The 144179-nt window shown below is 39.8% G+C and overlaps 2 protein-coding genes across 6 annotated transcripts; one reads left to right on the top strand and one right to left on the bottom strand.

The window, feature by feature from the left end:
• The first annotated feature begins 25378 nt into the window (after nucleotides 1-25378).
• Nucleotides 25379-114332, top strand: LOC117411806 (short transient receptor potential channel 5). Of its 2 annotated transcripts, none has more exons than XM_058989050.1 (11): nucleotides 25379-25881; nucleotides 63058-63456; nucleotides 64877-65398; nucleotides 76597-76933; nucleotides 82329-82468; nucleotides 85889-86211; nucleotides 88647-88842; nucleotides 100095-100301; nucleotides 105383-105424; nucleotides 107730-107819; nucleotides 108654-114332. In XM_058989050.1, the coding sequence occupies exons 2-11, from the start codon at nucleotides 63079-63081 to the stop codon at nucleotides 109350-109352; spliced, it is 2934 nt and encodes a 977-aa protein (XP_058845033.1). In that variant the 5' UTR covers nucleotides 25379-25881; nucleotides 63058-63078; the 3' UTR covers nucleotides 109353-114332. The 2 variants fall into 2 exon arrangements, with proteins under 2 accessions (XP_058845033.1, XP_058845034.1); XM_058989051.1 differs by lacking the exon at nucleotides 25379-25881 and adding an exon at nucleotides 36475-36705.
• A 29-nt stretch (nucleotides 114333-114361) lies between these two features.
• Nucleotides 114362-140163, bottom strand: LOC131697781 (putative bifunctional UDP-N-acetylglucosamine transferase and deubiquitinase ALG13). Of its 4 annotated transcripts, XM_058989049.1 has the most exons (25): nucleotides 139819-140163; nucleotides 139227-139361; nucleotides 138737-138820; nucleotides 138161-138211; nucleotides 138036-138082; nucleotides 137000-137072; nucleotides 135607-135688; nucleotides 134261-134459; nucleotides 133736-133811; nucleotides 133190-133298; nucleotides 132843-132907; nucleotides 132432-132532; nucleotides 131616-131743; nucleotides 130355-130592; nucleotides 129684-129797; nucleotides 127747-127903; nucleotides 126666-126792; nucleotides 126166-126201; nucleotides 123039-123094; nucleotides 122716-122787; nucleotides 120790-120949; nucleotides 117735-117869; nucleotides 117263-117303; nucleotides 116301-116484; nucleotides 114362-116049 (listed from the first exon to the last, which is right to left on the bottom strand). In XM_058989049.1, the coding sequence occupies exons 2-25, from the start codon at nucleotides 139311-139313 to the stop codon at nucleotides 115790-115792; spliced, it is 2682 nt and encodes an 893-aa protein (XP_058845032.1). In that variant the 5' UTR covers nucleotides 139314-139361; nucleotides 139819-140163; the 3' UTR covers nucleotides 114362-115789. The 4 variants fall into 4 exon arrangements, with proteins under 4 accessions (XP_058845032.1, XP_058845028.1, XP_058845029.1 ...); XM_058989045.1 differs by lacking the exon at nucleotides 139819-140163 and having other exon boundaries at nucleotides 139227-139766; XM_058989046.1 differs by lacking the exon at nucleotides 139819-140163 and having other exon boundaries at nucleotides 127747-127894; nucleotides 139227-139766.
• Between the last annotated feature and the right edge of the window lie 4016 nt (nucleotides 140164-144179).

Below are 144179 nucleotides of genomic sequence, written 5' to 3'. Positions count from 1 at the left end.
AATACAGTAAATGCAACATATTTAATTTACATGCAGGGTTTAGCCCCGCCCCCTCTGATTATGTGAAGGGTTTTTCTTCCCTGCCACAGGGGCAGGTTTTTTAAATTTATTTATTTATTTATTTTTACATCTTAACCTGCTTCTATTTCGCTAATGCTTTTTAAAATAATGAAAACACAGGTGACTAAACATGACAATTACAGCAACACTTCACTTTTAATTGCCTCAAGTAGGAATATAATGAAGTTCCCTCATTAACCTTGCAATTGTGAGAGCAGAAAATAAAAGATCTATTAGTTATCAATAATGCTAGCTATTCATTCATTCCTTTGTCAAAATGCAGTAGTGCAAATACACCATTGAATAAAACAAATGCAGATTATACCCCAATATATCAGGGCCTCCATTGAACACTGCTTGCAACACGTTGTAACCCCCCAAAAAAGAAATGAAATGAACAGATGACACAATGTTTTAAATGATGGAAGGTCTACTCAGACTCAGGTAACAGACTGATCCTGAAGGTTGGTGCTGTTTACATAAAGCGCTCACAGATGGGACTACACCTTCCTAGCTGATGGAATAATTACAGGTGTGCTGATATTTTCCAAACGATTCCCTTTATAGTCCCGCGGGCGGAACACGGAACTGCACGTAAATATTATATTTCATAACTCATTTTTAATATTATTACAGAAGCAAAATAGAAAAAAAGCTGACTCGATATCAAAATCGTTGTTTTCCTACCGTCAAACAGGGAAGGAATTTTTCGAATCCGTCATTTCACCGCTGAGATATCCCATTCGCAATGTGTCTAGTACCCCCATGCAGTCAAAACAAAAGCAATCGACTAGCTTGCGTTTTGCTGCTCTAGTCTTACAACCTTGATGACGGTGAAGTCTCCCTGATCACGTTGTAGGGGAGGTCACAAGCTTTCCATTCAAACCTTTACTTTGTTTGTAGCCCAATCCATTACAGAGTAATCGATGTGCAAACAAACACGCCCACCTCTTGAATGAGATAAGGGAAAAAAAAGCCTTTCAAAGGCAAATGCATGTGGCAATGGATAGCATGTGAGGTGCCAGAAGATAACATCCCTTTTAGAACTTAGTGTATCAACTGACATAAAGATTTACACAATATTTATTTTTGGAGAGGTTTGGGGACCCTTGGGCTTAGCTTTGTAAAAACTCCTGTAGAATTTGATCCCTTTGTTCAAACAGTTCCAAATTTTTACCCAGTATAGTAGACATGTAAGCACTGGAAAAAAATCTGGCCATTTTCATATGCTACAAGTTGAAAAAATGACTATAGAACATAAAAAAATGAAAAGCGTTTGTTGTTTTTTTTATGTATTTTTTCTGGATATCTCCTTCCAGTGTGGTACTGAGTAAGACTTTTATCACACCTGAGGTTTTAGTCTTGATGCCCAAGGGGTTACCTTGAATTCAAGCCCTGAACCATGCCTGTGCTGTCTATACTTTGGAAGATATTGTGATTTATTTAAGGGCACAGCCCCCCAGGCGGAAATTGTCTGTGAGGGACATGAAAAGAGCATGAAATTGGGCAGGATCTGGATACCAAGCGGGCGCAAACATTAAAATGTGATGTAAGGATTTTGCCTTGCTTTTAGGCAATTGCTGACCCTCCAAAAACTTTACACCTCTTCTCACAAGGTGCAAACCACGGCTGCCAGGAGAGGAGAGGAGAATGTAAACTTGTATTTAGTGGTGGCCAATGGGCAGTGTTGGAGAGAGATAAACCAGGCATGCACTCAATGAAACACAGCATACTGTATGCGTTCTCTAATCCAGTGAGCCTGGGCAGGAATAGTTTGATGTCACTTTGATTTGCCAAGATGCCTGGGTAATTTATGTTGGGGTGATATATCTGAGTTATTTAAATACTTGTTTTCCCCTTTCAGACCACTGCGACGTTATGTCATTCAGAGGGATTATGTCATTTGAGTTTTGAACTTTCAGATGTTGGATTATAAATTTTGAGTTTTACCACTCCACACTCAAATCTCTAAAGGGTGGGTCAATTGAAGAGACTTGGTCACATCTTAAAATGGGCGGGACCAAAACAATCGGAAGTGCTATAAAAATGTATGTGACTTCAACCATACCGATAGTGAGAATAAAGCACAGTAAAAACTCAATGTATTTTGGTTTATGTCATGAATTGGGTTTCTCTGTGAGGTGTTGTCGAATACAGTGGGTGATGGCTGAACGATCCTCAGTGGTTTAGAATTGCAATTAGGGTGCTAGAATCTGGATACTGACCGCACGTTCGCTTGGGTTTTGCATGCAAACTCTGTCTGCAATGCACTTGATTGCTTTACAAGATTTTATTGTGCTTAGTCTGGCATGTCTCTGCTAATTTAAAAGAAAGCAGAGAGAGGAAAATTCTATTTGAAAACCTGGTGGCCTGAATATACTGTGGTTCAGGCTTCTGCAGCCTGAACCACATCTGAATTTAGTCTGAATCAAGCCTGTGTGTTTGGATTTAGAGTCTGAATCAAGCCTGTGTGTTTGGATTTAGAGTCTGAATCAAGCCTGTGTGTTTGGATTTAGAGTCTGAATCAAGCCTGTGTGTTTGGATTTAGAGTCTGAATCAAGCCTGTGTGTTTGGATTTAGAGTCTGAATCAAGCCTGTGTGTTTGGATTTAGAGTCTGAATCAAGCCTGTGTGTTTGGATTTAGAGTCTGAATCAAGCCTGTGTGTTTGGATTTAGAGTCTGAATCAAGCCTGTGTGTTTGGATTTAGAGTCTGAATTAAGCCTGTGTGTTTGGATTTAGAGTCTGAATTAAGCCTGTGTGTTTGGATTTTGGCTGCAGCCTGGATAAAGAAACAGCCATAATAGGTCCATAAATAATTTATTGGCAATAAAGTGAAGATTGTCCCAAAGGCTCAGTTAAAGGAAGGAATTACCAGGATAGTACGACACAAATGAGATTCACAGTGATTCAGGGCAGCCCTCATTGACTTGAAATAGTTTCATTAACTCTGAATCACGGGAATAATGAAATATATTGGCAAGCAAAACTACACACTTTCTAATTAAATGCATTTAAATCTGAAAGGCTGTACTTAATGTCAGCTTTGTGCATCTGTTTGTATTTAAAATATATGACAAATGTATATTATACTGATATACTACCCTCCAACAAGTATTGGGACAGTGTAGACCATGTTGGTCCACAGGTATTCGAGTCTCCTTTGTTCTTTCTAACAATTTAACTGGGTATAGAGGAGGAACAAGCTCTCTGGGAGATATGCTACATCAGAGGTAACTGTAACTGAAATCTAATTAGGAATAATGGCATTGCTGTAGCATGTTACAAGGTAATAATGGACCTCCCGAGTCAATACATTTATTTGAACAAGTTCCATTATTGCATAGGAACATACCATGCCATATTAATATTACATTACAACTTAAAAAAAGTTTAAATCTATTTATCTTTGTTAGTCTGAAATAATCATTGTAGTCCACTGAAAGAGTTCACTTTTTGAATGCAGAGTCGAGTGTCCTATGAAGCATTTAATCAGTAAGCAGTGGGTTTTGAGCAGGTGTCAATACTTAGTGTCCTTTCTCAGCCATGCTTTATTTGCTGTTCCCTTATTGAGTAATAAAAGAATGGCTGAGCTCCATAGAACATAATGGGAGAGCAATGCATAATTTATGATATTGTTTAAGAAATGCATCCCTAACACAAGCTATATAGAACATATTAAAATGTATTGTATCACTGCAGCTGTGTGATACCAACTACAGTATACCTTTAGGAGTAGTAGTCTATCATCTGTATTAAAAAAGAGCTTTCAGTTTTGAAAAAGCTCAACCCTTGGTAGAGATCCTTTTGACAGTGTTTTGGGGACAGACTAGGTCTTAATACATACTTTTTTGGTAAAAATAACATAAATGCAGGCTGTATTTCATGTAATTAACCTGAAATTCATATTAAAAGTTAAGGTGTAGTGTGTACTGTAAGACTAATGACAGTAACTAGAGTGCCACACATTATATTAACACAATAGTGGTATCAGTGCATCGAACAAGACCTGTGTTTTTATTTAATATGTCACATAGCCATGTTTTAAGGTGTTTTTGGACCTTTTGAGTTGACGTGGCTCAAAAATGTGTTCGTCCTGAGCTACAAGTGTTTAAGAAGGTTCATAATATTCTGCAGATTGTGTCAGTTGTTTACCAAATAGATTGGATCTCTATCTTACCGTCAGCTTATGGCTTTTGGCATGGAGTCATAAATGTCCCTTTTTGACAAAAATGTATCTGTTTTTTCCTAACATCTGTGAAAATATCAACCCATGATGTAGAATTCCTCAAAACCATACCACTGACATACCCACCCTCGGAGGATGTAAAGGACGCAGTCTGTCCCAAACACAGTAAAAACGATCTCTGCTAGGGATTGAGGTTCAGCCTATAGGATTGAGAATTTAGCATTTTCCCATTAGAGCGGGTCTGCTTTCCTGGTCCTCTTTCTCCACTCTTCTCTGTTTTGGGCCAGCTCCATGTTAACTCCACATCCCTCCATTTCTTCTTTCTTCTTCCCCTCGACCTGCAGCCTGTCACCTTCATGGTCAAGACTTTCTGCTCTTCTCATCACATGTCAGAGGCCTCGTAGGTGACTTTCTCTCATCTTTTCAGTAATGGCTGTAACTTTCACCTTGTCCAGTCTCGACGTGCCACTCATCCATCTCTGCATCATGTCAGTGGCTTGCATCATCGCTTGGTGGCCAAGCATTCAGCCCCATCTGTGTCTGCCAAATCCCTCCATATGGGGGCATGTTTAATTGACAAGTGGATTTTAAAGGCAGTCAAGGTTGGAGATTCTGCTACCTAAAACCACACAAGACTGCAAGGACGGACCTTGAGACCAGTTATTATTTGTGTATTTGTTTGTTCTGTGTGTTTTCTCTTATTTTCTTGATGCACTCTTCTAGCTGCCCTGACACTAGGGGAGCAGCTTAAACTCAACCTCTAAGTCTCTCTGACGACATTTAAACTTCGTTTCTCCTAGACCCTTGTTTATCAAACCCTATCTATACTTCTCCTAGGAAACATGTACATAATGCTGAGACACCTGACTAATCACTGCTGTTTGAATCAAGCTAAACAGGCAATCATTTCTGCTTTGTGTTCAACCTTTCAAAGACAACAAAAATGCTCTCCTTGATGTACCATACATCTCCCTGTCACTGTGAGGTAAACCTTATCTTGGCGAGAGCCGAGTTCAAATCAGCATGAAGTTTTAACATCTACTCTCGTGTAATGGAAATCATATAAAATGTCATGTCTCTGTGAATAGGGTGTGACAGTCAGGGAAATCATCACAGAATCCTTGTAAATCAGAGTGAATAGGGATTAATATACAAGATGTGCCAAATTACTGTGATGGATGCACACTGCTCTAGGTGTTGTCTATTTGAAAAAGAGTCCCAGGCTTTTTATGACAGGTGTTTTTCAGAATGTATTGACATGACTTTTTACTGAAGTGCTTTTAATCATTTTAATCATGCCTGGAAACAGAAACCATCATTTGCTGGCAATCTCTAAAGACATGATGAAACTTTGGCCCCAGGTGAGCCATGTTCTTTGCAACAGGGCTTTCAAATAATGCCCAGCAATGGAAAACTCCTAAAACTACTGTTACCTGTATTGACATTGCTAACTCCAAAGAATATTCAAACATTGAGACCACTCTGAGTTCATACACTGCATTCATTTGTGCCATACATAGTTGTCAGATCTTTATGTTAACAGTTATGGGTAATTCCAGATCAAGTGGACCAAGGGGAAGTCCCTTCCCTTCTAAAAATATGCTTTTGTATGTGATAGTAAAACATTATCCAAGTGTAGTTAAGCATGGTAAATGAATAGTGAAATAATGGTACAGCACAGGCCAGCTGGGGCCAATAAACATACAATATATAAAGATGAGTAGAGAGGATACTACTTTAAGGACACTTATGTACTGATCGCTATGTGCTTTGGCACCAATCTTCACCAAACGTCTATCATACACGCCTAGCCTCCTATAGATGTTTCAGATTGCCTTTTGATTATTCAATAAAGTCCTGTTTCTTTATAAATATTATGCGATTTGTGACATGACTATGAGGACCCTCTGTGCATGCTTTGGGTTTGTACTGTACCACATTGTGACATGACTATGAGGACCCTCTGTGCATGCTTTGGGTTTGTACTGCACCACATTTTGCTGACTTTATAGAGAGTTTTAAGAACCTGTGCAGAGTGTGAATTTTATGGTTAATTGAGGATTATCTGTGAGGTTTATTATGAACCCTGGCATACCACGACTGCAGCTGTCTGTCTTTCAAATGCTCCCAAGATCAATGGTCCTGATGGGTTTGGATGGCAATTATGCCATAAACCTTCTATTGCAGTGTGTTTCTGCTGCTGTTTGTTAGAGTCATTCTCTTATTTCTTGGATGGTGCTTGATGTTCAGCCAACAACCTGCAGCCAAGCAAAAACATTTCTACTAATTTCAGTTCCATTACACAGGGGCGTAATTAGCATTGACAATATCATTTTTAAAACCGTTTCACAGAAGCAGCTAGGGACACTAGACTACTCTTATTTCAGATCTTTGAAAAAAAATGCTCTGCATGGGCTTTACAAAAAAAGCCAGGGGTAAGAATGCAGTTTAACTCTTTATTTTAGAGGGTCCATCCGAATACATCTCACCAAATTTGATAATACAACCTCGAGTTAAATTTGATACATTTCACCTGCTTTCCACAAAGAATTACACTTTGTATCAAATATAAACCAATGAACATAAGCTGCTAAATAAGCACTACATTTCCATCAATGTCAAAAGTAGAAATATGTAGCAAAGTTTTATCTTTCATCTTTCATCTTTCATCTTGGCAAATTTGTGAACACCAGTCTGTAAATCTAATGTTTTTGCTAAGAAATAAATAATATAATATAATATAATATAATAATATAATATGTTTTCACCCTTTTCACGAAAAGAACCTTTCATTTGCGTAACTAATACCAGCATTTGCATATGGCAAAAATGTGTTAGAAAAATAAATCGATTGATTTTCATGTATAACATTGCCTAATCATTTCTTTCCATATAAATGCATATATAAGCAATGTAACTTTTTAAAACAGCAATTTCTAACAGTAAGTGTCAGCCAGAATGTATCTAATACTGTAGTATACCACCTTAAATATAATTTTCTGCCAATCCCCTGTGAAAAAGACAGCGATGAGTTGATAGAGCAGCTATGCATTCTGGTACCATTTTAAACTAGTGCAATGTGACGGCACACGTTTTTGGTGTTTAAATGATATTCTGTGAGAACTGCAATACCATATAATATTATTGATAATTTCAATAATGCCGTATTTACCCCGATCAAGCAAAGGACAGGGATTTTTTTTAAGAAATTACAAGAATCTAAAATTGAAATGGGGTCAAATTGAAACCACACAACACAGTCCTACACATGAGCCTAAATCTCATTTTCAAATCTATGGTGCCTTTTCTTTAGAGCATGTATACATAATTTTACCTCGGCATAAGCAATATTATTAGTTTCTTCCGCAAGTGAATCGCTCCTTGTTGTCTCGCTGTGTTTAATTCCTGCTGTGGCAAACATATCTGACATTTCCCTTTGACTCATCATGATACCAATAATATTATATTAATATAGAAATTATAGAATATAATTCCGTGTTGTCGATATAATCACCAGGCATGATGGACTATCAATCAAAAATGAACGAATGCCAAGTGGAAGACATAATGCCATAGAGATCGTCTGGGAGTTTGGGGGATCAACTGCCCCCCCTGCCCCATAGCAAATGACACCCCTGGTCCCATGAATTGGGTATGTTTCAATATGCAGACTTGTGCACATTATGATCATCAGTCCACATTAGTAACTCACAGGTAAACTTGTTACTGTGGTTTCTTTACTGGGAAATCTGTTATGTAATTAAAAAATCTTGGCAAGTTATTTTTGCCCATTGTCCCTAAACAAATGATTATTTTATTGGCAATATAAAAGCTAGAACATTTAAGCACTTAAATTGTGAATGAAAATAAGAAACCTAAAATGTTTTTTTATGGTTTGTTCTAGTATAGATTTTTTTCATTGTTCATAATTGTTTATAGTATCTTGAAAGTGAAACAAAAATGGTTTGCATGGTTAATGTTTTTTCCAGTCATACATTTAATGTAATGCTCTGTGGTAAACACAATAGCACATCCTCACTCAGACATAATTACATTTTCATGAAAAGGGAAAAAATGAAGGAAATGCTTGTTTCCATTTCCATTGCAATAATGGACACCTCTGCTTTTCACTCTGCTGATCTCTGGTGTTTTCTATAACGATGTTCTTTTGTTTCACTTGTAATCTGGTATGTGCTGAAACCTCCCTCTATTCAGAGATAAAAGAAGACAAGGGCTTTCAGGACAGCTTTGTTTACTGTCACTGTCTAAGAAATGAAAGAATATGTTGGTAGCAGAATTCAAAGGGCTATTAAGGTTCAACCAGTGTAAACAATGTATATCAGAGGGGTAAACATTGACTTGCTTCATATGTCATTCATTTCTTTTTTCACAGACCCTTTCTATTTTATGTTTTTTCTTGGTTATAAGGAGGCTGTGTGGTCCAGTGGTTAAAGAAAAGGGCTTGTAACCAGGAGGTCCCCGGTTCAAATCCCACCTCAGCCACTGACTCATTGTGTGACCCTGAGCAAGTCACTTAACCTCCTTGTGCTCCGTCTTTCGGGTGAGACGTAATTGTAAGTGGCCCTGCAGCTGATGTGTAGTTCACACACCCTAGTCTCTGTAAGTCGCTTTGGATAAAGGCGTCTGCGAAATAAACAAATAATAATAATGATAAAATAGTTATCTAAATCTGCATTTCCCTGTCTAAATGGGACTGAAAACCTTTCTCGTTCCATTCAAAGGCATGACAATGTGACCTTTCAACTCTGCCAGCCCCCACTTACATTACATGCATGAAGAGTGGGTGCAGTGAAAAGGTCACAGGGATGCTGTTTGGTCTTGGCACTTAGGATTCTTCAGACAAGCTCAAAGCAACTTCAAAACCAGGTAAAGACAGAATAGTTGAAACATTGAATGTACTTACTGTACTTGCTCATTCTCAGTATTTTGTGAGGCTTTTTAGCTTTATTACTGCTTCTAAGACCTATCATTATCAACACAGCATAAAGATCGAACATAGCAAACACAGAATTAGAGGTACTGCATTGGAGAACTTAACTGCATACATTTAATAGCGCAACATTACAAGATCTTACAATTTTTCAGCAAAAGGACTACAATAAAGGTCCAAGTCATGTTGTATACCCCTAAAAAGGGTAGTCAACTGTTTCAGCACCCTGGTCAGCTCCTGGCTGCAGTCTGCTTATGCTTCAGTCACATGCTCTGTAGCTCACTGATTCAGCACCCTGGTCAGCTCCGGGCTGCAGTCTGCTCGTGCTTCAGCCACATGCTCTGTGTCACTGTTTCAGCACTCTGGTCAGCTCCTGGCTGCAGTCTGCTCATGCTTCAGCCACATGCTCTGTAGCTCACTGTTTCAGCACCCTGGTCAGCTCCTGGCTGCAGTCTGCTCATGCTTCAGCCACACACTGTGTATCACACTGTTTCATTTCATGTACTGCCCCATTTGCTAACAGAGAATGCATTAATTTATGTGCACACTATTTGTTTCATTTACATGCCATAGCACACACTAAATTTAGTGCAAGCGATCATTTAATGGGCACGATAATATCCGAGACTACACATGACCACCTTCATATAAAAAACCCCTGCAGTCCAGGTGTATCTTTTGGTCAGTAGCTTATTCTGAAAGATGGAGGCTGCTTACATGGACAGATAATGAGCGATTAACAGACACAGCACTCAGCAGGAGGCAACAAAAAGTGAAACTGAACTGCTTAACTTTTAATTTTAACATTTATTCCTTGTCTGATGTAAAAAAAGAAGAAAAAAGCCTTTTCCCTTTCTCCTTTAATGCATATACAGTAAAAGCCATGTTGTGCAATGGCATACTTTTCTTTTTGTTCTGCTTACTGGAGAAATATTGATTGATGATACATTGCCTCAATTCTCTTCCTTGTCAGCATTGCCACCCTGCAGAGCAGGCTCCATGGATCGGGGTGCCAGTGCTATTTGAGTACAATCAATAGCACCCATCACAATGGGGAAGCCAGCAACCTGGTAGAAGCCCACTATCACGTCCTGTAAACCTGTCCTCTGTGTGGAAAATGTAATATAATTCCCTGTGAGCTTCAGCAAGGCATACAGTTGTATTATACACATGAGTAGCTATAGCTTTTAATGGCTGGGAGTAATCCTAGTGCACTGGACAAATGTGACACTGTTTGGATTTTACTTAGTAAAAAGACTAAAGGGGCATTGACCTAAAAAAAATATGCTATGCAAACACACACAGAAGATATGAATACAAGGTAGTAAGAAATGTATCGGAACCCTGGAAGTCTCACTTGCTCTCACGACAGACACATAAAAAAGATCTTTACAAACTTAATTGCAACTGGCAGAATAAATAACACATATTATTGCATATTATGTGCAGTATTTTGTATTTTGCGTTTCCTCACCTCCTCGGATCATGGTGCAGTATTTTGTATTTTGTATTTTGTGTTCCCTCTGCTCCGTGGTTCATGGTGCAGTGTTTTGTGTTCACTCTGCTCCCTGGTTCATGGTGCAGTGTTTTGTATTTTGTATTTTGTAGCAATATAGGTCCAGTGTTCACATCTTATCTGTGCTGATATTTGAGTTCTCGGGATGCGTCAGTGTGGCAATGTGCCCCACCCCTGTGTGCATATTATGTGTTGTATGTTGCGTGCGTGTGTTAATGTTGGTGTATAGTCATTGGTACACGGGATATAAACAGGTCTGTGTTTCACGTGTATTTAAAAATGTAGATTTGTATTTAGGCACGAGGAGGGCACAAATCACTTCACGTGCTGGTTAAATGTAATATGTGAGCACAGGGTTGCACAGAATTAATTCACGTGCTGGGATTCAAGTGAATAATTAATTAGTAATTGAATCCCAGCACAACAGTATATATAGATGCACGTTTTCATTCAGTCGGAGTTGGGTGTTCGGTGAGTGGAGAACGGGATTGGAGACGGAGGTAATTGTAAATTATAAAAGCGAATAGTTAAAGTGTTTTCACTCACCGTGTTTGTTCGTCTGTCTGTTGTGCACTGTCTAGTCCGTTTTGTTTGTCTATTTATTTTGGCGCAAGTGTCGTGTCCTGTGTTTTGTTTGTACAACCTTTTTATTTTCTGTGCTGTTTATTAAATGCTGAGCGAAAGCATTCGCTCAGCTTCACCAAACCACACCTCTCTGTTTTATTTCCTGCATCTGGTCTGACGCCACCCACTCCGGCCGTCTTTGTGACAGTCAGCAAATCAAAATTCTGGACATAAACACTGAACAACACTGAAATCAGAAGCCTTCCCTATCAGTGAAACCCCCACTCTTATGCTTGAGGTCACTGCAGGTCTGGCAGCTCTGTAAATGAGCTACTTTTCATAGACAGTACAGGGCTGCTCAATGTTTCTTTACAGATACAAAAAACTATTTTTATTTTTCATCCACAGACCTTAAAAGCTTAGCAGGACTTGTAACCCGAATCTAAAATCCGTTTAGCTCTGAAAAAATGAGCTTAAGAGTTTTGCATGTAAATGAATAGCTATGCTCTGGTAACAGTGTGCTAGCTGGCATGCTGTTTACAGCAACCGTGGAATCGCAGAATAAAATCTGAGAGGCTGTCAGGCTGTCAAGTTGTCTTGAAAGATGTAACTTCTGGAAAAGCATTTAATATCAAATAAAACTTGACAATATGACCTTCTTGCAAAATAATCAATTGATGCTTGTCTCTCTTCTATCTGTTCTATTGCCTTGTACTTGAAACTTGGTGGAGGGGGCTCCAATATTGTAGTTGAATTCTTGTAGCCAGGTGGGTGTAATAGAGGCTGGTTTAAAATATAGATGCTCACATCTGTGGGTTATTTTACAGCAACCTACTTAAAATATCGCATACAGTGAGTATAACATTGAAAATCAACTTCCTTTTAATCTGTCAAATGCATACGGGTTCTGCAATCAGGATTTGTCTCTGAAATGGAACACAAACGTTCTGCTTGCATGGCAGTCAGGAGGTTCACTTGGAGTAAAACGCTTGCATCCAGCTCATATGCAAAAAAATTCAATTTGGCAAAGCTGGAGCAGTCTTGTTGCAATAAGCTTGCTGTCTCCATAGATGTATACTGAATTGTCTGCAACTACAATTTTTCTGCACCCGTGTGTTTTTGAGTAAACATGCATTTTTATAAACCCCAATTTAAATCTGAATTTGTATCTGTCAGCAGAGATGTCTAGGGTTACAGAGATGAAAGTCCCAGAGCTCCACGATAAGGAGATTAGTCACTTAAGGAATAAAAGGAAGGAATAAACAACATTAAAATGAATAAGAAAGCGGTTAAGATTCGGAGTCAGTGAAACAGCAATAACTTTGCACAAAACAACTTGCAACTTGGTAGGAGGTCTGATAGAAGCGAGTTACACAGCTCTATTGAAAACGTTTGGATCTTCCAATCTACTTATGATAAAGCACCCAGGGAGGCAGTAGTTATTATTTGTTTTTAATGTATTTATGTATTCTTTGTTAAATGGTTTTGAGTTACAATTTTCTGTTTGCTGCCTCCCCGGGATGACTTAAGGAGCTGTCTAAGTTATTAAAATTCTCATTAAAAATAAATAAATACAGTAATAAGTTTGATTCTGCCAGAAATTATTATACAGCAGTTCAGTGAGAGATATGGCCCTAGAGATGCTGCAGACTTGGAGACAGACATGAGAGAGAGAGAGAGAGAGAGAGAGAGAGAGAGAGAGAGAGAGAGAGAGAGAGAGAGAGAGAGAGAGAGAGAGAGAGAGGTATCTATTTTGTTTGTGCCAGGCAGGAACTGCTTTAGAGTGACACAGAAAGTAATGGGACATGGCCCGAGCATGTAAAATTGTAAATAGTTATCTTCAGTGTTTCATATTCTGTTTTGTTCAAAACAAAGTTGTGATTATGCTCAGTTGGTAAAAGTGCTAAAAAAACAGATGTTTTTCACCCAGTTTGCTTCATCCCCCCCCCCCCCAACTTGTTCATTTCGGATTGATTTCTTTTGGAAAAGCGTTTTTTTTTTTAACTAATATTCTCATCTCTATTACATATGGTATGCCTGATCCTGTTGCAACTTACATAACATTTGTGGCCTTTCATTTGATATGTCACAAGCATGCAGCACAAACTATCCAGTAGTTAAACATACATAAATGAAAACAGTGAAAAACAGACGGAAATAGGGTGTAAAGGGTTAATGTGTAATTTTGTTTGCATGGTATAACCCTAAACCTAACCCTAACTCTAAGCCTAACCTTAGCCCTTCTGTACACTCAGAAATAATGTGCAAAAAGATTTACACATGAAGTGCATCGTAATTATACATAATTAACATTGTAATTATGTGTAAGTATTTTAGAGACACTTAATGTAAAGTGTTACCAAGATTTATTTGAAGACCAGAGTTATGAAGATCCTCTTTGGATCATTAAATATACCTAATTACAGCCTTTATGGAAATTAGTGTTTTTTTATTTTCAATAGTGGTATTTCTACATAGATATGTAGTTAAAAAGAGGGAGTGCTTCAGCAACAGTGCCTGCAGGAAAGGAGGATCCAACGCATGATGCTCTGCAGAGTACTGCTGTGCAGTATGTGCTGCTGCTAATGACACTGCCCCTTGTCATCCAGCCTCAGTGAGACACTGCAGAAAATTCCATGAAAGTCATTCTTTACATTCTCATTGTAACAGCTGCACAATTTATTTCATGCAGGTATGTGCAAGCATGTGATATGGCATCTTGGGGTACGGTTTTGCGCCCCACAGACAGGGACTTTGGAATTTCCCTGAGCTTTGTGTGTTCAGAATCCCTGTTACTATTGGAAACGTACATTACTTAGGATTATATTTATGTGACCAGTAGCTTTCACAAGGCTGCTACCCGACGAGTTTTGAATATTAATTTGTGTGCAGCAGACAAAGAAATGAAACCCATTTATAAAATGTGCAATGCATGTATGCAAATTAGAGTCCCTGGAATCTGCTAGCTAGAAGTAGCTGCTGATGTCATTTTATTTATTTATTCTCCTTTTCCTGTTTTATGACGCTTATAATCCTTTTGAGTGGAATTGCTCCAATATTGAATTGTAATCCCTTTTCTCTGTTTAAGAATCTATGTCTGTAGAATCCTACTTCCCGATTGTTTTGGAGCACCGATTCTCAAAGAAATCTCTTGACACACTGGCCTTTTAAACTATGCTGGCACCAATGTAATAAAATGATGTTAAAAACACATAGGTTGTTGATTCAGATAACATTTCCCACTGCATAACTTACAGTCTTCAATAGAGAAGGTGAGCATTAAGTTAGAGGTTTGGGGTGAATTGTGATTGAATGCTCATGTAGGTGCTCCAGGAAGTTTGGATGTTCTTAGAGCACTTGACCAAACCAACAAAGTAAAAACAACACAGAACTAGAAACACTGAACAAGATTCTCTGCAGCACTTCATTTCTTCAAATAGAGATCTTAACGACATGAAGACAGCTCCCTCAATATTTCAGTTTGACCCACTATTACAAATACAGCACTGGATTAGCATTCTTGCAGGGTTAGGGAGGAAAAACAGCTTTTATTTTTTTGGTTTGTCTCACCGCGCTTCAGCAAGTCCAGGCTTGTTCCCTGCCTCCAGGGTCCAGCCTCATGATACTAGTCGTTGCTCAGCTGATTTGACAGAGGAAGGGAGGTCAGCTATTGCTCTTCAGTCCTCCTGATCGTGAGTGGGCTGCTGTGGTGAGGCAGCGTTCAAATCAGGTAGAAAAATGAGGGTAAAAATATCTCAGAAACAAATAAATAAAATAATACTACATAGAGGATAAAACAAAAACTCTTGCATGTAATTAAATAATGTAATTGTATGTAAAAATAATGTGATATCTTGTAACAATTGTAAGTCGCCCTGGATAAGGGTGTCTGCTAAGAAATAAATAATAAAAATAATAATAATTGTCTCCAGTTCAGGTCCATTGTTGTTTGAACAGCGACCAGTGCAGCTCCCTGTTCAGCATCCCTCACCAATGACTCCCTTTGCCTTCTAGCTTATACAGGTAGCAATTAACCACTTTGAAAGATGATTGCTCTTACACATTTATGGAAAGCATCTAGCTGGTACATTCTAGCCCTGCTTCTCAGTCCATTAATCCAAATACTTATATAAAAATAGAAGAAAAACACACTCAAGCATTAAAGCTCTCCTGTTCTGCTTATAATGCACATATAAAATGTGACGTTATCCTGTGTGAACCCAGGCGACAGCAACATCGGAGAACAGAGTGAAAATTGAGGCCAAATAGACCCCTGCATATATGAAATGGGATGTCTTCTCTAGCAACCACTTCACCTAGTTTTGTATTATTGTCTCAAACTGAGCAAAAGCTAGTAAGTCTGGACCACGGTATCATTTTTATAATTCAGTTGCATAATAGAAATACATTAAAATGGCCTGTTTTGGTTTTATTTATAGATGTTTTATACTGTATTTAGCTAGGTTTCTCAATGACCAAACGGTAGCTTGTTAAAATGTCTCCTTGAAGAGGGCTCATATGGGGGTTTGAACAGAGGGTATTGATGGACAGTTGGGTCCCAGAGCTCCCATCCCTCAGGAAAGCTGGGACATGTTTGCCAGGTCACCTCGAACACACACAGCTCTTTAGGGGCTGTTTAAAAGGTCACTAATGTGCAGTTCTGGAAGAGTACAGTCAGGCAAGGGGAGTCGGTCAAGAATCCCAATGGGAAAACTCAAAATTCAAAAATAAAAGTTAAAGTATGAAGGCACTGGTCTACTTGTTTTCTTTCTTTTCTAAATCAAGTTTAGAAGTCAGGAGTAGTCATTTTAATGTGCTAGAGGGACTGATATAAAATAGGAGGTCGTTTATTGGCAGTTTTCTGTTTTGAAATGAGTGAATGAATGAGTGTTTTGGAAATTGTGGATGCAGTTTATGATGATAGAAGAAACCAGACAACATGCTGTTCCCAGATCCCAGATTTAAATTGCATCATTAATATTTAACATGACAGGATGTCATTTTTATTATTCATTCCGGAATTATAATGTGAAAACCACATTTTTTGTTACTATTCAGTATTATTCAATTGTTATTTAAAAGACCTAGTATTATTTTCAGTTATCAGCACTGGAAGGTACAGTATGACCTTATTAGGTATGCATGTGAGTGTTCTAGAGTGTATTTATTTTTCATTTGCTTGACATCACAATTGCAGTTTCCGTACGTTTTGAATTCCAAGCTCCCCACAGCAATGGCAATATGCGTAAATTGTGAATTATGTGTGTGTAACTAAAATAAGCAATAATAATTCCTAATAATAATCTCTTGGTTTTTCATTATTTTTGCGTTGCCCAATTCGAACCATCGTGCATCCTCTCTAGGTTTAGCAGTGCCTGTCAGGGCAGAGTTTAGAATGAAATTGAACAGAAGCAGCACCATGTCAGCAGAGAGGGAACTGCGGGTCAGTCTGTGTAATTCAGAACAACAGTGCAAGTCAGTAAAGGGCAGCAGGATCCAGGGCAGGCTGATGAACAGATAACTAGACCTCTGATGTCCTCATATTTAAAGACACAGAAGCTTATTTTGTTTTCAATTTACAAAAGTCATTTCAGTAATATTATCAGCTCTAACCCTATAGCATGACAGCACTAACACTAAGGAACCCAGCTGGCCTGATCCTGCAGCACACAGTTACTCCCCAACGCGCATTTATCAGTCCCCGGGTGTCGTTCAGCAGTAGTTTATTAATGCGCTCAATTAAGTTACAGCCTTTTCCCCCAGCACTGAAATATACTTGATCTCAGTGCCCCCGGGTAATTAAAGCTGCAGTTGTCTCAAAGGTTTTTCCTTTTCACTTACTGCAACACAGACCTTTTGTAATCTGTACTAAAGAAACTCAGGACAGCAACTGTGGATGCTGTCAGAAAGATAAGCGTTCGTTTCTGTGGCCTCAGTGAGTAATAAAGACACCACCACTTCTTTAACTATGTGTAGTACAATCTATAATGTGTTAAAAATAGTTGTATTATTTTATTGTACTTTTGTGTTTCTTTAAAAACTAGAAATTTGAAGCCTATATAACGGAATGGAAGTGCACATCAGGTGGGATTTTTTTTAATGATTATTAGGAGTGCACTGAGTGAGGCACTCGCTAAAAAGTTCATCTTCTTGACCCAGAGTATAGTTTTACCCTGGAGTTCAGTTTGGGTGTTTTGAAGTTATAGATGGTGGTCGCATTTAGGTGAAATGAAGCCATTGGTTTAACAGCAGGAACGTCACTCGCCCCCTTTTGATATATGCTACAGCAGTGAGGTGATATTCACATTGGTTTACAAAAGAGAAATACAATATAATACTGATATGAAAATGCATTTATTTTTGTCAAAGACCAGACCTGACCCTTCGATGCTGCAGTGTGCAGCCAGAGAAGCAGGTTAGTATTTCTCATGCCTCAGGCACTGAACTGCGTTGTGTTAAGGAGAGAATTCTTAACAGTAGCCTGTGGCTGTTCTATGTGTGGTTCAATGCATTCACAGTACCACTCTGATGTTTGGTATGTGATCCACACACAGCTTGAATTTTGTGTTCACCTCAATGTCTCATATTGTACAGCATTTAGTTGTTGTATGCCTCTGAGGCAAATCAGGTCAAAGCAGGTTTTACAAACAATTTTACAAACAATATATTTATTCTTTTTCAGAAGGGGTATTTTTAGAGGTTAGAATGCATTTGTGTTGGGAGTGTTACGATGCCATGTGGAGGTACTGTATTGTATTGTATTGTATTGTACTGTATTGTATTGTATTGTATTGTATTGTACTGTATTGTATTGTACTGTATTGTATTGTATTGTACTGTATTGTATTGTATTGTATTGTACTGTCATCTTACTTTGAGCAAGTGAGTCAGAGCTGCCTGCTCAATGATATTCAGATATTTTCTTTTATAATAGAAAATGTACGTTGTGTGAAATGATGGCAATACATTTTTGGTAATATTTACAGCATTGTTAGCTCTATGTGCTTTAAAAATAAAACATAAAGCACCTGAAAACACGCTGGAAACAAAGCAGGAATATCAAAAGTAAAAACTAGCCCAGTGAAAGGATAAGGGATCATGTTTTTTGCATCCTGGTGCTTGTTCTATCACTGATGTAAACTCTAAAGGCACTGCCTGCACTATTTACATAATGCAGTATTCTGAATTCCCAATCGTTCTGCTTCACTAAATAATATGTACAACTTACACTTCTCAGGTCTCAATTTATACATGAAAGGGTTACAGAGGCAGTGACAGTTAAGGGGTGGGTCTGCAGTATTACAAATTCAACATATGTAAAAATGCAGCTAAAGTTATTATTTTATGTAACATGATAGCTGGGAGTAAGAGGTACAGGACAGTATTATAATTACTGTCAGTGATCAATTTTGCAGTTAAACTAATTCATATTATTAATACTGGTATGTTGGCTTTCAGAATCTACACACTAAATACTACTGCTACAACTACTACTACTACTACTACTACTGCTACTACTACTACTACTAATTATAATAATATTACAGCCCTATTATAAAAATCCAGCTGTTTATACCTGAACTGAAGTTAAAAACTTACATTGATCAAAAATAAGTCTGTAGTTTTTAAATGATGTCATCTTACAGGTACGATAGAGATGTAGAATGAATGATTCTGAATGACCTGGTATCTACAGCAGCAGCGTAATAAAGACGATATTATCGAAGTAATGCTTACATGAAGTGTCTCTAATTACTGTGTATTTACATAGTAGTTACATATTATACCTATGTTCTTACACAATTGCTGTGCTATTATGCATAGTTACAATGAACTTAATGTGTAAATCTTTTTGCATATATGTGCAGGTACACAATTGTATCAGATAGGGGTTAGGGATAGAGTTAGGTTTAGGATTAGGGTTATATCATGCAAATTAAGTTAAGTACATAGTAACTATAAATAACAACATTGTAAGTATACATGTATTTACTAAGTAAGTACTATGTAAATACACAGTAATTAGAGACATGAAATGGAAAGTGTTACTAAGATCTATACTGTAACTTCATAGTCACAATTATAAGCATGGGTGAGGTCCTGTTCAAAAGTTCACCCGCATTCTATTACATTAGGTAATCTCATTAGCGTTTTGCTACTTTGAAAATAATAGGTAACTGTGTAAAATACAAATTAAAATCTTTTGCTTTTTTCGGGATATGTAGATTAGAAGTTCAAACCACTGCCTCCGTCCCTAACCATGTCCTGGGCTGTAGGTCACGTGATCTGATTGACTTTTCCCTAACCATGTCCTGGGCTGTAGGTCACATGATCTGATTGACTTTTCCCTAACCATGTCCTGGGCTGTAGGTCACATGATCTGATTGACCGTTGGAGAAAGACACTGTTCCAAACGTCTGTTTCGTCTTGGTTTCTTTTGTGATCCGGATTGTCTTAGAATTGAGTGTTTAAAGTGCTGAATGCAATGAAATGCTTCTTTGGGTTTGCCTTTCATCTCGAGACAAAGAGTTACAGAACAGAAGAGTGACAGAGAGAGTGGGAGAGAAGAAAAACTGCAACTGCTTTGTCAAAACTGAAATCATCTCATTATGCCAAGAAAGCCTGATTTGAAATTAAAAGACAGACAGACAGAGAAAGAAGAAATAAAGAGAGTGACCTACAGAGAGGAAAAGAAAAAGAAAGAGAGAAACAAACCAAGGAAGAGGAAGGAGAAAACACAAAGGGGTAGAGAATAGTCAGGCGTCTATGGGAGCAGTAGTCCTGTCTTTTGAGGACATGGTAAAGGCCTTGAGAAGGACATACTGTGCTGCTTATCTTCTATAGAGCCTTTAACTCTGTAGTAGGACCCATACTACCAGACAAGCACAGAGACGGACACAGAAACCCATCCTCACACAGACAGCTGAAGACACAGAAGCACACACAACAGTTTTGTATGTTTCGTATTGAAATGTTCGTGACTAGATCTTTTTTCATTGTGAAAACGCAAACACGTTCTATTAAAAAAATCATTGCTATGCATAGACTACTAAATGTTTTAACATGGAAGTAGATTTAGATGAGGATATTTTACTAGAGGAATTTCAAAAAAAGGAAAAAAATATCAATTTTCATTATTGCCTACAGGGGAAATTATAACAAAACTCAGTAACATTTACTTTTGTCAGTCATAGGTTTCCACATCACTTAATATCGCTTTAGGAAATAAAATCAAATGATTACAAAGTTTACATGTCAGTCTGTTGAAATGTTTTGATATATGAAGTAGCGCAATATATGTATTTGTACAATGACAGCTTTCTTTTATATATATATATACACTACCGGTCAAAAGTTTTAGAACACCTCAATTTTTCCAGTTTTTATTGAAATTTAAGCAGTTTAATGTCTCAATGTACTCTGAAATTAAAGCATAGAACAAATAAACAATTGGAGATAAAAAAGAAATCATGGAATCGTTTTGTTTAACAAAATTTAATCTAAATTTTCGACTCATTAAAGTAGCCACCTTTTGCAGATATAACAGCCGAACACACTCGTGGCATTCTTTCTACAATGGACTGCAAATACTGTTGCAGAAGTTCCCACAAATGTGTTGCACTTGTAGGTTGCTTTGCTTTCACCCTTCTGTCCAGTTCATCCCAAACCAGCTCGATGGGGTTTAAGTCTGGAGACTGTGCTGGCCATTCCATGATTTGAAGCCTACCGTCTTGTTGTTTTCTTCTAAGGTAGTTCTGACATAGCCTGGAGGTATGTTTTGGGTCATTATCTTGCTGTAGGATGAACCCCTGACCAACTAGGCATATACCAGAGGGTATTGCATGGCGCTGCAAAATGCTGTGGTAGCAGTTTTGGTTCAGGGTGCCACTCACTCTGTGCAAGTCGCCGACTCTGGATCCAGCAAAAGAGCCCCAGACCATCACGCTTCCTCCTCCATGTTTGACAGTTGGTATCACACACCGAGGAACCATCCTTTCGCCTACTCAACGGCGTACAAAAACCCTGTGTGATGAACCGAAGATTTCAAATTTTGATTCATCGGTCCATAAGACCTTCTTTGTCTTCAGTAGTCCACTGGCAGTGCTTCATGGCCCAGGCAAGCCTCTTTTTCTTATTTTGCCATCTTTGCAATGGCTTTCTTACTGCCACTCGACCTGTCAAACCTGCAGCTCGAAGTCTTCTCTTCACAGTTGAAACTGAGACTTGCTTACTTCGACCAATGTTAAGCTGTGCTTGAAGTTGTTGTCCTGTGAGCCGCCTATCACACAAGCTGTTGACTCTCAGAAACTTGTCTTCTGATTCTGTTGTGGCTTTGGGTCTGCCAGACCTCTTCCTGTCAGAGTTTCCTCCAGTTTCCAAGTGCCTTTTGATGGTGTAGGAAACTGTATTCACTGACACCTTGGCTTTCTTTGCAATTTCTCTAAAGGAAAGACCTACACTTTTAAGGGTTTTAATGGTCTGTCTGTCTTCCTTTGTTAATTGCCTTTTTCTCGCCATTATGAGAGCAATATACTACTTCCTGCAGTACAATACTGTCCAAATAATGCTTAAGAGGGTGTAGTAACACAGTCTGTTCCAACACTGCTTTTATACAGACAGAGGGTTTGTAAGTAATCAACAAAAGTTGGGACACCTGTAGGAATTGTTAGCATCAACTTTCAAGGCTTAATTTACTTCCATTGCTGCAGAACAGCTGTAAGTTGTTAACCCATTACTTGTTCCCTGAAATAGGTCTTTTTGTATAACTCTGAAATGTACATTATTTTTCAGTTTTTGGTAAACTAAACTTTTTTTTTTAACCTCTGTCAGTTTACCGCTTACCTTTGTACCATTTCAGGTTATTCACTGGACTTGAACTGCTTAAATTTCAATAAAAACTGGAAAATGGGGGTGTTCTAAAACTTTTGACCGGTAGTGTGTGTATATATATATATATATATATATATATATATATATATATATATATATATACATACATACAGACGTGCTCAAATTTGTTGGTACCCTTACAGCTCATTGAAATAATGCTTCATTCCTCCTGAAAAGTGATGAACTTAAAAGCTATTTTATCATGTATACTTGCATGCCTTTGGTATGTCATAGAATAAAGCAAATAAGCTGTGAAAAGAGATGAATTATTGCTTATTCTACAAAGATATTCTAAAATGGCCTGGACACATTTGTTGGTACCCCTTAGAAAAGATAATAAATAATTGGATTATAGTGATATTTCAAACTAATTCGTTTCTTTAATTAGTATCACACATGTCTCCAATCTTGTAATCAGTCATTCAGCCTATTTAAATGGAGAAAAGTAGTCACTGTGCTGTTTGGTATCATTGTGTGCACCACACTGAACATGGACCAGAGAAAGCAAAGGAGAGAGTTGTCTGAGGAGATCAGAAAGAAAATAATAGACAAGCATGGTAAAGGTAAAGGCTACAAGACCATCTCCAAGCAGCTTGATGTTCCTGTGACAACAGTTGCAAATATTATTAAAAAGTTTAAGGTCCATGGAACTGTAGCCAACCTCCCTGGGCTCGGCCGCAAGAAGAAAATCGACCCCAGATTGAACAGAAGGATAATGCGAATGGTAGAAAAAGAACCAAGGATAACTGCCAAAGAGATACAAGCTGAACTCCAAGGTGAAGGTATGTCAGTTTCTGATCGCATCATCCGTCGCTTTTTGAGCGAAAGTGGGCGCCATGGAAGAAGACCCAGGAGGACTCCACTTTTGACAGAAAAACATAAAAAAGCCAGACTGGAATTTGTTAAAATGCATATTGACAAGCCACAATCCTTCTGGGAGAATGTTCTTTGGACAGATGAGTCAAAACTGGAGCTTTTTGGCAAGTCACATCAGCTCTATGTTCACAGACGAAAAAATGAAGCTTTCAAAGAAAAGAACACCATACCTACAGTGAAACATGGAGGAGGCTCGGTTATGTTTTGGGGCTGCTTTGCTGCACCTGGCACAGGGTGCCTTGAATCTGTGCAGGGCACAATGAAATCTCAAGACTATCAAGGCATTCTGGAGCGAAACGTACTGCCCAGTGTCAGAAAGCTCTGTCTCAGTCGCAGGTCATGGGTTCTCCAACAGGATAATGACCCAAAACACACAGCTAAAAGCACCCAAGAATGGATAAGAACAAAACATTTGACTATTCTGAAGTGGCCTTCTATGAGTCCTGATCTGAATCCTATCGAACATCTATGGAAAGAGCTGAAACTTGCAGTCTGGAGAAGGCACCCATCAAGCCTGAGACAGCTGGAGCAGTTTGCTCAGGAAGAGTGGGCCAAACTACCTGTTAACAGGTGCAGAAGTCTCATTGAGAGCTACAGAAAACATTTGATTGCAGTGATTGCCTCTAAATATTAGGTTAGCGGTCCCATCATTTTTGTCCATGCCATTTTCATTAGTTTTATTATTTACAATATTATGTTGAATAAAAAATCAAAAGCAAAGTCTGATTTCTATTAAATATGGAATAAACAATGGTGGATGCCAATTACTTTTGTCAGTTTCAAGTTATTTCAGAGAAAATTGTGCATTCTTCGTTTTTTGTGGAGGGGTACCAACAAATTTGAGCATGTCTGTGTATATATATATATATATATATATATATATATATATATATATAACATATTGCACCTGTTGTAGTCAATGCAATACCCAATACTACATTTCACATTCCTCAGCAAAACAGGTACATTTGGGTTAGTCCCTCTGAAGGAATTAAAACAGTTTGACTGTGTGTTAGCCTAATAAAATTTGGTATTGTCCATTTTAACAATCTAATTAGTGGCAGAACTTAATAGCGCCATCCTAAAGTTTACAAAACACCTTAAAGTTACAGAACTAGAACCATGCAACTAGACTATACAATTCCAGGTTTCTTTAGCACTTAAATAGTTCATTAGGGATTGGAGTAAAGACAGTACAAATATCCTCTCTTGTGTTGTAACAAAAACAATGCACTAAAACTGCAGCTAGTATAGGAAGGCTGTAATTCCACCTTGGGGCTCTGGGGACATTGATAAACCTCTCATTGTGTATCATGTCACCAGTTAATGGGACTGCAGCCCTATTATAAACAGTTCGATGATTATTATTATTATTATTATTATTATTATTATTATTAATGGTAGTAGTAGTAGTAGTAATAGTAGTAGTAGTAGTAGTATAACTATCATGTTATGGAAACGTATGACTTTAGCTGCATTTCTGTCACTTCCTCTGTAAACCTTTCACGTATAAATTGACGCCTGAGAAGTGTAAGTTGTACATATTATTTAGTGAAGCAGAACGATTGGGAATTCAGAATACTGCATTATGTAAATGGGTGCAGGCAGTGCCTTTAGAGTTTACATCAGGGATAGAACACCCCTTATTCTGGCACTGGGCTATATTTTGCTTGATTTATTTTTGGTATTTCTGCTTTGTTTTCTTCTAAAACGTTCCTTCTGTGTTTTTTCTGTCTCAGTTTAGATTCATGCAGAGTTTCAAAACAGGTGAATGAAGCCTTCTACATTATTATTATTATTATTATTATTATTATTATTATTATTATTAGTAGTAGTAGTAGCAGTAGTAGCAGTAGTAGTAGTAGTAGCAGTAGTAGTAGTAGTAGTAGCTCAAAACATTATTGTTATTATTATTATTATTATTATTATTATTATTATTATTATTATTATTATTATTAGTGTATTAATAATAATAATAATAATACTAATAATAATAACAATAATAATAATAATAATAATAATAATGATAATAAGCATCATCATCATCATCATCATACATAGTACATTAAGGGTATTTGTTAAATAAAGGGAAAAATATTAACAGATGCAATTAGACAAAACAGTGTGTGTCACTTGAAAAAACAAGAGGGTGAATTAAACAAAAAAGAAGAAAAAGGAATAAAAAATGACAGCGAGACAGAGAAGAAACAGGGGTATTGAATAATTGCATGCATGGTACAGTGATTTGAGAAGGGAAAGGACACTGAACCCCCCCAGCAGAACGGAGATGCACGTGGCAGGAGCCCCGACTCACTGAGGAGGGTCTGAAACGGACGAGCCTGCCACACGGCTAACGAACTGCTCCATCAAAAACCATGACAACTGCAGCTTGCTGGCTGGACCGACAGCAAGGCTTCGGAAACCAACCAAATAAGAGGGAGGGAAACGAGGGAGCGATTGTTTTCTAAATATTTACATCTGATGTAAATCTCTTTTTGGAGGGAGAATCTTAGCTAGAGGAAAACAAAAAGAAACAAAACGATTTTCTTTTGAAGCTGTGTCTTTATTTGCTGTTTTTTTCGGGGGAAAGTGCTGTTCTTCCTTGAATCATCAGGTCTGTTGGAAAAGATGGTCTTTCTGTTTCTAGTCATCTCTTTCTGGTCTACGCTGAAGACTGGATGATTTTCTGCCAGGGATTCAAAAAAGATGTGAAGGGACTGGACTCTAACCAAGGGCATTTGGATCTGCAGCAGTTTTTCTTTTTTCCAATGCAATAATACAATTTACATACAAGCTGTGTTCCAAATAAGGACAGAGAAAAGCATGTAAACAACCAGGTATGCTTGTGTGTTTTATTATTCATTTATTGCCATTTTAGTTCAAACAAAACTAACATTTATGCGGCAATTGTTGTCAATATTTTACCATTTTGTGCTGAAAATGAATTTAATTTGGTAGTATTGAAGCCAAGTGTAATTTTGGAGTGTGTGAGGAATAAAATGCAATTTTCGCCATGATAGAGGAAAAAAAGTTGCATATATTATTTTTTTTATAGGGGAGCTGATTAAACAATGATAATTTACTTTGAATCACACTAAAAACTACCTACCCCCCGTTTGTATATGATTTATAGATTGCGCAACATGTATAAGTAAACCACACATTTTTTGGGGGGTATACATTTAGGCAAATTTCCATCGAAAAGTCTCTCCTGAAAAGAGATCCTCTGATGTAGAAAGCCGTCTTAGTGAGACTTGAGCGAATCTTGATCTTGATGAGAATGAGATTCATCAAAAAATTTTTTTTTTTTTTTTTTTTTAAAGAACCTGATGCACCATATGCTCAAAATATATTAATAAGTAAATTCACACGTATCAGTGTTTATTGCAAATACAAATTCACAGCAGGGGTACGCACCTGCATATTAAGATTTTAAGACCCCAAACACTTTGTTATCTTTTTGTATTAAGTAGACCCACATTTTCAGTTCGCTGTTCACTGCCAGCCAGCCAGCCAGCATTCTTCAGACACTTTTCACAAAATCTGCGTGCTTCTTTGGAGCGCGAGGTCCTTCTCCTGCTGGATCACCTGCATTGTCTGTATTACTTGACAAACCAAGACATCTTTACAGCTCCGTGTTTGACTTTTAGTGAACCATCCTTTCTGATAGGCGGGTGCTTTCATTAAAACTGAGGTCCGCAAAAGTGCTTTCATGTGAAAGGATTAACTTCGCATTTTTACATTTTGGTCCGCAGGCGGACCGGCGGACGAACGCGTAGCTTTAAGATAGGATATGAAATAGTTACGGTCTGAAGTGTGAGGGTTTAAACTGAATCAAATTAACTGACCTTAATTCTTAAATCCTGATTTGCTGCCTTGTGTGCCTAAGGGAGACAAGTCAGGTTTTGTCCTAAATGATGCTTGCCGATAGGTAATGACATTGGTGTTTACAAACTGCTGATGAATTTTGCCTGTATAACTATAAACTATATAAATCCATCAGCTATTGTTTGCCAGTTACCAAATTTGGAATACAAAACAAAACCATGGAAATATACGCATTTAATGTGTTTTTATTTTTATTTAAGCATTGTCAAAAACTTTTAATGTCATGGTCCACCAATGTATTGCCGTTACAATTTGCATAGTGTGATGTCCACAATAGAGCGTATGGACTTTAGACACTGGCAAAGGATTAGGACTAGAGTGAGAGAAGAGGCACAGTTTATGAACAAGCACCAATAAAATGCCAACCATCTTCTTTATGTACCACAGAATCCCTGAGAGTTTAACTGAGCTGGGATTTTGAAACTTGGATCTCCCCAACCTCAGATCCCCTTACAAGGTTGTTTAAGATATACCGCCTTATGAATAGTGAGATGCTTGCAATACAATCCCTCACTACAGCTGCTGCCCCCCATGCAATGTGTATGAAGTATGACTGCAATGTGATGCAGTTAATTTTTTTTCTTTGTTTTTCTTTAGAAAATAAATGGATGCATTCTTTTTGATATTGCACAAGAGTACTGTTCAGTAGATTTGATGTGTTGAAGCATGCTGAGAACTGCCCAAATCAGATGACAGCACAGGTGGGAATCAAATGCAACAAACACAGTAAACTGTGCTGCCAATGGGTTCAAGTGAAACAAATAACTAGTACTCTCCAGTGGTCTTTCTTTCCATTTTTCATAGGATAATTTCTTCTTTTTCCCAGGGTTGTATCTGTGTGTATCAGATAGGACCTGACACCAGAAACCCTGTGTATTGAAATTGTGTTGAACAGAGTAGCTACTGCACTTGGTTACAATGAAGTAATACAGCCACAATGAGCCAGACTGCAATACAGGTACTGTAAGTACTTAATATTGCTGCGGTGAGCTCCATAGCTATAAGACATGCAGCAGGAGTGAGATGAAACCATTGGTAACACTTCAGTTTTGGTATCCATTATAATATAGAGATATATAGATAGCTTCATGAAATAATATATAACATGTAGCAAAACAGAATTTCAAATGGCATTTGGTGTTATTATTTCGAATCTTATTTCTATCTGTTAATAGCATATTTACATAACATATTTATAGATTATACATAACCAGTTATAAATTCCTAAAGTGTGACTCAGTGTTGTCATAGTTGTTACGTAGCTTTTGTTGGCATGTTTATTTCACATTTGGTTCAGTAAATGCATATTACCGTTTGCCATCATTCATAAGAGCATAAAGAACATTTCCGAGAGAAAGTCATGCGGTTCATTTATCCCAGTGATTCAGCATCACCATGGCTAGGTAAGTGATTCCATACCCACACCACTCTCTGTGTGAAGAAATATCTCCTATCCCATGTTCTAAGTCTATCTCCACTTCATTCTCAGCTGCTCCTCTGGTCTTGGCTTCTGTGATGAGTTTAAAGTATTGGCTTGGGCTAACTTTCTCAACTTCTTTTAAGAATTAAAATAGATGTATCAGTTTCCTCTTTGAAATTCATTTGCTGGTCACAATGTCCTTTTTGTATTGCGAGATGCAGAATTCAACACAGCTTTCTAAGTGCAGTCTCCCCAATGCATAATACAACCTCGTCATAACCTCCTTGGATTTCTATTCTGCATTTCACCATTCCCCATGCTTATGCATGTGTAAAGTTGCTAGAAGTATAGACCCTAATAAACTGCTGGGAATTTTTTTTTAGATTTTTTAAATCATGCTATTTATGCAGGTTTGCCCTTGTATGTAGGTCTTCAGTGGTGCATTGAGATCTGCTTAGAATTACATGTACTACCCTGGGATTGAAATGACAGCATGTCATCGATGATAGTCCCTCAATAGTCTCAGCACCAGATGGAAGGTTCTCAATGTTCCTCCTGGTGAGCTGTGCTGTCGTTCAGGATTGCTTTCAATGAGCCGTGCTTTCAATGAGGGCTGCTCATCCGCAACGTGAGATATTCCAGGACAGAAGATGGGGGTTTGACAGGATGCAGCTACAGTAAGACTACGATACCAGTACCTAGTGACAAGTATCTGAGGTGTCTTTACGACTATGAATGCCATGTCTCAGATACCCCAATCCTTCTGAGACCATTGCTAATATATTACAAAAATATACAGACATGTTTCTTTTTCATAGTAGCTGGACTGTGAAAAGATGACTGGATGACCCTGGGATGAATGAAATGTGCTGAAGTCTAGTCATATTATTATATCTGACCTTGACCTGGAAGTGAAAGATTACCTGTGTGACAACCCCATTTACTCTTTTGTTTGTGAGATACTGGGTTTAAATGATTGACATTTTCATAACCTGACATAATCTGAGCTTCACATTGCAATATTTACAGTACAGTACTCTCTACAAAAGCTATGCTGCGATGCACTGCTTCCACTCCATCTGTATTACTGCAAGTCTGCTGGTGATGTGATGTCATGACTCCCCCCATGGAATATTTCTATAACATACTGTAGTATGGTACATCCATTTTTTAAATTCTTTAAAATGAAAAAATGCATCTTTGCTTTCAGAAATGCACATATGAGACCCACATAGTGAAGGGATGTGCATGTGACAGGCAGTTGTGATGCTGACCTTACAGATTCATACCCGTCGTTCAGGTGATGTTAAAAGCTCTAAAACCGCACCTGCAGATGAGCCTAGTGCACAGTGGTTAAGCCACTCGTTTGCAGTATGTGTTTCTCCGATTCGTGACCAGCCTCCATCCTATTGCCTGCACAGCAGGTGAGAGTTCTGCAATCCTTGTAAAAGGATATTACAAGTAGAGTGTTTAGGTGCTGTTGTTTTAGTAGGTGTTCTTTGCAGGGATTGGGTTCTGGGCCGGAGACGTCTGTTTCAGGCTGAGTATCAAACAGTTGTATGAAGATGTCTGTGTCGAATGCCGTCCTCCGTCTCACAGGCTGTTTCAGAAAGCTTGTGGCATGCTGCCCTTGCTGGCTGTATTCTTCTGCTTTCAGCTTGCACACCATTGCTATTGATTTGGTGTCTCTCTTGTTTTCTTTGTTCTGTTGTCTGCTCTCCTGCTTGTTAGATTTTCTCTCTCAGAGTAAGTGATCAGTAACGCAGCCCGTCTCACCCGCAGTACGGTCTGGCTGATTGTGTCCCCACATGTTAATACATGACTGTGTCATAATGGACCAGAGAAGAAGGCAATTGTTACCAGGGGGCAACTTTTGGAAATGGATCCGACAACTTGTTACCCTGGGAGTGTGTATTTATAGTGTATGTTATATTATTACCAATATTATTGTTCCTAATGGTCTATTTCTTGCAGTTGTGAAATGTCCTAAAGAAATTTAGATCATTTGTATATGTGGTGCAGATATTCAATGGGCAGCTCAGTTTAACAGAGCACATGCGGCAACACTTTACATTAAGCGTATTTAATTACATAGTAGTTAGTAAATACATGTGCACTTACATATAATTACAATGTTAGTATGCATAGTTACAATGTCCCTAACGTGTAGATCTTTTTGCATGATATATGTAAGTAATTTTATCAGAAAAGTGTTGGGGTTGGAGGGGGTTAGGTTTAGATTTAGGGATAGTGTTAGGATTAGGGTTATATCATGCAAAAACATGTATACATTTAAGTGCAGCATAATAACATCATAATTCTGTGTACATGCACATGTATTTACTAAGTAACTGCTATGTAAATACACAGTAATTAGAGACACAATGTAAAGTGTTACTGAACATTCTAATCGTAATATATGATAATGCCTATGGTGCCTGGCTTATGGAACACCCTGTAAAAGGGCATGTGACAGGGGACTGCCCCGTCTTTATGAACGTGGTTGGGACTGGCAGGGAGGGGGTTAAATTCCTGCCAGGAAAAAATGTGAGAATGTGGCTGGAGCCCTAATTGAATAATCAGCAATTATTGATTAATTGGGCTCCAGCCACAGGGGATAAAAGCCAGGGGAGAGGCCCTGGCTAGAGAGAGAGTTCTAGAAGGAGTAGAGTGTTTTTGTGTGTGCTGTGTTGTTAGTTTTGCAAACCAGTGAAGGCAACGCCCAGCCTGGAAGCTTTATTTGTAAGTTTTGTTTTGTGTTTATTATTTTGTGTTTAAAACCTTTTTGTTTGGCCCTTGTGCCGATTTATTTTGTATTTTTGTTTATTAAAAAGCTTTATTTTGAACGTTTAAACTGTCTCTGAGTCTCAAACCTCTGTCATCCTTGTCACAGGGCAATACAGTGGGTATACCTCCGTATCACTGCTGTACTTAGAAACATAAGGAAGCAGCAATGCTAAACTCAATTAAACCATTTCCAGCTTCCATAATTCACTTATTTGAGCTAGCGAACATACCGTTCCCTCAGTGTTGTTTTTTTTCTCAGGCTAAGACTGTCTGTAATATTGTGTTTGTGTCATGAGTGTCGTTTGTGAGATCGGAAAGAGGGTGCTGTGTCAGATCTGGTCCTTCTTTACGGGCCTTTTGGGCCAATAGTTTCACTACCGGATTCATGATGACCTCGCCTTGACCCCAGCACAAAGTGACCAGCCTTTTGTTCTCCCAAACAAGGTAAAAATGGAAAGCAGTGTTTGGGTGGTTTAAGCTTCAGGCTCCCAGTGGACATTAGTGCATGTCACAAAACCACAATACAATTAGCACAGCCGTCAGCCTTTGGAGGACTGAATGGCAGACAGGGGGTGTTCGGGTCAGGACGGAGGTGACTTTAGCTTGCAGAGTTGATAGGGGAAGATGTTGTGCCCTTTCTTTCATAAACACAACTATGATTTTTTTTTATCATAGCACTGTTTCATAAAGAAAATTAGCAAGATATCTTTAGATACTAGATACTGTGTGAGGAGATTTTTGTTTTCATAATGAAATTCTACTTTCAAATAATGGGTATTAACTTGCTGCTGAAATGCATGGTTCCAAGGAGACAAACACAAAGGTGGATATTCCTTCAACGCTTTTCAACTGGGGTCTTGCTTTCCCATATATACTGTATTATATTGAGGCTATATCAATTATATAGCAACTATATCTCTCAAATAAAATATGCACAAAGAATATGGGCAACACTTTACATTAAATATCTCTAATTACTATGTATTTACATAGGAGCTACATAGTAAATACATGTGTACTTACACATATGCAATGTTATTATGCATAGTTACACTGTACTTAACGTTTTTTTTGCACGATATATGTATCAGAAAAGGGCTAGGTTTAGGGTTAGGTTTAGAGTTAGGGTTAATGTAAAGTGTTACCAGAATATGTTCAGACACATTTTATAGCTTTGTGATGTGTTTCTATCCTTTTTACAAATGGCTCTTGCCTCTATAGTTTTAACCAGCACTGCAGCAGAAATCTGAAACAGTGATATCAGACACCCAAGGTTTGAGGACCTGCTTCATTAATGGGAAGTCTCATGCAGATATCAATTCTAAATGTATGCAGAATGCAATGAGTACCCCAAACAGCCAGACTAAACGAATCAGCTTCACTTGTGTTTCGTAGCCCCTGCGACTGTGAGAGGTGACAGTAGCGGTTCGCCCTCACAGTGTACAATGTCCCTATGAAAAGCATCAGATCCACACATAGTGGCAGTGAAATCTTTTATTAATCTTATTCAGGCTGAATTCATGAGAATTAAATTCAATTAGACAAGTCCGTTTTCCACAATGTAAGAGCAAAAGAAGAAACTTGGCCTGGACTTCTCTGTGGAGCCTTCCGGGCTTCTGTCACAGCGTTACTGTGCAGCACGAGAGCGCAGTGGCACAGCGTGACAGGTACCTGCAGCTCAGCAGACAGAACATGCCAATACCTAGAACAAGAAAAGACAAACACACATTTCAGATATGTCATTTGTTTACTTACCTGTACATTTATAATTGAGACCAAAATCGGACATTTTCCCCCAAGAAAAATGAATTACAATGTTATCTATCTATCTCTATATATTGTAAAAAAATTGCACCACTCTCGGGTTCGTTGCCCCTTTAAAAATAGACCCAACACGACAGAAATGGATTTTTAAGCGCTGATGCGCTATGTTTAATAAACAAAAAATAAACAAAATACAAAACAAACACCTAGCTCTGTACGAGCACTGACTAACACACAGGAACTCCCTGACTAACACGGGACAGCTACGCTGTTTCCCCGTCCTCACAAAAATACACTGGTTTGAAACAGCACTTTACCTCACGACTGCCAGGAAGCAGAGCACCCCTTTCTGCCTCCTTCTCCTCAGCAGCCTCGAGCAGACTGCCTGCTCTCCTTTTAAACCCCACACCTGGGTCTAATTCCCCAATAACGCCCAGGTGCGGATGATCATTAATAAAACAATTAAACAATTAAATTTAAACAATAAACCAAAAAGTGCATTCTCACATGTTTCTTTTGCAGGGAGGTTTTAACCCCCTCCCTGCTGTCTCTCACAACCCGCTATCTTACAATATCTATATCTATATCTATATCTGTTATGATTCAGAACCTACATTCGTGCTGCTTGACCCTTCTAGGGTGATCTCATTTGTGCTCACAACACCTTGTGCAATGGGAATTGCAGTTCTGTGCACTGGACGTTGACCTCACACATCACCGATTGATTTGAAGGCTCCCAGAATCATTACACGTTGGGGAAGGGTGCTGTGAACAAAGGAGATCATGCAATGTACCGCAGGTGCGTCAGTTGAACACGGCTGTGTCCTGTACAAAATAAGCAATACAGTAATGTGTTGAAACAGGATTTGTTGTGCTTTGTAGGTGTACATCATTAATGTCATCTTCTGGAGGCAACCAAGACTTTTTAGAGTTCTTATAAACTCCATCGAGACACACTGCACATGCACTCTGACTGTTATTATTATTATTATTATTATTATTATTATTATTATTATTATTATTATTATTATTATTTATTTCTTAGCAGATGCCCTTACCCAGTTGTATACAAAACATACATATCAAGAATTACAGTACAATTAAGAGCAAACACAAAATACAGTACGATTTGATATCAGGGCAGTTCAAGAGCAGATAACAGTGTTGATAGTTACATCAGGGTTAGATACGAGTGCAACTGAAATACAAGATACTACAGATTGGGTTAAGTGTAGGATTAAATACAGTAAAATAGGGAGCAGATAAGTGCAAGTTAAAGTGCATTAAAGGCAGAGTGCTATATTGTCCAGAAGGGAAGAGTTGAGGTTTACAGGTGTTATCTGAAGAGGTGTGTCTTGAGGTGACTGTTGCTTCATAGTGAGACTGGGAGCTCATAAAGAGCAAACCATTACATACAAAATACACTGTCAGGCCCCTTTATTAGGACCTGTACCTAATACCGGGTTGTGCTGCCATATATCAAGCATGGTCTGAAGCTTGTTAACCATGGAGAAATCAGGGCTGACCATGTTAATAGGTTTAACCATGATTCAAATATCTAGGTCTTGTTGGGATAATGTGAACAATGCTCCATTTGTTGCAAACTCAATTGTGTGCCACAGACTCTCAAATACTGTTGGCTTTTCCAGTGTAAATACTGTGTATTCTGTTGTGTCTTAGTTATGACAACAACTTGGCCATCTCGTATTGTGTGACAGTCAGTACCGTGACGCAGGTTCATTGCTGATAATTATCTAAATATGGTATTTGGGCATTGTAACTGTTTAGAGATTGACCTACTCTACTGTTAGCAGCAGTCACTAACAACAATTCAATAACCAGACCATCATTATTGCCAGTCATAGTGAGATGCAGTATACGAAAATGATACTTTCCACTTTAACGCCTGACCTCCAGGTCGTAGTCACAGAAGACCAACTTTCTCACAATAGGAGTGGAACTGAATAACTATAACCCTGTGGTTTTCCCAAATACAAAATAACATTAAATAAAACTAAATGCAACATATTGAACTAAATAAAATGGAAAATCATTATGACGCAAACACAGAATGACATTTTTAAATTGGGAGGTTTCAAGGCTCAGCCGTTTCCATAAATGGGGCTTGAAGGGAAACGGAAGCTCTGTCTAGCACTTGTGTAAATGTATAATTTGGAGCAAGTCCAGCTTTGGGAATTAAAATTGTGATGGAAGAGAATAGATGTTTGTTTCTAAAATGCCTAAACTGCATAACAATTAAACAAAGCTGCATAGAATTTGAGCATGAGGGGATGTATGCAGCTGACAGTGACAAAATAATGCTGTGCAGATTTTGCAACTGTTGGCTTGAATGGAGTCTAAAGATACTGTCGTTAAGCATTAGCTCTGTATTCCTTTTGGGGAAAATATGGCTTGTTTGCTTGTATTTTGTATTAGTATACTAATTCTTTGTTTTACTTCAAGTGGTGCGAACTTTGCACTGGAGCAAATGCTGTTTTGGTTTTGAATGAATTTTAATGAATAAATCTGCTTTGCTTAGTGTTTAAATACTGAGAAACCCCAAGCTTGTATACTGGAGCCCTGCTTCAGTGCAATGGGATTGCAAGACTTCACGTATGTTACTGTTACTGCTGCTAATGAGAAATTATGGTAACTAAATTATTTTTCTGTGCTAGGTCTGTTTATGTCAAAATGTTTTTTAAAAAGTGGATAATGTTTAATAAAAAATATGTATATATGTAAAACATGATGTATACTATGTTTTTATTTATATACATCTATTTGAGTTATGTTATGAATGTGTATCTGTAATGTTTTTTTTTAATTAGCAGATAAAACGAAATAAAACTACATTTATAAAAAATAAAACAGAAAATTATATATATAAAAAAATATTCACGGGGCTCTATGAATAACCATTACTGATACACTTTTGTATAGTTCCCGAGTTACAAACTTGGTTTGAAAAGATCAAGATAAATGTCCCAAATATTTAGTGGAACTTGATAAATGAACTAATGTGTAAATACAATGGACAATAGAATTCACTTGAAATGACATCAGTATATTGATACAGTATACAGTATACAGCTTCTTGCCAGCTGGGACTAGTGAGTCAATCTCCTGATAGACATTTCAATTTGTAAGCACCCCACATAAATAAAGCTAGAGGCAGCTGTAAAGGCATATAAGGGGGCGGGGAGGGATGCTGATGCTAGCACAAGCACTGTTGGCTGACTGGAATACTGTGAACTTATACCCTGAGGGAAGTGGGGTAGCTCTGGGAAAGGGGGGTAGCACTGGGGTTGTCTCTCCTCCAGAGATACGCTTAACATTCACTGTTTCTATTGCAGTACTGTAGATCCATCAGTCAGAAAAAGGCTATGACAGCCACCAACAATCCATGCTCTGTTTACACCTTGCTCAGAGAAGGAGGAGAACTGATTCCCCGATATGGAAGAAAAGTTAGAAGTTAGTTACAAACTTGGTTCTTATACATTGTTAAGGAAGTTATACAAAGATGATGTTTTCCATCTTTCACAGTGATTTCAGTCAAGTTGGAACCATAAGAAGATATCCCTGAGAACCTGTCCTTTGATCTCCCATCACCAGGCTCCATTCTAAGAACCTGTCATTTGATCTCCCATCACCAGGCTCCATTCTAAGAACCTGTCATTTGATCTCCCATCACCGGGCTCCATTCTAAGAACCTGTCCTTTGATCTCCCTTCACCAGACTCCATTCTAAGAACCTGTCCATTGATCTGCCATCACCAGGCTCCATTCTGTTCTCTACAGACAAGGTATCTGCTTTTTTCTTGAACAGTAACCTGGCAGTCACTGAATTCATAAATATTAAAGAGTTCTCATACTTGAGTATAAATGTTAGCTGAACAGAAGCGCAAGGAGGTCCGGCTCAATTACTTCAAACACCAGCCCCAACACATCAGTCTAATTAGGGAGTCCAACATCTGCCACCTAGCCTGCTTCACACAGGACTGTCCCAATACAGAGGAAGGGGGCTGATCAAAGAGTTCACTGTCACCTATCCTTCTTCACACAGGAGAGCTCAGAGCTTATATCTTACACAGCACCCTATTTTTATTTTATAATATAGTATAGCTCATTTTTATGTGACATCATTTATATCTCTATCTATAGTGATATTTCTGTAATACAGATGTGATGAAGCCATTTGAAAATTCTTTGCATCTGAAAATCTGTATCAGGTGGTAATGATGTCATAATATGATGATGTACAGTAGCTACCCTTATAAAAGTGTACCATAGTAAAAGCATAGCAAAGTATAATAAAGCACAGTGAAAGCATAGTAAAGCACAGGCAAGCACTGTAAAGAATAGTGAGTTGTGGAAAAGCATATTAAAAAACATGGCAAATCAAGGAAAGCTATGGTGAATGCATCGTACAAACATGGTAAAAGAGCAAAAATAACAATGCAGAAATACAGTGATTCATTTTATGAGGGTATACTGTTTAATTATTCCTATTTCACTCTATATAATGAAAATATATCGTATAGAGTGCTGTAAGATAGAAACTGATGTTTCCCGCTCTGACAGTGTGGATGTGAGCTGGTATCGTGTAGCACCCTGTATGATATGCATTACAGAGATTCTACATCTGGGTCAGTTGCAATATGGTTAAAAATGTGTAATTGTAATGAGTAATGTAGTAATTCTTTACTTTAGGGTATACACAGGGACATGCAAAAGCGTTTTTGTTCCAATTTGCACAAGTGTTTTAATCTGTTTTGTAAACTAATATAAATGTACATTTCATTTATGTGAAAAGGAATGGAAACAAGCAAAATCAATCCGAACAAGGTTTGTTCTTGTGAGCTAAATAGTCGAATCGCCGTATGTTTTAGAAAAAAAATTATGCTCTCCTGCACGTTTAAACAGAGCTCTGATCATTACACTGAAGGAGAGCCTCTGTGATTAATGGCAGATTCTTTACAGATGTGCACAGCACAGATCAATAGACACCAGCATCTGTGAAGCTGCAAACAGTGGCTTTCACTGGGGTCTGGACAGCCAACATCACCCTCATCATGGAGGGTGTGCAGTGCTGCACACAAGCCCCTCCTGGTGCTGGCATGTGGGATGAACAGGCTGGCTCTCAAGAGGCATAATTGAGGTACATTTGCCATCCAGCAGATTGGAGACTATAGTGATACCAAAAATGTTTAAAATGTCCCTAGTTTTCTAAAATATTGTTGAGGTTCAATGGTGTAATTCCCCATATCTAAGTGTTTTACTGTGCATGTATTGATAAGTTATTAGAAAACAATTCAGTACCATCAGCCAATCAGCTTCCAGCTCTAGCAGGCTTCTTTCAGATGGTGTATTCCCACTGCTACGTCACGGCATCAACTGTGAATCAAATTTAAAAGCAATCCGCACAAGTGCCGGCTTTTTCATTTTTATTTGCTTTAATGAAAGCTCTGTTCACATCTATTGGACAGCAAATACCAAACAAGATACATTTGGTCCAAAATTATTTTATTATCCACCAAACCAGCCAATCAATACTTTGCACCAAAGAAAGCAACCAGTCCTGAAAATGCAACCGCCGAATCAGTATATCACAAGCTGTCAGCTCAACAGGAGCTCAGACAGTATCTTTCAACAACAGCAAACCGAGACACAGACAGTTCAGTAATATTGCTCCATTCAGATATCTGGCACTGTCCAGATAAACTATAAGCAGCTCTGACAAGTAAAAAGTTAATGTTTAATAATGTTCTTTTTTTCTCTAATCATGTATGTGACAAAACATGTGTTTGAGACCTACTGTATATAGCAAATGGAAATGCACAGCAGCTCCGTTTTATATAATTCTTTTGTTGGCTCCAACAACTTTAGAGAAGTTCTATATTCCATTTCTTTCCTTTTATTCGATTGATTAACAAGATCACTGGTCCTCGTTCATTGTGTTTTCTTTAACACAAGGACAGAGATAACGTTGCTAGTGCTAACAAGCGGTAATAAGGTGGATTTTAAAGCCTTGGTTAGCACTCCTTGAAGGCTTAGAAGCTTCAATTAGTTTTCTGAGTGACAATTTAAAAAGCTTTCACAGAGGGCTACTAAAATCAAATGTGCTAGTGTTAAAACATAGAAGGGAACTAGAGGACTGAATAACCTGCATTTATCAGCCTCTTAAGACTTTCAGAGCACCTTGAACCTTGCTATTCTGGTGTGAGATCCTGGTTATGAAAAACAGTCATTTCATGGAAGTTGTATTTCAGTAAAAGAAAACTGAGCAGCTGCAAGTTATGGATCTCATGTGCAAATCCTGCTGGACATACACGGCCTGGCTACTTTATTAGGATCTGTCTACCCGATTGGATCTGGCATCGCCTGGTGTGGGGCATGTTCTCCTGGTGTACCCTGAGTCCCTTGATTACTCTGGAAGGCTGAGGTTATGCATCGCCCTGTAGAATTAACTAATTTTGCTTCATAAAGTTGAATGAAACCTGCTTAATAGCGTTCATATTGAATTACACACCGCTTTGTAGTTTTCCATATAGGCCAAGTTAACGAAAAACTTGAAAAATGTGATATGAAATACTGTATGGCTTCTGGTAGACTTTTGCAATATTATTTTGTAGTTTCTTTGATTGCATGATGTTAAATGAAATATCTAAATTATGTTCATGTATTTTATTTATTTTTTAAATTATGTCTCAATCCTAAACTTCGAGGTGATGAATCTGTCTTAACAGTTAAAGTTTTTTTTACTCAAGTCTACAAAGTGCTCTTATCAGTCTGCGCATCAATATACTGGCACTGAACTACACCTTGAAGGATATTTAGCAAGACAGTTTTGACAGCACTTAGCAATGCTCTGACAGTAAATGTTTTCCAATTCGGCTACACTGACTGCGCGCATTTCTATCTTTAAATATTTGTTTTTTGTAAACATGTTGTGCATGCTTTTTCACATTTATGCAGTTCAAGCGGAAATGAATGTGGTGGTTTTAACGTACGCTCTGGCATGAGGGCAGTCCAAATCACAAAGTAAACACAATTCGTCACTGTTCAGCATAGTTGTCAGCCTCTGCTTGAGAGAGACCTAGGGGCTTGTTTCTAAACCAATTCGCTAGAACGACGTCAGGAGCAGAATATATGAGAGAAATTGCATTTCTATATAAAGTTGCTCAAATTACTTGATTGTATTACCTGTCGTATTCCACTGACACCTGCTTACCTGCCTTATAAATACGGCATGTGGATCACAGTCATTTCCTTCTTGCACTTTGAGAAACATGGCTGTGCGCAACATCTTTGACTTGGTTTCTCCCCAGTATTTCAATGACCCTCTTCTTCTACTGAGAGTGTACCAGGGTGGGGGGCCTTTGCCTGTTTTGTCACAGTCACGTCTCATTGCTGCTGTTTTTTTTGTGTCAAGCTGCTCTAGTTTGTCCACTTTTTTGCTTGCTCCCATTTTATGGCCCTCCTTTCGCTAGCAGTGCTCATTTTATGTGCAATTTCAGTCCATTTCATCCTCTGATGAAAATGTTACACGGTTGTTAATTTTACAAAACAATAATACTTGATCATTTCTGCTTCTTCTAGCAGTATCTGTAAGTTAGCTCTGCTATAATGCGTTCCTTTTATTGCTGTCTGGGCAGATGCCATTATTGATTTGACAGCGAGGAAGTTCTGGTGAGCAATTAAAATGTCAATTTTGCACTAAGCCCTGGTTAATTGTATCCTGCGCATCATCGGTGTGTGTTTTCTGTGGAACATTTGAACCCATTAGGAATTGTCCATATGACTCTTTTGTTTAGAGCGCAGTCATTTTGTGGCATTGCACCTTCAATCTGAGAAAGCGTTTGAGATACAGGCTTTGGATTTGAGTTGTATAAACAAAACAAACATTCCCCTCTGACTTTGACCTGGAAGACCACTGCAATACTGCTGTCATGTGACTTTTTCAGTTTCTGGATAACCAAAAGCTTTCCGATATCGGGCGTGTGTTACACCTGCGGTGAGTAAACCACCACACCGGTGAGTATAGGTCAGGGATTTATTTTTCGTTGTTTATTTGCAGGGCCCAACTTCGTAGCACTTTTTTTTTTTATTTAGAACTTTGAAAAGCCCACAAATACATTTGGGTTACTCACGATCGATAAGCACAGCAGTAGGTCGAGGTCAGCATTGAGGGCAAACTCCTTTTACTTTGTCATTCTGGTGTTCATATTTATTTATTTTTCACAGCGTCTCCACTTCCATCAGCTTCTTTCTCCCTCCAGCTGCGTTCTGCCCCTCGCGCAATTTCTCTCCCTGCTTTTGTGCCTACTCTGCCCCCTAGTGTTTGGAGTCCAGCACTTGCAGTAAGTTAAGATGACAGATATGGACTTCAAATCGATACATGCGGTATCAGTGTTCTAGAATTGTCACTGCCAAGTTTGATTATCTAGATTGTCTTTATTTTGCTGTTGGATATTCAACACCTCAGATCTCACAAACTATTGCAATGTATTCCAGTGAGTTGCTCGCTCGGGCTGAAACAGATTATTTTCTGCCAAGTCTCTGCTCATTTTGGCAGCATTTACATTTACTGTGCCACAGAGGTTGTTTAGTTTTTTATAAGACACTGATGTCTTGCTATGGTTAGAAACAAAATATTTCAGTCGATTCCAACACTCTTTAACCTAAAGCTTTTTCAAAAGCAGAGGGGATTTTAAATGTAGGTGTGTGAGCTGTCCTTGACAGTACCAGTATGTATTTTAGCAGTTGAGAATTGTGCTGTAAGCTACTGCACTACCCTGCCCTATAACTTGGGAGAGAAACAGTAATATCGCCTCAAAACATGGTCAAAAGCCAACTTTAAAACTTTATTTTCTATTTTTTTTTTTACTTCAATAAGAACAAATGCAAGCAGCATAAAAAAGCTTGCTTATATAATATGCTGAGTATATTTATTTATTTATTTATTTGCATTTTTATACAGAAGTATCTCAAAGCACTGTACAATACATAGTAAAAAAAAAAATCAAACCACAATACATTTATAAAACATATTACTTATTACATGTTATCTTCCACAATCATATAGAAGTTACATTAAAACCAACTAAGACAAGAAAGCCATTTTATAAAAGTAAAATCTTGACTTCTGTCAGGGAAGCTGGGACCATTACAGTCTTGACTTAAAAACTGTAATGGTCCCAATGGTCCCAGCTTCCCTGACAGACGCAGGCAGAGCATTCCACAATTTAGGAGCTTTACAAGAAAAAGCCCTAACTTCCATGGTGACCCTAGGAATAACCAGTAGCCCCGCATCCTGTGATCTTAGAGTGCGATTCAGAACATATGGGGTCAGTAACTCCAGCAAATAACTGGGTGCTAATCCATACAGGGCTTTATAAGTTAACAACAAAATCTTAAAATCAATTCTATACTCCACAGGGAGCCAGTGCAAATAAGCCAAAACGGGGTAATGTGTTCACTTTTCCTGGTTTTAGTCAGAATTCTAGCGGCAGTATTCTGAACAATCTGTAAGAGAGAAACCACACGTTTTGGGATACCAGAGAAAAGTGCATTGCAATAGTCAGTTCTTGATGAAACAAAGGCATGCATTAGCCTCTCAGCATCAGGTGTGGTAATAATGGGTCTTAGCTTAGCTATGTTTCTCAGATGATAAAATGATACTTTAGTAATTTTCCTAATGTGATTCTCAAATGATAGATCACGCTCAAAGATGACCCCCAGATTTCTCATTTCTAGTTTTAGTTCCAACGAGACACTGCTAATGTCTAGCTTATGTAAATTGATAATCTTTAGTCGTTGCTCTGAGCCCACAAGCATGACCTCTGTTTTGTCAGAATTCAACATTAAGAAGCTCTGTGACATCCAACACTTGATGTCAGTAAGCAAGCAGCTATTAGAAGTATTAGAAGATGGATTTACTAATTTATCTAAAAATAAACCTTGGGTTTTACACTTTCAATCAGATTGGAATACTATGAAGATCTAGCCTGGGACAGAGCCTTCCTATGTTTAGCTTGATGGCTTTTCCATGCAGAGTAATGAACATGCAGATTAGTTCCCTTCCATCTGCGTTCCAATTTGCGACCCTCGCATTTCATCTTACGAGTCGTGTCATTAAACCACGGTGTGCTTCTTTTGTAAAACACCCTCCGAGTTTTAACTGGTGCTACAGTATCTAAAATGTTAGTCATGGAGGTGTTGTTGGTGTTAACCAACTCATCTAATGATACAGACCGAGTAACTGGTGATAAATTGAATGCCTCACAGAACTTTACAGAGGTTGATGAATGAACCAACCTGGTTTTGATTGTACGATCCTGGCTCTTTGTAGCGTAAGGTAATTTAACCTCAAAAAGAATTGCAAGATGATCATAAATAGTAAGGTCAGTAGTTATAATATTTTGAACAACCAGGCCACGAGAAATTACTAAATCTAAAGTATGGCCACGATTATGAGTTGGACCCTGAACATGCTGGACAAAATCTAAGGAGTCCAATAATCCCAACAATTCCGAACATTTAGAATCCGATTTAATATCGATGTGGATATTAAAATCACCCAATAGAAGAATCCTATCATAGTTGGCAGACAATAGTGATACAAACTCACTAAATTCAGTAAAAAAATTAGAGGTTTGACTTAAGTGGACGATATATAATTACAATAAGAACAGCTAATTCAATATTTAGTGTTAAAGTTAACAGTTCAAAAGATGAATATCCCTCTGTAACAGGGGGAGACCTGTGCTGACTCTTCTGACGTGTTCATAGTGCTGCAGGGAGAGGGCAGCAGCTCGTCAATATCTGCCTGTCAGTCATGGCAGTGACACGGAGAGGGGGAAGAGTGGGTGTGCGGACTTTCCTTCTCTCTGAGTGGCTGGGAGGCGGGTCTTGGGGGAATTGCTGACCCTATAAGTTTCATTCTGCTGTTCCCTCAGGTCTGCCCACGGAGACGTAAAATGGCGTGCGGAAGCGCTGGAGGAAAATCAGCCGGGACGAAAAATCCCGGCGAGACAAATAAATAAGAAAACAAAGAAAGAAAGATTTAGCGGTAGCGGGGAAAAAACTCCTGGGCAGCCCCGATAAAGTGGATAGCAGGCTGAGGGAGCCGCTAGAGTAGGACGGAGACCCGGGCCGTACAAGTAGCGACGGTTGGGGAGAAGCTGCCGAGTGCAGCACTTTTTATTTTGTAGTTTTGTTTACTGTGTTTTGTTTTCTCTGTTTCTTTTGCCTTTTGATTAGTATTTTTTTGTTCTAACCTCTGTACCCTGTACCGCTCCGGTATAGTTGTGGCTCTGTCGCTACCATAGCTGGTACGGCAGGCCACAGACAACAGCGCCCTCTGCGGGCTGAACCCAAAATAAGTATCTAATAAAATTGGGCACCTGTGCGGTGTTTTCAGCCTCATTTCTGTCTCCTGTGTCAGTGAATTACCCACCACCCTTCCACACGTGGTGTCAGAACTGGGATTCACTGGCACTGCCCCCTTCAAGCAGTGCACACCAGCATGGATGCTTCCCAGTTTGCGGAGATGATGAATCTCCTGCGCCAGACCCTAACGGCAGCGGTGCAAGGGGCGGCTAGACCGGCGGGACCTGACCCCCGGTTGATGAGACCAACCAAGATGACGGCAGAGGATCGACCCGAAGCCTACCTGGAGGTGTTCGAGGCGCTGGCGACCTCTGCCGGGTGTGATCAGGCCCAATGGGCCAGTTACCTCTTGCCCCAGTTAACGGGGGAGGCGCAAGCAGCAGCGAGGACGCTGTCTCCCGACCGGATGATGGACTACCCCACGCTAAAAGCTACCATCCTGAATCGCGTGGGGGCCACACCGGAGGGCTATCGGAGGAGGTTTCGGGAGGAGCGCTTCCCGCCCGAGGAGCACCCCAGAACCATCGCTCATCGCTTAAATGAGTATGCCATGGGGTGGTTGCGGCTGGATGCGACCACGAAAGCGAGGCTGGTGGAGGTGATTGTGGTGGAGCGCTTTCTGGAGTGTCTAGCTCCGGAACCACGGCTGTGGGTACAGCGGCAGGCACCCGCCACCATGGATCAGGCGGTCGCACTGGCAGAGCAGTACCGGGCAGCCGAACCAACGCCAGCCAGGCTGCCGGGGAGAAGCACTGCGGCATCATCGGCCCCACCGGCCCCGGATAGGGCGAAGGGACTGGGGGGAAGGGGTGTACAAGGTTTTGGGCGGGGGGGGGGGGCTGTGCGAGCTCCCAGCCCGGGGACCGGGGCAGCGTGGGGTTCCCCGCGGGCTGCTGCGGGGTCGGACCGGGGTCTCGCACGGTTTCCTTACCGTCGAGCCCCTTTGATGGCTCCGGTGTTTCCACCTCTTGCCGAGGCTCCAGGGCGAGAAACTAGCCCACTGAGGTGTTGGACGTGCCAGGAGGTGGGACACCTCGCGCGGGATTGCCCCGTGATGGAGTGTGACCTCAGCCGACCAGGTAAGCCTGTTCAATTACCTCAGTCACTTCAGCAGACGGGTTTTGTTATTCCTGTGACAGTGGATGGTACAAAAACCCAGGCGCTCCTGGATTCAGGGTGTGGTCAGTCCCTAATACAGGATAGCCTAATCTCACTGGGGCATAAACGGTTATTGGGACAGGTGCATATTAAATGTATTCATGGGGATGTACGCTCCTACCCTAAGATAAGTGTGAATATAACGATTGGCCAGCAGGGGACGCAGGTGCATGTAGGGTCATGTCCTCGATTGCCAGTACCAGTAGTTCTGGGGTGGGACTGTGGGCAGTTTAAGGATTGGTTAGCTGCTCTGACAGCCCCGCCCACCCTATTGGCCAAGAAGGAGGAAGTAATTGTAGAGATCTTCCCCTTCTGTGACCCGAATTGGTTTTGCCATAGATTTAGACCCCGAAAAACTAAACGGGAATGTCGGGCCGCTAAGAATGAGGGCTGGCGATGGAAGGAGTCCGAGAGGTTTCAGGTGGGGGCGGTTGGTGAAGAGTCGGGGGGGGGAGGCTGCGGAGCCGGCACAGGCGTCCGGCTCGGCTGCCTCCGTTCCGGACCGACCCGACCCAGAGCTGGAAGCCATGGGAGCTGATTTTTTAGCTCGTTCCCGTGACTTCCGACTCGAGCAAGGGCGTGACGACGTGCTGGGCAGGCTCTTTGACCAGGCAGCGGTGGTTAATGGTCGGGTGGTCGAGCCCAGACGCGCCGCCACGTACCCTCACTTTGAGATTAATCGAGACCTGCTGTATCGTGTTGACAAATTACCCCAGACGGGGGAGGTGCGTCATCAGTTGCTCATCCCTCAGCCCTTTAAGGAGGATTTGCTGCAGCTTGCTCACGCTATTCCCCTGTCTGGTCACTTAGGAAGGGACAAAACCAAAGCGAGGCTTGTGACACGGTTCTATTGGCTGGGGTTGGATGGTGACGTCAGACGGTTTTGTGAACGGTGTGGGGAGTGTCAGAAAGCTAGCCCTAGAGCCGTCCCACGAGCACCACTGGTGCCGTTGCCCCTAGTGGAAGCTCCGTTTGAGCGTATTGGGATGGACATAATCGGGCCATTGGAAAGGAGTGCGGCGGGATACACACACCTATTAGTCATTTTGGATTACGCGACGCGTTATCCAGAGGCTATACCCCTCCGATCTATGTCCGCTAAGTCTGTTGCCGACAAGCTCGTGAAGGTTTTCTCCCGGGTGGGGATCCCCAGGGAGATACTGACCGACCAAGGCACCAACTTTATGTCTCGGCTAATCCGCGGAACATGTAAACTTTTGGGGATTAAGACCATTAGGACATCGGTGTTTCATCCTCAGACCGATGGTCTTGTGGAGCGCTTTAATAAGACCCTTAAGAGCATGTTGCGCAGATTTATTAGTAGTGATGTGCGTTACTGGGACCAGCTGATTCCTCCCCTTCTCTTTGCGATCAGAGAGGTACCCCAGGCTTCCACGGGGTTTTCTCCATTCGAGCTGCTGTATGGGCGAAGACCCCGGGGTGTGCTCGATCTGGTCAGAGAGATGTGGGAGGAACAGCAGGATAATTCGACTAATGCAGTCCGGTATGTGTTGGACCTGCGCAAACGTCTGGAGTCTGTTGGAAAATGGGCGCAGGATAATTTGCAGCAGGCACAACACAGACAGGAGACCCAATACAATAGAGGAGCCCGGTTGCGCACATTTCAGCCGGGGGATAAAGTGCTTCTATTATTACCCAGTTCTGAGTCAAAACTCCTGGCTAAGTGGCAAGGACCCTTCGAGGTTACACGTCGGGTTGGGGCGGTGGATTATGAGATCTGCCAGCCGGAGCGACGGAGAGAGAAACACATTTATCATGTTAACCTCCTGAAGCCCTGGCTGCAACCGGAGGCATTGGTAGTGGCGCAGGCAGATGACGTCACCGACCTGGGACCTGATCTTTCTGTGTTGGCGAAAACAGGGTCGGTACAGATTGCAGAGAATCTGACACCAACACAGAAATGTCAGGCTCGGGCGCTGGTGACGAAATTTCCTGATGTGTTTTCTCCCGTCCCGGGGCGGACTCGAGTAGCCCATCATCACATTGAAGTTGAGCCGGGGGCGCTAGTTCGCCAGTGGCCATACCGTGTACCTGAACGTAAAAGACAGGTAATAAAAACGGAAATTGATGAAATGCTGAGACTGGGGGTAATAGAAGAGTCCCAAAGTGACTGGAATAGTCCAATTGTTTTAGTGGATAAGCCGGACGGGTCAACTCGATTTTGCATTGACTTCAGGCGAGTTAATGAAAAATCGAAGTTTGACGCTTACCCCATGCCCCGGGTAGATGAATTGCTGGAGCGTCTTGGCACGGCTCATTTTATGACGACACTGGATTTAACGAAGGGGTACTGGCAGATACCCCTGACCCCGGAATCCAGAGAGAGGACGGCGTTTTCGACTCCCTTCGGATTATACCAATTTAGGACCATGCCCTTTGGGTTGCACGGAGCACCAGCCACTTTCCAGCGGATGATGGATCGCATTTTGCGGGCCCATCAGCAGTACGCCGCTGCTTACATAGATGACGTGGTTATCCACAGTGAGGATTGGCCGAGTCATCTGTGTAAGGTAGCGGCGGTATTGCAATCCTTGCGGGAGGCTGGGCTCACTGCTAACCCAAAGAAATGTGCCATTGGGAAGAGTGAGTCGGAGTATTTGGGGTATCGAGTAGGGGGTGGCCAGATCAGACCGCTGATTGCTAAGGTGAAAGCCTTGGCTGACTGGCCGGTCCCTATAACCAAAACCCAAGTGCGCTCTTTCTTGGGACTAGCGGGCTATTACAGGAAGTTCATTCCGGACTTCGCCACGCTTGCTGCTCCCTTGACAGACCTCACCCGGAAGGCTGCCCCAAATACGGTTCAGTGGACGGAGCCGTGCCAGAGGGCCTTTCTCGCTTTGAAGCGGAGATTGTGTAGTAAGCCAGTGCTATGCAGTCCGGATTTCGGTAAGAGGTTCACCCTGCAGACGGATGCGTCAGAGACAGGTCTCGGGGCAGTGTTGTCTCAGGAGGTGCGGGGAAGCGAGCACCCGGTCCTGTACATCAGCAGGAAGCTCCTTCCCCGCGAGAAGAACTATAGTACCATCGAGAAGGAGTGTCTCGCAGTAAAATGGGCAGTCGAGTCACTCCGGTACTACCTCCTGGGGCGACACTTCACCCTGGTTACAGATCATGCCCCCTTGGCATGGCTTCACCGGATGAAGGATAACAACGCCAGAATCACACGGTGGTACTTGGCCCTGCAGCCCTATGCCTTCAGGGTAGTCCACCGAGCAGGGAAACTGCATCAAAACGCAGATTTTTTCTCTCGGGAAGGCATGGGGTTGTAAGATTTTCGAATGGACCGGTGGTGCCATTCTAAGGGGGAGGATATGTAACAGGGGGAGACCTGTGCTGACTCTTCTGACGTGTTCATAGTGCTGCAGGGAGAGGGCAGCAGCTCGTCAATATCTGCCTGTCAGTCATGGCAGTGACACGGAGAGGGGGAAGAGTGGGTGTGCGGACTTTCCTTCTCTCTGAGTGGCTGGGAGGCGGGTCTTGGGGGAATTGCTGACCCTATAAGTTTCATTCTGCTGTTCCCTCAGGTCTGCCCACGGAGACGTAAAACGGCGTGCGGAAGCGCTGGAGGAAAATCAGCCGGGACGAAAAATCCCAGCGAGACAAATAAATAAGAAAAGAAAGAAAGAAAGATTTAGCGGTAGCGGGGAAAAAACTCCTGGGCAGCCCCGATAAAGTGGATAGCAGGCTGAGGGAGCCGCTAGAGTAGGACGGAGACCCGGGCCGTACGAGTAGCGACGGTTGGGGAGAAGCTGCCGAGTGCAGCACTTTTTATTTTGTTGTTTTGTTTACTGTGTTTTGTTTTCTCTGTTTCTTTTGCCTTTTGATTAGTATTTTTTTGTTCTAACCTCTGTACCCTGTACCGCTCCGGTATAGTTGTGGCTCTGTCGCTACCATAGCTGGTACGGCAGGCCACAGACAACAGCGCCCTCTGCGGGCTGAACCCAAAATAAGTTTCTAATAAAACTGGCCCCTGTGCGGTGTTTTCAGCCTCATTTCTGTCTCCTGTGTCAGTGAATTACCCACCACCCTTCCACACCCTCAAACATTCTCTGTTTAATTATATATTCATTGCAGATGATGGTGGTAAGCCCATCTCCCTGCCCTCCCCGTGCTTTATGAATAAATGAAGGAGGCGAAGCCTCAATCAAGGAAACATTGTCCTCAGCTCCAAGCCAAGTTTCAGTTAAAGCTAAAATATCCAGGTTAAAGTCTTTAATAAAATCATGAATTAAAGGTGCTTTATTAGAGAGAGGTCTAATATTAAATAAAGACAGGTGTAAAGTTGTATTATCAGAAGCATGCAGTTGGGCAGAGGTAATAGGGATTTGATAAAGAATACTAAAACACCACAGGGTCTGTTAAAAGGCAATAAATACTGGGAGTGGTAAGATATTCTAACTTTAATTGTTTTTAACATTCAGCACAGGGCAAACCTCTTTATATCCCCTCCACTCCCCAGTTCCTAGTTTAAATAATTTGCTAAATGCTTTTCAATGTTAGCGGCTAGCCTATTAGCCCCATCCTTATTTAGGTGCAATCCATCTCTCTTGTAGAATCTAGTAGTTCCTAAACTGCAATCGCAGTTATTTGTAAATCCCAGCCCTTCTTGCGCACACCACTTAACTAGCCAATTATTGATCGCTTTCACTCTACCAATAACAGGTAATGTCAGACACCATCATTTTGCACCCTGATTCTTTTAGTTTTTTTTTTGTTGGTTCCTTGTATTTTCTTTTAGTACCTCTGATTTTCTATCTCTTATGTCATTTGTACCCACATGTACAATGACCACAAGCTCTTTTTTATATCCTTTTAATAAATTAGGCACTCGTGACACAATGTCCATAACTTTGGCTCCTGGGAGGCATGTAACAGTCCTTTGTAAAGGGTCTTTATGACAAAAGTTACTATCGACCCGACGTAATATTGAGTCTCCCTCAAGCATCATCTCACCCTTGATTTCGTCTACCTCACAGTTGTCTGTAGTTAATATTTGGAATTTATTTGATAGATTCATTTCAACTGTATCTTGACCGCTGAGCCTCGGCCTCCTCTTTTCTAGTCACCCAGTTTCTGCTCTCTTTCTGACGTTCAGCTTTCACCTTTTCAGGTTCCTCAGCAGAAACATATTCATCGTTGTCGTGTTGCAAATCCAAAATGGTGCTTGGAGCAGGCACATTCTGAAAGTTAAAATCGGAATCCTGTGCAATCTCTTCTACAGAGTCCAGAAGTGTTATTAATTTGTTTAAAACTGTTTTCAATAAATGGCTCGTTTTTATTTAAGCATCTTACTATTTAGTTCAACAATCTTTTGTAATAAGGTCTGTGAAAAAGAACATTTCTGGCAATTCAAGTCTTCCTTAAATTGAGAAATATGAACTACTATATACATTTCACACGAATTACAAAGCAGTGCACGCATGTTGGATTCTATAGCCGTTATAAACGTATACAGTATGCAGATTTCTCTGATTTAACTGCTCGTTGCATTTATTTTCACGTGTACACTGTTAAATGCGCAGGGTGACTTGATGTGCTTGTGTGCCTTGTTCCTAGTTTGTTAGTTTAATTGATCTGATGAAAGGCTCTAGTAGATTACATAGTCTGCATATAAAGCACTACCAGCTCATTTTATATGCCTCTGCTCTCATTATAGTCATTATTAGCAGACATCGTCTGCCCATTGCTGGAGCACAGCCACTTGGACTCCCTGCCAAGCTGCCCTTACAAACCAGGCTAACTTATTCTATTGTACTAGCCTGAGGAAACTCTAGCAGACCACAGCATCACCAGCAACAGCAACACAATGGCCTGGGAACAGATACTACACTGTGGTCCTGATACAGTAACACACGGGTGTCCATGGTATTGTAATGATATTAACAGCAGGGGATCTGAATACCTTTCCCCTAATACTTGTGTTCAAGCATGGACTTTTTTCTACTGTACTATGTTTCCATTTGAATGGATTGCTAGACAGTGTGCATTGGTTCATACCATTGTGATGGTGCCATGGTTCTGAATGGATTGCTAGACAGTGTGCATTGGTTCATAAAATTGAGATTCCATTAAAATGTCAAAATATGGAAATGTTCCCACTTGTGGTAAAATTCTTCATCATTAGCCAATCAGAGCAATGTATTTCATGCGCAGAAGGATTCCTGTGTTCTGATGCCATTGACACTGTACTGTACAAATCAACATAGGTCCTTCGATCATTGAGCTTTGAGCTCAAAATAACATAGGGGCATCAAACAGCTTGTTAGAGATCACTCTTGAGATTTTAAAAAACATTTTTATTATATAAGCATATATCATTGTAAGCACAAGAACTTTAGCCAGTGTTTCTTCAAAAATGAATTCTGGCCTTCAAATTGCTCCTTGGCGGAACCCAGTCTAGCTCCCTTAAGAAATCCTTACTGCTTTACCTGAGAGGATGCTAACTATACAACAGAAACTTTACGAAACTATTACATGCAATGAACGCTTATAAAGGTTACCTAAACACAGAGGTGAAGCATGATATAGAGTTATGTATCACAGCATTTTGAATTGCTTGGTTGTGTCGCTCAGCCTCCCCTGATTGTCACTGTTGGACTGCCAACTCCTCTGGTGAGATTGAAAATGAGGGTGTCAATTCAAAAGCACAGCACTGACTGCTAATAGAGAAGTAGGGTTAAATGTACCTGGCTTGAATACTACTGGAAGCTGTCACTGATTGAAGGCTGACACAATTGTCTGTTTGATTTTTTTGCTAATGGTTGCAGGTCATTCTGTGAGCTCTTTTGAAAAGAAGAGCCAGTCTAACTTAAGAAAACGGGACACAAAAGTTGTATTCCATTCGGTAGTACAAAACAGACTCAAGGAATCTTGAAATGCTGCTCCTGGTTCTAGTTGGCCTGTATTCTGTGTGCTTTAGATAATTGCACAATCATTTTGGGGTAATAATGTTATTGCCTTTATCTTTGCTTCATAACACCCACTCAGGAGTGAATTTTGGCCAAGTGCCTGCCTCCTTCTCATCTGCTTCTCCAAAAAAGCATTCAAACATATTTGGCTCAAAACAATGTCAGAGAAAGACATCACGTTATATTGTGCTTTGTATCTTCAAGGTTACCACCAGAACAAATACATAACAGAAGCTTAGTTAAGTTAATATCTTCTTATGTGTGATTTTCTATTATTGTTTATGCTTACATTATTTTCCTGTGAACCCAAAGTTGACACATCCTTTACACTGTAAATGCATTTATTTAACAGTCATCCTACTTATTACATTCTTTCAAGGCATACGTTTTCAGAGACAAAATACTGAATGAATAAAAAATCACGTAGACATGAAATGGGTCTTTCTGGACTTGAGTAGGTAACCCAATTCCTTAACCCTCTGTGGCGGAGTGTCCCGCCCCTTTGTTTATTTATTTATTTATTATGATTTGTTTATTATGGCGAAAGCCGATTTTGTTATTTGTTATTTATATTTTAAAACCTCATGAGGATGTGTGGCTGATCAGCTACTGATTATTTAACTAGCTGACAGTCACGCATCCTTACTAAACTCGTGCAGAGGGGTAATAAGATAATTAACAGCTAGTTAACCCCTCGGTCAGAATATAAGAACCAGCAGCTGTCCGTGCTGGGAGAGAGTGTACAGCGGAGAGCGTAGAGAGCGAGGACAGAGAGGACAAAAAACTACATTTAAAACAACTGCTAAGTATCATGCTGGTGCTAAAACCAGCACGCTTATTTGTTTGATTGTTTGTTTGGCCAACATGCCCTTTGGTTTTGTTGTTTGTTTAAATTTTTTGTTTTGTTTTATTATTTAATAAATATGCTGAGCGCAGTTGCGTTCAGCTTCACCCGCCCATCCATTGTTTTGTTTCTGGTACCTCCTGGTCCATGACGTCACCACACACGCCACTCAACAGCTGCTCGACCACACCCTCCTATTGTGTTTCTGGTCTATTTGATCCAACACTCTAATATTTTATGAATTTTCCTAGGTTGGGGTCACAAACTTATAAACAGAAAATAACAACTTTTAGAAGATGTACATATTTTTTATGTGGAATCTCCCACTTACTGTATTAGCCGAATATAAATGTACTGAATGGAAAATGACTGAATTTTTTATTATTTGTAAGATGTTTTTATTTTTAATTCACTTGAAAAGAGAAAGCACAGTGATTATTCAGTTCAGTTTTTTTCTTCTTGTGCTTCAGTTTTGTTTGCTACAATTTGCTTTGTTTTTGCAATGGTAAAACACAATGTTTGGCTCTGCAAACACAGGCACATACAAATGCAGTAGTTATGCAATTCTATAGTTATAGCAGGGAAAGAACTCATGCAGTAACAATCCAGTAAAGAAGGCAGACTAGTAACAATGAGACAGAGTTTTGATTCCCCCAAAAACTCGTTTAAACCTAGTGAAGAACTCTCAAACCAACAACATGTGTAAAAACTATATTTGTATAGCTCTGTGTTTGTTTGTCATGGGGATGGGAGTGAAAATGTGCTCCGGACCTTCATCTTGCTGTAACCAAGAATTTTGGACCTTCACTAAAATAACTGAGCACCCCTGTTCTAGAAGCTAATTTTCTCTGCAAGCACCAGCATCTCTCTGAGAAAGAGGTTAAAAAATGAGCAGTTGCAAGAGGTTATCAGACAAAGACATTTTAGCAGATCTGGACAGAGACAGTGAATTGGAAGAGGAAGTGTCAGAAATAATGATGATGATCTGAAGATGCGGACTGAATCTGACATGGTTTCTCCTTCAACATCAAAGGGAAGAGGTGGAAAATCAAACTCTCCCCACCAGCCCACTGCTTCTAATATGGATGAAACATTCAAGTCTAAAGATGGAAATATAACATCGGCAGCATCTCCACCTTAGAATCAGGGTAGGTTACTCAAAAACAAGCCTGAGCTTCCAAATGAGATTGTAAAAATGCAGAACCGAATTGTGCACTCTACAAATGTGCTTTTACAGAAAGCATAGCAGTGGTATCATACTGTCCACAAAATGCAAGACTGTTATTGTGATGAGCACAATGCACAAGGATGCAACAGAAGCCAGACATGATATTGGGCTACAATTCTTCCAAAGGGAGAGTTAACAGTCTGGATAAACTGACAGCAACCTTCACCTGTGAACGCATGACGGCCCGCTGGCCACTGGTTATCACAATACAATATAGCTGATGTAGCGGCATACACTGCTTTTGTCCTTTGGACTGATATCAATACAATGTGGAATGCTGGCAGAACTGTCCTGGAGATGTTGGGCAAGACACTAGTAACGCCCCTCATTCAAAGAAGATCGGGAATGCCTAGAGCACCTGCAGCAATTATTCTTATCCACAATGTCCAGGCAGAAGGAGCTGGTGCATCTCTGCCTGTAGCAACTGGCATTGGCAAAACAACGTGCGAGATGCAAGTTTTACCCTTCAAGCGATGACAATAAGACAAACATTACCTGTGTGAAATGCAGAAAGTATCTGTGCAAACACCATGTCTACCTTCTGTTTGTCATGTGCAATGTCATCTCACAGATCTATCCTGCAATTACAAAGGAACCTGAGGATACATATCATTCAGGAATAACAGACACAAGACAGTTCACAGTGAAAAAGAGCTCTTTTATTTGGCTGGTTGCTTGAAAGCAAAATAATAAATAACTGGCCTTACACAACGATGTGTATGGCACAGTTAAAACCATGGGGTTCAGTCCCGAAATAATAATACCACACACTATACACACACACGATCACGAATCCCAACAGTGAGTGCTCCTGGTGCAAGTGGTGAATTATACAGCAATTAGTGAAACGGTAGTGCAGTGTAGTCCGGGGTTGGTGCTGGCTGGTGCTAGTTGTCTATAAATTACAAATGTGACAATTAATAGACAGAAAGAGATTACACAATACACTCATGGTTATTTTTCACTCACACATCCTTTACAGGTATTTTCACAACCATAACAAAGGAACAGATTGCTTCACCAAGTCCCCTGATATACCTGCAGGCATGCCCCCTTCGGTAGCGAGTGCAATCGCTTTTCCTCCAATCCGCGATTGCCACATCGCCTACAGCATTAAGGTGATGACTTCTGGTATTGTGACTCCGTTCCCTTTCTGGATGGCCGACTTCTAACTTTCCTTGGAATGAATTGTCAACCCATCCAGTCCGGGGCACACTGTTGTACAGAGCCCTCACAGATCGGGAAGGAGATTTATGACTTGGATTCACTCGCTCTCTGTCACAAACACTTTGTTCTATTTTTGTATCTATCCGCATTTATTGGGACATAGATAAAGAAATGCTATTCAAGCTGCTGCTCCTGCTCTACTCCCCTTCATCTCCTCCCTCCTCAACACCTCTCTACTTTCTGGTATCTTTCCCTCTGCCTTCAAAAAAGCTTCTATCACTCCCCTCCTCAAAAAACCTACCCTCGACCCCACCTCCCTCCAGAGCTACCGTCCTGTCTTCCTCCTACCCTTCCTCTCCAAAACCCTAGAGCGGACTGTACACCGCCAGCTCTCTGCTTTCCTGTCCAACCACTCTCTGCTTGACCCTCTCCAATCTGGCTTCCGCTCTGCCCACTCCACTGAAACCGCCATCCTGTCTGTCACCAACTCACTTAAGTGTGCCCGAGCTGCCTCTCTCTCCTCTGTCCTAATTCTCCTCGACCTCTCTGCTGCCTTTGACACTGTTGATCACTCTATTCTACTATCATCTCTTGCTGACCTGGGGATCTCTGGCACTGCTCTGGCCTGGTTCTCCTCCTACCTCTCCAACCGCACTTACCAGGTAACCTGGCGTGGAACAACCTCCACACCTCACCCTCTCTTAACTGGAGTCCCCCAAGGGTCAGTCTTGGGTCCTCTCCTGTTCTCTCTCTACACCCGCTCCCTGGGCCCACTCATCGCATCCTATGGTTTCTCATACCATTTCTATGCTGGTGATGCTCAGATTTTCCTCTCCTTCCCCACCTCTGACTCCACCATCTCCTCCCGTATCTCTACCTGTCTGTCTGCTATTTCCTCCTGGATGCACTCGCATCACCTCAAACTCAACCTCTCTAAATCTGACCTCCTTTTCTTTCCCTCCTCCTCCCCCTCCTCTGATCTCTCTATCTCTGTTCCTCTGGAATCTACCACACTCTCTCCCTCTTCCTCAGCTAAGAACCTTGGAGTCACCCTGGACCCCTGCCTCTCTTATTCCCAGCACATCTCCACTCTGGCACGCATTTGCCGATTCTTCCTGAGCAACATCCGAAGAATCCGACCCTTCCTCACCAACTATGCTACCCAGCTCCTGGTCCAGGCCCTGGTACTCTCCCGCCTAGACTACTGCAACTCCCTCCTGGCTGGCCTCCCTGCGTCCGCCACCCGTCCGCTCCAGCTCATCCAGAATTCTGCTGCCCGCCTGGTGTTCTCTCTGCCTCGCTTCGCCCACTCTACTCCACTACTCCGCTCGCTCCACTGGCTCCCGATCACCGCTCGCATCCAGTTCAAGACTCTTGTACTAGCCTACAGATGCCTTGACCAGACTGCACCCAGCTACCTCCAGACCCTCATCTCTCCCTACACCCCCACTCGACCTCTCCGCTCCGCCTGCACTAGAAGACTAGCTCTACCTCTGCTACGCTCCCCTGCCTCCAGAGCCCGCTCCTTCTCCACCCTTGCTCCGCAGTGGTGGAATGACCTTCCTACAGATGTCAGGACTGCCCAGTCCCTGACCACATTCCGGCGCCTCCTTAAGACTCACCTCTTCAAACAGCACCTGTAGAACTCCTCTGTTTGTATCCTGGGACACTATCACCCTTCATGTAAATGTGCTTTATTTTGCTCTTATCTGCCCCCTATTTTACTGCATTTAATCCTGTACTTCAGAATACTGTAATCTGCCAAGTGTTTAACCTGTAGTACTTTGTATTTAATCATATCCTGATGTAACTATCACTATTTAATCATATCCTGATGTAACTATCACTATTATCTGCTTTATTATTGAATTGTGGTTTGTCACACTTCTGCTTTGCTTGAACAAAAGTTATTGTATTTCTTGCTCTTATTGTATTACTTGTATTGTAACACTTGAAATGTATTTGCTTACGATTGTAAGTCGCCCTGGATAAGGGCGTCTGCTAAGAAATAAATAATAATAATAATAATGTACCATAGTTATAATTAGTACTTCATGAACAGGGTTTTTTTTATATACTTGAAATTTTGCACTATGTTGAAGCTTTATTTATTCCCTCCTCCAAATATTAAGGTACAATGCAATTTCAAATTCTGTGCAATAAAATGGTAATGTAATGTTATGATGCAATTACATATATCTTTGACTTTATTACAATGAGAGTTTACATTTATTTCTAATATTTAAGGAAAAAGAGTAAAAGCTAGGCAAAGAAAATATATTCCATCGATTCAAGGCTGCTTCAATTTGTTTGAAATTGCACGGGGTCAATATGATACAAAACATAAGACACCTGCCTAAATCAGAGGCTTAAGCATGGCACTTGAAAACAGTGCAAAAGTAGTGACGTCCTTGCTATTGAAACCGACACTTTTCTGTGATTGCTGAAGGCAGTGAACTTCGATTCACGATTCACAGCAGTTACTGCTCAGCTCAGTGCCTGGAGTTATTACTTTTCTCCTCTGTATGTGCTCAGAAGCTCTGCAGAAACCCCCACAGCACTGTCCTTGATGTGACTGCTCACTGGCAGTCCTCAGGGCAGCTTGATTCTCCCAAGCAGCTCTGTAGATTGCCCTTGATTGTGCTGGACTGGTCTGACTAAGTGGCCAGCTTGAATAATGGGACGAGCAGAGAGCGTCAGAGAGCTATATTGCATTGAACCTCATGTTCCACAGCATGACCAAAACACACCTCTTCCATGTTCTAAAGGGGAGACCTGAACATTGGGTTGGCTCACCAAGGCAGCCCTTAAAGAAGTTTACCACGGTTCATTTGTATTGGAATTGTGCAACTTTTCCATGGTTATACTCTGAATTAACCACAGTTTACCATAATTTCCCATGATTTTTAATATGCTTTACCATACCTCTCTGGGCTTTACAAAGCGTATCTGTGCTTTATCATACTTTCACTGTGTTTTATTCCACTTTGCTGTGCTTTTACTTTTAGCTAAACCAGGATACCATTGCTGACCTTGATTGTTTTGGGCTCGGGTATAACAATGATGAGTTGTGAATGTGCTGAAACTCCATGGACTGACAAATACTATTTTTATTAGCTGAGCATGGTTTGGCTGTTATGCCATATACCAAGAATGGTCTGGCAATGGTTAACTTTGGGAAATCAGGGCTGAGTATGTAGTTAATGGGTTAAGCATCGAAAAAAGCATGGTACAACGTGTTGAGAACCTTCCATATTGAAATGATAACTGGGCTGATTGGTAAATGTATATATTTTTTTGGAATTCCCTTTTTTAAAAGCCATTTTCAGTAGGGGCCCCCATCTGGCAAACAATAAGCAAGAAATAAACTCTGTACTGTAGTGAAAGTCCATGTTTATTGTATATTGCCTGCAAGTATCACAAGACCATCACAACAGTGATAGACCGCTTTTAGTATATTACCTACATTAGGGTTGTTTTTACAAAAGAGAAATTTCCCAAAATTACAGGGGACCAGTTTGAGTAATACCAGTTTGAGAACTACAAGGTTAATTTATTGAATCAGAAGGAGTAAAAAGAAACACCTCTAACTTTTATCGAAAAGTCCTTGGGATTGTGGGATCAACCATGAATTTGTGTTGACATTTTTATTTTTACAGTATTTATTATGATGCGTGTTAAGTTTTGGATTATTTTTCAGATTGATTAGCTTGAGAATCTTGCAGTCTTAAATTATTTTCATGTACCGGTAAACATTTAGAAATTAGATGCATTTAAGTAGTCAATGACTGTGAATTGAACTGAAAGTTATGACTTTACCTTCTGTTTCAATAAATATACAGGACACTATTGTATATGTCTAAAGCAGGGCTGCACACAATGTCCAATCACTGCTACAAATACAGCATTGCAAAGGCAGGCAAAGCAAAACCAAATCACTACACTGTGATGAATCCCATTCTGTATACTCAGCATCGCTTCTTTCTGTAAATAAAACCCAGAGAAGAATAAACCAGAAGTCTTGCTCAGCAGCCTTGTATGCAAGGTGCATGCATATTGAATGATAATTACACACACTGGCGAGGGTCTGCTTGTAATTTATTTCATGTCATCAGCTGATTTGAAAAGACATTAAAATGAATTCAAGAGTTGGCTGAGCTGGTTTCCTTACTGCCTGCATGCCTCCCTTCATAGCTCTTTGTCATAGAGACTGCAAAGGATAACAACATTTAGAATTACAGATTGTTATTTATGTAGTCAGTAGTTTAACGGTTCTAGCTTGGCCTGCAGTATCTATTGATGTAATTACACGCCTGGACAACAGCTCTTCCCCAGTCTTTGCCCATATCTTTATTTGACCTGGAACATGCTGATCAGGGGAGTTAACCTGAGGGCCTGCAAGTCAAACAAGCGATAAACACTTACTGAGAGGGGGCATGCTGGGAAACAGGAAACTTCAGGAGCTTCCCAGCTTCTCTTTAAAACATACCCACCATGTATAAAAATAGGTGCTGTTTTACAGAATAATTCAGGGATATGTGGAATAATAAAGTACAGGAACCTGGTTACAGAGAGAATATTTATATATGGTCAGCATTATTAAACAGAACCCAAAGGCCAAATATACTGCAACACATTTGAATCCACGGTATAACTTAGGAGCTGGTGAAGGAATAACCTATAATGTGTTTGCTTTAGTGTTCCCACAAACTCAATGTCTACCAAGGCTTTATAATCCATTTCTTATTTCCTAATAGCACTAGCAAAGTAAAATAAAGAATAAGGTGTTCACAATAAAATGGGACAAGTGATAGTGTTGCTCATTTAAAGAACCCTTGTTTGCTCTGATGTCATATCAGTGGATAACTCACAATGGCCCTCTTACTGCATACAAACCTCTTCATCTGCTGTTACTGTAAGTAGTCTTTGTGTTTGTGTGAAGTAACACTCAAGCTTCAGTGCAGGGAAGTGGGAATGATCAAAGAATGTGCAATGTATGGGATCAAGACAAGAATAATGATTTAAAATTCAAAACGATACTACAATGGACAGCTGGATGTATTGATCTGAACAGGGTCCTCATGGAAATGATTAAAAAAGGACTCTTCAAGCAGTACAAGGGATTGTCTTCAGTGTATTTCTTTCTGAAACAACTCTTACAACTTCAGGGAGTTGATTTTTTTATTTATTTAAATAGCGTCCTTCATGTACAAGCATCCCAGGGCGCTTTACAAACATAACAAACTAAAAAGAGCTCCAACCGTATGTGTATGCGGTACTAACAATGACAAATGCTTTGACTACAAATGATCTAATTTATTAGTTTATTTTTATTCTACTGAATGTTCAGTGGTGATGCACATTGCTATTTTAAATTTCTCTTTACAGAAAAAAAAAATCCCCCCAAAAAAGAAAGATAATTTACTAATTGTTTCATAATATGCCCCTCCTCGCCTTTCAGGGTTTAACTGAACAGGAAGCTGTCCTGACAGACAGCAGAAGAAAAATGTCAGGGGTTTGTGTTTGTACTTTAATGGTTGCCATGGAGCCTACTACGCCTTCATCCATGAATGAGCTGTACTCTTTACATCCTCTGCAACAGAAAGAGTGTGGAATGCAGTTCTTTAATTATTTATGTATTTATTTTAAATGCTGCTCAATCTTTATGACCTTTTGTTTTCAGGTATCTTTTGCATTTGAGATGAATAATACTCAGTGATTATGAGAGATGAGCTATGAAGGTCTTGGCCTTTGTAAATACAAGTACATGTGCATCCTATTGAGCAAGTGGAAGGCCAAAGTCACATTTTATGACTGGAATAAAACAGCTTTAGTAGTATAAAACTAGCAAGAAACTTTATATTAATATTATTTAGCATATATTATCGAGAGTTTTAGATTGTGGGATATATATCGAGGGTATCTGTCTGTCTGTAATCCATCTGTCTGTCTGTATGCCAACATTTTTACATGTATCTTGCAAGCACAAAAAGGAATTCCACATACTGTAAATCATACTTTACCATGATACTAACACCTCACAAAATCAGAACTTGTATCTGTGATTGGGTGTTTAAAGCACATAGTGCTGGAGAGTAACACATTTCATGTAATGCATTACATGCAACGCAGTACAGTAATCTGATTACATTTTTTTCAGTAACTTGTAACTGTAATGGTTCCTTTTTCAGACAAGAAACAAAATGTGATAATGAAAAAATAACAGTTTCTTTTAGGCACATTTAAAAAAAAGTTATCCTAATGCATATCATTGAAACCAGAAGGCACTTCAACAGGGCAAACCTTACATGAAAACGCGTTTCATATCCTCTTGCTAGAAACTGACGTCAGTGGAGAGATTGAGTGGGTTCCATAGCTGGATCTTGAAAAAAATATTTTGAGCTGCAGCCTGACCAAACCGAAAAAGTATCTCTGTAAAATATAAACTGTGCCTGAGAAGTAACTATTTGTAACTGTAACTAGATAGACTTTTTTCAAAGTAATATGTTACTGTTACTGCAATCATGAAGGAGACTACAGGGATATATATCATTAAAAAGGCAAATACATGTTTACATAATGTATGCATCATTTATAAAGGAAAATATGACAGCAATACATAAGATGTACTGGAATTATTGGGTAAGCTCTATGGATGCACTGCCTACTGTGTCACAAGACTCACTCAACACAAGAAGAAACAAGGATTTGATTATTACTGGATATCTTCTTATTCACTGATTCCAGTTATGGATCATTATTAGTTATATACATTGTGTGTGGGGAGTCTCTCATGGTTAAGAGACGCCATCTCATGGTTCTCTCAGCTCAAACTGCAAGGATTTTTGCTTCCATAAGAGGCACCTTTCTGTGAAATGTACCCATTGCTGTGTAATATGTAGTTTCCTGTGAATATTCCCATTTCTGAAAGAGTAGTGTAAATATACATATTTGTATCAAAATAAATACAGCAAAATAAATACTGCCTTATTGATGTACTACCTGTTACACTGTATTTAGGAACATGGCAGTCGGTTTAGTTTACTTCCGGTAAATGATTGAACACACTGCATAGAGCTGCACAATTTCTTTAAAACATCTTGAACGAAAAAGACATCAAATTATAAAATTTAGCAATTACTGTATTTCAGGTAATCATTTAAATATTTAGGAACATTTGTTGTATAATAACTAGAGAATATGATCAATTTTGAAAATGACAACGTAATTTTTTCTGCTTTAATATATATTTAATTCTGAAATATCTTGAAATACCTATTATTAGACCGTGCCTTTGACAAATCCTTAACCGTGATTCATAACATAAATTATTAATACAAGCGTCTAAGACAGCAGACACGTTTCATTAATGCAATGAATACAGTGTGCTCACTTGGTGTGTGTGTGTGAAGTTGACTGTATTCTCGATTCTCCTCAGCCGTTGCAGGTGGCCTGAACCATGGCGCAGCTCTACTACAAGAAGGTGAACTACTCTCCTTACCGGGACCGCATCCCACTGCAGATCGTCCGGGCAGAGGCCGAGCTCTCTGCCCAGGAGAAGGCCTACCTGATCGCGGTAGAGAAGGGGGACTACGCCAGCGTGAAGCAGGCCCTAGAGGAGGCAGAGATCTACTACAACATCAACATCAACTGCATGGACCCCCTGGGGCGCAGCGCCCTGCTCATCGCCATCGAGAACGAGAACCTGGAGATCATGGAGCTGCAGCTGAGCCACAACATCTACGTGGGGGACGCGCTGCTCTACGCCATCCGCAAAGAGGTGGTGGGGGCCGTGGAACTGCTGCTGAGCCACCGCAAACCCAGTGGGGAGAAGCAGGTAGGTAGCAGGGTGGGTAGGGTTTACTTCCAGTGTTGCATTGACTGCAAGGGGGGCAACATCCAAAGCCATACAAGCCTTCAGCTATGGTCAAAAGTTCTGCATCACCTTGAATTTTAGGATTGAGACATAATAATAATAATAATAATAATAATAATAATAATAATAATAATAATAATAATAATAATAATAATAATAATAATAATAAAAACTATATGAACATAATTTAGATATTTTATTTAACATCATGTAATCAAAGTGTACAAAGTTGTCAGGATGTTAACAATGAAAAGAAAAAGGACAGGTATGTTATTTAAACAGTTGTAGCAACTCATGGGGACGTGTAGCGCTATATTTTTCAGAACCCTGCTACTTCCTCTTTAAGAACACATTATGAGCATCTGCTACTGTAAGCTCATTTCAAAACCAGGGAGCCAAGTTTATTGCAACACTGGAATTTGAACTTGGTCTTGAACTTTTACAACGGTGAAAGATATTTGTGAGGACAGACAGGCCCTTGAAAGGGATCCATATGACTCTTGGGGCGAATTTCAGCTGCTCTACATTACTGCACTAGCAGAACCCAATGTTATCTCTCTGCTACAAGACTTTGCTGAGAGGCTCTGAACTTGCTCCTGAAGCAGGCACTCGTGGAGATAGGGATAAGATGTTTACAGCTGCCTATTGAATTGGAATATTGCTATATTCTCAGTCCTGGAATAATCAAAGTGTTATTTTCCTCTGTAAGGCCTTACTCGTAATCAGCCAGTGAATTTAAAGTGTTTATTCCTAAGAATATCAGTTAGAAATGGTTTCTGACAAAATCATTTTGTATGACTCCTTACAAAAAAAGATACTGCAGCATTTGCGAGGCTGTAACTTTGCAGTAGTACAGCAAAATACACATACTGCAATTGTACTGGATGAAACATAACTGGGGTCTATTCAGTTGTACTGTATTAAAACATGACTCAATTGATCTAAACAGTGGTGCATTTAAATACCACTTTTAATAAAATGGCTTTTTATTACAGACAGAAATACACTAAAGCTTAAAGCAAAGGTGTATATTAGAAAATATTGTCATGCAAATGTTTGGGTACCACCTTCATCAGTCTATAGCCATTAGCTGAAAGGTTTGTCTAGGGACTTAAAACAGCTTACACAAATACAAACAACTACTGTGGTAAAGATAACTGAAGGATTTTGCCAAAAAAAAGCATTCCGTTATTTAGTTATTGGATTTTGTTTGATTTAGCACTTAAAGCCAGCTCTAAAGATAGCTGTGCCTGTATTAAAATGGAATTCTAGGGATAGATATAGATTCAATAAAAAATACAACACCTACCTTGTGTGTGCTGTGCCTCAAAGTCTCTTTGGCTCTTTGAAGTTAATAATACGATTCTCTTTCCACCACCAGGTCTCTTCCTTAATGATGGATAACCAGTTTTCAGAGTTCACTCCCGACATCACCCCTATCATGCTGGCAGCCCACACCAACAACTATGAGATCATCAAACTCCTGGTCCAACGCAAGGTCACCATCCCACGGCCGCACCAGATCCGCTGCAACTGCGTGGAGTGCGTGTCGAGCTCCGAGGTGGACAGCCTGCGTCACTCCCGCTCCCGCCTCAACATCTACAAGGCTCTGGCCAGCCCCTCCCTCATCGCCCTGTCCAGCGAGGACCCCATCCTCACCTGCTTCCGGCTGGGCTGGGAGCTCAAGGAGCTGAGCAAGGTGGAGAACGAGTTCAAGGCGGAGTACGAGGAGCTTTCCCAGCAGTGCAAGCGCTTTGCCAAGGATCTCCTGGACCAGGCCCGCAGCTCCCGGGAGCTGGAGATCATCCTGAACCATCGGGATGACCAGAGCGAGGAGCTGGACCCGCACGAGTGCCACGACCTGGCCAAGCTCAAGCTGGCCATCAAATACCACCAGAAAGAGGTGAGAAGGGTTCCACCTTTGGACTAAGAGGGGAGGGGGATTTCCTTGTTCTATTGCGGCATGCAAGGTGTTGTAAACAGTTTAAAATTGATTTTATTTTAAACCTCTTTTCAAATACAGTGCTGTGTTCGGCGATGTAGTCTGGAGGTTTGATTGAACAGCGCTGTAAAAATGGGAAATAACACAGGTCTATAGGTGTAGCATTAATTTTGGGTTGAATGCCCCTTTCTGTTGTCACCCAACCTAAAATTGACAAACTCTTGGTAGACTTCTTGGTAACACTTTACATTGTGTCTGTAATTACAGTGTATTTACATAATAGTTGCTTAGTAAATACATGTGTATTTACACACAACATTATGCATAAATACAATGTAGTTAATGTGTAAATTGTTTTGCATGATATAACCCTAATCTTAACTCTAAACCTAACCTTAACCCCTCTAAGCCTAACCCTAACCATAACCCTCTCTTGATACAATTGTGTACTTACATATACATGCAAAAACATGTACACGTTATGTACATAACTATGCATAATAACATTGTAATTATTTGTAAGTACACATATATTTTTTTATGTTATGTACATACACAGTAATTAGAGACGCTTAATGTAAAGTGTTACCGACTTCTTCAGGAACAATTATAGATGAATACATTCATTTCAAAGCAAGAAATTGGGTTGCTGCAATCTGTAAAATAAATAGCCATGCCAAATTGTAGACCACTAGCTCTGTTTAGTCTTGGTTATTTACAGGTTTTAGATTACATGGATTTTGATATTCTTGTTTTTGCAGGTAATAGTATTTGATCAAAAGAAAAAAAACTCTGTTATTAAAACAACTTAGAAGCAGAGAAACAGCCTGTACTGTTGGAGCAGCAAATACATTCCAGTTAGACAAAATGCAGAGAGAAGTTACAGTATGTAATTCATGATAGTAGCGTAGCTCATATGAAGATGAGGATACGCTGTTAGAAGAAGATGACTGATTGCACACACAGGAGAACTAGAACAGAGAGATGGAAAGGATGTCAGTTTGTTGAACATGAGAATTTTCAGCTTTAAAATATGCAATAGGTCCGGCCTCAGTTTTAACCATCCTAGCGTTCTCCTTCATTTTCATTACTCTACGTTTCTGAAAAGTGAAGTGCATGTATAGAGTGCAGGTGCATTTATCGGTTTTGCTATTGCAAGTCAGGTAAAGGATTTATTCTGAAAACTTGATCTCATGTAAAGATACTGCTTGTCTCTTTCTCTTATCTGGGAAATGCTTGATAATCTTGTTTTCCTCTCATTTAAATCTGATATATGTCTGAAAGGTTTTGCTATTGGAGGAACAGCAGAAGAATTCCAAGCGAGACATATTTCAGAAGCATGAGCAGTAAAAGAGAAACGGGTCTGATTTACACATGCAAAACCTACGAGACACAGCGTGTCCTGTTTGAAAGATGTCTCATTGGTTTCTCCAATAGTGGGTTTAGGCACTCAGGCATCTGTCAGAGAAGTGTGAGACACAGATAGGCAATGCATTCCCTCTCATTCCATTGTCTGCGAGTACTCGGTGGAAACGTTGACATCTTGATGGTCACGTTACTTAAGGCTTTGAGTGTCAGCATGAGAAAAGCATTGTGATTGGTTGATTTAGTGTTCTTTTTTAGTAAAACTCCAATCGCACTCCTCTTTACATGATATGCAAGGCGAGAATTTGGATGTGAGGAAAATATCTCCTTATCATCTTAAAATTAAAGTTATATAACAAGTTCATTTAAATAAAAAAAAGTATTACAAATGAACATAATCAAAGCTAAAAGCGATGTTGTATTCCCCTAAGCTTTTGTGCACACATTTGTTAAAATCAATAGCACATTTACATAACAGCTACTCAGGAAATGAGTTCTTTTGAACTAGCAGGTGCCCCTTCAGACTCGCTCTGCTGTTCTGTGTAAGCCTGGGAGGGTATTCGTTATATATAGAGACTCAACTCCTACAACAAAGGATTGACACTTGCTTTCTGAAAAGTTATTCAACTATAAGCTGTGTTACCAAAACTGGCCTCATTGTTACAGCCTTTTATGTTATGGAGTTATAGGGCAATACGTTTTTTGTTTTACGAATTGAGTTATCTGTGTATGATGGAATATTGGTATGAGTAGAAGTGAACAGACAGAGGCTGAAAATCGTGTTCAGGTTAAAACACGTATCAAATCGTACATAGATGCTCGCAGTCCTGTAGCACTGTTAAATACTGCTTTATTTTTAATATAGTAAACATTTTGTTTATTGCGATTTCCATTGAAAAGAAGGCAAAAGTTGCTGAAGAAAACACCGTTAGTGGCTGAGGTACATGGCCGATTGTGATGTCACCGTTTTGAATTGACTTTGAATGGAAGTTTAATGGAATTCCAAGAGGAGCCTCAGTTATGCTTTTTTGAAGCAGGTGACGTGAACAATGCGCAGTAAAATCTAGATATGGTACAGCAGATGTCATGAAGTGTGTTTTTTTGTGATGCTAAACGTGTGCTCTGGATGGCTAAAAGATCTTCAGCAGTTACAGTCAGGACAATCTTACGTTAGGTAACCACCTTTATTATAATATAAAATCTTACAGATTTCCAAAAACATTGAACCCGAACAATGGTCGAAGAAAAATAAGTAGAGTAAAAAATAGCTGGAGCACAGCCTCATCCTCCAGAGCATCCTGGTGTCGCCTGCTAAAAAACAAACAATAAAATAATAAATCTATGCAACGTGTTCATCCCGGTGAACAAAAAATAATTTCACAAGCACAGCAGGAGTTCGCGAAATAGGTTTATATACCTTATAGGTTGATGGGAACTTGCCGGTAATTGGCTTGTAGATTGGCCAATTAAATGTACTAGGCCCTTGTATCAGTGATACTATAGATTTCCTGTCTGAAAACCTTGCAAGCTTTATATTAGAATTAACAATATATTTCTAATGAGACCTCTTTTCATTGGCACATTTGGGGAGCAGTAAAATGACAAGACCTCTCGTCATTGGTCCATTTAGTTTCTTTACAAAGTGCTGCGTGAAAACATCGACTAAGATCGAGATAAAATAAACATGTTATCCTAGTCCGCATGAGATTTGGCTGATAGTGCTGATTTCTTTAATGAGTTATAGACAAACTATAGTTCATAGTCGTGACATTTTCCTCGCGAGACATTTAACAGTGTGCTCCTTTCCTTTAGCCTTTCAAACCTTTTATATTCAATCACAGATGTATGGGTAACAGTATGGAAGCCCTATGTGTTTCATCTTGTCTCTTGCTTGGAAATGGTAATCCTGGTCTGCAGGCAGTTGCTTTGTTCTGTCTGGAATGTAGCTCGTCATCAAGGAACACAGAAGCACCTCATGGCACATATGAAGGTGTATTGAAATGATATCAGATTTAGGTTTTTGTGCCGAAATATTGATATGTGAAACTTTCTTTTCAGTGCTGCTTCTGTTAGATACAGTGGCTCAATAAGGACATAGATAATAAAATAACTACATTGCAATGGGATTTGTTGTGATATCAAGCTTCACCAGGGCTTGGGACAGGGTTGGGTTTGCTCCTCACTTGCTGACTTAAAAGTCAGAGGCAACATTTCTCTCATTAGTAATTCAGTTAACCTGCCCCTGATATAAGTTGACTGGTTTATATATCCGACAATAGCGGCACAATTGATCACAAAGTTTAGATTTACATATCAGGAGTACATTTTGTCAGGTTTACAAATAAATACTAAATTGCCTTGGGCTTATACATCAAGCGTTCTGATGAGTAAACTAGAAAAATATATGAATCCATATCTCTGATTTATAAATAAGAAATACTTAAATATTCCAATGAATTAAAATATATATCCTCATTCATTGAACACATTCATTGAGGAAGTGGGTTGCAAGGGTGATGCACCTTTATACTAATGAAATATAGATGAATCTTGTTTTACTATTTGTGTTTATGAAGGACGCCACTTGTTATAAGCGACTCACTAAACTGAGTTCTGTCCGAGTGAAGTAATTGGCAGTCGTGTTTCTTCATGTCTTTTCCTGTTGCTGTGGTGCACTGGGAATTTGTTTCAAACTGCCTCTTTAATTATGTTGGTGGCCTGAGTGAAGTACCTGCATTTCTGCATAAACTATTTAATTTCAAAGGAACAAAATTAATTTTATGTTACAGAGGTTTTGTGAGTGTTATGCCAATCCAGATATCTCCAGTGAGCCATGCTGTATAATGTTCTTGCTTATCTGAAATATTTAAAAGGTTGTGTTATACACTCAGCAATTGAATGTGTGCTAGCGTTGAATTCTAATATGAAGATTATTAATATTAGCAACAGCACTGCCCCCCATTGATTGTGCTAAAGCTACTTTGATTCTTTGCTTGTTTCTCTTTTTTGAATTCAGTTATGCATATTGGTCAAATACTGTACAACTGTACAACTACAGATTAACTGATACATCTTAATACAGACTCATTTCCTGTGCTGTAGGTCACGGGAAGCTAGAATTTGGAATAGCTACGTCGAAGAAGCAGCAACGATAATGTTAACAATGTTGTTTAAAATGTAAGATAATAGATTTTAAAGCCTTGGTTCCCACTGTTTTAAAAGGCGGGCAGTGATAATGTTGTTAGTGGTAATATGAAATGAGAGGGAAGATTTGAAAGCATTGATCATTTAAATATATTCACTTTGCTTTGAACGTGCTTCAAAAAGGGACCTGTGTCTTTTCTCTGGGCTTCATTTATGAAATAAGAAATCAAACAAAAAGGAAGAATATTAACAAAAAAAACCAGTCTACCAAACTAAAATTTCCTTGCAGGTCATTATCACTTCTGTAAAGTCGCAGGGCAGAAATTCTATCTTTCAATGTTAAGAAAACTTATTTGAAATTAAAAGTAAAAAAAAAGGTCAGAGCTTTTACCTCTGAAAATCAGGCAACAAATCTGACTTCAGTACAGTATAGTCCAGTTCTCTTTCATCGTGGACCACCATCACAAAGCTCTTTACAAGATAGTGAGGAACAATGCATAATACATTAAATACAGTGAAATACAGGGCATAGTACATTAAAAACAAACAAAAAAAAAAAGTGAATTCTAAACATTGTGGATGCGTGTGTCAAGCAGAATCATACGAATAAGTGAAAGGCGTGAAAAACCTGAAATAGCAATTTAGACCCTTCATGGTTTGGGGCCTTTATACTGTATGTACAGGAAATGTTGGTACTTTATGCTTCTAGTTGCACCTTGAGATCAGTGAATGCTTTTGGTAGTTCCAAGAAGCTGTCTAAAAATCAGGAGGGGCAAAGGGCCTTTAGTAGTTATGCTCCCTGTCTTTGGAATTCCGTCCCAAGCCATATCAGCAATTATTATTATTATTATTTATTTCTTAGCAGACGCCCTTATCCAGGGCGACTTACAATTGTTACAAGATATCACATTATACATTATTTCACATTATACAGATATCACATTATTTTACATACAATTACCCATTTATACAGTTGGGTTTTTACTGGAGCAATCTAGGTAAAGTATTAAGGATACAGCACCAGTGTCCCCACCTGGGATTGAACCAACGACCCTCCAGTCAAGAGTCCAGAGCCCTAACCACTACTCCACACTGCTGCCCAATTAAAAACGTATTTGTTTGCGCCGGCATATTCTTGAGCTGGATTGATTGGCCAATGGCTTTTTATTGTAAAGCCCCTGGGATGCTCCACATGAAGAGTGCTATATAAATGCAAACTGTATTGTATATTTGTGTCTGGAGCACTGTCAGATCATAACTTAATCAGCAGTGAAATGTAATGACTGTAATACAATGCAAGACAGGAAGTGTTTCTGAAAGCCTGGACACTCCTAGGGATACAAAGCAAATCCCAAGGAAGTTGAAGGAAAGCACTCTAGCGGCCCATAACCATTACAGTTATTGAGTCTCATCAGGAGAAATGCTTTGTAATTGGTGGATTTATCAACGTTTCTTTGTAAAACACCACTCACAATGCTTTTTACATTAAAAACCTTATCTGTACGTATGTGAGATAAGGCTTTAGGTACAATCATGAAAAAGAAACAGGGTGTTAACGTCAGACAGTGCTAGACAGAAGATCACACAGCTTCAGTTTATCTAGGTCTTGTTGTTTGTATGTTTTAGCAAGACAGAGAGTGGATGTGCAGTTTTCATCAACAACTGTACTGTAGGTATGAAATATTAAAATATTGAAATATTACTGGCAATGAGATATCTTGATGTTGCATGAGGGAGAAAGAAACTAAACTCTAAATATTAATGTATTGTATATGGAAAACTTTTTGTGAATTCTATTGGGTGATGCAAAACCTTTGGCCATAGCTGTAGGTTGTTTGAAGGAGTTAAACAAGGCTGGGAATGCCAGGAATCATGGGGTCTGTACAGCATCATATTATTGTTGCTGTTGATAATATTAGACTGTGCTGATATAAACACTTGTCTTTGATGTCATTTATGCATTAGACTTACAAAAACTCTCATCACAACACAAAGAGCTTTCAAGTACGGTGTTTTATTACCTGGAATTGGGAGTGAAGTAACAGTGTTCAGTGTACATTCTTAGCATCATCACTAACATGCTGTATGATCAAGCAGACCCCAAGCTCTACCTGATTAAACCCAAAAGAACATATAAAGATGCCACCCCATGGAGGAAGGATCCAGTAAGCAGGCCACTGGCATTGTTTGTTTCTTACTTCAGATTAAGGCTATTTGCTTGCTTATTTTCTCACTCGTTTTAATATATAGATTTTTCAAGGACAATACTATAACAATATAGTACCTAATCACAGTGCACATGATCTGTTTGCACACGTTAGACCATTGGAGTGATATTGACCTGCAGCATTTTTTTTAAAAGAGTTATATTAAAATTATTCTAATAGAGTTCTAATTAGGGTATAAAAAACAAGAACAATATTCAACACAAGAAACGGTGGCACCAGCAATGACTTTGCTAATTAAGTGATAAGATAATTGATTTTAGAGCTTTGGTTAGAACTCCTTTATGAATAATAACTGTGAGAACAGCATGCCTACCCAAAGATGCTGTTCTGTAATTACATGAAGTGAAACGCAAATGATTTCCGATAGCGAATAGTGGTGTAACAGTGTAGGAAGTGGAAAGCGTGGAAAGGCTTCATTATGCAAGTGTTCCTAGTGGCCACAGCGTAGACCGGCAGAGAAAGGATCCACAGCAGCTGTGTACAGAGATAAACAAGAGTAAGCTGTGGGACTCACAGAGGTGAGGAGTGCAATGCAACGGTGCCTGTGAGTATTAACACCTTTTCAATGCAAAAGGCTCCAATTCACACTGATATTACACTTAGGAAATGCGATTATACTGTAGAGGATAGACCATGGGTGTTCATTACCACAGAATTCTATGAACATTCATGCAAGATTCGTTTTATATAACAAGTACCGTAAAAAAACGCTGTATAAGTCGCACCGGTGTATAAGTGCCCACATCCCTTTTGAGACAACAATTTCAGGAAAAAGCCTATAGGTCACACCGTTGTATAAGTCGCTCCAAAGGTTTTTACAGTACAATGTATGGAAAAGAAAGCATGTTTAAATTTAAATTAAACAGTGGAATTTAGAGAAGACAGATTGTGTAACAATTATGACGTGAAATATGAATGCGAAAAAAATGACTAATTCTATTTAGTTTGCAGCTTCATTGTATTTTTTAAAATACGATTTTACATAAAAGTACAAGTTTATACATGTTGATATAGTACTACACACCCACATTTCCTAAGCGACAATATTATGTGTAATAGGGCTGTCGTGATAGGCAATGAAAAGGTTAACCTTGCAGCCAATGAAAAAAACCTGATTATTCTTCAAAGTAAAAAATGATGCTTTTCAAGTTAAATAGGCTGGACCAGGGCTAAGAGCAGATAATAAACTCACTGACTTTCAGAACAATATTGGTATTGATTTAGTTGAAAAGGAGATGTGGGTTCTGAGTAGATCTGTATTATAGCAGGACTACAGTAACCGTGAAATCAAGCAGAGCCCATTGATGGGAGAAGATGGATTGTGCTTGAAGAATAGGAGATGAAATGACTTCAGACTTTTACAAGCTAGTAGACTGCAGTAGGGGTGCATTTTTCGAAAAGGTCATTATTAGCATATTATTATTATTATTATTATTATTTGTTTATTTAGCAGACGCCTTTATCCAAGGCGACTTACAGAGACTAGGGTGTGTGAACTATGCATCAGCTGTAGAGTCACTTACAATTACGTCTCACCCGAAAGACAGAGCACAAGGAGGTTAAGTGACTTGCTCAGGGTCACACAATGAGTCAGTGGCTGAGGTGGGATTTGAACCGGGGACCTCCTGGTTACAAGCCCTTTTCTTTAACCACTGGACCACACAGCCTCCTTACTGTACATATGTACAGTATTGAAAAAATAAACACAATAAACAGCGGGCCAGATAGTGAAGCAACGAGACACAACTTCATTTACACGTAGGAGTGCTTAACCTGGCTGATGCTAACAAAATAATTCCATAAACCGCACTTGTCCTACCCTTCCACCCGTCTCTGTGTGCTTCACATTGGAGAGTTCATTTTCCATTATATAGGTCTCAGCTGAAATCGATTCAATCTGCTGCTGATGGAAATGAGAAGAGTCTCATTCCAAACTGCTTTCAAGCCAGTCCCAAACGTGGCATGAATACAGTGTGTGTACAAGGCTAGTTAACAGTGAGCATGTCAGGAGTTACTAGAGAATGGAGAAGGCTGGGGCAGTTTGGGTAAAGAGCACGAGTTTGTTTTCCAGCAGCATCTCTTGCTGAGTGGAATTCAAAACTTCACCAATATATTTGATTAAACAAGCATTATTTCTGAGATAAAATAAAAAATGGGTTCATCAAGGCTTTCAGCTATGAAGATTATTAATATTTGTTTATTTAGCAGACATCTTTATCCAAGGCGATTTACAGAGATTACAGTGTGTGAACTATGCATAAGAGTCACTTACAACAACGTCTCACCCGAAAGACGGAGCACAAGGAGGTTAAGTGACTTGCTCAGGGTCACACAGTGAGTCAGTGAGTGAGATGGGATTTGAACCGGGGACCTCCTGGTTAGAAGCCCTTTTCTTTAACCACTGGACCACACAGCCTCCTTATGGAATGTTTTTCTACTAGACTTTTTTGTTTTACAGTTTTCTCTCTGCATTCAAAACGAGGGCAGTGAAAGGGGTAGATTATACAAGCATTACGACGGTACGCTTATTAGACACATGTTAGTAGTCTGAGCACTTACATGGCTTTGGAAGAGCTCAGTCCTGTTTAATTTGATGAGGGAAAAGGGGACTCATAAAATGATGAGGAGAGATTTATAAGGGAAATAAATCAGATTGTTTCTTTGGAAAATCATCAGAGGTGAATTTTGCATTTGATGGGCATTGATTTATTTAATTGTATTCATTGATTCACTGGTACTAAAATAGGATATTTGCCCAGTAGCTTTTTAGATCACTTTTATATACATTTTTAATAAGACTGATGTCTTAATTTTATTACAAACTGAACTTTTACTTTAATTAGAATATAATGACCTTTGTATTGAGCAGCCTTGTGTTCAATCCCCTGTATAATGCGCTCCTCTTGTATACAATCCAATACCACAGTACACTGTATAGAATACTATAACTGGAGTATACTGGGAACATTGTATATAACATACACAACATGCAGGAGTCTCCTAAAATCAGAAAGCACAACTGTTTCAATCTCTCCTCTCCCATTGTTTTGAAAAGATGACAGTCAGATGTGGAGTATCAGAGAAGGCCTCTTGTTCATTACCATACTGTAACATAGCAACCAGGATCTACATGAATCATCAGACTGGGTCACAGTGGGATTGTAACTCTAGTGGCAGCATACTCCCCATATCCTGTAGAGGATCTTTAGATTCATGCATGAAAACCCCATCATACTGCCCTGGGTTCTCAGTAAGCCTGGATTGAGAGCATCTGAGCATGGCAATTCGAGGGATTAGGTCTCTAACCGTTCTGTTTTGATATATAACTAAGGAGATCTCACCTCCACAATTATCAGGCTGCTGTTCCCTTACCATAATACTCATGGTTGTCCCATAAGGTGTACCAGGTGTGACTGTAAGAAGTAACTGAAGGAGTGCTCACTCCAGGGAGAACTCTCGTCACCCTCAGTCTGGGTTAGAACTCTCTGCTTCCCTGTCCCTTCATTAGTGACTTCGCAGAAGGCTAATCTGGCTTTTTCACTTTTTGACATTTACATCCCTGTGACCTTTTTTTAAAATCCAACCCATCACATATGCTTAGCCAAGGTACAGAATAATTCATTAGCTGATAAATATTTTATCTTTGGCTGAGTGTCATTGACTTGAAACAGTCTTGAATGTTAACTGGGGATAAGATCAGGATTCCATTTCCCACATGGATGCCTGTGATAGACGAATTAGAGTTGGAATACATGGAGTGTGGAAAACCCCTAGTCCTTCATATCTTTCACCTCTGGAGGCCTGGGTTAGAATCTGCATGTGTGGACATTACAGTGCTACCACAAGTGGTGTCACAATTTGACACAACTGCCGGTCTCTGCTTGAGAGAGGCCCCAAGACTGAATGGCAGGCGGTGTGATTTGTTCCTTTCCTTCCCAAATGATCTTTAAATGTGGTGCAGTTACTCAACAATGGCCATGTAATGGTACCGAGCCAATTGGCAATGGTAGTTACAAAGGGGTAACTATAAAGGCTGTGATTGGTGGAATGGGTCCATATTGGGACATACCAATAGTATCCAAATGGTATAAACAGCCAACACATTGATGGTGACCCAAATCAGAACCAAACAGACAGTATTCCATTGCATTAGGACCATCATGCAATATTTCTATAGTTTACTATACTCCTGTAAGAAATTTGTAAGAATACAATGGGCACACCACCCAGTTTACAGAAGGACTGGTTTTCATCCAGCAAGGGGCAGATGATTGCTGCTAATAACGATTCTAATTAGAGCAGAAGTGGGTGAAACATGTTGTCAGGGTTTTATATGCAGAATATTGAATCTGCTGGAGTGTTCGATCAATTGAAGTACGGCATACTGAACAGCGTATGAGTGTTCTATGCTTTCCCTTCCAGTTTGTGGCTCAGCCGAACTGCCAGCAGCTCCTGGCGACTCTGTGGTACGACGGGTTCCCTGGCTGGCGCCGGCGGCACTGGGCTGTCAAGCTGCTGACCTGCTTCACCATCGGGCTGCTCTTCCCGGTCTTCTCGGTGGTTTACCTGCTAGCTCCCAAGAGCAGCCTGGGCCTGTTCATCAAGAAGCCGTTCATCAAGTTCATTTGCCACACCGCCTCCTACCTGACATTCCTGTTCCTGCTGCTCCTCGCCTCCCAGCACATCGTCCGCACAGACCTGCACATGCAGGGCCCTCCACCCACCATCGTCGAGTGGATGATACTGCCGTGGGTGCTGGGTAAGCCTGGATTGAGGAGATCTGAGCATGGCACTTAGAGGGATTAGCAGGGTTTATCCACAACTTCAAACACTTCCCTATAAAAGTTTACAATGGTACATTTGCATGGTGAATTTGTGGTTTTCCCATGCTTTTCCAATTTAATTGTATAATGGTTATAGTAGGCATTTACCATAGTTTATCATGGTTTGTCATGGGGTATACTATACCTCTCTGGGCTTTACAATGCTTACTGTACCTGTGCTTTACCATGCTCTCCCCATGCTTTATTAAACTTTGCTATGCTTTTACTTTTGTAAACTTTTAAAAAGTAGTGGCCGGTTTTACAGACCCTGATTAGCACTAATCTTGAACTACATTACCTGAGGTAACATTATGTAGTCCAAGGTTAGTGCTTGACACTTTAACCCAAAGTTAATTCCCTGTTATAGGCGCTATTCAATTAACTGCCTCAAAATAACTGTTCTGTCCTCAGCACGCATATAAAAAACACATTTATGTATAAAAATGTAATTAAATTAAAAGTGAAATAGTTGATTTTTTATATTGAATCTCCCTGCCTGTCAGCATCAATACACTCATTAAGGAATTAACAAAAATGTTTTTTATACTTGACTGCTCTTCCTGTATTTTTTACCTAAGAACTACTGCAGTCTATAAACCTTTCTGAAGGTCTCAGCCAATCAGAAGTAGATCATTACCCTATCCTCTTAAGAATCTTGAAACTATTATAACAACAACTTAGCTGGAAACAGATAAAAAGCACTCATTTAAAACAAACAAACAAACGAACAAACAAACAAAAATAATATTTGTTGTGAATGCCAATGCAAATTCCGGCTCAGCCTTAGACAGGATATTGTTTCCAGCTTCTGTCTGTGACGTGTCTGACAGATCAACAGGTTATACTGCACTTCAGCAGTTCAGATATTGAGTGCGTTCCCAGTCTGTGAGGGTCAGGTCTTATGTTCAGTCTCTTGCTGGGTATCAAGTTCAAAAAGGAGCAGAAGGAAGGATATTATGCAATGTTTCCAGCAGCACCAATAAATCAATCTTCCAATAATAATGGGGCTCCAGTTTCAGCACAAAGTCTAAAATCCAACCTGCAGCCAGACATTATAATAATCTTAGTTATCAATCCCTTCACCAACCTTTCTTTGCAAAAAAACGATTGACAGCCCTACACATAACTGTTTCTGCAGGTCAAGATTGTGACATCATCCTCCAGCTACCTTCTCATTGGATGCTTATCAGGTAGCTCCCTCTATCAGTTCAAGAGAGAGAGAGCAGAGGCAGATCCTGACCAAATCAAAGCAGAGGCAGATCCTGACCAAATACCGGCTCAGTGACCACAACCTGGCCATTGAAAAAGGCCGACAGAGGCAAACCTGGCTGGCCAGGGAGAACAGGCACTGTGGTCACTGTGAGACAGGAGAGGTCAAGACAGAGATTCACTTCCTGACACAGTGTGAAAAATATAAAAACATAAGGGACATTTTCTTCCCCAAATTCTGTGATTTATTCCCAGAATTCCCAAAAATGTGTGATACCCAGAAGCTGTCAATCCTGCTGGGGGAAGACAAACACACAGCCAGACTGGCTGGTCAATACGTGGAGACCTGTCATAGCCTGAGGGACAGACCGTGAACACGTCACACTAGAGAGGGAAAAGAGAGAGGGAAGGAGGGAGGGATTCTGTTTAATATAGAGAGAGGGAGGGAGGGAGGGAGGGAGGGAGGGGGGATTCTGTTTAATTGAGGGAGGGGGGATTCTGTTTAATAGAGGGAGGGAGGGGGGATTCTGTTTAATATAGAGGGGGGAAGAGGGTACTGTTTGATATAGAGGGGAAGGGAGGGATTCTGTTTACTGTATTAATATAGAGGGAGGAGGGATACTGTTAGTATTAAAAAAATATATATATTTGTCTGTATATTTGAGTTGGTTATGCCATGTATGTGCTTTGGCAACACATTTATTTTTATTGTCATGCCAATAAAGCCAATTTGAATTGAATTGAATTGAATTGAATTGAATTGAGAGAGAGAGAGAGAGAGAGAGAGAGAGAGAGAGAGAGAGAGAGAGAGAGAGAGAGAGAGGAGAGAGAGAGAGCAGCAATGTGAACTGAGGATGATGGAGACCTCATTCAGATCAATTGTATCTCAGTGTTCTGCTAATAGAAACAAGCAGGTCAGATTTCAAAGCATGTTCAGCTCGATCTCAGTTTGCAGGTGGAAACTTGGCATCAGTCATACATAGCTAGGAAGTGGAATCTAGGGTAAATAATGCAGGTCTTAGTGAATATGAACTGGTTATTTATAATGTTATGTTACATGTTATGTAACTACATTAGCTGAAACACATTTCTGTTTAATGAACGGTGATGTAATTGCTGAGGAGATGCAGGTGTTCAAGTGGAATGGACTGAAAGGGTGACGGAGGGTATTGAAGATTCATTATGGAAATATTCTTTATTACCACCGAATAGACTGGAGGTGAAAGGATGGGTGACAGGTGTTTGTTTTAACCTCTATCTGTAAAAGATAACCCTGGATTGAGATGATGATGAAATGTATTGAAACTACCAGCGATTAAAGGTTGAAATGCTTGCTTCTAGATCGTTAAATGCTACCACTACTAAACTAATTTGTGCAAACATGCAATTACATTAGGACAGTTCTTATGCAATACATAACATTAGGACAGCACATCCACATGTAATACAACTAGTATGGCCATCAATGAACTGGTGACCAGAAATTAACAGGTCACTCTTTTGCTTGCAAATGATTCTGTTGTGGACACAGAGTGCAATAATATACCTGCTAATGTAAAACCAGTGAGGCAAGAATAAAATCAAATTCTGGTAAGATAAAAGGCAACCGTGTGGTCTTTGTAAATATTAAAGACTGCACGTTTCTAGAAACGGATGACAAGTGCTTCTGTTGAACTTGTTATTCATTTTTTTATCTATTCAAACATTTGGGGATCCAGTTGTCATTTTCTTGATAAAAAAAACTTAGAAACTTTATCTGAACAGGGCTTTTATTCCAATATGTAGATTAGATCACATTATCATTTACAGTACAGTACTTGCATTTCGCCTCACCCATCGCAATACTCCTCCAAATCTACTGTACCTTATTGGCTGATTTTGGGTTGGAATGACAGGATTACTGGGCATATTTTTCTAATATTAAACTGCAAAAATTATTGTATCTGCAATTCTTTTTAAATGCGGTGCTGTGTTCAGGAAAAAGATTCAGAAAATGTACAGATCGCTTTAATATCCCAGGCCTGCTATAATTTAAAATGTAATACTAGGGCTAGTTTAGTGGAAGGACACGGGCAGACTGATGGGCAGAACAAACATTATTTAGTATAATGGCCCTTGTTTCGTGTGCACATTGATGATTCATCCAGGAATAGCCATGCTTCCAGGAGGGTCTACACATACACGTAATCCTTACCTTCAGTCACAATCTGAAATCTCTGCACAGCAGGAGCTAGTTGTTCACGGAACATTTATCCCCAGACTAATAGAAAGCTTGGATTTATGCTACTACAGATAATAAAGACCATTTAGAATAATTGCAAGCATCATAAAACAGCAGAAGACAGGTTAAACATGCAGTAAATATCATGTGAAGCTATTTACTGGTTAATACAATATTTGTTTCATAAGCAAGATCAAATTTGGATGAACTTCAATATAAATAATTGAAATAGGAAGTGGAATTTGGGTAATGTGGAAACCATTTAACAAAAAAAAAAAATTCTTTTAAAAATAGAAGTATTAGAGGGAATAAATCATGTATGTACCTCTTGATAACTTGATTAATTTAGCATAAGTGCAGCTATTAAATGTATAAGAAAATATCCATTTTGCATCTTGAATAATTGATTTCTGATCTGACTTGCAGAAAGCAGAATGTCTGTGTCTATTAGATTAGCTTGCAGTCCAGATCGCTCTCGCTCTCTCTCTCTCTCAAATTCAAAAAGGCTTTATTGGCATGACAAAATAAAATTAAGTTTTGCCAAAGCACTTAAACAAGAAACATCAATAGAGAGACAATACAAACAGATACCCCCCCCCCTGTTTTCCCCTTCCTTTTGCCCTTCCCTCCTACCTCCCCCCCCCAAACACCTACCTTCATTACCACCCCCCACCCCTCTCCATATTTACAGTATCAACCATGAACAATAATGTCTGGTCCCCATGCAGAGTGTCTAGGCTGTCTCTGTCAGGCTGTGGCAGGTGGCTACATACTGGGCAGCGAGCTCTGCTGTCTGCTGCTCTTATCCTAACAGGACTTATATTTCTCCATGTCAGAGAGTAAAGGGAATTCTGTAGCTTGATTGGCCAATTTGGAAAAAAACATGTCCCTGGTTTGTTTGTATTGGGGGCAGTGTAACAGGAAGTGCATCTCTCTCTCTCTCAGAGCTGTGTGGGGATGCTCTAGAACAGGGGTGCCCAAAGTTGGTCCTTCCACTCCTGGTCTTTGTTCCAACCATGTTCTAAATTGGACCAATTAAACCTCCATCCAAACCCTGATGCAGTTAATTAGATCATTTCACCAGTTAAACCTGGAGTGGAATAGCCCTGCAGGAACAGGATTGGACACCTCTGCTCTAGAATCTTGTAGTTTATATATACTGTATTAAACTATTTATGGCCTTAAAACAGACTTATTATAACTACCAAATTCAAGTTTTGTGAATGGAGTCCTGTATAACCGCAACCTAACTAGCTTTTCAAAAAGAAAAAAAAACTCAGATAACTTAGAAGGACTGAGCTAATATTTGCCTCTTATGACACAGTGGCAAGTGCGTATCAGGATGTAGTAATAAAGAATGCAGCAAACGAAACCAAGGAATTATTCTGAATATGACTGCAGGTCACTGGAGCTTTAAACAGGGCTAACGGAAAAGTGAAATGCATTACATTTTGTTAATGCATTTATTTTTTCAGCTGATGAGTTTATTTATTTCACCTTAAAACCCATACAAACAACTTTGCATTTCTTTACAGACCAAGATGATTCACACTTTGCAGACTATCAGTGCTTTTTTTTTTTTTTTTTTTAGAAAGCTGCTATTTTTAATGCATTGCATGTATTGGTTTATACAACACATCTTAGAATAAGCTGGTTTTCATATTAGACTTGTAATACCACTGTTACAAGCTAGTTAAGCTATGAGACAAAGTAAGATGCTACAGCAGCAGACTGGGTAATGTAACACAATGAGTTCTTCTGAGGAAATCGCTGTGTGCACTGTACGCTACTGAGAGTAGACAGTGCCATCAAGGAAAATATTGCATACATGGTGGTATTAAATATTTGAAATGTATGTGGATTCCCCTTCTTTCAATAACACCACTCTCTTCTGCTTTCAGGATTCATTTGGGCTGAAATTAAAGAAATGTGGGACGGGGGGTTCACCGAGTATATCCATGACTGGTGGAACCTGATGGATTTCGCAATGAACTCCCTGTATCTCGCCACCATCTCATTAAAGATTGTTGCATATGTCAAGGTAAAAAATGCTATTAATGGTAAGGGTTTCAACTGAATAAAGATTAATCCAAGTCAGGTTAAATCCTTAAACTTTTGTGGAAAAGGAAATTGGGTATTATACAGTACTTCACAATTAATACTAAGAAGTGCATAATACATTTTCTAGTAAAAAAGATAAATTATGGTGTCCTCAAGTGGCTTGGGGAGTGCAGGATGAGTCGTACAGTCAGGGGAGCGCAGAGGTCGGTCTTTGCTGGGGATTCTGGAGGGAGCGTCATATTGGCTTTGGCGCTGCCGCGGGTTAGGGAGGCAAAACCATCAGGGACTGTTTCTCCTCAGTGCACTAGGCGTCTAGCGAGCTCAGGCAGACACCTGCAGGGCTGGTCTTTGTCCTCCAGAGGCCTAGAGCTTGTTGCCATCTGCTCTTGAGTTCCTGAGTGTAAAGCAGGAACTGGCTTGGTTGTGGGATTGGAGGACGCCCACTGAACCTTCAGTTCTGAGCTGTGTGGGAAGTTGTTGTGGTGAGGAAAAAATTATTGGACATTCTAAATTTGGAAGACAATTGGGAGTAAAATAATTGGGGTCTCTAAAATAATAATAAATAATAATAATAATAATAATAATAAATTAGGAAGATAAATCAGATACTTGCACACAGGTTATTTGCACACAGGTGCTTCTGTGGTGAAGTACAGAGCATTTGTTAAACCACATGGCTAAATTACATAGAGCAGTGTTTTTCAACCTTTATTTAAAACTGTACCCCTTCTGCCTGGAGGTTTCAGCTCAAGTACCCCGTTACAATTTTCGCTCTGCTGAATGGTAACATAGTTGCAAAAAAAGGCAGAACAATCTGATAAACAAATTAATGTTTCCCTGTTTATTTAATATATAATTTATGTCACATGTTACCATTTACTTCCCATCTCAGTGTAATTATGTGTGCCATTTAAAATGTTTACAGCATCAAAACCATTAACCTCAAGAAAAACTATAATAACTAACAATAATAAGGTTCTTATTAAAGCCAACATAAAAATGATCCAAAAGGGACTTGGTATAACTTTCTGTGGCTTTGCACTTTCTGTAGACGCTTTTGTGTTTTCTTCCTTAGTTTTTGATTTGCAAGTAAGAAATGTATGCATTTTTGACTGTTGAAATGATACACAGGATAATCTGGATGTACAGACAGTACTCTGCCAAACACCGTAAAGAAATTCAACCAGTCGCTATTGCTGCTACTAAAAAGCAGGCGTGCCTAATAAATGAAACCGAACCATCAAAACCATTGCGATTATTATTTATGTTTACCAGAGCATTTATACTTTTAAAAAAACAGAAACATTGTGCTTCACTGATTCGTACTGTATTTAATTATACAATGAGTTGAAAACTGCAACGTTCATGAGCAGCACAGAGCTCTCCATAAGCACAATCACCAGACACCTGCTTCACCCACCCTAATATCAATTGAAGATCATTATTTTCTTTAACTTCCATTTTTATTTTTGCATTTCTTAGTCATCCTGAGCATGATGTTGCTGCTTTCATATTGGATGTTTCAGGGGATTTTTTATCAACAAATGAATCTGCAACCTGTTATTTATTCAATTGATCAATCACCTTTATTTAAGCAGACAAGTTCTGATTTACAATGCTGCCCTGGCCAAGAAGGCTCACACTGCTGCAAAGACGACGATTAGCATACAATGCTGTTAGAACAGCTACACAATACATACATCAAGTATAGCAATAACATCACATACAAAACAGTAACATAAAGAGTTAAAAATGATAATAAAATACAGCTGACTCAGTGCAGTGTTAGCAGTTACAAGTATCAGTCAATAGCAAAACATCTGAAATTAATCCATTTACAGTCGTAACAACTAAATTGATTCTGCTGCTGCAAATTCATCTGTCTCAAAATGTGTTGGAGGGTAGAGGGTGTTTATACATCAGTATATATATGCATGTCCATTTCTGTGTGACATGTCACTTCAAGCAAAGCTCAGAAGCACAGATATACTGTGAGCTGCTCCGAGAGCTCTGGCTCAAAGAGAGACATTGCTCACCGTGTCTGTCAGCCGAGCCCTGCAGCGTGTTTGAGCCGTTGGTTTGACACGACTGCCCTCTCAGACCCGCGCAATGAGAGCCACTAAATTAAACAAGGAGGGCGATGGATAAATGCAGCCGTGAATTCCTGACAAAACAAGCGTCTCACTGCAATGAGCTGGGAGTGGAAACACAATGCTGCTTCTCAAACACAGACTCATGCTTTCCGTTTCTTTTCTCTGCACCTGCGGCAGTTTACTGGTACTTTAGAAAATAAATCAAAGTGGGTATTGCTATGCCGACAGGCACCTAACTGGAAATCCTAACAAATATACAGAGCAATACAGTGTTTGTTCACAGTGTAGAAATGAAAAGAGCATTGAGCTCCTATGTTTCCCCCCCCACATAATGTATGTACATGTGAACTGATCAGTGAAAAACTAGAATGGCTTTTAAGGCTGTACATCTGTGCTTAAACATCTAAGCCTGTGGAGTAAATTGTTTAAACTATTACATTATCACAAAACTTGACTTGGCATTTATATTAGAATTATTAATATATTTTAAGGTGGCCTTCTTTTTCCCCGGAAACAGTGAATTATACAGTAAATGATGGCACTGGTATTGAAAATAAATAAATAAATAAATGTCCTTCACTAACCGATACACAGCCTGATCGAGTTCACTGAAAATGGCACTGGCCGAAACATTTCAATATCTGATTTATTTCCACAGTGCAAGACTCATGTTGACAGTAAAATGCTGTTTAGTTTTCACTGAAAGTTTACACAGCATTTTTAAAAGCTGTGCATTTTTAATTGAAAATAAGTCATTTACAGGGAGTTTATTTGTATTTGTTTAAAATGTGACAAATCAATGGAAAAATACTCTTTAGGTTTTTCTTTTTTACACCTTTATAGCATTCATAAAAGCTATTCTTGTAAAGCTCATAAATACTGGAATGCTCAGCCTTCTTCTGTCAGGGAAGCTGGGACTCTTACTGTTTTTAAGTCAAGACTGAAAACTTATTTTTACAAAATAGCTTTTCTATCTTAGGTTTCCTATTTTACAATCAAAACGACATTATCTTTTTGTCCTTTTTTAAAATTCCAATTTCATGACACTCTTATTTGTTCAATTTCTACAAACTAGATTTTTTACAACTAAAACCACATTATATATATATATATATATTTATTTATCAAATTCTGTAATCAGACTGTTTTTAATGGTTAATTTTTCGTTTTTTTTGTGTGTGCGTGAAGCACTTTGGGTTCCTTGAGGAAAGGTGCTGTAGAAATGTGAATTGTTCCTGTTGTGGTTTTTAGTTTCCAATTTCTTGAAAACATTCATTATAAATGCAGCTCGCTGCTTCTTCCCCCAGTACAATGGCTCTCGTCCCCGGGAGGAGTGGGAGATGTGGCACCCCACCCTGATCGCAGAGGCCCTGTTTGCCATTGCCAACATCTTCAGTTCCCTGCGGCTCATCTCCCTGTTCACTGCCAACTCCCACCTGGGGCCCCTGCAGATCTCGCTGGGCCGCATGCTGCTGGACATCCTCAAGTTCCTCTTCATCTACTGCCTGGTGCTGCTTGCCTTCGCCAATGGCCTCAACCAGCTGTACTTCTACTATGAGACCAGCGCTGCAGAGGAGCCCCATAACTGCAAGGGCATCCGCTGTGAGAAACAGAACAACGCCTTCTCAACGTAGGTACTGCGGGAAACAATAGCACACATAATATCCACTGTGAGAAACACAACATCGCCTTCTCAATGTATACTGCAGGAAACCAATAGCACACATAATGACCTATTTACCTGCTCATGTGCTTGATTCACAATCACTGGGATCCAACTTGACAAAGTTTTGAGATCAATCAGATGCTATCTACTGGACGAGACGAATGGCCTTCTCTCGTTCATATATGTTCTTATGTTTAATTTTCCCTTTGGAATCAACAAATTCACTCCACTTTCCCAGGATATGACAAGTGGAATCTCTGACATTCACTTTGTGATTCCCAATCCTGTTATGCTGTGATGAAAACGATACAGTACAGTCTGGATAAACAAACGTCATAAAGACCCAGATGACTGACTGGGTTGAAATCAAACTGAAACACAAATGGTACTTAACTGAACCAGGAGCTTAAAACAAGGAGATATCAAAGTATAGATCATTATAGATCATAGCAATAACAAGAGGACACTACAATTCCATCGTCCTCTCTACTTTACTTCCTGCCAAAACACTTTAGCACAATACTGGCAAGGTGAAAACACACCAAATAATAACACAGGGTGGGATTTACTGATGGATAACATTAATTCTGAATAGATATTCTGTAATTATAAGAAATGATATAAACATTATTATTATTTATTTCTTAGCAGACGCCCTTATCCAGGACGACTTACAATTGTTACAACATATCACATTATACATTATTTCACATTATACAGATATCACATTATTTTTACATACAATTACCCATTTATACAGTTGGGTTATTACTGGAGCAATCTAGGTAAAGTACCTTGCTCAAGGGTACAACAGCAGTGTCCCCCACTGGGGATTGAACCCACAACCCTCCGGTCAAGAGTCCAGAGCCCTAACCACTACTCCACACTGCTGCCCTGAACATGTTCAGAACCAAGCTATAAGATGCACAAACAAACAGGAGCATATGATGCAATTGTAAAGATAAAAAAAACCATGTTCTTCATGTTTAATAGTACTATAGTCCCCAAGTAAAATCTTCAAAATCTTTATTAAAAGAGACATAATTTGTCCCAGTTTGAGCAGATTTGCCCAAACTACACACGATTAAATCACTTATAACAATTAGACACCCTACACACAGCATATTAACGTATACTGTATGTAACACTTAATATCAAATTGTAAATATTCCTTAATGCAAAAAATAAATACCCAAACTGTTGTCATATAATAACTATAGCTTCAGGGTGCATATACTGTGGTGAACTTGGAGAAAACAGCCACCTTCACCAGTAAAATATCCTTGGTTCTGTATCAGAGTTTTTCCACTCAGTGATTGCCTAAGTAACTTATGAAACTGGTGACCTTGTAGAGCTCTTATCAGTAGCTCACACTGTTTACAGCAGGTGATTGACAGGGAAAGTCATAACTTCTACTCTGACATCATCATTAGGATTAGGATTGTGTCATGTGGGTACAGTGAGTTATGACTTTGTATAGTATAGGTACAATCATAATCTAATCATTTGCCCATTAAACATAACAGCAGTATAGGTTATGCATATCTTACAGCACAAGTGAACAATGCCACTATTGATTGTGTGCTAATGCCGATGCCCTGGGGTTATTTTGTCAGTCACGTTTGTGTTCCAGTCACGGTTTGACGGATTGTTCGAGGCACTTCAATAAATCCTTTCCTGTCCCATCTGAATATAAACCATTCGCCGCCCATCAGAGGCTCTATCATAATGAAAAGTCAAAAGCATGTCATCTCTTTTTAGTGCCATTTGTCTGTGACATTTCAACATACATGTTTTCCCTCAGGATTGGCTTTATAAATATTTAAAAACAGCTTCAAAAGGGCCCCCTGAAGAAATGCAACAATTTGTCCCAATGTTTCACTACACTGCTGCAAGCACCTGTTCTGTAGAACTTGTCTGACATTGGTTATATAAAATGTTATGCAGAGAACATCACTTACCATAAACCCATTAATCTAATGCTGGGGATGCACATGCATGGAGAATGTATCTTTAAGTACAGTATGTACAGTATATCACTCAAACACTTTTTCAATTGTGATAACATTTGTTATCATTTTCTATCTGTTGAGGGTATCAGAATGTGAGGTTATGTGGAAGACACTGTCCACCCATACTGTATGTCATACTGTACTGGTGTATGATAGTCATGGTGATTTTTCGTGATCCTAACAGCTCTAATTTTGTACAGCCCTGGAGGTGGATTTAAGTTAATAACATGCATTAACCTTTGCAATCACACAGTAATAATGAACTGAGACTGACTGTAGCCAGTAAACTTCATCTTTTCATTAGCACTAAAATTCAAAAGCAAAAGAATTAAAAAATAAAATAACAATTGAATGTGAGATTTCTAATGAGGGCTGTTTGTCTTTCAGGCTATTTGAGACCCTGCAGTCCCTGTTCTGGTCTGTGTTTGGTTTGCTGAATCTCTACGTCACCAATGTGAAAGCCCGACACGAGTTCACGGAATTTGTTGGCGCCACCATGTTTGGCACGTACAATGTGATCTCTCTCGTGGTGCTGCTCAACATGCTGATAGCCATGATGAACAACTCCTACCAGCTCATTGCAGTGAGTACAGCATTGCATTTACACTCCCAGCAGTGAGTACAGCATTGCATTTACACTCCCAGCTCAATGCAGTGAGTACAGCATTGCATTTACACTCCCAGCTCACTGCAGTGAGTACAGCATTGCATTTACACTCCCAGCAGTGAGTACAGCATTGCATTTACACTCCCAGCTCAATGCAGTGAGTACAGCATTGCATTTACACTCCCAGCTCACTGCAGTGAGTACAGCATTGCATTTACACTCCCAGCAGTGAGTACAGCATTGCATTTACACTCCCAGCTCACTGCAGTGAGTACAGCATTGCATTTACACTCCCAGCTCACTGCAGTGAGTACAGCATTGCATTTACACTCCCAGCTCACTGCAGTGAGTACAGCATTGCATTTACACTCCCAGCTCACTGCAGTGAGTACAGCATTGCATTTACACTCCCAGCTCACTGCAGTGAGTACAGCATTGCATTTACACTCCCAGCTCACTGCAGTGAGTACAGCATTGCATTTACACTCCCAGCTCACTGCAGTGAGTACAGCATTGCATTTACACTCCCAGCTCACTGCAGTGAGTACAGCATTGCATTTACACTCCCAGCTCACTGCAGTGAGTACAGCATTGCGCTAAATTCTTAAAAATACTCATTACTGAATTTTTTGGTCTGAAAGGAAAAAACACCAACTACAAATCTAAAATGAATAAGAAACAACTTTATTGTACCCACAAGCACCTACATTAAAATGTGCGTGTTTTTAAAATTTGAAAAACTAAGCATGCTAATGACGATTTGGAGTATGTAGCCCATTGTGTTTACACCCTATGATTGGTAGAAGCTACACTTTCACTTTGATTTGGACCAGTGATGATCTGCATTTGGTCACTGTTTTTGTATTTTTTTTATTTTTTTTACAGTAGACAGATTGCGTGAGTCAGCGGGAGAGATTGAGACAGACAGGAGGGGTGTGTGTGTGTGACGGATGGACAGAAAGACAGATAGACAAAGAAACAGATTGTGTGTGACGTCCAGAGACACAGGATGTGTCAAAGACAAGCTGATTTGTGTATGATAGAGCGACACAGAGCTGGGAGTGTAAACGCTGTGTGTTCTTCTATTTCCCATGCCCTTCATCTCCAGCTCATCAGTCATCATGTGTGAAAACAGACACCTTCCTATCCACCACACAGGGCTTGAGTCACCAGCAGCAGGCCTTCTATCTGCTGCGGAGGAGGGGGAGATAAACCACTTAACTAAATGAGAAGCAGGCTCCTCATACACATCTATTCATTACATTAGTTTAAACTGTTGCCCTCCCAAGTCATTGCACGCTCACTCCCATACCATGCCAGTGGGGGATGGGGCTTCTCTATAAAACACGAAACTTGCAAATAAATGTATTAAAACCCTTTGAATTCACACAGAAGTCAGCTATTTAATATGCATGGGCAGGAATAAAAGAACTTTCTTTTTAAAGTATTTTCAATCCGTTTTAAAATGGTATATAGTATAACCATGCCTCCTCATTAAAAATGCCACGTTCTGCTCCTGTTGAAAGCAATAGGACGTCAGCTTCAGTATTTAGACCTCTGATTTCTATTACACGAGAGTAGATGTTAAAACTTCATGCTGATTTGAACTCGGCTCTCGCCAAGATAAGCACCAACTAAGACGTAGCTTTACAGTAAACTAATGTGATCCATATGTGTCTCCATCCATTTGCGCTTCCTTCCATATGATGATGTAGATATCCTTCTGTCTGGTGTTAATGACTGAAGTGTAATGCTGGCTCCAGGGATCAGCTTATTTTGCCTCCCTGGCGCATCAGCACACACAACGGCTGCGATGCTGGCTCCGGGGATCAACCACAGTGCGGCCTCCCCAGCGCATCAGCATGACAACCGTCTGGATTGAGCTAAGTAGGGTACATCTCTGGGGTCTTCAAGTGGGCACCTTCCATCCTCAGTGTTTCGTCGACTAGCCCACGACACGTCAAGAGGGCTCGATGGTGATTCTGGCGTCCCAGCATCACCCCCCTCCGTCCCCCACTCAACTCAGCCCAGCTTACTTACCTGTACATCAGCGTTTCTTTCTTTCTATTGTGCTTGAGATCCCCAGCCAGAATCTTTCCGTCTCAACCACAGCCAAGTTCTTCACTGTGCGACGCAACTCTTGACCACTGAATCCGATGTCTCTGAGAAACCGGGTTGTAGAGTGTGCCACAAATCCTTGACAACCCACCTCCACTGGGTAAACCCGGACTCTCCATCCTCGCTGTTCCGCTTCAGTGGCTAGTTGAGCATACCGCAGTTTCTTCCTCTCATACGCCTCATCTACAGCATCCTCCCATGGCACTGTTAACTCTACCAGGTGAACAAGGCGTGCTGATCCAGACCACAAGACAATATCTGGTCGAAGGTTAGTGGTGGCAGCATGTTGCAAGCTCCCAGCTGCCTGACTATTCAGATAAACCACGATTAAGGCTGGATTTTTTAACAGTTATCACAGATTTTACGATTTCTGTGAAATGTACCAAGGGTGACCAGACGTCCTGATAAAATCAGGATCGTCCTGATATTAGGGGCTTTGTCCCGCGTCCCAATTGAGGTACTGTTGGGACACCATTTGTCCCGATTTTTAGAGTGTGTTGTGACGAGAAAGCAAAAAGGACAAGTGCAAGTACCGAACGCAGTGGGGGAAAAAAAGGATTCAATCATATGCCCATGGTCAAGCCCACCAATTAGGATTAGGGTTATAATTAGGATTTCACTGACATTTCGCGCACCTGTATAAACATTAAATACACCTAATATTTCAGAGCACTATAAAAGCCTAAAAATAGTTGTACTTGCTTCCTTACTAAAACAGAGTGATGTCATTTGTTAAAAGGCAATCATGCAACATCTCCCAAGAGTTGCTGCCGACATTCTCTCTCTGGTGTGGATTTGCCCATACATTGAGACTGCAAGTCTGCATCCACTGAATTGGTTGGAAGTGTAAGGCAAAGCTATGTGGACATCAATTAGAAACAGTCCCAAAACTCGGTTACCCAAAGGTATCTGACATTCTTTAATAAAGTCCATATATGCAGCATGTTCGTTGTCATGTTATTTGCCCCATCTAGGAATTTATTTTATTAATTTTTTTTTATTGGTACTGAGTTAAAACAAAGAAAATGTGCCTGTTCGGGTCTAAAATTCTAACTGCATTTAAAAAGTAAACAGCAGGTTGTTTGAACCGAGGTAGCTGTGCTTGATTGTGCCTGTAGTGCTGATTTAACGCTGACTTTCCAGTTTTATGCTGAAAACTAGATTTTAGCAACCTAAATCAAGACAATGCAGCACTGACTTTGTCCCACCTGCTACGTACAGTACAGCAGGTCACAGAAAAGCCAGTACAGACACACTGATAGGCTGATTAAAACATTGTTGTCATCTGAACAGTAAATAAGAAAGTGAACCGCTTTGGAGTATTTTTTTAAATTATATTTCTCTTTGTTTTTGTTTTTGCCTAAGTGCAATGCACATAGGAAGGTGAAGGAAATAAAAAAGCCTCTCTATAGAAGAAATATACATAGTTTGTGTTGCTAGTTCACAAGGTTTCTTTCCTCCCCTCACCAACTGAAGGTGTCCCGATTTTTCACTCTTTCTATCTAGTCACCCTAAATGTACCCATTGTTGTGTAATATGTAGCTCCCTGTGAAAATCCCACTTCTGAAAGAATAGTGTAAATGTACACAGCTGTATCACTTAGAAATAAATACAGCAAACATTTGCATTATCGACACACTACCTGTTACACTGTATTTAGGAACATGGCAGCAGATTTAGTTTGCTTCCGGTAAATGATTGAACACGCTGCATACAGCTGCACGATTTCTTTAAAATATCTTCAGTGAAAATAGACACCAGCTGCAGCAAAGATCCGAAAAATTTCTGCTAAAGATCGCTCTGTCCAGTACAAGAAGGGGACATTTCATGTGCCTGTTGTTATTTTTACATGTATTTATGTTTTTATTTTGTTTGATAATTCACTGTTGGTGAAAAAAGAATGTCTTTATAAAGGTGGACATAAAATACAAAATATTCTCTTCATTAAACCCTGTTAAATTGGAGCCATATCCAATATCTCATAGATTGGCCGCAGCTGTTAGTTGAGGTTAAAGGGCAGTTTAACGAGCAGTGTTGTGTGCTGTTATCGATTGCGACCCCTGTTAGTGAGATCAGGTTTAAAGTTCTATAACAGCAGCATGGCTCTCTTGCATAGTGGTAGAGACACTCTGGAGTGCATGGCTGCCTTCAGCCCTGTTATACTTCTCTAAATGTGTTCCATTCCACTCGGGGGAATAAAGCTGAAATGGCCCCCACATTACAACCACCAGTTAGGGTTTCCTCAGTAACATTTCATTGCAGCGTCTCGGAGGGGAGATTATGTTCTAGAATTTGGTTTTAATAGGATTCCTTACTTTTTTTGTTTTATTTAAAATTCAAATAACCGTACGAATCGTTCCTAGTGCCATGACCCCATTAAATGTGCAATCTGTTGTGTAATAAGAGCAGCTGTGACTGTAATTCAATCATTGCTGCTCAGATCGCAGAGCCACCCTGCGCTCGCCTACACACAGGCTGAGTAACACACCAGCTAGTTTGCGGTTTTGGTTTTCATTGTGCCTCTCTTTCTGTGAAGTCTAATCAAATTGTATAATATAGTGGACTAATTCCTTTAAGTTGTGACAAATAGCTCATCTAATTATTAATGACAATACAGTTAGAGTGGCAGTGTCCTTCCATTACGGTCATTTTCATTCTTCTCTTTTTTCTTTTTCTTTTCAATTACTAAAAGATGAGGGGTGATGGGACTTGCAACGAGAGAGAGAGAGAGAGAGAGAGAGAGAGAGAGAGAGAGAGACTTGACTTAAGGGTCCTTTATTGAAAGCATTTTGAAAACAAATAAAGTAATTAACAGTTATATATAAAACATATCTAAATTTTATATATATATATATATATATATATATATATATATATATATTTTCTCCCCCAATTAGATAAATCTGTATATACATGCACATAAATAAATACATCCAGATTATTTCACACAAAAAACTGTAGCTCTCCCTCCTCCCCCACCACACACAATCCATTCACACACCAACGCTGTTGAAAACTCTGTAAGTCATGGACTAAAGAAAAATAAGCAAAGTCAATTTGAATTCTTGTTTTCAACAACAATTTCAACATTAATTCAGCGTTATAAATTCCCGACCCCTGCAGCTTGTTTTTCCTGGTTTTCCAGATTGCTAATTTTCCTTGCCCAAATATAAAATTAATTAAAGCACTTTTAAAACGTGTCTTGTGACTGTAAGGAAAATTAAAAATAAATAATTATTTAGTAAAAACCACATTTAAAGAATTTAGCAATTCAGCAATAACATTAAACAAGGGGTCCAACCTTCTGCAGTCAGTAAAAAGGTGAAACAGTGTTTCTTCCTCTCCACAAAAAACACAGTCTTTACTAACTGCAGGGTCAATACGGTGGACGTGGCGCCCAGTGGCTATGATGCCATGAAGAATGCGCCACTGTAGATCTCCTGAACGCTTAGGCAAAGGCGGTTTATATAAAGACCTCCAGGCCGGAGCAGTACTACCTACACAGTCCACATGAGCTCTCCACCTGGTATCCGGCAGTGTCTTTAGCGCATTCACATGGCACACCTTAACACAGAGTGTGTACAGCTCCTTTTTTCCAGAAGAGTGTGCAGGAAGCTGCTGTAGCCTCTCAATACTGTACAAACCTTCCCCAAGGTTTTCAGGAACAGCAGGGGACACTAAAAAGAAAGGGCAAGCCAGTGCCTCCCAGAGCCTGGTTCAACATCTCTGTAACCCTAGGGGAGAAAGAGTCTCTGAGCTTTTTCAAAAGATTCTCTAGTACTCTGAGTGAGTGAATTCCCAGCTGTTTGGCCAGGCTTTCCACCTCTCTCCACCTCCCAATGCTCACCTGCAGTAAATCTTTTAGTTTTGTAATGCCCCCTTTTGCAAAACTAGAGCACAACGCCCCAGATTGGAAACCATCAGCAGGGAACAAGGAGTTAAAAAATAAAGGCTCCTCTAGCAATGCTCCTGCGGTCAAATAATCCTCCAGTATCTCCACCTTCACCATTCGCCAGGCATTGAGCATGTTCTTATAGAAATCTGGGAGTTCATTGGTGTCTAGCTGAGATAGATTTATTAAAAACAATTGCCAATCCCAGCCCAGTTCCCTCACTCTGTGCAGGAAAGAGAAGGCGATGTTTCTCCAGCTTAGCTCAGATAAAAACAGCAAACGCTGCACTGCTTGCAACCGGAAAGTAGCCACACGACTGCGTACATCCACTTACCCTTGACCCCCTTCACTAGGGGGCAGGTACAAGACAGCTGGCTTTAGCCAATGATGGCCACTCCAAAAAAATTCCAATAGCACTCTTTGTATCTCATTTATCAGCCCTGGGGGAGGATCCAGGCACACCAGCCTGTGCCATAGCATGGAGGCCACCAGATTGTTGATCACAAGAACTCTCCCCTTGTATGACAACTGAGGTATCAGCCACCGCCAACGCTGCAGCCTTCCCTTAACCTTTTCTGTTAAATCCTCCCAGTTCTTGGATTCATACTGTCGTTCTCCCAAATAGACTCCCAGAACCTTGATCACAGTCCTCCCCCAGCGCAAAGGCTGAGGGAGCGTCGGGGGGCCGGCTCCACGCCACTCCCCTGACAGGAATGTGCTGCACTTGCCCCAGTTCACCTTGGCCGATGAGGCTTTCTGAAAAATGTCCAAACTGTTTCTTAGTGCTGACACATCAGCATGACTGGTGATGAAGACATTAACGTCATCAGCATAGGCAGACAGTTTGACTGGAGGAGCATTACGTGTAAAAGGTATACTCAGACCAGCCAGCTTACTCCTAAGATGACAAAGCAGAGGTTCAATAGAGAGGGCATATAACATGCCTGATAGGGAGCATCCCTGGCGAATCCCTCTGTACACCGGAAACTGACGGCTCAAGCTATTATTAATTTTCAAAACACTAAAAACATTTTTATATAACAGGGAAATAAAAGAAATAAAATTAGGACCAAAACCAAAAGATTGTAATGTTTTAACAAGATATTTGTGATCCACCCTATCAAATGCTTTTTCTTGATCTAGAGAAATAATCCCCAAATCAAGATTAAAAAGATTATTAGCAGTTAAAAAGTCTCGGATTAAAAAGATATTATCAAATATTGTCCTTCCAGGAATGCAATATGACTGGTCTTTATGAACCACAGTGTGAATACCTTCCCTTAGTCTATTGGCCAAGGCTTTTGAAAATATTTTATAATCCGAACATAAAAGTGAGACAGGGCGCCAATTCTTTAGTTCTTTTAGATCTCCTTTTTTTGGCAACAGAGTAATCACAGCCCGACGACAGCTCAAAGGCAGCTCTCCTTCTCTAATGCACTCTTGTAAAACCCGGAAAAGGTCTTCCCCAATCACTGGCCAGAGCTTTTTATAAAACTCTGCCTGAAGGCCATCAATCCCAGGGGCTTTTCCTGGTGACACCTGAGTGACTGCCTCCGTCAGCTCCTGCATTGTCAAACAGGCTTCTAGGGGGCGCTGTTCTTCTTGAGACAAGCTGGGCAGATCCTGGTGCAGTAAAGCGATTTGCTCCTCATCACAGGGCTCGGCACTAAACAGCTGGGTGTAGAAATACACAGCTGCTCTATTAATATCTTCTTTACTGTGCACCTCCTTCCCGCAGGGCAGACGCACACAAAACAGCTGCTTACTCTACACCACCTTCTTCTCTAAATTGAAAAATAATTTGGTGGGTGCGTCCATGTCCTTTAGCTGCGTGAAACGAGAATGGATGAGGGACCCCTTCACTCTTTCCTCCAGTAGGCTGCTCAGAGTTTCTCTTTTCTCTCTCAGAGACTGGAAGATGTTTTCATCACTATCGAGAGTAATTTTTGTTTCTATTCTCAATATCTCTCTCTCAAGCTCTTCAACTGTCTGGTTCAAAACCCTGGTTGTATTTAAAGTATATTGCTGACAGAAAATTTTAATTTGTATTTTTCCAATGTCCCACCACTGTCGTATACTACTATATTTCATACTCTGCTGCCTCCAGGAGACCCAAAATGCTTTAAAAAGATCTAAGAACTGTTTGTCTTCCAATAAATTAGTATTAAAATGCCAGTATGACTTTGAGGAAGCAGCAGAAGGCAGGCAAATGGTGAGTAACACACAGTGGTGATCAGACAACATAGTGGGAATGATTTTGCTCTTAAAAATCTGATTAAGATTTTGTTTAGTGCAGTACAATCTATCTAGTCGCGCTTTTGATATCTGATTATTATTATTGATTTTAACCCAAGTGTACTGCTTTACTCTGGGATATAAATTCCTCCAGACATCAACCAGGCTTTGAACTTTTAAAACAGCAGACAGTTCTTTTGAAGACTGGGGATGTGGCTCTTCATGATTCCTATCCATAATAAAATGTTCTGTACAATTAAAATCACCCCCAACTAAAATCATATGTGCAGGATTACAATTAGATAAAACCTGATTTAATTTTTTTAAAAATAAAACTTTTTCCCTGCCCTCATTTGGTGCATATAAATTGATAAAAACAATCTCAGTGCCTTTAAAAAACGTTTATTTTTAAAAGGCGCCCTTGGATTTCCTCACTAACTGATAAAATATCTATTTGCAGCCCTGGGGAGAACAGCACAGCTACTCCAGCACTGACATTAGAACCGTGACTTAAGACGCCCCGCCCCTTCCATTCGCTCAGCCACTCACTCTCATTCATACTGTCTGTGTGCGTTTCCTGTAAAAACATCACATTCACTCTCTTCTGTGTGATAAAATGAAATAAATGTGCTCTTTTATTGACACTCCTACAACCATTTACATTAAAAGTAGCTATTTGAATTTGTTCCATAGGAAACAAAGAAAGCAAAAACAAAAACAAACAACTAAACACTATATTAAAATGTCTTATTAAATAATCCATTAATATGTCTTCGGTTTGTTATCATTCAACAACTTTCTTGCAGAGACTATTACTTTTTTTAAACAATACCGTTTCTTTTGGTCTAGCTCCTCTAACGTAGCTTTTCTCATGGCTATTTTTGCAGAGTAGATAAACAGTTGGATATTAGGAAAGAACTGTGTTAAATCAGTTCCCCTTTTCCCTTTGGTTTTATCTAAAAACGCTGATATTGTATCAACTGAATAAATTTTACTCTTACCAGACGGGTTGGGCAGAGCCTCGTCGAGCAGCACCGAGGAGTCAGAGAGCTCTCCTCCATCATCCATCTCTGATATCACCGACTCCTCTTTGGATTCTTCAGCGTCATCCACAGCTACTGTATCCGGCAACAGGTCGTCTGATCTGGAGGCTGTCTCAGCGCTGGACTGAACTGCAGCGCCGCTGTTACCCTTCTTGCCTGAACGCGGGGTTATCACAGGTTTACACCGAGATCCAGCTTTACCTTGATCTCCTGTCCCAGAGCTCTGAGCTGCAGCAGCACCGCTGCCCTGAGAGAGCGACTCAGAGTCCCAGACAGACTGCCCTTCTTCAGCTACCTTTCCTGGGGTGGCCACACGTCTTTTCCTCTTTATTTCAACAAGTTGAAAATCTGCGTCCTCTGGGGTATTGACTGTTTCAGCTTCGGTTTCTTTATTGTTTTCTTTAACCTCCGCTCCGATCCCCTGCTTCAGTCGAGGCGCCGGCTTGGGTCTCACTGTCTGCGCTGGCGGCTGCGTTTGCTGCTCAGCCCCCGGTGCTGTCTCAGAGACTCTGTCCTCCCCACTTGCTGGCTCTCTTGCCTTATTATTCTCAGTATCATTATTTTTTTGAGGGCAAGCCCTTCTAAGGTGTCCTTGTCCTCCACAATGAAAACATTTCATTGATTCTGTGCTGGCAAATATAACATAATTACTACCGTCAATATTGAAAGTCCACGCTACTTCAATAGACAAGTTGGGGTCATTCAATAATACAAAAACTTGTCTCCTAAAAGACATGACATGCTTAACGTCTGGGTTTTTACACCCGAGTAAAATAGGTTTAATTGGGGACATTATTTTTCCTTATCTTAGTAGCTCATTAATAATCAACTTATCTTTAATGAAAGGCGGGACATTTGAAAGAATAACTTTAGTGACAGGGGAAGCTAAAGGTAAAACGCTGACAAAACTTTCTTTGATATACAAACCTTCTTCAACAATCCTGTTCACTAACAGTTCACTATTAAGAAAAACAACGATGGCTTTATTCATTCTTGCAGCAGAGTTTATATTTCCATACCCTATTTTTTCCCCCGACAGCTAACAAACACTCCTCCACTGTTACTGAACTGTCTGGAATACATTTAAATCCGTGCCTACGGGTCAGCGACCCAAAACCTCCCGATTTGGAACGGCTCCAAATCAGGAGACAAAACCAAATTAAATAATACAAATAAATAAATAAAACTAAACGTGTACAAAATGAATATAACTTCAATAAAAGTTTTACTCATGCACAGTACACACTACTCACTCTACACAAGCCCCTCCCACGATCCCACAATCCTCAGCGAGAGAGAGAGAGAGAGAGAGAGAGCTGCATGGCCTGCCATTCAGTCCTAGGCCTCGGTCGGTCAGTCTGTGCCAAACAGTGTTAATTTTGTGATGAGGATTTCACTAATGTCAGTCAAACAGAGTCCTCCAGAGGTGAACGAAATGAGAGGCTAGATAATTAGCCCCTCCAATTTATGGCATATGATATGTTTATCTTCTTGACTTCGTTTCTTATACATTTTACCTCATTGTACAATAAACCTGTATAGCGCTGACATTCTCAACATGCTCTTGTGAGGTCACAGCTTTCTGAAGTATGTCAAGCATTTTTTTAAAACTCTTTTTTAAAATGGGAGCTAGTGGTGCAATAGGCGAGACCTGGGTTTGAATTCAGCTGCTCAGGTCCCAGTGGACATTGGTGTAATCCAAATCATAAAACAAACACAATTCAGTACAATTATCAGTGCTGCAGACAGGAGCAGGACTGTATGGCACGCAGGGAGTGTTCAGGTCAGGATTGAGATGCTCTCCCTCTCTCACTGTGTGTGGAAGCTGTCGTGTCCGCGGACTTTTTTCTGTGCCATCGTACCTTACAGCACTGCACCATTAGCCTGTTAGAAAACACAAGGGGCTGGACAGCTCTAACAGTCTTGATGAATGTTTGCAGGACCACGCCGATATCGAGTGGAAGTTTGCCCGGACGAAGCTGTGGATGAGCTATTTTGATGAGGGGGGCACCCTGCCGCCCCCCTTCAACATCATCGTGAGCCCCAAGTCCATCTGGTACCTGTGCGTGTGGCTCCACCAGCAGCTCTGCCCTGGGAAGAGCCGTGACGAGGAGCACAAGAAACATGAGAACTTCAAGACATTCACGGTGAGCAGCCATCCTCGTTATAGAGATCCCATTATCAAACATAAAGATGACGTTTTCCTTAGGTATAGTTCATGAACGATATACAGGGCGATTCATGAAGTACGCACCACAGGAAAAAGATTACACAACACATTTGGTTTCCCGGTGTTTAAGTACGCAGTCATGGCAGACAGTGTTGTTGAATGAATGGGCTTGGTGATCATGTGTGCAAGTGTTCGTAGTGCAGCACAGGCCTTCCATGAAAAGTATCCAGACAGACCAAAAAAAAAAAAAAAAAATCACACACAAGCTCTGCCTAATTACTTAACTGGAAGTCCATCGTGGATTTACTGTTGCACACTGACCTAACTTTGAGTTTCAATAGTTAAAAAAATAAAAGGGATTATATTAAAATAACATCACAATTCAAATGTTTTACGTGTGCTGAATTTTTATGTTGAAATATCAAATTGCTGACTTAGTTGTACAGTAAGTGCCTCTAAAAACACTGTCTCTCATTGTAAACCACCTGTTAGAAGTGGGAGGCACCCCCTGAGCAGCTGCAGTCCATAGTGCTCCGAAATGCATAGGAGTCATTTTAAAAGGGTTCTTTTTTTCATTATTTTTTTTTTTACAACATATCAAATTGTGATAATGATATGCTTATGTTAAAGTAAATGAATGTGTCTCTTAAGAGGTGCAGCATTATAAATTATATTTAATTTTCACTAACACTTATTTGGGGGTCACAATGGCACAGTAGCAGAAATGAGTTGCAGATCAGCAAGCATATCATTTATTGCCACCCCTATATAACTTCAAAACCCGACCCAATATGTTAGTAATTCAAAGTGGTATGTCTTCATGACACATAGCACTAACCAATCATGTACGGTTTTCACGATGGGCAGGTGGTCATGACGTCGAAATACTGCTTACATTTTTAAAATTTTATTTTAATGTTCCGATTGGCAGTATTCCTGTCAATCGGGTTTGCAGAGAATGCGTTTTGTATGTGTAACATGATCTGGACCATGAGACCCCGGTCGAAATAGGGAGACTGCAACCCAGAATGGAGGTGCCACAGACAGTCACAAAATTGGCTGTAACGCTCGTCTTAAATTGTTATATAATAAAAAAAAAAAAACGCTTTGAAAAATTAGATTTTTTGTGTGCTGAATATAAACTAGGTGAACTGTACAATTAAAAGAATGATTTTGTGAGATTTATATAATATTTTGAAATTATTATACTATTAATATATAAAGGGTTTCGTTGTCTTACGGTTTGTAGCGACTTTAGAGCTCTTAAACATAAAACCACACAAACATATGTAAGTATTTTAGGATAGACGTGTAGCAGACAAAAAGCTGTATTAAAATATATGTATGTTTTGCAATTGATTATTGGGAGAATCTTGCATCGATTTCAGTCCTGCTGCATTGACGATACGCACAGACTGTCCTCATAGGAACCCGATCACACGCCGTTCACCCACCGTACTCTTACTGTTTTATCTGAGTTTTGTCCTTTTTAAATTCCAATTGTATTCAGTTTTTTTTTTTGCTGGACTGTTTTTTTAATTGTTCTTTTTTTACAAACTGACTTTTTATCTTCGCTTTTTCCAGTTTTACAAATTTCTGTTTTATTAAATTTTGCTTTAATTTAATGGTTTAATTATTATTTTTTGTATGTGTGAAGTTCTTTGGGGTCCTTGTGATGAAAAGCACTACAGAAATGTATATTGTATTGTACAGAGTCTAGTTTTATGCAAGTTTCCATGGAACAGGTCAATGGAGATGCTGAATTCAATCATGTTCATTACTTACGTGGTTTCTAATACGATGTCTTGCTCCATCTTGTTTACTGACACCCCTTTCAACTGTTAACAGCTGTGTATTTTTTTTCGTATGTTCCAAATATATCATGTTAAATTACAAATATATAATTGTCTATAAATAGAATATATAAAGTATTTACTGTGAAGCTGAGGGAGCATGGCACACCAGGGCAGACCTGGGGTTTGAAACAACAAAGTTGCCTCAAGCTAGATCTCCCAGTCTTGAACCAGGTTTCAAGCCACTGGCTTTGTGGTACCTCAGCTTTAAGGTTTTATTGCAGTAGTCTGAAGAATTGTTCAGTGTCATGGTGGTTAAAAGTGAGCTGAAGTTTGTCAAGCGTGATTTTTCACAGCTGAACAGTCAGCAGGGGAACCGAATGTAGTAAGATTAAAAACATGTTATTTGTAGCAAACCAATTGATAGGCACCCTATTGGCAAATAAACCAAAATCCTACCTGACTGAAGTGGCATTGTTAGTTTGGGGTTACTGGTTCTAAAGGTTTCAATATTCAATTGTGTAAAAACAAAACAAAGTTCCCAGTAAAAGCATTTAACCTTAATAAAAAGAATGTGTATAAAGGGCATGTTTACATCATCCTATTAACACCTACATGAAACGCAGTTGGCTACAACCTCTCCTGAACTGAACCCCCTAAAGAAGTGAAAGCAGGAGCTCACCAGGCCAGGCAGAGGCCGTGTGTTTAGTTTTTATTCTTGTAGCTTGTACTCTTTTACATAACAAGCTATGCATGACCTCACAAATTAAGAGCGAGCACAATGATGAGACCTCCAGTCAGAGGCACTGAAAAGGTTAAAGCTGCCATAAGGTTATCTGCATGACCATTTTATTACCAGAGCGTCCTCCTAGCCCTGTAATAAATCACACAGTGCATAGAAGGCTAAAAATACTACAGAATCAGGAGTTTATAGGATTATACCCAGAGGTGATCTGAACATATGTAGGAGTAGGAGTATATGATACAAGTTTGGTACAAAACAACTTTGTTAGCTGTAGCAGTGCAGTTCACTCGGATGTGTTTCAGTGTCTTTCTGATGAAGACGATTGTGTTCCATCTCCACTGCAGCAGTGTGTGTGTGTGTGTGTGTGTGTGCGTGTGTGACAGGATGCAGAGTGAGGCTGCTGTTATTAATGAAATCTGCAGAGGGATTACACAGGGTCTGTCTGTCACAGAGAGCTCTCCTGTTTGTAATGCTCATTCCCTGGCAGTTCAGAGATGGAGAAGCACGTTAATTGCTGCAAAGCAAGCTTTCATAAAAACCATTCCTGGAACCAGGACAGGACATCAAACTCACAACCCAGATAGGGGTGCTGGATCAGCTGACAGTGTAGGAATTCTGCTTCTAAAAACGTCTCAAATACCATGGGCCAAAATATTGGATTAGTGTATTGTTACATGGCACGTTACTTTAATTGAAAAGGACATGCTAAAAAAAAAAAAAAGCCAAAGTGATGCATTATGGGTTTCTGAATCAGTTTAAAACTACAGGAATAGCATTTGTAATAAAACGGGAGGCATCAATTTGCAGTGTTTTTCTCTACAGAGGGTAGACTGCAGTTTGATTTGAAGAGGAGACTGGTCTCTCAAGAGGAGTTGTTATTGTTGCTCAATTAAACCGTTCGTATACACTTAGCTTTGAACATTTTTTAAAGTTTGGATTATTTAAACAAAGTTTGATATTTATTAAACCTTTCTCCACTGTTGTTGACTTCTTTAGACAAACTTAAAATACGGTGTTTAAAATTACAAGTTTTAGAACACCATGTGTGCTCTATATATTCCTGTGTGCAAAACACAGACAAATGCCCCTCCATAGTAAATGTATCACAGTGGAAAACGGGTATGTGAGATTGTCCTGCTGGTTGGAGTATTACAGACTTGCCTGTGACCCACCCTGAGCAGCACGTAGAACTCTTTTTAATGTTGAGCCATTGTAATGAGTCACATTGTAATGTCAGGTGTTCTTAACACTACGATGCTGTACAATCACAGTCATTTATATATATGTGTGTGTGTGTGTGAGAGAGAATTTAAAAAGTGGGACTAATCAGCACAATTGGTTTCTTTGGATCTTGTCTGCCTTGCTGTCTTCCGTCATTAAAAATAGTATTGGGATTAATGTAATCTTACCTTAAAATGCAGTGATGTTCACCAGTCTTGTCTCTTGTTTTTGGTGAAGATAGAACCAAATGTAATGGGAAATTTGAGCCAGTCTAGCTGTGCACTCGTATGTGAAGAACACCGGGTACACTATAGAAGTTAAATAGTTATGCAATGTTACAAGCAAAAAGACTTCCAGTTATATTTGATCAATACCGGTATAAAATTATATTAATCATTTTTTGGATTTCATTTTTTAGCATGTATTTAAAAACACATGTAGTTTATTTTTCCAGATGTTTGCACCCTTACATTTAAAACATTGAATAATAAGATACTAAAACAATTGAGAGTGATACTAAAACAATTAGACAGGCGTTTCAATGCAGGCCTTGTCTTTCAAACATTAAAAGACATATCAATTCTATTTAAAACTAAGATTTCTTGTTAGTACAGCAGACTATTTTTTATTCTACAGGTTTTTAGAATATTATTCATTTCAATGCTCTTTTAATGCAGAAATAAACTATTATTCTTGCAAGGAAGACTGTGTACCTTCTCAGGTGTGTAATATAATACGACAGCAGATTAAATCCCACAAAAAAGAAACCGGTCAAAAATAACAACGGCCTGTGTTCAACCATCATTTGTCAGTATGTACCCGACAGCAGCCATGCGTGAAGTCCATTTCATTTTAAATTCAATAGTAATGTTTGCGAATCAGCTTGCAGAGCCCAAAGCTCTTCGAATCGTTACCCCCTGATTCGTTTTTAAAAGGTTTGATTGGGGTCTGCTCCAAGGTCAGATTAAACACCAACACCACAGACTGCTGAGGAAGGCACAGGGAAGAGGGATTGATTCCAGGTCATTAGGGTGCACAGCAGAAGGGGTTATTTCTTGATGTCAAAAGAAACAGGAAAAATAATAAGACATAATAATCAATACTCATTTTTGTTACAGATCCTACTGCCCCTGTGGGCGAGATGAGAAAATGGGATATGGGTCGTTCTCTGATCTAGAGGCACCAAAAGGGTGACCAAGGGCCGATGATGGTCCAGCACTATACTGACAGTGTTATGGCAGGGGTTTTAATTTTTTGGACCTCTGTGATGGTGCTTATTATTTGTATCTATCATTTCAGGAACGCCATGCTGACATCCTCATCCAGAACCAACACTACCAGGTAGGAATGCTCTCTGTTTCAATATCCTGAACACTCCTACACAACACTCTATGCATATTCACTTAAGATGGGAATTATAGTGGGAATCTGTTGCCCGAAGGTAAATAAAGTCACAGATAATGGGCTTTATACCCAAGGGGAACAGTTTTTATTAAAACATACAAAACAACCAATAGCAACTATTTACAAAGCCCATAGTCCCTGGCCACACCCCCTGCTTACTGCAGCTCTGCCCCGTCCCCATTCCCTTACAATCTTGTTCCAGAGAATTCTGCAAGGCTGTGGCTGGCACGCCATTTTGTTTATTGTGGGTGAGGTTAAAGCACACCAGTGCCCGCTCAACTACAGACTGTGTTTTGGGTAACAGCAGAAACTATTTTTGGTCAAGTGACCCTACATTAGTCAATTGGGACACAAGTTTCAATTTAATGAAACTATTTCTAGAGTGCTGCACAATAGAAGATGATGCACCCTCAAGAGGCCTCTACCTTACACAGCTCCCTAGAATTAATATATATAGATAGATAGATAGAGATAGATAGATATATAAATAAGAATAAATAAATCAGTAAACTGATGTTCATTGAACATGATTTCCATGCCATACATATATCTGATAACAGACATCACTTCTGTCAGTATTATTTCTTTACCATATCATCATTATCATACAAGCCAAATGTTGCAAAAGTAAAACTGACGGAACGGAGATATATTTCAAATGCAATGTATGCTATAGATGGCAGCTGCTTCTTAGAAGACTAATATAATATTGTGAAATCGCTATAAAATGGGTTTTAATTGGTATTAAACTTTAATAACACTGTGTAACAATTTTTTTTTTTTTTTTTTGGTTCCTGGGTAGTAAGTGTTATTTCCTAATTGCTTATGCCTCAAAAGTATAGAAAATGGCTATTATTCCCCACAAACTTTGCTTTTGTGACCAGGACAGTGATATTTTGAAATTTACCTATTTTCCAGAACATTCCAGATAGATTCAGTGCTGAGTAAACTTGGAGTAACTTCTAGAACTTTCTAGAACTTTCCAGTAATATAAATAGTAGTATAAATACAGGGCCTTAAGCCCACCAGTTCAGTTTAGTTCCAGCTGACTAAGTGGATACATATCTGCATTTTTCTGAAATGGCATCAAGGTCATAGGAGACTTCAAAATGGTGGCATTCCTGATGGGTCTCCAAGGCGGTTTTACCAAGTTTCCCTGCTATCTTTGCCTTTGGGACAGCAGGGACACCAAGGTGCACTACCACAGGCGGGACTGGCCACAGCGGACCGAGTTCTCTGTGGGGAGGAACAACGTCAAGTAGGAGCCACTGGTGGACCCCCAGAAGGTGCTGATGCCACCACTGCACATCAAATTGGGCCTTATGAAACAATTTGTCAGAGCTCTAGATAAGGAGTCGGCAGCCTTCAAGTACCTTCAAGACTTCTTCCCGAAGCTGTCTGAGGCAAAGGTCAAAGCCGGTGTCTTCGTCGGACCACAGATAAAGAAGATCCTGGAGTGCAATGAATTCCCCAAGAAGCTCACTAGTAAGGAGAAAGCAGCTTGGAACAGCTTTGTTGCAGTGGTTCGGGGCTTCCTGGGCAATCACAAGGCCGAAAACTATGTGGAGCTGGTTGAGACTCTGGTGAAGAACTACGGCACAATGGGCTGTAGGATGTCCCTCAAAGTCCATATCCTTGATGCTCATCTTGATAAACGCAAGGAGAACATGGGAGCGTACTCGGAGGAGCAAGGCAAGCGCTTCCACCAGGATATACTGGACTTTGAACGCCACTACCAAGGACAGTATAACGAGAACATGATGGGAGATTGGGGGCTGATTCGTGAAAGTGATTTACAGTATAATCGTAAATCTCGAAAAACTACTCACTTCTAAATCTTTTGTAGTCATTTTTGTATTACTTTAGTATAAATACATGTTAATTTGGATTCATATGTTGTTTTTTTCTGACTATGTGAATGAAGAGACACAAATTCGCCCGTTTTCTCATTGGAAATAGGTAAATTTCAAAATATCACTGTCCTGGTCACAAAAGCAAAGTTTGTGGGGAATAATAGCCAATTTCTATACTTTTGAGGCATAAGCAATTAGGAAATAACACTTACTACCCAGGAACAAAAATTGTGTTACATAGTGTAATAAATGCACACACTTAGTACTGATATTGTTTTCATTGTGATGGGAAAATAAATCTTGAAATTGAATTGAAAGAAATTATCTTTTTTTTTTCCCACAACTGGTTTATTGACCACATGCTACATTAAAATTGTGCTCCATTTCAGGAAGTCATAAGAAATTTGGTGAAAAGATATGTAGCCTCCATGATAAGGAGTGCCAAGACAGACGAGGGTCTAACGGAGGAGAATTTCAAGGTGAGCTCACCTTCCTTGCAGTTATTATATAGGGTGGTACTGGTGGGGAAGACATTAGTCACAGTGAGGGACACTGGAATGGGGTTGGTGCAGTTGTTACATAATGTGCTCCATAGAGTCACAACTGCCATTGTAGGGAACAGGGGGCGCTGTTTAGCATCATTCAGAGGTTTCCGTATGTGCTCTTAAAGCTTTCCCTCTTTGTGGCATGATAACGGCTTAGAAGGATTCGCTGGTACAACACAAGTAACCCGATACTGCATCAAAAGCTGCCCTTTGTAAGGTGCTAGTTAATGCCCCTATCTCCCATAATTTAGTGCTGCATCTCTCTCAAGTAATTCCTTTTCCAAGTCACTCTCAACACACACACACCCTCTTCCTCTATTATCAGGCTTCACAGATACTGCTTTCTCACTAATTGCATTGAAGTACTATTATAATTAACTGTTAGTAATGCAGTTATGCAGTGTCCTAGAACAGTAATGAGATGACACTAGAGCCATATGTGTGCCTCACAGCGAACATGTTGCAGTTCTGCACAAGGAAATGCATCATGATGTGGCAAGAACTGAGCAGTCATCCACACTCAGTCATTACTTGTTTCTTGCAAAGTGAATGTAGTAAAAACTTTCCAGCAGCCTTTTAAAACTTCCTATCTGTCTTCTGTGAACAAAACAATTACAGGACTTTCCCCATGATTCTTTACAACCAGGAGCTACAAAGTAAAGCCCTTATGATAAATGATATAGATAGATTATACAGATAGATAGATAGATTCCACCCCCATTCTGCTGCTCTTTCTGTGATGCTCACAGCGTTCTCTGTTTCCTGCAGGAGCTGAAGCAGGACATTTCCAGTTTCCGCTACGAAGTTCTCGACCTGCTGGGCAACAGGAAGCCCCCGCGGCGGACCTACTCCTCCAGCAGCGATGCCACCCTGAAGGACGAGATGAACGACGAGGGCGAGGGCAAGTGCAAATCGAAGAATGTCTCCTTCAACCAGGCCGACAAAAAGAGAGACGCCTTCAGCGTGTCAGCTCTGTTCCGCTCCATGTCGGGAATCGACATCGCGGAGGAGAAACCAAAGAGCAACGGTCTCAAGAAGTCCTTCGTCAAGAACGGCAACCGGCTGCAGAGAATCTCCAACTCCAAAAAGGACTCTTTCAAGAGACTGGGCCTGCTGTTCTCCAAGATGAACGGGCATGTTTCGGAGCCCAGCTCCTCAGAACCCATGTACACCATCTCGGACGGGCTTATTCAGCCCAAGCACATGTGGCAGGACTTCAAGTACTCTCAGAGCGAGGTTCACCTCAATGCGGTTGGCATGGACGAGCCGGCCAAGGTCAATGGCATGGACCGTCTCCTGCCTCCCGTCTGCGGCAACTCCCTTCACTGTGCTTCCAGCATCACCGCTTCCAGCTCCAAGCTCATCAACTCCACGGAGGACGTGTTTGATGGCTGGGAGGGGGGTTGCAGTGTGCTCATTAACAACTGGAAAGCAGGGCAAGAGGACAGCGTTACCACCCAGTTATGAAAAGGGGATGGCGAGCTTGTTTAACACAGGGCACTGCCTCCACCTTTTCTCATAGCTGGATACAGCACGGCTAGAACACGGACTTGGTGTAGCTTTACATAGCCCATTACTGTCATTAGTGTAGAAACAAACCTTTAAAAAGACCTTCTTTATTGCAATAGTAATAATATTAACAGGATACAATTTAGCTACACGTGTAAAGCCTTTAATCTCTTGCCGGCTACTGACTTTTTAATCTGAGCTCAGGTGGGTGGGAGTGAGCATAGGGGTTATAGGGTTGGGTCTACTCAAGACCTTCCTTCGAAGTCTTGGAAGGGCAGTTCCAATTACTTTTAGGGTTATATTTTGTTTTTTAAAATGCCGATTACATTTGTATTATTGTTGGCAAAATGTTTCAAGATGGAACTGAGATGAAGATGCCAAGCACTCTTGTGGGCCATTCCATTTCAAACGATCAATGGATTACAAATGCCATTCAAGTGTTTTTTTTCCCAGCCAGTTAGAGAAATCACTCTGAAGGGTTTGTTGCTTCAATATTAAAATTTGTAGAATGTTTCTCTAACTGGCTGCCTTGTTGCTTGCAGGCCTGTTTTACCATGTTCAGATCATTTGTTTTTACTTCCTGATCTTGAGAAATCATGTGATATTGTGACCTTTCAACTCTTCTATACTTCATCATAAAGCAGGTAGAAGCAAAAACAATATCTAAAATGGCACTGCTTTTTGTTCTGGATACAAATTTAAAGTATTGCATCCAGGTACCTAATAATGTAATACAATTGAGGTTACATGGTCCAGTAGCAGCTACTGGACACAGGAAGTTAACAGGAATCAAGAAACAATGAATTGATCTATTGGGTTTTAATAATTAGAATCTGCAATAGAGTTGACTAAACCAGACAAAAAGCAAGCAATCTTCAGCATAATTAATTTGGTACCAGTTCATCAAAATTATTATTCTTATTGGGACATATTTGGCTAGTTTAGTTGTGACATAGAATGGCTCATCTGAATCCCTGCGGATGTCTTTTAGTGAGGTATTGGATTTTTGATAAGCAGTGTTGGGGAGTAATGCATTACTTGTAAACGCATTACTGTAATTCAATTACTTTTTTCAGTAACTAACTGTAATGGTTCCTTTTTCAAACACATAACAAAATATCATAACAGGTTATGTTTTATGTGAAGAAATAAGTTACGTTTAGTTAGATAAAGAAGGACCATGACTAATGCATAACATAGAAATCAGAAGGTTACTTCAAACAGGCAAACCTTACATTTCACATAAAAACGCTGTTCATATCCTTGCTAGAAAATGGCATCAGGAGGGAACGAGTGGGTTCGATAGTCGGATCTTCAAAGAATATTTCCAGATGCAGCCTGACCGAAACGAAAAATTAATTCTCAGTAAACTGTGGCTGAGAAGATACTACTTAGAACTTGAACTAGTTACCTGTAACACATTACTTTTTAAAGTAACTTCCCCAACACTGCAAATACACAAGGAAGATGTTGTTGGGATTGTGAGTGTCTTAATTACCACTAACAGAGACTGAAGTATATTCTGATTCAAATATGTTATATACATGGTTAACCCACATCAATGGATTATTGTTAGTATATAAAAAGGTGGTAAAACAAATTCTTCAATGATTCCATGTTAAACCTATAGCCATGCCTACAGCCAATGCACAGAACTGCACAATCAGTGACTGCAGTCTTCCTCAGCACTGAATGAACATCTCACACAAAAAGCAAAACAATACGTTACATTTTGGTTTAGTATGTATTCATACATTTTTTAAACAGCCAAGATGTTTACCAAAAAGTCTAAACTAAAATCACTGTCACCGTTTTGTTTCAACAATAATAATAAATTAATAGTAATTATACAACTACTAATAATATTGATAGGGTTATGTAAATGTGTCAATTTGAAAATGTTAAGGTTTTCGTTCAATGAAAATGTTATTTTTATATTTTTAGGAGGGTATGTCTAAGATGATATCATTTTTATCTTAATGAAAATATTGGATTTAACTGAACGCTATGGACGGATTAAAGATAAGAAGCTTTATTCGCCATAAAGAGAATGTATTATTTTATGCCATTTATTGTTTTTAATGCTAAATAGAGAATGACTATGAAGTGGCTTGAGCTCTCCGGGGTGCTGCTGCTGTGGAGAAGCCTGGAGCAATGAAACCGAGTGCTGGTGACCTGAAGCTAATAGGAATGTTGTACCAATTACAGCAGTGCACAGGGAAGCATTATACTTGAAATACTGCACACTGCAGTGGCGGCCCAAAAACATTAGGAGGCAGGAAAAAAAGACTGGTGGCTGCAGCAGTAGATTCTTATTATTGTATTCTGACTAACAACACTTTTAATATCTTAACATTTTACCCCAATTTAAAAACACATTCTCCCCACTAGCCAGCAGAGGAAACAAAACCGTAGCCCATAATAGTTTATTCTATAAACTTAACTGTGATACACTGCCAGCGTATGTTTAAAAATGCATTGTATACAACATGAATATACCTTTTAGATTTCAAGACCACACATTTTGATTCTTTAACAATGAGAACATCATTGTCACCACACTTTGTCTATTTCACCGAATATATTACAGATGTGAAAATGCAGATGTTTCCATTGGATGTTGAGAGAAATATTACAAAAAAGACAATTGCCATTAGCACTGTATAAACTCCTGAATATAAAGTCATGGTTTGTCTCCATCCATTCCCACTTAGCTTGAGCACAGCGACTATCAACTCTAGATTACATTCTTGCATGAGTCCATCCATCACCCAGGAAATCATATGAGTAAAGCACTGGACAAATCCAACAGTGCTCATGTAGAAAACTGTTGAGTTAAAGAAAGTTATTGGGAAATATGACTTTCCTGGACTGCCTTCAGAATTAAGAAGTGGAGACATGCATTGTGAAACTACACAGTGCAGAATGTATTACATTTAGCCATTTAGTGCTAAAAAGTAGAGTAGGTGTCTGTGACGGGCTTGTACATCAAAGTATTGGTTGCATAGATCAACGATTCCATCAAGACAATTTTTTGTCCAGTAGGTAAAATTCACTGTAGAATTTCAAAGCATGCCTGCCATAGAGCAGAATGAATTCCACTGTCCCTGATGATTTGCATACATGTCTTCTTCCCATGCCAGTCACACTAGGCTGTGCACTTTCACCATGCTCCTATTTACAGTACCACAGCATTGTGCATACAGAGTTCAAGGCCACTACACCCTTTTACAACACATAGCATGTAATCATTATGCAGACCAGACCATTGCGAATAGATCCCAATACTTACCCATACACTCCACAGGCACTCTGATGAGCATGTTGAGCGAGGCACCAATTAATAAGATCACAGCATGCATGGCATCTGGATTTAGAGAACAATGCAAGAGATTACTCACCTCTAATAGGTAGTTACAACTTTCTGACAATAAATAAATAAATTCAGCAAAACTTCACACTGATTAACTAATCTGGTGTATTTTACAACCATGCTGTGATACAATAGAAGAAAAAAAATCTGTAATGATATTTAAACAGTATAGTTTGGAGCTACACATTACTGCTGTGTATCAAAGCATGCAAGGCCTGCATAGATTTGCCATTTAGAAGCGGTTTGACAGCAGGACTTGTAGCCTCTGGATCGATCAGCACATTCCACAGCCTTGCTTCAGGTTAGAGAAGGGCTTATAAACTGTCTTGTGCTTTTACACCACCGGGAGATATTTAAACAGCAGGCACAATGCAGTATAATCTAAATAATAAATCATTGCATTTGCTGTAATAAATATATTCCAGTCATCTCTGTCCATCAGATTTATAAACCCAAGGAAAAAGCATCCTCAGTAGTTCTGAGTTTTAAAAATCAATGTACTGTAAACCTACAGTATTACAGATGAGAGGGGACAGATTTAAAGGGAACTACCTCCATCTAAAACAGCCTATACTTTTTAAAATAACCTTTGCAATTGTCACTATATACTGAATATTTCGTTTTTTACATTTTTGAATTACAGAATCTCACCGGGAGGTTCAGATTGCATTACCACAGACATGAGAGAACAGGCTCATGTGCTGTAGTTCAAAACCTGGTGAATCACATTCATTATAATACTAGTACACTGTGACACTGCCTGTAAACATTTATTAAAACATCAACGTCCGTTTTCACTGTAGAAATAATGAGCTCCCCCCTCCCCCCCCCCCCCCACAAGGTTAGTCTGTCACAACTTTACAAGCCTTGAAAAAGCAGACACTTACATTTTTCTAGCTTTTGTTTTCACAGATGGTTCATATGCAATCTCCCATTGTTTACATACAATCATTTCTGCTGAATAAATGTATTTTATTGAACACCATCTTCCTGTTTTATTGTTCCCATGTTTATTAAGAGTTTGCACCAGGTCGGTCCTGTCCTTGTGTCTTGTACAGTATTAACTGTGCATCTAGTGGGGTTCATACTGCTCTGCACTGACCTGGGATGCAGGATGATCCTCTGCCAGCACCATTCATAATCCATTCGTATCCCAGACACCATGCAGCTCTAGTTGGTTTTGTGTCCACCACAAAGCGGTCGTACCCCAGATATAATTAAGGGATAACCAGTGTGGTAATCCCAATCATACTCCAAGTAGCAACACATTTTAAATATTGGGGGATCATACTGGAATACAAATTGACGTTTGCCTTTCTGGGAGAAGACTTGGCTGTGCCACAAAACAAACATTCAATCTCGCCATCTTGCAGTTAAAATGCCAAGGAAGCTGTGGGCTATATATTACATATAAACAGACTTAACTATCAGTATATAAATATATTGCATGTACATTTAACAAGGAATACAAAAAAGCCCTTTGTCAGCTACAACAGCAACGTAATTGTTTGCTCAAGTAGAATGCAGAGTTAACTAAGAACTGTGTAACTATTGTATACATTAAAGAACAAACAAATGAAAAATCAGCCAAAACTCAGTGTTAATGCGTGTGTTTTAATTGAATATTTAAACTGTTGTTTTAAACACCAACTTTCCAACCACTTGTGAACAGTGACAAAACAGTGAAAAAACAGGGAAAAAAAAAAAAAAAAAAAAACACTTCCTAAAAACAGACTAGTCAAAACACATGAACAGTAAGGAACTTCCAATTGGCTAAGAAATTGCAGAGAACCTGTGGGTAGAAATTCCAGACTTATTCCCTTTGACTGAAGCTCATTAATCCCAACACATCCTTGTTAACTGACTGGCTGTGCAGCAGGTATTAGGCTCCCACCTGACCCCTCCCCCCCGGCACGCTGGGGTTCCACTACCTGCTGCACAGGATGTGAATGATTAGTGTTACGGCAGGAAAAAATGGCTTCATGCCAGATGAGTTTTGGAAAGTATTCAGCCCCCTAGCCAATTCTTTATCAACAAGAGAAAGCCATGAATGAGATTGCTAGTAGCGCTTGTTGAATTTAGTTTGGTACATTTATTCCCTACTAGCACAAACAGGAAGCTTTAGAGCTGCTCAACCAGTCAGACAAACATACAGTGAAAGCAGCTGTGCCCTTGACCATTACAGGAGGCTGCCTATACTCTGATATTTAAACAGCATCAAGGAGTGTAAACCAAAGCTTTGAAATCACTATTTCCTACCAGTATTGGCAACAATAGAACTGCCCTTTCTGTTGTATGGAAAATTTAGTTTTTTTTTAGCTTGCCTCTTGCCTCCTCCCAATACTGTACAGCACTATATATTTCCAGAGACTTACATTTCACATGGTCTGACGGCAGTCAGATCTTAAATCTAACATTGCAATACGTCGATTGGTACCAGGAAACAACAGCAGCTCCAACATATTGTATTTAAGAAAAACCTGCATACAGTTATTACACAAGCAAAGAACACACAGATTGACACAGGATAAGTGGAGCAGTGATAATGTTGCTAGTGCCCCACATCAACAGAATGGGGTTCAAAACTTTGGTTAACATTTCAATTCTAGCACTGGGGTTTGCTTCAGGCAAGTTTGGAAGAACCAAAGTCATGCCCAGTACAATGCTACTGAAGGGGCTTTTATTAGACCCCTTTAAAACACCAGAGCAAGAGACTCTTTATGGTGTCTAATAGCCAGCAATGTTCAGTGCGAATGGTCAAATGCACAAAACTGCAAAAACATTAACATACATATAAAAGTATAATCCCCCAGTGACAATTACATACCATTTAGAACTTTAAACACTAACAAATCTTAAATATATACAGGACTGACACAGGAAGCTGTTGCTCTGGTCTGTTCCAAACCTGGAGATGTACCTGGGCCCTCAAAACACTCGGGGACCCGAGGTTTCTCCCCCGGTGATGAAGCCTGGGAGTAACTGCCTGGGGCCCCGGAGGATGAGGGTGGTGCCATGCAAGTTACATGTTCTGGGGGATGTAGTATGCAGGAGGGGTTGGAGAGCCGACGTAGTTGACCTGGTGAACCGTGGTAGGACACAGCGTGCCGTGGATGCGTGGCTGGTTCACCGGTGGCCAGGGTGCTACATAGTGATATGCAGGCACCATTGGGATGCAGGGCTCGTAGGTGGGAAGAGGTTGCTGGTTGAAGTGCTCAGTCATGACTGGGTAGTAGACTGCCCCCTGAGACACTGGAGCAGCCTCCACATTTGGGGCAGAACCTACAGCACAGAGGAAGAGAAAATAGCACAGTAAGTTACGTTCTTCTATCTTAAAGAAAAGACAGTTCACACACTAGAATCCCTATATACACACACACACAATAGAGCTGTGTAACTTCACATAAAAAAGTATTTAAAAAAAAAAAAAAAGGCCACATTGATAACTTTGTTCTCCATGTGGGGGAGGACTGGGATGACCAGAAAAAATAATTTCTGATTGTGCTCCACAGGTTCTGAAACATCCCACCTACCATTAGGAGGGGACTCTGGAAGGCCCCTATTGTCATTGGATCTCCCAGCATCTGTGTACTGCTGCTGCAGAGACTGCTCGGTCATGGGCTGGGCCATGCTGAAGCCCTGGTACTGCTCCGTGGGAGACTGCTGGTACATCTGCTGCATCTGCACCATGGGGTTCCAGTAGCTCTGATGATACCACTGAGAGGCAAGCAAACAAGCACCATCAAAAGAACGGCTGAAACATGCTGCCGACTGTAAATTAAATATTGACAAGTAAAAGCCTATAAACTGAGTGCATTCTGTATTAAACAACATTATCCAGGGATGGAAACATGACTCCCATTGCCAGCAGTTTGATCCATTCAGAGTTTTACTATGGGTTTAATAAGACACAGCCAAGATGGTTATCAAGCACATATTAAAACCTGGAATGGGTGAAACTGCTATACAACAGGAGTCTTATTTCCATCCCTGTTAACCCATTCAAAAGATGAACTGAAATAACTATAGAAAATGAAAAAGATCTTGCAGACGGAATATGCAAAAGGCAAGTCCGATACTTTACTGTTGAACACACATCTGGATTTTAATTAGGCGAGAAAGGACGGGTCTGGAGCCCAAAGTTACTCTTCAAAAGACTAGTTCTAACCAATATGTGTGCTCACAAAACTGAAGAGCTTACACAGCAGCATACCTACAGGAGCTCAGTGGAACCCATTACCACACGTCAAGAGCGTAAATAACTTTGTTGTTCATAGATGCAAGTGACATTATCTTGAGAACCATGCAAAGCTAACACTCAAACTCGTTCACCGAAGAGCATAATGCAGGTCAACATCAAAAGGCAATTTCCATTACCATAAACACTGAAAACTTTACCATGTAAACGGCAGAGGGAGATACATATTAGTCAAGACAATCTATAACACTAAGCCATAATATTTGCTGAAATCAGAACAAACAAGGTAATACTTACCTGCACACCCATGTTGAAGTAATACTGGACAACCTTGTAATCTACAAAGGGAACCGGACATGTACTATTTAGAGATACTTCAAAGCACACAGCAAGCTTATCTGCTTAAACCTACAGTTGAATTTGGTTTTATGAGCAACAAACCAAACTTGATTTAATAAATGAAAATAAACCTGTCCTTAAAACAGTCCTAAAGTGTTGTGACGTTGCCCTAGAACTGTTGCACAACCTCCACTTTAAAATTCTAAAAGTGTTCATAACCAAACAGACATTTGTCCCTTGTTAAGCCGATTTGAAAACGTATTTAAGTGGTTAATATCTCAGCCCATATAATCTGAACGTAAACGTCACTTAATAGTAAATGGTAAAAAAATGAAATAAAAGATCAAGCTTTACAGAAAGTGTAATTGCAGTATGAAATTAGTAAAGCCATGCCTTGTTGCAGTCACAGTAATGTGGGCGGTGTGCTCACCTCTCGGGAGGTCGTTCCCATTTGGATCACAGGAGTAGGGTGGCGGGGGAGGGGGGGCGCTCACAGGCTCCCCCAGCTCATTCACAAACAGCGGGGCTCCCGGGGGGTAAGACACGGACAGGGGGGTCAGCACAACTGCAGGGAAGCAGGAGACATGCAGGACAAGCACACATGCCTACAAGTCATTTACTAGTTTATTTTGTATTCTTGTTAAACAATAGTTCCTGACACAGCAAACATTACTTACTACAAGCAAAGGCTGCAACACTCAAGAGACAAGCTATGACATATTGGGATGTATTCAGCAGATCTAAAGAGCGACCTATTGAAATACTACCACATTTCATAATAAAAATAACCTGCGTTTGTCTATTTCCCAGTTGCTTTATCAAGAGTTTGTCATCAAGAACATGGCTGGGTAACCCACCTCATGCCCTCACCTCGCTCTGTGTGAACAAGACATCTCCTACCCTCTGTCCCAAGAGAGAACTATAGGTACAGAAGTTATGAAAATCAAACTAGACAGCAGATGCAAGTGTTTTTTTAGTGTATTTCAGACTGTACTGTAAAAAACCAAGAAAAGCCCATTAGAAGGATTTAAACAGTGATATTTACTGGAGATCCAACACTATTTACATTAAACAGACCGCAGTGTTATAGGAATTATTTTTCTTGTGTAATAAAGCATTGTTTTGGGATGTTGCACAACACCCAGCCTACACTGCAACTTCACTATATATGTATTTGTGCAAACTGCTCTCACGTGCTGGTCTCAAAGGCATTCTGGAGGTAAACACTTTCAGAAACATGCAATTAGCAGCGCGAATGTGCATCCATATTCAATACAGAGAAATATGCATTGGCCAAGTATTCCAGAGTGAAGCTACAGTTTGTGTAGATCTGTGCATGTCTAAAGATTTCATTTTTCCACACTACTTTTTTGATATGCTAAGTAGAATTCTGCAGTGCAATTACCAAATAAATAACTTTTACTAATGCGCACATCAAACCAATAACACACTGTATAAATCAAGTGTCATTGTAGCGTGCAACTGCATATAAAACTGGGTAAAAAATGACAAGCAGTCATAAAAACCAGATGGAAAACCGACACCTACACAATGAAATTTGTCAGGACGCCAAACTAAACAGATTTGTAGGTTAACTGGTACACAGTCCTCACATTTGGTTGCATTCCAATATACTGAACCTGTACACAAAACCAAATGGATTTGACTCAGAGCACTTAAATACAAAATTATACCACAACCGGGCACTGCTCTCCCATTCCCAGCAGCTCCCTTAAAAGGAAAGACACCAATTAACAACAATTGTTCTAAAACCGCTGCTTAGCGAGGAAACGCTACAGACACTTAAACCCTGCTCTGAAGTGAACTCCTTTAGTGGACTGCAATGATTTATTTTAGACAGAAGTAAATATATAACTATTTTAACCTTGGTAATAATATAGCACCCATGTTTATTGACTCTTAATTGCTTATCCTCTTCGTGCCCTCTGGCACATAAGGCAGCGATGAGTTACCCAACCCTGGGCCTAGCTTTCTGCTGTGCCCCAACTCAGGTTGAGTCGCTTCCAAGTTCTCTTTCTTTAGCCTTCAGGTGTCCAACGCAAGGCTAACTTTGTGATGTCACTGCCATCTTTGCGAAGGACAGCCAATCCTTTTCCATCTGCTTCTGGTAAGGATGGTCTTCATGCTTGGTCAGTTTGAGAAGGTTGTGGTTGGAACCTGTCTGTGGCCAGAAGATGCGCATGATGTTCCTCAGACAGTCTGTGAGGAAGCTGGCATGTGTTTTCAGGTTGTAATCTGTCATTCACTCGCGAGATCCACACAGCAGTTCTGGTACATCCTGAGCTTGGTCTTTTTGCTGTATTTTCCTTGATTTCCACACTGACCTCAGCTTGAAGAAAATGCTTCTTGCTCTGTCCAGTCTGGGACTCATTACCTTCAACATGCCACGACAATGCAATTAAACCCTTAAATTATATCACCCCTCCTCTTCCATCCAGAACCCCCTGTGTTTGTAGCAGGCAATGCATCTAGAATAGGACTCAATTTGTAGTTCTGACTATGGAGTCTATTTAACTGATCTCTAAAACCTGCAGCAGAACCAAGTTTGGATTTTTTTGTTTTGTTTTTTTGTTTTAAAACAGAACACAAGAATTCACTAAAGAGAATCTTAAAAGCCCTGTTGGATGTTTCATTTAACTATCTGAATGTGGTACTTGGATCATCCACTGCTCAAACCAATTGTACAGACCCCTGCATCTCTTATTAAAAAAAAAAAAAAAAATCATATTAAACAAAACAGCAAGGTTAGTGGAAGAATAAAAATCTTATTACTAAAAAAGATGATTCAACACCAACTAAGAGACACTTGAGAGAATAAACTTATTTTCAGACAAAGCACAGTAGAAGGAACTGCTATATACTGCTGCCCAGTAGTGTATTTCAAGGCATGCCTTGCTTGCATGTTTTGTATGGCTGTGGATATTCTATCTAAACACCACAAGACCTTTAAACAGAGTGCTTCACGAGTGGGCAATAACTGGTGTTACTGAAGTAGTGCTGGGTGCCAAGTAATTTAATTGACTTCAGATTGACAAATCTAAAGCAAAATGTCCAAGTCGTAACTGTGACTGATTAAGTTAGCCATTGGTAAAGCTGCTCCTGCATTAATGAACAATGGTTAACTTGTTTAATTGTCTAAAACAGTATACTGTACTGTATACATCTCCTCCAGTGTTTGATATTGCACACCAATCCCTATCAAACGACTCACAGCAACGCTAATAGTAATTTACAGTATCTGGTACAGAATGCTACCCCCCCCCCCCCCCCCCAGCCCCCATCCCCCATCCCCCATCCCCCATCCCCCATCCCCCAGCCCCCAGATATGTCCAGATATCTTCTGCAAGATTTGCTTCAGACAATCAAAGTACAGTCAAACCTCTAACAGGTGGCTAAACCCTGGAAACACACTGCTCTGGATATTCACAGTGGTCAGACTGTTTGCTTGGCACACTCAGCATTACCTGGTCGTGTGACGGGGTGGGGGGACACAATGACTGGCTGCACGGTAGACTGGGGAGGGGCTGCAGGGGACTGGGAGCTGGCTGTGGATCCGGAGGTGAACACGGTGGCCGAAGCAGCGTTGACACAGGACAAGGAGTTCACCGAGGAGTTCACCAAAACCTGAAGAAAAAGGGAATCTGGCTTGCACATGACATGCAAAAGAAAACTATTCCTGAAAAAAAGTAAATTTGCCTTTAAAACATGGGTGCAATGGCACGAGATATTTATTTTATATATCAGGGGTGTGCAATTCATATCACCCGACACAACAAGATTTGTGTGAAGGGCAACAAGTTTTGCCGTTCTACTTTGCCCGTTGGACAAATAGGTTTTATTTATTTACTTTTTCTATTTTCATTCTTTTGCTAGAAAAACACTCCTGGTATATTTCTAGAGAGCCACGCAAGTTTCTGAAAACTGAATTGTGGAAGTCTAGCACCTACACACAAACATTTTAAAAAGTGTTTAAATCCCACACCTATGACTTTCGATTGGCTAGCTGTGAAAAAAAACTGGGACCTGTTGGTTCAAAAGAAACCCAGAAATGGCTGCCAAGACAGCCTGTGGCAAGGCACAGACAAATATTTTAAACTTAAGGTGTTAAAGTTTTTTGTAAATTAGTAAATAAATGATACTGCTTTCTTAATACATGAACCCGACATTTAAATGCAGCAGTCAAAAAAAAAAAAAAAAACACGTAACACACCAAACCACACACACCATATTTGCCAAGGTATTACCGGATTAGAAAAAACATTATTTTATTATTAATTATACTTTGTGGTCAAGCATGTATTTGTTTGGTTGGGGGGGAGAAAAAAAAGTTTACGGTTTAGAAGCATTTCAACACAAACTTTCCCTGGCAAAAAAAAAAAAAAAGTCATTTTTTTCTTCTTTCGATTTTAGTGTTGCTAACCTAGTTTGCCATTTACCAACTAGGATTTGAACAGAAGCGATATTAGTTCTTTATTGGACATTTCATTGATTTGTGAAACTATTAAAACACGAAGATTGACAAATATGTTAATGATACAAATGAAATGTTTATGCAAGAGATTCTGTACAATATTTTATTTTAAAATACAATACAGACTGTAAATCTCATGGCAAAGTGTTTATGTATTAAATCATTTGTGTGTTTATTTTTTCAGTGAGAGTAGTGCAGGGAAAGAATGTTGCACTACTTTATATGATTTAACAATGGCAATGATTTCATGTCTGTGATGCAACAAAACACCTGACCATCAGGAGTTGGATTCAGCTTATAGAGAAAGAGTGGAAAGAGCTATTTTATATTTATATATCTGAATAACTCGGAGTATTGCTTAGTATAGTCGTACTGTTAGTGTGTTACTTAAATTTACTAGCAACAGTGTTCCAAACTGCACTGAAAGGAACATTTCCTGAAAGTATGTTATACATTTGTTGAGGTGAGGTGGGGTCACAGGGAAGTCTTTTGTGTATCTTGAACTTAATGAACCAGTCAAGCTAGAAGTCTAGATCCACCCGTTAATCACTAATTGATTGATGGATGTTCACTGTTAAATAAAACCGAAATCATACAAGTTATATTCTACTTGTGTGTGTTTTGTGCGACAGGGAGGGGAAAAGTAGATTTTAAAATAAATAAATAAATAAATAAATAAATAAATAAATAAATAAATAAATAAATAGGACTTGTCTAGCATTCTGTCCCTTATACAAGATATATATACACATACACACACACAGTCTTTTTCCAAGATACAAAATGCTAGATCATTTTTTAAATTTTTTTAATTTAATTAATTTATTTTGTATTTCTTTATTATTATTTTATTTTTTTAATTGCACACCTGTGTATGTACACTTATTATTGTCCGTGCCTCAGATAATTGGAGAGTTACCTGCTGGGAGTAACTGTAAGTGGCAACGGCATCTTGCGGTGATCCAGCATGAGTCCCCCCTTCCTGAATGGACTACAAGATTCCAGGTCCAACATTTACATCATCAAATACAACAAGAATAACATCAATGCAGGGATTATGGGCAGCAATAAAATCACAATTTCTATAATTACACCAGTTTCATGTTTTAATTTTCACTCTTACATTTCTATTTAAAAAAACAGGGATATATAAAACTTAAAATAAAGGGATATTTTCAATACAACTTGGTACAAAGTGAAAGTGGCGAATCCCAGCCTGTGAGGCTGGGATAACATTCTTACCAGGTTAGTGGTGGACTCCGCAGCAGCATACACAGATGGACTCTGGAATCCAGCCTCTGCGATAAAGCACAATGCTTTCCTTAATAACCTTGAGCCAGGTTCCCTCACTTCTCCTTGGATAATGCATTTGTGTCATGAACGCTTGAGACCTTCTCTTCAAAAACTAACTTTCAGTGGACTACAATGATTTCAGAAAAAGATAAATAACTTTAAACAGTTCTAGTATAATGGGGATAATGGCATTGCTGTGGTGTGTTCCTCTGCAATAATGGGACTCCCTCAAGTAACGATCATGTCACCCTATGGTTTTGTCAGCAATCTCGAACACAGTATAGTCTTCTGGTCCAAACACAGCAAGTCTACCCAGCAGCCCGTCTCTCAGTTTATTACATTTTGTATACAAAATAACATATTGGTCAGAATATATTATTATCACACGATATGTCTCTGTTTTGGGCATTATATTATCAGATGGGTCGGATTATATTATTTGCAACATGCCACAGCAATGCAATTATCCCTTCATTAACACACAGGTGCAAGGACCTTAGTGCCCTAAAGACAAGGAAATAGAAACACAGGTCTGTTTAATACAGTGCAAAAACAAATGGTTATTTATTCACCTGTCTCACCGCTTTATAAAACCCCCACCCAAAAAATGTGATTTTATTTGTTCATTTTTTACCAGTAACATAATATGCAAAAATGTCAACCGAGGTGCAGGAAGATTGAACTTCTATTAAAAACAGGGAGGAAATACTGTTCCCATCGACACCCCACTGATATTCTGTATGGGACATTTCAATTTGCGGTAAACAGACAAAGCTCAAATCAGAAAATGACTTCAACACTTGTATCTGAAAAGAAGATACACACCTGACAGTAGTTTTAACATACAGCAGACCCCACACGATTTAGCAGCTGAAAGCTCATTGGATTCCAATTACAGTGCAGTGGAAACCCATTGCTGTGCCGGATCTTGCCCGTTCACCATGCAGCACAAAGATATTTGTGCTCCAACATCAAATCTGCAGGGTAATTGAGCGCTAACAGCACAGCTGGGAGGTGGCAGCAGCAACTTTCATCTATTCAATCACAGATAACATGCCCGTGCTGTAACCAGCATGAAGATCAGACGGATAATCGGCTAGATAGGGACACTCGTTACAAGACCGCAATCTGTTGTTAAAAATAAGCGTACTGATGATATCAAACAGCGCAGGATGTGAATCTATCCGCTGACAAATTCATTTAAACTGAACAAGATAGCATTACTCTTTAATCAAATGCTGAATCTGAGGCTGAATTAGGTTTCACAGGAAATAGAGTGAAATTACAACATCACAGTTTAACTGCAATGAAAACGAAAAGCGTGGAAATAGCCATCTGTTGCCACATGAACTCCTGATTAAGACAACAGCCAGGGTACTGTTGTCATGAACCTGTGCACTATGCTTTTCTCAAAGTCCCCTTGAACATACCGGTATCTCTGTGTATTTTAAACACATTCAGCTGATCAATATTTAAGGATGTGGGTTAACTGAAAAACCTGCAGAGCACAGTGTTCATAAAACTGCAGCCCACATTATGACCTGCACTGCACCTTGCTGCCTCCTCATGTTAGACCATGGAGGCCAGACTGTGGGTTTGGTGGAAGAATGACAAAAACAGACTGTCAGTGAGAGAAAGTAGCAAAGATGCAGGCGCCATCGCACTCAAGGACCAATCCCAGGGTTGAAGATATTAAGGCAGATAGCAGCAGGAGGACGGTCTAACTGCAGCAGACAATGAGGGAGGGCAGGCAGCAAGCTCTGGTGTGCTTTGCAATCGCAAACAACTACAGTATGACAACCAGACAGATTGGGGGCCCTACACAGCATGCATACTTTAACAAACATGACAAAGTGCAAGGATGGAAACATAAATAAAACAAAAGTTTTAAAAAAAAAACACACAACAATAATATCTTAATATTCTGAAGGATTATACTGAAATATACAAACTGCCAGGATTAATGGCAGAGGCCAGTTTATTCTGCACACTACATTACCACCGCAAAAATGGGGGACAAAAAGACCCATCACAAGATCAAAGATACTCATCAAGACCAGCTACATACAATGAATTCCTGTTAATATGAACTCGGATTAGACGAATTTCCTGATAGTACGGAATTTTCTACAAGGTCCCGGCAATTTAGCAGTCGTTTATTATAAGTTACTTCTTACAACACAAATTCCCTTAACACAAATTTCCCGTTAGTACAAACTATTTTGGAGCCCTCCCAGGGAAGAAATGTAAACGAAATGACATGACCCAGTTCGATCACCTGAGTGTAAAGGATATTGGGAAATGTATTAACTTGAATCCACATTAGCGTCTCTGTACTATATTTTAATGTTGTTTGGGGACAAGAAAACACTTTGTCATCCCATGCTAAAAAAAACAGGATACAATAATACAGGCTTATGTGGATGCAAGTCGTCAGGGTTTCCGATTTGCTCAATACCTGATGTTGAGGATGCCTTGCTTTTGTGGTTTAAAAATGCCTGTGATCAGAATGGGACATGCAGGTTTCAAGTGCAGTTCAACACGTCTGCATAGAACTTCCCCATTTAAAGTTTGTTTTTATCAAGTACATCCCTGCTGCTGCCTCAAGTATGAAACAAACCACCTTCATCGATCATTGTGCGGTGGCTGTTTATTTCAACTTGAATGCAAAATGCTACATTTGGAACTAATCTATGTTGATGACACACTTGTTGATCCATAATCACTCACACGAATGCATACATTATGTTTTTATTCAAGTAAGCGGTGATCCAGGAGATCAGCGTTTCTAAAATATTAATATCCAAGCAAAAGCAAAGAAACACTACCACCACACAGGTTGTAGTAAAAATCAAAAGGTGGGAGAAAGGATAGCATGTTTTAAACTAGGGCAAATATATTCTACACATGTTGACTTAAAAGGAGTGCATTTCAAACAAAACAGCATACATCCCCCTATTTAAAATAATGATCTGGCAACACTGGAAAAATGCCATTCGATTCTGTATACCTGTTGAGTAATTTCAACGTTGCTGTCGTTCTACCACCTTATTCAAACAAGACAGTGTGTACGAACCTGGATCAGTGTAAATATAATCCTCAGGATATTCACCTAAAAAGGACAGAAAAAAAACAATAAAATAGCTACATAAAAGCAACACCGACATTCAGATCTGACCCTAATCTAAACCCACCGCCATTTTGGTATTTGTCGTCAGAAATCACTCAGATGTGGAACACAGGTGAAAGCACTTTTGTATGGGTGTGCTCTTCCAAACAAGATAAGAGACAGTGCTTGTATCGAGGACTATTAAAAGATGAATCTATTAGAAACCCACCTACTATAAAAGGTGTTAATATGGCATTTTATCAATTTGACTTCTACAACTTTCCATGCTGTTGTAAAGCAATGCAAACTTATAAACATCGGAGACTCTGACACAGGCTTAAAACATGAAACCAAATGAATTGCATCTTTCACACAAAACAGCGAATCCCCAAGTAAAAGCCCAGGTGTCTTTTTGCAGGACTATACAGCACGTTAACAGAATAACTCTGCAAAGGTCTCCTGCTCACCACTGTTGCTCCGTTCATCCATATCCTCCTCAGATGAAGCCATGGCCTGCTTTCCAGAGGGGCTGGGTTCCCTTCTCAACCAGAAGGTGGCAGGAGGGGGGGCAAGTGGAGGGGAAACTCCTTGTCCCTGAGAAATCAAAAACATAACCGTCACATGAACACGTTTTTAAATACACAGCCAGTGCACAAGCAGCATGCGCTCTTTTGAATACACAGTTGGGGCAAAGCTCCAATCCTATCCCAGTGAGGACAGCCTAATAACGCACAGGTTTGTTTTGGTAGGCCACAGTTACTTGGGTGATCTATTAAGACAATATATAAATGCATTGATGTGACGCAGCTGCAATTTCTTTGTGTCGCATGGCTTGTATTGGATGACAGGGACGCCACGTTAAAATGAGCTATGCTGTTAAATCATTCTTACAGTATGCAACAATATAGTATGGGATGCTGTGCGATGCAAGCTGATTTTCACCCGCTCAAGGTCAGAGCGGCCAGTAAGCACGCTTGTCGGTAGCCTTCCTCTGACCTCTAAAGAGTGGATATCAGCTTGTATCGTTCAGCACCCTATATGATATTCTTTATACTGCAAAGAGTTCAGGAAAAGATTACAAGGACAAAATCATGATTCTGAGTGCAGCTGTGCATAGCTGTGCCGTTATCTGGCTACTTTCAGGGAAATAAATGTTTTATTGTGTCAATAAAACTGGCCTCACCTGACAGGAGTTATCTGGTCAAAATGTTGCTGGACAGAGAGATAAGCCGACACTAAACTTTTCACGAAAAGGGGGGTTCAAACTGTATAAAACAGCAGGCACTTGGAGGTGCATTTGAGAAGCATAAAGATCTTCCATGAACTCACACCAGCGCAGTGTCTGATGCTTTCTTCCAGAAATTGGGAACGGATATAATTGCTTAATTTCTGTTTATCTAGTGGCCTCGTTGTGTCTAATAATAATATTGGGATCAATAAAGGAAGCTTGTTCTATTCTTACTGTGTGCGCTCCTCCACAGAGAGAAACACATATATAATACAGTTTCCTTACAATACTTCATGCTAAAAGCATGCAGGGGAACTTACTGGCAGGGGCGGGAAGGCAGTCTCATCCCCCTCCTCTAGCTCATAGAAGGTGATGGTCCCATCCAAGCCCTGTGGCTCCTCCCCATTGTCAGGCACAAAGGTGAACTGGCACTCTTTATTCACACAGGGCATCTGCTGGCGACTCCGGCTATAGGAACTCCAGGAACATTAACCCTTAACATCAAGTGGCTGGGGCACACCTTTCAACCCAATGCTGTGTGGCCAGTGCAGCATGAATGGTCAAGCATATCTTTCACATATAGAACTGCTCACATCAAGTTCATAAAAACATCCCGCTTACAATGCTAAATAAAATATCAGCTAAAAATATAAAAACGGTGTGCTCCTAAAACCAAAAATAAAACAATACAAAATAGTCAAATCTCATGAAGACAAACTCGGATTTCACCAATTTCCTGAACCAGCCAAATTTAGCATTCACTTAACACTAATTTCATGTTTGTGCAAATTATTTCAAAGCCTCCTCCCCAGGGAAGAAATTTGAATAAAGCAAATTGCTCCAGTTCAAACAGCCAAGTGTAAAGGATATTGAAAAATATATTAAATGTGCATCCAGATTAGCACCTCTGTATTGTATTTTTGTGCATTATCCTTGCAGACAAAAGTGAAGGTGTTGAAAGCAGTGGATAATTCACTCCCATACAAGAAGATGCTGAAGCAAATTTGAACATTCCCATGAACACTTTCTCAACCATTATGAAAAACCGGGGTACAATACAGGCCAATGAACTGCAAAACCGTGGATGCAATCATCAGCATTTCCCAATACCCTGATGCCTTGCTTTTGTGGTCTAAAAATGTTTGTGATCAGGACGAGACTTGCATATTTATACTTTTACATTTAAAATACTTTCCATTGTTCTGTAATTGAAATTTGATTTCAGGGTTACTGTAACTTCAGTAAGAACTGACAGTATGCATTTGGCTTGGACTCTAAGAATGAATGAGAAGACAACATTTTTGCCGGTCCCTTAATTTGCATTAATGAGTGTTGACTGTACAGCTATGGACAAAAGTTTTGCATCACTATAGAATTAACTCATTTTGCTTCATAAAGCCAATGAAACCTAATGAATAAATATTATGTTAAAATATTGAATTACTTGCCACTTTGTAGTTTTCTATATACTTAACGAAATAGACAAACTGAAAAATGCGAATGTAACATGAAATATTATACGACCATTCTGGCTTCTAGTAGACTTTTGCAATATCATTTTATAATTTCTTTGATTACATGATGTTAAATAAAATATCTTATGATGTCTCAATCGCAAAATTCTAGGTGACGCTACTAAACTGTATAACATAGTACCCCTCGTGAAACACTGCAAAACATTTGCATTGATTTGCACTGGGTTCCAGGTAACAAACATCTTAAATATCAGTTATTCAGTCACCAACTTCTCACTTGTTTCCCCTGATGGAGGTGTGTGTTCATTGTAGAAGTTTTATTTATTTTATTAAATTGTCAACATGCTTAAGAATCTATCCACAATAATACATTTTGCAGTACAGAGTGTTCCCTCATTATTTCATGATTCAAACACAGCAGTATTTATCACGCACTTGAAGGGACCTTATGCTTTATAGTACAAGCTCCCTTCACCAATGCACAGCCCTTCATTTTTTTATGTAGCAATTCAAATTAGGGAGCACTGCACTTTAATGACATGCAAACAACTGTAGGCAGTGCTTGAAATGTTAGCTGCACTGATTCCAAAGGAACACTCCAACAAGATATACTGTGTCGTGAGCCGGGTTTATCAAATATTAAAACAAGGACGTGAAAAGTTAATGTTCAGAGCAAGCAGAAAAGGAGCTAAAAATGAGGGCTAAATCAGCTAAACAACAACAAAATATTTGAGTATACGAATGTGGTTCTGCGACACACTGGACAGCAGCCTTGCCCTTACCGTGACCTGTAGGAGTAGTTATCAAAGCTCTGGTAATACCGCCTTCCTGGGCTAGAGTAGTACGCTACCTCGGGTCCAACCAAATGATGTCTATTAACAAAGCGTGCTGAACTTCTATAGAGAAAGGGAACAAAAACCCTGTAGGAAACGCAATACAAATACATGCATACAATCTTCAAAACAGAGCTCTACTATGTTACGTTGACACTTTAGGGATTGTAAGGACTGGACGTGATTTCTAGTTTAATTGTTGCATGCAATTAGGGGGCCCGTTACCACTGGACTGTCCCTAGCAGACAGCAATCGGCCTTTCGATGAAGTGCTGGGTTTTTCACGTTTGAATATTCTTTCAAAACTTAAACAAAATATTAAAAATCTCTTAAAAAAGTTAATTAAATAAAAACCATACTATGGTAAAAAAAAAAAAAAATCCTCTGGAGAAATGACATATTAAAGAAAGGAGAGAAACACTCCTGTATAGTGTGTTATCTTCTGTATATCATTTATGCATTGGCTTTCCTTTGCATGTTATCTTATGGATAGTAATTTTCTAAATTCTGTTTTTACGAACGAATAGAAAAGGCAATCTGTACCAATGAACACGTTACAGAGAGTGTTTGTCCAAATGTTCGAATCAGTCCCAGCAGTGCTGGAAGATGCGCATCCCTCACCTGGGAGGCCCGTAGCCTCGGCCTGCCCGCTGGCTGGAGGGGTGGGGCCGGTACTGCTCGTAGGGGGCCATGTTGGTGCTGCCCGGGGGGTTGTGGATGGGGGAGGACCTGCCGGAAGGGATGTTGTGCTGCAGTCTCGGGGGGAGCCCAGACTGCCCCCTGCTGTACGCCACGGCCATGAACATCTCCTTCCCACGGGCCTTCTTGTAGAAACGCCTGCGACCCCTTACGTCATGGTCTGTGTTTATAGGAAGTCATTTAAGACCGTCAGGTAAAACTACTATTAAAAGAATATTGCAGTAAAAAAAAAATACTAAAGCAAGTTTATACTGCTATTTAAACCTAGGTTATCTAGTTCAGTTGTCCATGTCTTTGAATGGAAAACAAGAAAAATGATAGTCAAGCCACTTAATATCACTCTGGTTAAGATCACACCCCGCTCATTATCCTCAAACTGAAATGTCTCAACCCCAATATAATGGGAGTCAACAGAAACAAGCTCCTGATAATATCAGTTTGGTTAATGTCACACTCTGCTTAATTTCAGTAATAATGTAACTGCTTAATGTAACAGTCATACAATTGATTTCCACCCCACTTAATATCACTTCTATTTCTTCTAACTTTTTCCTCATTCACAAAAGCAAAACTTACTACAAAATATTTGTCCCATAATCATTTTTTTTCAAGATATGTCTAGAAATTAGACCAACCTCTGCACTGCCACCTGCCGGGACAAGTCTCCCCAAAGCTGGATTTCAGAGCATTTACAGCACTAGGGACTCTCCCTGGACAGCATTAACTATTTATTTATTTATTTATTTATTTTTATTTTTATTTTTTTTAGGGTTAATCTTGCAATATCCACAGATATATGGTTGATTGAAAACCAGGGCGATTTTGCCAGTGCTACAAAATGCTCTAAGCCCCCAGCTGCGGCTTATCCCAGCGGGACAGAAGTTGGTCAACTCACAATCCCTAAACCATGTAAACTAACATTTCAGCTAATGCCTTCTTGAAGGTACTAGCCGTAACAATTCCATAATTGACCAAGTTTTAATTTATAATATACGATGGAATATTTTTAAAGTTCTGATTAATAGGATCTAAACTTTTCTAGACTTTTCTACAAGTAACTAATGTTGAAAAAGTTAAATCAGAAAACAGCAAGCATGCAGACTATGAAAAAAAATATTCTTCCAAAAAGAATGTGTTTCAAAAGCATGCAGCCCAAATAAACATAAAATCTGAAGGGACAGACCGAGCTCCGCTGCATATCCATCAGACATCCTGTTATAATTCCCCCCTTTCCGGTTTGGGGCACTGTTCCAGGCTGGCACTGGGTTAACCTGGGTGACTGGTTTCAGGTTCGTCAAAGGGACAAGGTGCCTGGAAAGACACAGCAAAGGAATGAGGGAGGGTTTATACGGCTGGTTTCAAAGATCCAGAGGAGCATTAACCTTGGATTACTTCAGGTTACATAGAAAGATAACGCTAATCAGGCCAGAGAAACTAGCAGTTCATTTTTGCCAGTGTCTTTGAAAACACAAGAATAGGTGCACAGTTAAAATACTAGCTGCATGTTGATAGACTAATCTAGTCTTTTGTCTGTTTATGCATTGTAAAGTTTAATTGAGACAGTCTGCATCAATGCCCTTCTATCTATACACACACTGTAACGCATTTTAATTCATGTTTTTTTTTTCTTTACTCAACATTAAGTCCTTGAGGTTTTCATTTCACCTCAGAGGGTGATCTAAAACTTGTAACCCTGCTCGACTGCAAATCTCTTTTGAAAATTTATTTGTTCAATAAACCCAGGCTGTTTAAATTTTTGTAATAAAAAAAGAAATGCTTCAAATCCCACTAGAGACCGGTTTACCAAAGCACTATAACTGAAAAATTAACACACTATTAATCGTTACAAACTGTTAAGAAACAACGAAGATGGACTCACGTTAGCTTCAAATCATTTTTTCTTGTTTTGAAACATGTTCTTTACTTAACAGAATGGTATAAATATATGCAGCGATTCACTTTGCATATTGCTTTTAAGTAGTGTAGTTTCTCATCTCACTTTTCACCCAGCTCCTCTATAAAAACCGTGACTGCACTGCTGTGATGCCCAACCTCTTGGATAAAAGCATTGTAGTACTTCCCGCCAGGCTCCAAGCGAACCTGGAACACAACCAGTTTACAAGTCACTAGACAGGGAGACACCAGCTATTCAAACACTGCTGTGCTCAACACAACGGGCCAAATCCAGTAAGGGGTCTTCAGCAAGAACGGAGGTGAGTGGGGGTTCTGCAGACTGGTGAACCAGGGGGGTCTTTTACAGGATTGTCTCAACAAACAGTCATCTAACCACGAACACCAGTAACACTGTTAGGAAGTACTGTACTGTATTTATCATTGAACATCAATAATTCAACATGTATGATTTACGTACTCATGTGCAAAAAAAAAAAAAAAAAAAAAACACTATTACCTGACATTTGTCTCCCAAGCAGTACTGCCTCCCAGCAAACACCATGTAGTCGGTTTTCTGAAGCTCTGTTAAAATAAATCATTGTTTTCATTGGTATAAATAATCCTCCAAAGCATACAAATATTGTACCCCCCAAATTGTAAAAAAGCATACATTACATACAAGTTTTTTGATTTGCATAATTGGTATACAAGTGGTCGCAACAACACACAAAACCGAAATATAACACCTGATTGGCACATCTGTTCCATAACTCAAAACTAAACCAAAATACTGAAAGCTTAGCATGTGCATTGAGAAGAACATGTTTGGTGAACTCAAGACAACCTTCTGTGCAAAGCTTTTACCTTTCCTGCTGTCGTGCCAGACGTCAAACTCAACATTGCGGTAGATATCCGGGTCCAAAGCTTTCAGCACCTTGTAAGGAAAAGAGGTCTTTGCTGGGCCGTCTGCAGGCTGAAAAGTTTAAAAGGAACACATTGGGATTGCTTAAAAAATGCCCTTGTAAGCATTAAGGCTTCTGCGCACTCAACTATGAAAAAACTAAAGAAGAAAGGGATGGTCTTGTTTGTTTACATCCCGCGGGGATTACTTGCAGCAATTGGATGTTTGGTAGCATAAAATTAATATGGATTTCAATCCAGTTTCATAGGATTGCAGGAAGAACATCTGAATAACAAATGTTTTGTTATTTTGTCATGATTTTTCTAGTCCATAATGAATTCAAGTGGACCACCAGAGGAACAGCATTCGCTGCATGGGGATTCACAGGCACAGCATTCGCTGCATGGGGATTCACAGGAACAGCATTCGCTGCATGGGGATTCACAGGAAGGGTAACCTGATGTACCTTTTTCACCCCAATATCTGTGTACTCTAGGATCACCTCTCACCTTCTGTTCTTCTGGTCCGGATTTGGATTTCTCTTCAGAAGGATTGCCACCCTCAGTCACCTCCCAGTCCTCCTTACTGCACATTTAACAAAAGGAAGAATACCAATTTCCAGAAAACATGCAACACAAACTCAAAACACTTTTTATGCCCCATCTACAGACACAAATGCCATTGAAATCTTTATGATTGGTTCCGACTTTGGTTACTCAAATCTTGAGATTATATATATATATATATATATATATATATTTATTGAAAATATTTTTTCCTCTATTGCTCGTTGTTTAAAGGCTTCCGTGGTTTTTCTAATTTTATGATTTTTTTTTTTTTTGCTTCCTGGGACTTGAGAAATCGTGTGAACTCTGTCAACTGTTCCACCAGTTCAGACGCTCACAATGTTACATATACACTTTCATGTTATATTAAATGGTACCGCGTACACAGTCGTAGACAAATGCTGAGGAAGCAGCCAATACCATGAAAAGACCTCAATCCTAATCTGACATTAAATGTTAGATATTAACTCAAGGGCTGACTTCTTGTTTGCTGTGGGACTCTTGTGGTTCTTCTCGTCGCTGGTTTCGAAGTTGGCGTCCTCGCTGCACATCGAGGAGCTGTTACGGTACCGCCGCCCCCCACTGCCGTGGAACACATCCAGGGCACAGTGAATCTCCTCCTCCTCGATCCCAAACACATCCTTGTAGAGGACTTCGTACAGGACAGCTGGAGGGGAAGGAAACACACACACACACACACACGGAGGGCTCGCTCTATTCTGGTCACAGACAGGCCCATTTATTCAATCTTCATTTATTTTTAAACTGCATATAATGCTAATATTTGCATCGTTCAATTATCCTTTCACAATTTGCCTTAGTGAGCTCTCTGAGCAAAAAATAAATAATTAAAAAAAATAATAATAAAAAATAATACAGCAATAACACTGAAAGTAGTGCTATAAACTCCCAAAGTTTACAGCTGGTCCAAAGATAATAAATATAAAACAAGGCTAGATGCTTTATGTGGCAGATTTGCAAAGCTTACTGTATGCATCAGGGGTAAGGTTTACTACAACTTTCTGAAAGGAATTAAAAGCTCTAGTGTTTAAAACAACTTAATTGAAGGGCTTTACCTGTGTCGAAGTTTTAAACATTACCAAAAGTGAATTCCAAACTGCCCTTTTTATTAAAATGAACATTTCTTCCAACGTGTGCAATTGTTACAAGGGATGACTTGCACTTGCAATAGATTAAAGTTAAGCCTTGTGCCGATACCCAATCTGCAGGTCCTTCAGTAACACATTCCTTGTTAAAAGTGTCCTTAAGCAAATCGGCCAGATAAGGAGACAAGCATTTGTTGTAAAGAGAGTTACAGAAACTATGCATAGTAGATGACTTGCAGGAGGAAAAGCTCCCCAAGGTTACAGATTGAATTGGTAGCTGTGGACTGGTTTCTGACTCCCTCCAAACAAGTAATTTTCTTCAGGAAATGCAGTTATTGATGGCTGAATTTTTTTCAAAGGACAGAATACTAAGCACGCTCAGACATTCTAACCCTGTACATTAGCTCCCTGTTCTGTCCCTGACTAACACATCAGATTTCAAAGCAACAGCCTGAATTCTGGAATAGAACAGAGTCTTGGGAAAAGACTAATACTTGTAGAACTGCTGGACTCAGTTTCTGAAGCTATAGCTAATCCATCGTTAATCCAGGCAAAGAGAAGTAGCATTTCAGCATCCTCAGAACTAAAATGTTTTAGGGACACGTTCATTAACAACGGAATAATGACTTTGGGATAGTTTAGGATTGAACCAAACTTAAAATACAAAATAGAGGAAAATAAACCATATTTGGTGTAACAAGTACTAACCTTGGCACACTGCTGCATCAGCAGGGTAGTGTTTTGGATACACATTATCATAGTGGCCATTGTTTGAACAGCACAGCACAACCTGAAACACACAAATAACAACCGACTACAGGTCAGACTGGAGATCATGCTCTTTAAAACACATATCATCTTGCCTGTAAAATTACCAATGCATTGGATGTAGTCTTATGTTCATTCACATTGTAATGTACTCCTATATTTACTAACGGAGCACATTTTTAAAGACTTCGTTAAAAGTCATGAGGGAAAGTCCTTCATAGGACTGGTGTCTTATTAGATCGCAATCAAACTTGCTTATAATTAACTACATTTTTAATGACAATATACTGATTGCATATTACATTACAACACAGACATACCAAATATGGATGTTTTACTGGAGAGAAAAAGAACCCAGTCTTGTGCTTGTGTTCTCTTTGTTAGACTCTATTGAAAGATGTGCCTTATCTGCTGCATGACCTCTTCATTGAGTTTTTTCCTAGAAAGGTGGCTCCCCCTGCTGAACTGTTATTTTATACAGTGTGTATCCTGCACCAGCTGGGCTTGTAAAAAATAATTTTTTATGAAGACGACAGCTGGATGGATTAGGTAGAAAGAGGCACAAAGCAATATTAAAAAAAGGCATAAATCAACTAGTTGTGAATAGAAGGGAGCAATGTGTGGAGAAGACAACATTTTAAAGTGACCTAATCAATGACTTAACTATGTTTATACGGCAATCTAAAAAGCAGCGCTGAGCTCTTATGATTTGCCAATTATATTCTGCAACACAGAATATGGAGGTAAATAGAGGTTGTTGGTTCCTCTGTCCCATTGGCCTGAGAAAGTGCGAGACGCCTGTCCACCTGTAATAAAACTTGCTACAGAAAGGGGCGCTCTCTGTACATACAATATGTCAAACTTACTTTAAGGTGCAGTGCATATATTTTGGTAAAACTAAAGCAGAAATACAAGCGACACACTTGTAACATGACAATCCTACTAGAACTTATAAAATAGTGTTTAATATGGGGGGGGGGGGGGGGTGTTCACTCCACTCAACACTGCAGACCAGGTATCTAGAATGTTTAGATTTTTATTTTGATGTTTGCAGTGTTAAATCAAATACATGCAATTAGCAACACATTTAAAACACTGGACACCAGGCAATTATGGCTGCTACGGTTTCATAGGCTGTATGTGAATACAGTCCTAAGTGCACTGGAAAACAGTGCAGACTAGAAAGACAATAGCATGTGTTAAGTAATACAGCACTGTAGAAGTCATGCAAACCAGTACATGCATTGCTTTCACAGCTGACACCTAAACTGGACTATCAGGGTACCACTGGTCCAAACCGAGAGAGGCCCTGCTGAAACAAACTCAGTACTACCTTTTCTTTGTAATCCTCATCAGCAACTTCGGTAGGTGGTTTCCCTGGATGACGATATACAATGAAGCGACGTCTACAGGAGACAAAGAAACCCAGATTGCACAATTACTCCCCCTGAACAACAAATTACAGTAGAGTCTCGCTAATCAGAACCCGTTTGGACCAGACCCTGCTCAGATTGATGATTTAAAAAAAACAAAAACAAAAAAAAACACAACACTATAGATGCTACTGTAAATGATTTACACCCTTATCACAGATTTTTGAAGTTTGGTCTATACAGCTGCTAATCGCATGCATGTCATTATTGTTCTTGCCTGGTTTGGATTATGGGACAGATTAGGACAGTTCCACAATTCCAGCTGTACATTTCAGATACTTTACAGATGAGGGTAATCACAAATGGCTTTTTACTTGATCATAGCATGTCAACCATTTAGCACTAATTAAGATCGAAATAATTTGTCTGCCTTTCTTGACAAGGGAGAAGTGCTCATAAAATACCTTGGTGTTGGACGTACTCGGATTAACTGACTTATCCATGTTGGGATGGTATCAAAATATCTGTGATGTTTGAGGACTTGGGTACACATTTTTTTCTATGTGTAATATCAGACCCTTATCAATACACTACAACAGAAGCAATCTTCCTTCTTGATTGTAACTCATATATGTGTGTTGGACATACACGTCTGAAATAACTTTGTACAAATGTTAATATATAATGTAACAGAATTACTTACAAGTGCTTATTAAACAGGAAAAACCTCTCAGTAAAACACAATGCAGTTCAAAATCACAAAAAGAATAATTACTGTACAATATATCTGTGGATACACATCAGTCGTCATACAGTTGCATTCAGTTTGAGGTCAGGGCTGCGGTGCACAGTGTCACTCTGTGCAGAGGTGTGAGGGGAAGATCTCATGGTGCCTTACTCTAGTCAGTCCCCCTCATCATTCACAAGCACCAAAGAAGCAGCCAACAACCAGTATAATTCATCACAATTAAGAGCAGCACCTCAAACTTCACTTACTTATACATTAAAGAAAGAGCTTTAATCTCCACCTGGCCAGCGGTTTCCTACAAAAAAAAATAAACATAAATTAGCTTCAGGAAAAAACCCTCAACCAACACAAGGATTTAACAGAGGGCTCATACCTTTGGGTCTTCCAAACGCTCCAAATACTTTTCAAAGGACCCTTCAACAAACTGGAATGAGCAAGACAACATGTTATAATTCAGTTATGGTACAGTCTGCAATACAATAATATGACCCTATTTGTACAATTACAGGGGTGCACATAAGACTCCTACTTCATGGCACTTGGATCCATTCCTGGTTTCCTAGGAGTTTAATAAGACACACCTGAGCTTGTTAGCTACACACTGCCTAATCAAACTTGCAGTAAAACCTGGAATGGGTGAAACTGCTATGCAATATGAGTGATTTCCATCACTGTACCATTTCGTTTTACACTGGTGCAAGAGCTACTCTGGACACATGTCCTGTATTGTACTCTATGTATTGAAAATCAACCTATGGACATGTGTTTTATAAACAATTAATTAAATACATTTAAAAATAACAATAAAAAAAAAACATTTAAAAATCACAACAAACAAATGCCAGAAAAACAACATCTGTATATTTACTAAATTCTTAAATGTTTTTTTTTTTTTTTTTGTTTTCTAAAAATTAATATTAAGTTAATATTTACTCAATAAATTACTTACAGGCTCAAAGTTGCATCGGTTGGCCCTCATAAAGGAGACACATGCCTTCCTGATGTGCTGGTGGTAATTCTGAGAGTAATAAAGCTGGGGGGAACCATTTATGCAATGTAATCACCCAGGAAATACAGGTCAAATTGAAGAAAAAGAAGAGAGATTCCACTTTCCATTTGAACAAACCAATGGCAAATCAAACTACTGTATGTAAATGTCAAAATATACAGCTGCCAACCCACTACTTGCGTGGTACAGTTGTATATTCCACTTCACACAATTACACTAAACGTCCCAGTATACTAGATAGTTTTCATAATAATATAAATAAAGCAAATATTCTCTCAGAAATATTTAAAACTAAACTCATTACAGCGCAGTAAAAGTACATGCAATTACAAATGCCAATGTACAGTAAGCAGCAACTTACTCAGTTTGACAGCTAACTTATTTATTTTCATTTTATCTAAGAACTCAAACACATGTTTTTGTATCTTACCTGTTCAGAAACAGCTCTAAACAGACAAGAGGCGTCTCTTGCTGTAATTTTTCTATATAAACCCAAACTGGCCAGGTATTCATCCATGTTGACCTCGCTCAGCGGCTTCTGCCCAAAATACTTCTTCCAACCTTTCTGCATTTTTAACAAAATAAACTACAAATAAACAAGTAACAAATCAAGACTTCGCATCTCCATGTTGTGGAGTACACGAAGAGGAAGCGAAGAAAACCTATTTTCCCGTCGGTGTTTTATTGTTTAAATTTTTTTGGTTTGTTTGAAAGTTTCCTTTCGAAGAGGCAAGCGCTCCACACAGCTGGTACAAATCTGCCCAAGTAATACTAGCCTGTAATTGTAAAACAGACTTCAGGTGATAAATGAACAGGCGATGGACTGTTAATTTGAAGTTTTATTTTTTTGGCTACATCGAATTTATCTTTCAATAGCTGATGCATTAATACAAAGTAAACTGTTTGTGACCATTTCAAATGCACACAACGCAACAGTTAAATCCGACCTGTCAAGTTTAGTATTATTACTATTATTAGGCTACTATCCACTGCTCAAAACTATCTTTGATGAAATGCATTACCTGTTTAATTCCTTTTTTTGTTACGAGCTAAAAGAGAAATGCGAAATCATATTGACTGAAGTATATATTTTCATTCCACTACTGTACAATATTTTCGTGGTGGAGTGTTGACGACAAACACGCCATGCTTTGATAATGTGTTTGTGTCCTCAGTGCGTACCGCTTAACATTTTTTTTTTTTTTTTTTTAATACGGGCCTCCTCGTGCTGCTACCCATGACAACAGTTTTTTTTGCTTGTTTGTTTTTTTGTCTTGTTGGGTATTTGAGAAACGTAACACATATTTAACGTTCAGTCTCCTTCGTGTTTTTGGATAGAAAATATTTATGATGTTTTTTCAAAGAAGTTCTGATGCACTAATAATATTTTTAAGTGATAAATTGATTGATCCGCCCATCCCCAGGTGACACAGTTATACCACAAGTCGGGAGTACGCACGTGGTTATATATTTATTTATTTATATTTTGTTTTTCAATCAGACAAACAAAAACAAAACAAACAAAAAAAATGTCACGTTAGTTGATCAATTATAAGAAGCATAAGGTTGTTATATTATACAACATTACAATGCTACTGTTAGCAGAAGTTCAGAGTAATTGGTACTGGGGCTTTTCTTTTCACGGTACTTCACTATATGACCACATTAGCAGGGGAATGTTAAAATATAAAAATCTGCTACCTGCACTTTTTCTCTCTCTCTCTCTCTCTCTCTCTTTCTTTTTTTAATAAAACCTAGTTTTTACGTACACTAAACTCTCAGATTCTGATTGGCCCCAATCTTGGACAGCCTTGCTCTAAGGTTATAGTATGTTTTAACTAACATGCATTTCCAATACATTACATTGAAATAATTTGCTACTCTAGCAGCCTCCAGAGTTATAGTGTGATTGGCACTACAAATTCATCTTGTAGCTGTTGACTTGTAATAATGTAGAACATTTTGCGTCATCAAAATCTGTAAAAAAGTATGTAATTTGTGCAAATGGAGAATGACATGTTACAAAACATAAATACATTATAGATTAATACATGCATGTCCACACTAAAAAAATACACTAGTAAATAAAATAAGGTCAAAGCCGGTGTCTTCGTCGGACCACAGATAAAGATGATCCTGGAGTGCAATGAATTCCCCAAGAAGCTCACTAGTAAGGAGAAAGCGGCTTGGAACAGCTTTGTCGCAGTGGTTCGGGGCTTCCTGGGCAATCACAAGGCCAAAAACTATGTAGAGCTGGTTGAGACTCTGGTGAAGAACTACGGCACAATGGGCTGTAGGATGTCCCTCAAAGTCCATATCCTTGATGCTCATCTTAATAAATTCAAGGAGAACATGGGAGTGTACTCGGAGGAGCAAGGCGAGCGCTTCCACCAGGATATACTGGACTTTGAACGCTGCTACCAAGGACAGTATAACGAGAACATGATGGGAGACTACATTTGGGGGCTGATTCGTGAAAGTGATTTACAGTATAATCGTGCGCCAAGGTCAGACTGGAAATGACATTAGTAGAGTCACGCGATAAATGCGTAAGGGAGGCAGCACCTGTGTTGAAAACTGGAAGAAAGTGGGCGGCAAAGAAAGCTGGCGAGAGCCGAATTCAAATCAGCATGAAGTTTTCACATCTACTTTCGTGTAATGGAAATCATGAAGATCTGGATACGTCCAGTGACTGCTGTGAATAGTGCAGCTGGCAACAAGGGAAAGACCTTGTGACAGCCTGGAGAGACAGCTGACAAGGGTTAGCTACCCTTGTCGGCAGTATCCAGCTCTGTGTTTACAGGATGCTGGAGACACCCGCCCAAGGCTTCTAAGAAATTAAAGAGAAAAATACCCCTAGAGTCTGCGAGAGCGGGGGCGGAAGATGACTCAACGTTGGACAACACGGTTAACGACTTAGGAACGGAAACGGATATGAGTATGGAGAGTACTTCACAAAAGACTAGTTCAAGATCTGCAGTTAACAAAGACATGGAACTCCAGGTTTGTGTCTGCGGCTGGAGCAAGGCGACAACGGTCAGGGGTTTGAAGATTCATCAAGGGAGAATGAAATGCTTGAGAGAGAAGGGACAAGGGCCTCGCATTGATCAGTACTTCTTACGAAGTCAGTCAAGTCAGTCGAATGAAATCCAGCGACAGGAAGCAAACCACAGTTCGCAGGATATCAGCACCCCTGTCATAGATGTGAGGAGGACTTGCATGGACACAGTTAGTGATGAACCTAATGATCCTTGTGAACCCGGTCAGACAAACCAGCATAAGAGAGAAAAGAACCTCAATGGGCACAAGCCTGGAGTTAAATGGCCAAGAGCTTGTGAGAAAACTGCATGGGACACAGTAAACACAGATCTCTGCGTTGCATTGGAAAGATTAAGTGGAACAGTTGAAAAGAAGCTGGATAAATTTGGGGACATCATCTACGCTTATGGAAGTGAGAGGTTTGGAGTTGAAAAAAGGAAGGAAAAAGTACAAACTATTCCTGGAAAGTCTAGATGGCAGCAGGAGATTGAACGCTTAGTTAGAGAAAGGAGACAGCTGAGGAACCAATGGAGAAGAGCAGAACAAAGTCAGAAGGAGGGACTCAATCTCTTACAAAGGGTCATAAAAGATAAGCTTGCAACATTGCGCAGAGCTGAGCGCCTACGGAAACGCTACAAAAAGAAGGAGCGTGCGAGAGCTAACTTTTATAAAGACCCATTCAAATTTGTAAAGAAGTTATTCACCAGTGAGAAGAATGGCACACTAAAAGCATCTAAGGTTGAGCTGGAGAGATATTTGGAGGAAACACATACAGATTCAAAAAGGCAGGAGCCTATGTCAATTCCGTCAGACATCCCACCTATCAATCCACCAGAATACCAAATGGAGGACTGTGCACCTAAGTGGAAAGAAATAGAGCAAGCTGTGAAAAAAGCAAGGGCTTCATCATCTCCAGGGCCTAATGGAGTTCCGTACAGAGTGTACAAGAGTGCTTCAGGAGTTCTACGAATTCTGTGGAAATTGATGAAAGTGGCATGGGAAAAACAGGTTGTACAAAGAGCATGGCGCCGAGCAGGTGGAGTCTTTATACCTAAAGGAAAAGATTCTACAAGCATCAGTCAGTTTCGTCCCATTTCCCTATTAAACGTAGAAGGCAAGATTTTCTTCAGCATTATTGCTCAGAGATTGTCAGCTTACCTATTAAAGAACTGCTTCATTGACACTTCAATACAAAAAGCGGGCATTCCAGGTTTCCCAGGTTGCTTAGAACACATCAATGTGATCTGGCAACAAATTCAATCAGCTAAAAAGGAGAGGAAGGAGCTCCATGTGACATTCCTGGATTTGGCTAATGCATATGGTTCAGTGCCACATGAACTACTTTGGGCAGCATTTGATTTTTTCAGTGTACCGATGACAATAACAAATTTAGTGAAAGCCTATTTTGGAGATTTGCAATTCAGTTTTTCAACTTCAGAATTCAGCACTATATGGCAATGCCTAGAGGTTGGAATAATGGCAGGATGCACCATTTCTCCACTGGCTTTTACCATGGCAATGGAAGTAATCATTAGGGCATCAAAATGGGTAGTAGGAGGAGAGCGCTTGGCTTCTGGAATGCGACTACCACCAATTCGAGCATACATGGATGACATGACAACCATGACTACAACAGTAGCCTGCACTAATCGATTATTGGGCAAATTAACCAATAACATTGAATGGGCACGAATGCAATTCAAGCCCACTAAATCAAGGAGCATCTCTATAATTAAAGGCAAAGTAGTAGATAAAACATTCTTCAGTAATGGTGAGGCAATACCAACAGTGTCTGAGAAGCCAGTGAAGAGTCTTGGGAGATGGTACGACGGGGATCTAAAGGACACAGTTCGTGTGGGAGAAGTTAGACAACAAGCAGTGGAAGGGTTGAAGAGCATAGACAGCTGCGCTCTACCAGGTAAACTAAAACTCTGGTGCTTTCAGTTTGGTCTACTGCCGAGGTTGCTGTGGCCACTGACTGTGTACGAGGTTTCTTTGACAACAGTAGAGAAGCTGGAAGCTTTAATCAGTTCATACATCAGGAAATGGTTGGGAGTTCCACGCTGCCTCAGCAGAGTGGGACTTTATGGTAAAGGAATACTGCAGCTACCAGTCTCTGCTCTAACCGAGGAGTTTAAGTCACGCGATAAATGCGTAAGGGAGGCAGCACCTGTGTTGAAAACTGGAAGAAAGTGGGCGGCAAAGAAAGCTGTGGAAGATGCAAAGGCTGCCCTTCGAATTGGTGATATCATGGGGCAAGTTCAGCATGGAAGAGGGGGTCTTGGTTTCAGTTCAACTCCTCCTACATGGCACAAGGCAGCCCCAGCTCAAAGGAGGAAGCTGG

This window comes from Acipenser ruthenus, chromosome 16 (genome assembly GCF_902713425.1).
Source record: "Acipenser ruthenus chromosome 16, fAciRut3.2 maternal haplotype, whole genome shotgun sequence".
Classification (NCBI taxonomy): domain Eukaryota; kingdom Metazoa; phylum Chordata; class Actinopteri; order Acipenseriformes; family Acipenseridae; genus Acipenser; species Acipenser ruthenus.
This window is presented reverse-complemented; position numbering and strand designations above follow the sequence as displayed.

Excerpts from the sequence above, each read along its gene's own strand:
- LOC131697781 (XM_058989045.1), bottom strand. The coding sequence starts at position 139,367 with ATGCAGAAAGGTTGGAAGAAGTATTTTGGGCAGAAGCCGCTGAGCGAG. Across the intron at positions 138,083-138,160 it reads AGCGTTTGGAAGACCCAAAG|GAAACCGCTGGCCAGGTGGA; the intron begins GTATGAGCCCTC and ends TTTTTTTTGTAG. Across the intron at positions 132,533-132,842 it reads GCTTGGGAGACAAATGTCAG|GTTCGCTTGGAGCCTGGCGG; the intron begins GTAATAGTGTTT and ends GTTGTGTTCCAG.
- LOC117411806 (XM_058989050.1), top strand. The coding sequence starts at position 63,079 with ATGGCGCAGCTCTACTACAAGAAGGTGAACTACTCTCCTTACCGGGAC. Across the intron at positions 76,934-82,328 it reads GATACTGCCGTGGGTGCTGG|GATTCATTTGGGCTGAAATT; the intron begins GTAAGCCTGGAT and ends TTCTGCTTTCAG. Across the intron at positions 100,302-105,382 it reads AGAACTTCAAGACATTCACG|GAACGCCATGCTGACATCCT; the intron begins GTGAGCAGCCAT and ends CTATCATTTCAG.